The sequence below is a fragment of the Muntiacus reevesi genome, chromosome 11 (assembly GCF_963930625.1).
Source record: "Muntiacus reevesi chromosome 11, mMunRee1.1, whole genome shotgun sequence".
NCBI classification, from domain to species: Eukaryota; Metazoa; Chordata; class Mammalia; order Artiodactyla; family Cervidae; genus Muntiacus; species Muntiacus reevesi.
Window position 1 is genome coordinate 49,582,634 of NC_089259.1, and position 144,179 is coordinate 49,726,812.

Genomic DNA, 144,179 nt, shown 5'->3' on the forward strand with positions numbered 1-144,179 from the left:
GGAGTTGGTGATGGACAGGGAGGCCTGGCGTGCTGCAGTCCATGGGGTTGCAAAGAGTCGGACATGACTGAGCAACTGAACTGAACTGAGCAAAAAATAATAAGAAAGTTTAGATATATATTTAAACTAAAACTATATTTTTAAATTACAAATGAACTCAAGATATAATCACAATGAATTTCTAGCCAGATAACCATAAAAGCAGGAAATTCCAAAATTCAAGGGAGTCAGCCAAAATATTTAAGATAAATCTCAGCCTTCAATTTATTTAGTAGCAGGAAACATTTACTTAAAATTGCATTGTAGCAGGCAGTGCTGTGGGCACCCCTGGTGGCTCAGATGGTAAAGAATCTGCCTGCAATGCAGGAGACCTGGGTTGGATCCCTGGATCAGGAAGATCCCCTGCAGAAGGAAATGGAAACCTATTCCAGTATTCTTGCCTGAAGAATTCCATGGACAGAGAAGCATGGTGGGCTACAGTCCATGGGGTTGCAAAGAGTCGGCTGAGGGGCAGATTTAACACTTTTCACTTCAGGCAGTGCTGCACACTCAATAGTTCCAGTTCTTCAGGTCACAGGATACTGTTGCCAAAACTCAGCCTCTGGTCACTGGTGCCGATTAGAAACATGGGGACAGAGTTTTGGGTAAAGGAGGAAAGAGGAGCTTTTATTGCTTTGCCAGGCAAAGGGGGCCACAGTGGCCTAATGCCCTCAAGATTGTGCCCTCCAACGCTGGAGAGGGTAGTGAGGAGTTTTATAGTGTTTAAAGAGTGGGGCGTGATCAGCTTGTGGACAATTATTGGATTGGCTGGCATCAAGGTGAAGTGTCATCAACCTTCTGGTTTCAACTAGTCTAGGGTCCATGTTCTTGTGGTCAGCAGCTTTCATCTGGGTGGGGGGTCTGTTTCCTGTAAAAACAACTCAGGCTTGTGTGTCAGGCCTTTATCTGTATCTTTCAGGGAACTGCAAGTTCAGTGATTCTGCTCTGTGGCAGAATTATAATCTAAATTGTTACCAGTCTCCCCTTCCAAGAGCTATTCTTTGTTTCTACACCTCCACATTTCCCAATCATTAACTACTGAGTCAGCATTTTACTTCAAAAGAGAAAGACCATAGGGGTTTGTCCACAGTTTCAGTTCCATGACATACTCCTGTTGCTTTAAAAGTATACGTAACCCTGTGACTTGCTTTGGTCAGTGAAATGTGGGTAGAAGGAACTTTTGCCACTTTCAGGCAGTAGCTTTCTGAGCTAGCATGCGGTTGTCCAGGTATTTTATTCTTACCTTGGCAATGATGCATGCTAAGTCGCTTCAGCCTTGTCTGACTGCAGTCCTCTGGGTTTCAGCCCACCAGGCTCCTCTGTCCATGAAATTCTCCAGGCAGGAATGCTGGAGTGGATTGTCATGGCCTTCTCCAGGGGATCTTCCCAGCCCGGAGATTGAACCCGCATCTCTTACATCTCCTGCATTGGCAGGCAAGTTCTTTACCACTGGCGCCACCTGGGAAGCCCTTGGCAATAACAGGCACCTGAGCAAAGATGACAGTCTTTTGAGTCCTGCCCTGGCTCTCTTCCTGTGTGTCCACATGTGCAATGCCAGCTCATCCTAGAGACAGATTGCTGCCATCTCATTTTCAAGTTAGGTTCCCACATTAGACTCTGTGGAAGATGTCTGTTTTCAATGAACTAAATTAATTTAGACCTCTCTTCTTTGAAGCTGTATTTGCAATCTGTTGGTCCCATCACCTACTGAGCCTGACCTTTTAAAATTTTATTGTCTGTTGTTCTCTCTGTTTCCAGGTTTTCAGTAGCACATGGGAACTTTCAGACACTGTTTTCATGGACTAATAGAAAGTGCTTACAATTATCATTAAATGAAGCCTACAGTCTGAAAACAGAGGCTTTAAACTGGCTACAAAGTGGGAAAACTGTCTAGTGTATAACCCCTGCCACCCACCCCCCATCCTATTTGCTGTTCTTTAGTTCTCAGAGTAAATATACCTCTGAGATATTTTGCATTCTGTTTTGAAGAAAGGGATCATATCTTTTAATAAAGTATTTTCTGGGGCCTTCCTGCTGGTCCAGTGGTTAAGAATCCACCCTTCTAATGCAGGGGGCGCAGGTTCAATCACTGGTTGAGGAACTAAGATAACACATGCCACGTGCTATGCCCCCCCCATATTAGTTCATAATAAAGTATTTTCTGTTAATTGACACTTCCTTTCTGAAACTAAACAAACAAAAATTATTCCTGAAGCTGAGAAGTAAGAACATGTTTGTAATCACGATGACACAGTCCTTCAGTGACATGATTATAACTGTTGCCTCCATGAAGGATTTAGGATGAGTGAAATAGTGAAACACAGATAACCTGGTTATGGGTATCAATTATTGCATTTTCTGAAAATACATTGTGTGCACTGACCATTGTTAGGCACTCACTGGAGGTTTATTTTGAGTAAACTTGCAGTGACTTCTTTGAGACTGGCTTATACTGATAATTTCTAGAATGTGATGATGTGCCAAGAGAGCACTGCACTGTATTCTGTATTGCCTTTTGCTTAGATTCCCATAATGTCCTTGCAGCTATGCCAGTAACTTGAAAGAGAACTAAAGGATCCACTATCATAGGAGGACTTCTTGCTCTGCTGTGTCAGACTTTCAAATGATTTCTGACTTTGATTTGTAACACTCCACTGCGATCACAAATTTTTGCAAAAAAGTTTTTTTTTTGTTTTTTTTTTTTTAAATAAAAGCTCTGGAAATTATCAAAGAAAAAAAGAGCTCTTTTGAATTAAAGAAAGGAAACTACCACACTGACTTTTATGATAAGAGAAACATTTGAGGAAAACAAGAAATTAGATTGTTCAAAATTCAAACACTTTCAGAAATTTTAGACATCCAGTGCAATGGTAGTACAGAGTACCAATTTTTGCCACCAAGACTCAAGTTATACCAGATTCATTTTTCTCTTATAAAGTTATAAAAATGAAGGAAAAATGAAAAGATGCCTATTTTTCAAGGTTTGAGTAACCTTATATGTTTTCTTTCAAAAAGAACAACTTGTTCAAAAGTGTCTGTTTTAGTTTTGAAAGTTTCAGATTTTGAAATGTTTATGAACTTCATAAAATTATTTTTACAGCTTTGAATTTTTAAATACAACCAAAATCATGATGGGATCTGTTCAAACCCAACATAGGCTGTGACTTGGTTTCTTCTGAGTATTCATTCTTAAGAGCGGTATTGACATGTGAAGAATCCAAATGGCTAGAAATACAATACAAAGCAGGGATAGTTCATGCTGTTTTGTCATCTGTGCAGAAATAAGCATTGAATGAATAGCCTTTGTACTGTCAGAAGTGTTGTACCAGCACTGGCAACTTTGTTGATTTTGGAAACCTACTGTTTTCTCATCTGTGCTTGGTGACTTTTTAAGTTCCAGTAATATTTGCTTGTTAACGAATCAGACTTTGTTCAAGGCATTCCTGGCTATTGATTTTTGCATAAGTCAATAGTTTTTATTGATAAACCATTAAGAACAGAGTATGGTATTCTGCTGGATTCAGCTTAAGACCAGAAAAGACATACTGCAATTAACAAGCTGGGACTGCCTAGCTTTCAATTCCTGGCTCTGCCGCCTTGTGGCTGGGTAACTTTGGGAAGGGGCTTCCCAGATACCTTAGTGGTAAACAATCTGCCTACTGATGCAGGAGACACAGGAGACAAGAGTTCGATCCCTGGATCAGGAAGATGCCCTGGAGGAGGAAATGGCAACCCACTCCTATATTTTTGCCTGAAAAATCCCATGGACAGAGAAGCCTGGTGGGCTACAGTCCATGGGGTTGACTGAGCGACTGAGTACACGACTTTGGGTAACTTGTTTGACTTCCTGTGCCTCAGTTTCCTCATTTATAAAACAAGACTAATTATAGAAAGTACTTCAAAGGGTGTTTGATGATTAAAAGAATTAGTACAAGTAAAGGGCTTAGAACATGTGGCATTTAGTAAGACCATTAGCTACTGTTAAGGTAAATATTTAAAGTTTCCTTTCAGTGGGCATGGTAGATGTGTGAGTGGTTCATAAAAACAAAACAAAGTGACCACAGAGGAAATGATATTGACCAGGAGTTAGAGAGCTCTGTGTTGTATCCTACTTCTGTTGTTGCTTTGATATGTCCTAGATTCTGTCTGATAAATGACTATCAGAATACTTGCCCAATGCCTCCCAGCTTGATAAGGAGAATCAAATGAAATAACATATACTTTCTACATGAAGTCTTCCCAAAACTTTAGCCCAAATTAATTGTTCCTTCTTGGGCACTCCCTAAGCTTTTGACTTGTATTTTTATCATGACATATAACACACTTAAGTCTTAATCAATTGTTTATATGCTTCTTTCACCAACTCGATAAGGTCTTGGTGGTGGAGACACTGTCTTACTTTTAAAGGTTATCTAGCATCGTGACTGGAACATAGTAGATACGTGATAAGTGTTTATTAAAAAGGAGTCTGACAAGGATACCTTGCCAAGTCAACAGAATTATTATCATTACTATTATTGTTATAGTAACTACTACTATATGGGACTTTACAGGGTATAATTACCGGGGTTGTTGGCGTGAATTCTAGTGGTAGAGTTGGGTGGGGTCAACCCACACAGAGAATCATTTACATAAATTCTGGCTTCATATATTTTTGTTTTCTCTCTGTGTTATTCCCTTACTCTAAAATCCACACATTAACGCAGCAAGCATATTTCTAGCTTTTAATTGGGTCAGATGTGAAATAATTATCATGGAGTCTGCAAAAAGCCTTCTAATCCTCCCTTGCTGTTACCATATGACAAATGAGGCTTATAGAAGTAACCGATTAGGGTCTTGTCTAAATTTCAGCTAGAACTGGAGATTTATTTATTTATTCATCTAGTCTTTAAAAAGACACTTCAATGTGTTTTTGCTAAGTGCTAGACTTGCTAGGCACTGGACAAGGGTAATGGGGACCCACATTATTCAACATTATTTTGCATGGATAAACAGGAATCTCAATTAAGAGGGAAAAAAAAAATCAAAGACTGTGGTCCCTCTAAATGAACTTGAAAATGGAGCTGGGGATCTTTAACCTTCAGCTGATTTTCTCAGGTGGCACAGTAGTAAAAGAATTCACTTGTTAACGCAGGAGATGCAAGAGACACAGGTTCAATTCCTGGGTTGGGAAGATCTCCTGGATGAGGTCATGGGAACCCACTAGAGTATTCTTACCTGGAAAATTCCATGGACAGAGAAACCTGGCAGGCTACAGTCTACGAGGTCACAAAGAATTGGACATGATTGAGCACACAACCTTTGGTAATGTATCAGGTGATTTTCTCACCTTGTGCTATTCGGATTTATCAAGTTGAATGAATGTAGTGGTCATGTTAGGGTATATCCATTGTACTGATGGAAAATCTGCATTTAAAACATAAAGGGCTTACTCTTAGTGGAATTTCACTCTAAGACAAAGGCATAAAGAGAATAGAGGCTGGGCCACTAGAAACTGCCAAGAATTGTCGTTTTCAAGACTGAATTGGGCAAGTAATCTAACTTTGTTAGCCTATCTGTGAAACTAGGATAATGGACTGTTTCTACATTTACTTGGAGAATCAGATTTACGGACTCAGGAAGAAACTACACTGTCTTTGCAACTTTGTGGCTGAATCTATTTGATGTCCATGGATACTATTACAGGTATATGTGAAAAATACAAATAAAAATAAGTTATTTTCTCTTTTGAATCTCACGAGAGTGACCCAGTGACCACAGTTCTGGAGTGTAAGGAATGGGGAGCACTGGTGAAATATCTGCTTCTTTACCTGATTTTGAATGTGCGATAGATGGATAATTCTCATCAATTTATGGTGTTTCAAACGTTTCCTTAAAGTATAAAGTTTTAAATGAGATATGCATCTTTATTTTCCATATCTTGTTTGTGAATCTCTGCAATCACCCCATGTATTTCATTTAAAACAAAAATATTTTAAAAGTGAGAAGCTAGGCGTGCAATTTCTTTCAACACACAGAGCTTACAAATTTGCATCAAAATAAAAAAATCAAGACTGCTTAATTGAAACCTTGACACCATCAACCTCTTTAATTATGTGTTAAAGAGACAGGCATCCTGGAGATAAGCAACTTAAAATCAGGGTGCATTTTGAGTTTTTCTGGTGTGTGTACATATGTAATCCCAAAAGGGAAAAAAAAAAGGTGCTTTCATAGAAAAGAAAGAGATGATTTAAAATTTCTCTAGACCTGAATTTCTTCACACATTAAAAACAGTTAGGAAGAGGGCAAATTTTCCTTTTTGGAAGAAGAATACAGAATAGAAATTTAGGATGGGAACATTTCATCTCTTTGCGATGTCTGAATTTCAAGGAATGCTCTCTTTGGAAACAACAAAGATTTTTAAAAATACTAATTGCTACTTAGAAAACAGTTCTCGGGCTTGACTGCTGATGGCCTGGATGTATTCTATACACCTTACTGAGTACATGGGGGAGGAGCGGGATTTTTTTTCTCTCCTTCTCCAGAGTATATAAATTTTGCAGAAAAATGACTCCTTTTCTTTATGTCTTAATTCTCGCTGTCTTCGCTCTTTTGCGCCTATTCCCAATTTCTTTTGCTAACGTGGAACCCAGCAGCTCTTTGTTCTCATTGTATCTGTTGTCTTCCTTTCTTTGTGTTGCAAGGATACTGCTCTCTGCATCTGCCACTGAGCATGCGGAAAATCCTTCCATAGATTCTTTACTTTAGGACTTTCAGTAGAATCACTCCACTTCTCCAGGTTTTAGTAATAACCAAAATATCTCAAAGCTAGACTGAAACTTGGAAAGGTGATGGGTGATACAGGTGGTTCCGGTGGTCTAGCAAGCTGGGACGCTTGGTAGGAAGACTCAGGGAACCTATTACACATATTTACGAAAGATCTCACCAAGCAAGTGAAACGGAGACCACCCTCCCTACACACAGAAGTTGGAGATATAAATGGGCAACGGACAAGACACAAGTGTTTCTGAGCAGGAAGGCACAGAGCTGTATCTGTCACAAAACCAACAGATACAATATGGGAGCAGTTCCAGAGGGATGTGGTACATGGACACACAGACTGGTATGGAAGAGTCCCAGAGCTTCACTAGATAGTGTATCATCTGAGGATGAGAGCCAGTTGTACGGAAGTGTCTTATAATAAAGCCCTCAGACTTTTCTCCGTGTTAAACACCCGCAAATGCTACGTCAGTATTAATGGAATGAAAGTTGACTCAATTCTTCTGCTTAAGAACCCTCCCCCAACCCCGTTTAAAAGCAGATCTATCAATAATTTCCGGAAGATAGAAGAAAAGGCAGTTCGCAGGAGAGACAGGGGTACCGGGGTCAGAGTTCCTAGGTTTTCTGCTTTCCTTCCCCACCCCCACCCCAGCAAGTCTGACCTAAGAGCTTGTAAATTATTTAACAGATGGAACATCATTCAATTTTACTCATGTTTCTCCCACAATGATTTTTTGTCTGTTTTGTTCACTTGAATGCTTGGCCAACTCTTAGAACGGTATCTGGTGTAGAGTTAGGAGCTCAAAGATCTTTTGTTTAATGAATGTATGAATATATACATGGTATAAAAATACTCTTTTTCGTGTTAAACATTGGTGGTAGTAGAACAGTTCAAATCGGCGACTTTAGAATAAGCTGAACACTTGGCTCTTTACCATCTGGTCACTCTCCCCCTCTTAGTGAGAGGGCGATTTTCTTCTGTACTCTTCGCTCTCTCACCATTCTGTTTTTGCATGACCAGTTAGGGGTTAACAGCATCATCTCAAAGCCTTTCCGCTCCACGTTTTTACTTTTTGGTACTCAACGTTCCCTGGCCTTTTGGATTTCTATTGGTTTAACCATCTAGTGGCTAGTAGATGCTGTCGTTCAGCACAAGCGCTCTTGCAAAAGAACAAACCTGCCGGCATTCGCAGGACCCCGCCAAGGCAGGCACCTGCAGTGCCTGCTTTTTTGGAACCCCGCCCCTGGCTCCCAAGTCCGCGCAGTTAGCTCCCCGGCCGAGGCTGGAGGAAGTGCCGGTGGCGGGAAAGTGCAGGCCGGGTCCAATCAGGCACCTGGGATTGGGTAGCGTGGGCGGGGGCGGGGGCCCAAGGACCCCGGCCCGCGCCCCGCCCCTCGCGAGCGCCTCGGGCCCCCACCTCTGAGGCTGGAGCTACACCCCGGCCCCGCCCACCCGCAGCCCGCGCCCCGCCCCGCCCGGGGGCCGCGGCTAAAACCCGGAGCCTCCACAGCGCCCAGGGGACTGGAGGGACGCTCTGAGCATGTGCAGAGCGGCTCGGCGGCGGCTGCCTCGGCCGGAGGCTGGGCCCGGGTGCTGATGCTAGTCGCCCGCTCGGCCTCCGCCTAGCGTGGTCTGCCGTCCGGGCCGGGGCGGTAGGGAAGGGGCCGTAGCAGCTCCCTGTGGCGCCAGGAGCCGGCGCTTCGGCACGCCCCCTCCCCCTCGCCGGGCGGCCGAGGCGCCCTCTGGGCCCACGATGATGGCGGAGCAGGTGAAATGCGCTTCGGCGGGGGGCGGCTCCGGAGCGGGCTCGGGGCAGGTGGTGAACACCGAGCTGGAGGTGAAGAAGCTGAAGGAGCTGGTGCGAATGTTGGAGAAGCAGAACGAGCAGCTGCGGAGCCAGACGGCCACCGCGTCCGCCGCCCCGCACCTGCTGCTCCTGTCGCCGCCGCCGCCGCCCGCCGCGCCGCCGCCGGCCGGGGCCTGTAGCCCCTTGGCCCCGCGGAGCCCTCCGGCCGCCGCCGCCGCCTCGGGGGGCCTGGGGCTGGGGCTGGCCTTGGCCGCGGGGGGCGGCGGCGGCAGCGGCGGCTCCAGCCCCGCTTTCCCGGGGACCTACTGCCTGCCCAGCCCGGCGCCCTCCCTGCTCTGCAGCCTGGCGCAGCCCCCCGAGGCGCCCTTCGTCTACTTCAAGCCTGCGGCGGGCTTCTTCGGCGCGGGCGGCGGCGGCGGCGGCCAGGAGCCCGGGGGCGCGGGGACACCGCCGGGGGCCGCCACCGCGCCCCCCTCGCCGCCCCCCACGCTGCTGGACGAGGTGGAGCCGCTGGACCTGGAGAGCTTGGCCGCCTGGCGGGACGAGGACGACTACACCTGGTATTGCCGAGCTCCGCTTCGACCCCCGGGGAGGGCGAGGGCTGGGCGGGAGACGAGGCGGTGGGGCGGACCATAGCCATCGGCCTTAGACGGGGTGACCTGGCTGGTGCTGAGCTGGGCGATGAGCAGAGGCTGTTGACCAGGGTGGAAACCTATTTTCTCATATATCAGGCTGATCCATCAACAGGCTGACCCGTTGTCTGGGGATGAGCTGGTCCTTTTCATCTCCTTGTTTTGTCTTTGCTGATGATTGGGTACCAAGCTCCTCGTTAGCGTTAACTGCAAAATCCACGCTGTCTTTTTGTCACTCAGTTCTGCTTTTTTTTTTTCTTTTCAGTCTTTTGGGGGATGGGTAGGGGTTGGCCTCTATCTGCGCTGTTAAGTGTTCTGCCCTTCCTAACCAAGACTGGGCAGCATTGGCGTGCTGTGCACACCTCCTTGGTACTCTAAGCCACCTAGTGATGGCTCTGTCTTCATTCGCAGCATCTTTGATAGCTTCTCACTTCAGAGACTGACTTGCTTTTCGCAGTGTGCGGAACTCACTGGCTTTCCTATCAGTAATGGTGTCTTTTTTTTTTTTTTTTTTTAAAGCTTTTCAGGGAGTGATGTGAGCAGCTTGAAGGACTTACCTAGGATCCGAGGAATTTGCTTAAAAAAATAAATTGATGATTGAAGAAAAGTGAGATTAGAGAAGCTGCTTTTATTTTATTTATTTTTTAAGGAACTTCAAGTTATCGGAAAACTTGAGGCTGGCAGCCCTTATTCGGTTGAAATCTGTCGGCTCTATTTTCACAGATCAGTGAGTACCCGGGGGCGGTAGTGGTTGTAGTTCTGATTTCCTTATTTTTAATGGTGCTTGCCCATGGAGTAGTCACTTCATGTGTTTTGGTTGGTTCTTGTCCTCGGTCACTAGAGGCGGAGTGATGCGGTTAGATGAGTAGACCCTTCAGATCAGGTGGGAGTTAGGTTCGGGCGTGCTGAATGAACACCATTCTCCTCTACTTAGCAGTGGCATGAAAATTGCTGTAGCCCTTTTCTCTTTAATCTCAGGTCCTCTTCCTGTCTTCAAGCTGGGTTTTCCTCACTATTCCGTGATTGCTATTCCATGATTGCGCAGGAGGGAATGAGAGATGGAGAACCTTTTTGGTTCCTTTTTTTTCGCACTCTTATGGTGAGAACTGGGACTGTTAAGTTCACTAATTGATTCTGAGAGTCAAAATACTTGGAGCTCTTTTTATAAATAGGCATAGTCATCCTCCTTTCGAGTACTTTCAGGCAGCTGGGCAGGAGGCGCAGGTTGTAAATGTTGAAGCCACTCACTGCTTTCTGAAACTTTAAGCTGTTCTTTAGAAGATACACTTTCATTTTTGTAAAGTCCAGGCTGTATTGTAACCTCAAATTCAGCCTGAATATGCCCTCATGGTGGTTCTTAAGGTAGTTCCTAGTAGCTGTAAGCGCTTTCGGGACTTTCAGATTATTTTAGATTGATTTAGTCCCCACTTGACCTTTTCTGGAGATGTGTACTTAAATAATAGAAGGAAACTTACTATATTTTGGATGGGGATCGATCCTGTGCTTTAAAACTATTAGCATTTTAAAACTTATTATGATACACTTACTATTTTATAAGTGTATTAGATTTACTAGCACATACATTGTGAATATAATTGTAATATTTTCTTTCATTAAATGGATTTCAACTATATTTGGTTATCCTCCAACTGTTGTTAGTATTTTGATACCTAGGCTTTCCATTTGTAGTTACATTTTGGTCAAAACAGCATTAAAGTGACTTAAAAAATCACCTACTTAGTGAGATTAGCCAGTTAGCACTTCAGATGATTTGAAGCAAATCTAACCAGGTTTGAGTTGTAGCAGGATTTACTAATTTCACTCATCAAGTAGATAGGTGAATGAATAAATCAGTGCCTTGACACTTTACAGGTGTTTCTACAGACAAATGGCGCACTGTTTAGAGTAATCTACCTCAGAACAAACCAGAGTTAGAATCCCAAGTGGAAAAACAGGGAGGGGTTGTCAATCTTAGTGGGATGGACTTACATTTTTTTTTAAAGTCACCTGATTTATAGAAAACTTCCTATCGTAGCACTTTTATACATTGAGATGTTTGTATTGCAGTACTTGCTTTATTGCTGAACAAGCAGTCAATGGGACTTACTGTTCAAAACTAAGCCCACTTGTTGATGCTTGAAGAGTTCTCTGATGTTCCTTCATCCCTGTAAACCTCCTGTCCCACCTTGGTGGTGTCATTTGGCTTCCCTGATATGTTTGTAGGAGAGCAGCTTCACTTCCCACCCCTATTTATAAGAAGCAATTGAAGTTGACAAAATATGTACTTGATTATTTTAAAAAATATTTAAAAATTTTACATTTTCATGGTAAAAGACAAAACACAGAAGTGAATATAAAGTCACAAAGGTCTTCCCTTTTGTCCTTCATTTACTACTGTGACTGAGTTAGCCCTGTAACCTTCAAGATAATGATACAAATTAACATGCAGATGTACACATCAGTACTTTTTTTTTTTTAATTTTATTAGTTGGAGGCTAATTACTTCACAACATTTCAGTGGGTTTTGTCATACATTGACATGAATCAGTCATAGAGTTACACGTAAGTACTTTTACACTTAGCTTTCATTGGATGTATCTTGCCAATTTGTCCCCCTGTGCAACCAGTTGGATCATTTTTTTCCCCAAACTTTAAACTTTTTATTTTGTTTTGAATTATACACTTTTATTTTGTATTGTATTTTGTATTGTATTTTTTTATTTTGTATTGGATTAACACTATGTGGTAGTTTTAGGTATACAGTGAAGGGGTTCAGCCATACATATACATGGATCCTTTCTCCCCCAAACCCACTTCCTATCCAGGCTGACACATAACATTGAGTAGAGTTCTATGTCTTATACAACAGGTCCTTGTTGGTTATCCATTTTGAATATAGCAGTGTGCACATGACCTTCCCAAACTCCCTAACTACCTTGCCCCGGCTATCATAAGTTGGTTTTCTAAGTCTGTAATCTCTTCCTATTTTGTAGGTAAGTTCATTTGTATCTTTTCTTTTTAGATTCGTTATTAAAGTAACACTGTTAAGGAATAAGTTACTGTTAACTTTTATTACCTACAATTTTTCACGCATATTTATCATGACTTAATCCTAATGGGTTAAACTAATTGATTATTTAGAATAGTACTTCCTGCTTAAATGTCATAGAGAAGAAAGTTCAGGAAAGAAGATTCACAAATGTAGGTTAATCATTGAACATTTTAGAAGCTCTTTTATGTAAGTCTACTTCTTCAAATAAAAAACTGTTCATCTTTTATTACAACCTAGGCAACATTTGGCTCAAGAGTTATGAGTAGAAAACAGTGAATAACGGAATAATATTTGCTTGGTGATAGTTTATTAATCAGTCAGATCTCATAGGCCTTTTTTTCCAAACAAGTTATTTAACCTAAAAGCATCTTCTGATTAAAAAAAAAACTGAATGTAAGAATGATGTGTTCTGCTTTCTGTTTTGAAGAAAAGCTTTGAAACAAAACAATTGTCTTATTTCTTCAAATTCTTATCTTAGATGAATTTTAAAGTGTTTAACTTTGCCTCAGAATAGTCTGGTTATTTTAGCACAGTTCTGCTAGAGTTAAATGTGTGAAAATTAACTTGATGCTGGTTTCAGAATCTTAATTCTTAAGTCCAGTTATTATAATCCTATAGTAAACTTTACATCCTGCACTACTGTTGATTGCATCATATTACGAACTTGGTAGCCTTAGCTCTCCAGGAGACCACAGACTAGAAAGTACAGTGGAGAAACTGATCATCAGTAGCAAATTAAAAGCTCAAAAGGACTAAAGTCCCAGTTGACGCATGGATGATTTGCTGGTCTGTACAGAAGAATGTTTTAAAGGGCTCTGTCCCAGTGTTACCAGGCTAAAAAGAACCAGGGTCCTCCTTAGGACCAGGAGAGGGAATCAGATGGGTATGAAGTGGCGATGGGCAGAGTAAGTCATTAAGTGCATGCTAGACCTTTCTCTGACCTATTTCAGTGTTAAGGGACTGAAGCTCCAAGGAGAAATAACTTACGTGAACTTCTTCAGTTATTTACTGAAAGAATTGACTAAAAATCAGATTATTTATGTGGATTCAAAAGTGTTTACACCATTGATTATTTTTTTCCTCCAGGCATGGTTGTGACCCACTAGTATGCTGTGAAGTCCATTTCATGGACTGACCTGTTATTTTTTAATGAAATGCAATAGACTATAAAATCAGGATCAGAGTGCCTTGTATCTTATAATGCAAACATGGCTTGATTAAACTTATTTCAGTTTTTTGTGTATATGTCCTGCGTTGAAATAGTAAGTGCACTTGTGCATTATGGCTAAAGTTAGAATTTTCTAACTCCGATTTGTTCTGTTTTAAAGCAGAATGGATTTGGAAAAACAAGTAGAAGAGCACAGTTGCCTGAGGATAGTGCAGGGCTGGGGCAACTCAGGACCTGCACACCTCAACGAGAAGACGAGTATATTCAGACAAAACCAAGATTAAAACGTGCCAGCTGATATAAATTATAACCATATAAGGAAGCATTTATTTTAGTGGAGTGGCAGTTAGCAGAGTATTGGGGTTTCTGTAAAAGGGATGTGGCAGGGATTTTAACTTGCTCAGTTGGGAAGGACAGGAGAAAAATCCTTAATGATACAAGGGTAAAATGGTGTTATGTACAAATTACGGAAAACTTAGTGAATGAGATGTTCATCCTCCTTGTGTAACCTCAAGACCCTGGACAGCTGGCTAAAATCATTGCCAGTTTTGCATCAAAGCTGTTGAACACCTTGTGCTATGCATATGGCACAGCTAAATTAGACCGCCTAAACTGTTTTTTTTTTTTTTCCCCATAATTGATTTTCAGTGAAAAGACCAGAGGGTACTTCACTTTCTGACAATGCTAATTGAAAATATGCAGTGTTTTCTCAGTGCAAGGGGAGTTGACTGAAGTCTGTGCTGACGTGTCTTTTTAAATGAATAACTTTGAATCCTGCAGGGAGACGCTGAAATAGAGTTTAGATCTAAATGTGGAGGGAGAGGGAGTGTCTGCTTTAGCACCCTTCACTAACTAAAATTTAGACTTGATGTATCCTTTTAAATAGTTTAGTGGGGGTAGGTCTCTGACCAGCTTAACCCCAGCAGGTGCTAGTGAATCTAAGCTGACTAAAGATTGATTGATTGTGCTAATCAGCTACCGTGTTTTACCTTTCCTTAATATAAAACTTCTAGTGATTGAAGCCTCTTAAAATGGCTTGTCTGAAAATTGATACATTTTCCTTTTCTGTGGTTGGTCTGTGATATGCCTGTAATTGTTTAGCTGTAACATTTATTTTTGATTATCTGTAAGAAGGTTGTTTTTAGAACCAAACATTGAGATTAGCCAAGACAATTTTTCTAGACATTTTGAAATACTTCATTTGAAGCATGGAGGGTTATTATTGTGGACTTTGAATTATTACTTTTGGAAGGTTTGAAAAGAGGGGAAGGAAAATTAAAGTGTGACATTTTAAATGATAGCTTTTCTATATTTGTAGGATCCTCAAGGTTTAGACTAAGGCTTTTTAGAGATTACTGCCAGATTCTAGCATACCATCAATGAAACAGTAGAAGGTGAAAGAGCAGTTGGTAGGAGATATGTTATATTAACAGTGGCAAATTAGGATATTGTAAATATTGCTGGCATTATAATGATGAGATGAACTTTATGACTTTTTAGAAGATAAGAGCCATTTACGAGAAATACAGGTTTTACCTTGCTTATGTAATTTTGAAGACATACTCAAGGAGTTTGTAACTACATGGTCTTCATAACTATTTGCCCTTCACCTCCTTTTAAATCCAGTTCTAGGCCTAGCCAGAGAAATAGGCTCAAAACTATCCTAGGAACATTATTCAGAGGCTGACTTAAAAATGATCCTTTGTCTTCATGCCATATATTTTCATAGTGCTTCTAAATTTCTTTCAAAGTAATACAATAAATATGATGTAAACAATACAAAAAACTCATCTACAGAAAGCAACAGTCCTCAGCTGTCTCCTACCCCTGAGTCTTCAATATAGATACTGCTGTATGCTCCTTTAGCAGTTTCTTTGTTTTTTATTTCTATAAGTCTTTATACTACATGATCTTAAAAAGCTATAGACTTGTAGAAAATAAAGACTAAGTTTTCTTCTCTTCATTCACCATATATTCTTTCCTTTCTCATAATGGTTTTCATAGCTTTTTCCCTTAAATCATTAGTTATTACTGTTATTAGCTGAGCCCTGTTAATTGTATGTTACATTCATTTTCTCTAATCTCTTTGTTCTTCCCAAGAGTTAGTAACAGCCTTTCTTTTCTTTTCACTTTCTTTAATCCCTTATTACTAATTGTTTCTCTAAACATGCTCCTGGAGTCATAAAGTTTCTCAAGAAGGTGAAAAATATTTGATAATACCTTATATCTGTTTTAAAAAATTTCCTTTGTGGTGCCATCCATTCTAGAACCCTTAATGCCATTGCTCCATCCTTTACTGTTGGCTCCTTAGACTAGAAGCACAATGCTGTTGTCATTGGTAATTCCCTGTTTCTACCTAGTATTGATCTCCTCTTTCATAAACCTTTGTCTCAGAATTTCATTTATTCTTGTGGGTGGGGTGCAGCCTCAGTAGCTTTCTGGGAAATAGGGCATGCATGAGAAGGACTTGGAAACCCTGTGTATTTGAAAATGTCCGTATTCTATTCTCATACAAGAGTCATAGTTGGGCTGGCTGTAAAAGTCTAAGTCAGTTATTTTCCCTCGTGTTTAAGGGCCCTGTTCCATGGCTTCAGTTTTTATTGTTTTACAGCTGTTGAAGTGTGCTGCGATTTTGGATGGTAAATTCTTTGTGACTTCTTTAGTTTTTTCTTTATCCCTGGGGCTCTTAGGTGTCATTGTGTACCTTGGATGGGTCTGTCTGTCCATTTGTTGCACTCGGCATTTGTGGGTGCCTTCAGTCTAGAACTTGATGGCCTGCCTTCAACTTTGGAAAATTTTCGGCCTTTAAAAAAACTTTCTTCACTTTCATGTTGTTTAGAACTTAAAATAGTCAGATGGGCCCTGCCTGGTACAATCATTTAATTTTCTTATCCCTCTCCTCCTGTTGTTAATCTTTGTGTTTTGCTCCTGGAAGACTTCCTCAACTTGATCTTTCAAGCTCACTTATTGAATATTTTGTTTCTTCTATTAACAGTTTAATAGTTTCATTTGCCAAGAAAGAAGGAACTACTACTTTGTAAATATCCTGGTTTTATCTTGTGAATACAACATTTTTTCCTCAGATGATGTCAGTTACAATTGTCTTGGGCTTTTCATGTTACCCGCATTGTTTTTCTCTTCAGTTCTTTTTTCCCCTTCTACTTTTAGTCTCATGATTTTACTTAAGAGGAATATTCCCTGTATCTGATGTCTCTTGTTGTCTGTTCATACCCAAAGGTGGTATTGAAATGATCTGTCAGGGCTCTGTGTGGGTGGATCTCTTTGGCTGACTCTACTTGAGATGGGGTAGGTGTGGTCAGTTTAGGTTCCATTGCCTCTGGGTCTTCTCTTGGGTTCACCTGTGCCTCCACACATACACTTTCTGTACTCCTGGGAGATGGAAGGCAGGCAGTTTTCGGAATGTAAAGGGGAAAAGAGGGCAAGTTAGCAAGAAGATTTTCAGTTAGTCCCTCTGGTTCAGTGAGGTGCTTCCTCTCTTTCAGCTAAGTTTGGTGTGCCTGAGGTCAGGGTTTCTCTGGGTCAGCCTTATCCACACAGTAAGCCTCTGGTCTGAGGTTGTGGAGGAGTGGTGGGACTGTTGAGTATGGAGTCAAGGAGGTGATCGGCGGTCCCAGTTATTCCTTATGCAGACTTTCAGGTGAATTCTTTGCTTTCAGTTACAGGCTCACCTCCATATTCTGTGAACTGCAGGATAGGGGTGAGACATAGTGGCAGAAAGCACGCATGGGCAACGGAAGATGGAAGAGAGAACTCCCTGTATGTGGCCATGGCAGAGTGGGTCCCAGGGCAGTCCCGGATGCCTCTGGGGCGTGAGTGCTGCTTTTCACCCTGCTGGAAGGCCATGTGGTCAAGTGAGAGAACCAGATTACGTAGGCCTGAAGAGATTAAGGACGACTTTCTAAGGGAATCCCCTGCAAGCGAGAAGCAAAATGCGCTACCAAAAAAAACCCCCCAGACTGGTGGGAGTGTGTGAAATCCCGAGGCAGGCTGGTTGGTGGAGGTCTCTAGCGGCAGGAGGAAGGAGCAGTTGTCCCGGGAGATGCTGGAGGTGATGTGCAGAGCAGCACCTCATGTGGGCGCTGAGAGGTTTGTCAGCAAGCCAAGGCTCAGACAGTGCATGAACTTGTGTGCGTATTAAGCAGTGAGGAGACTTTATTGAAAGAAACTGAAATACAAGGAAGTTGCGCAGTGACTGGTGTTGTGGCTCCTGTCTGGGGGGCTGTGGCGCCTGCCTGATAGACGGCAGCTCCGGGCTCACCCAAGGACAGGAGGCCGTCGGCTGCTTATTGTCTTGTGACCTTTTTAATAAAGATTCATTACTGGGTAAGTGAACTGTAAGGTGCATATATTTAAAATGTACTATTTTGTATATATGGACATATGTATAATCCATAAAACTATCACCACAGTCAAGATACTGAATATATTCCAACCCTCCAGACTTCCTTGTGGCCCCTTGTATTTCCTTCTCTCCTGATCCTGACCACCTCCAACTCAGCCGCTGGTCTGTTTTCTGTCAGTCTAGGTTAGTCTGCATTTTCTGCACTTTTGTTGCAGTGAAATCACAGAGCATGTCCTTTTTTTTTGTTTGGTCTGGATTCTTTAAATCAAGGTATGATAAGTCCCCTACGTACAAATGAGTTCTGAGAGTGCATTTGTAAGTCCAGCAGCTAGCCTGGGTGCTCCACCAACACAATCAGTGATATACTACTGTGCTGTAATGGGTGTATACCACTTTTAACACAAATAAAGTTAATACCTAAAAAAGAAAACACTTTTAAACTTTCAGTATAGTACCTTAGAGAGTACAGTAGTCCAGTACAACAGCTCCACCGTTGTTTTGCCTTGCTTCACTCTGTTATTGTCACTTTTGTTTCCATTGTTATTGCTTGTCACTTCTTAGCAGTACACACTACATCACTGCGGCTTTTACACTTGCTTCCATATATCCTGGGTTTAAAGATACTGTCCTCTATACAGTCCTACACAGTATAGTACACAAAAGAACAGCCAATCATAGAGGATGCATGCACGTTCACTGACAATATATGCCAGTCACGTGAACTATTATAACTTAACGTGATTAGTTAGATATGAACGCATCTTTGCATCTTTGAAAGTTTGTGAATTGAAGGTTCCAATGTAGGAGACTTTAATCATTTTGAAATTCATGTGTTGCGTGAATCACTAGTTCATTTCTTTTTATTGTGAGGGTTTTAGATAATAGGGACACAATAATGGTTTGTCTTGTCCGTTCATCTTTTCATGAACGTTAAGGTTTTCAGTTTGGGACTATTAAGAAGTCTTTGTGTGGACACCCAGCATTTGTGTCTTTCTGGTAAATACTTTATGACTTTGGAGTGGCTGAATCAGAGAGTAGGTGCATGTTAATTTTTAAAGAAGCTGCCAGAGTCTTTTCCAAAGTGGCTGTGCCATTTTATAGTTCCACCGGCAGTGTAGCAGAGTTCTGTTTGCACCAGATTGTCACCAGGCCTTGCCATGGCTGGTCTTCTCCTTAGGCATTCTAATAGCTGTGTCTCACTGGGGCTCTCGTTTTTCCCTAATGAGTAATGGTGAGCATCTTTTCAACATCTGTTTGCCATCCATAGATCTTTGGTGAAATGTCTTTAAATCTTTTGTCAATTTTTTTTAGCTGGGTTGCTTCTTGAGTTTGCAGAATTTCGTATATATTCCCCTTACAAGTTGCTTTTTATCAGATAAGTGATTTGTAAGTATTTTTTCCCAATCCATGGTTTGTGATTCATTCTCATCAGTCTCTTGCAAAGAGACTTGTTAGTTTTGGTGAAGTCCAGTTTGTTTGTTTGTTTGTTTTTCTAGATCATGCTTTCAGCCTAAAAAATGTATCTAAGTAATACTTGACCACCCAAAGACAGCAGGACTTGCGTGTATGGCTTCTTCTAAAAGTTTTGCAGTTTAGGTTTCACATTTTTGTGATCTGTTTTGAGTTAACTTTGGATATTGTGTCAAGTATGGATCAAGGCTCACTTTTTGCATATATTTGTTCCAGCACAGTTTGTTCAAAACACTGCCTCTTGTTCATTGACTTGTCTTTGTAGTTTGTAAAAAATCAGTTTTCCATGTATTTGTATTTCTGTTTGTGGACCATCTATTTTTTCCATTGATCTATTTATCTTCATGCCATCCTATTGATAAATTGTCTTCATTACTGTACTCTTGTAATAAGTCTTAGTTAGCAGCAGCTCTCCAAATTCATTGTTTTGGTTATTCTAGGATCTTTGCTCTTCTATATGAATTTTAGAATCAGCTTTTGCAAAAACCCTGCTGAGATTTTGATTGGATTTTTGTTAAATGGATCACTTTAGGGATAAGTGACATCTTCACAATATTTAGTTTTCTGACCCATGGACATGGCCTGTCTATATATATCTTTTAAAAAATTTCTCTCAGGATGATTGTAGTTTTCAAGGAAAAGGTCTTGGCATCTTTCGTCAGATTTATCCTTAGGCATCTTATGGTTTTTCCTATGCTATTGTGAATGGGAAGTGAAATCTCAAAAATACTGTTACTAATTTTTTTTTAAGTTGCTCTTTTCTTTTGTACTTTGATCTGGTATCCTACAATTTTGCTGCTAAACTCACTTATTCTAGTATTTTTTTTGGTATATTCCGGGTTTCCCTGATAGCTCAGTTGGTAAAGAATCCACTTGCAATGCAGGAGACCCCGGTTCAACTCCTGGGGCAGGAGGATCCCTTGGAGAAGGGATAGGCTACTGTCTCCAGTATTCTTGGGCTTCCCTGGTGGCTCAGCTGGTAAAGAATCTGCCTGCAATGCAGGAGACCTGGGTTCAATCTCTGGGTTGGTAAGATCCCCTGGAGAATGGAAAGGCTACCCACTTCAGTAGTCTGGCATAGATAATTCCATGCACTGTATGGTCCATGGAGTTGCAAAGAGTTGGACATGACTAAGCACCTTTCACTTCACTTTGTATATTCCTCAGTGTTTTACATAGATGATCATGTCATAAAACAGATAAACTTGTTTCTATCCAAGCCAAATTGTTGCCTGATTGCAGTGGCCAGAACCTGCAGACCTTGTATTGTTCTTGATATTAAGGGGAAAGTGTTTAGTCTTTCACCGTTAAGGAGCCTTCTTTTGTGGTGGTAGTGTCCGTCTCTTGCGACCCAATGGACTGTAGCCTGCCAGGCTCCTTTGTCCATGGGATTTTCCAGGCAAGAATACTGGAGTGGGTTGCCATTTCCTTCTCCAAGCTTTTTTTGTAGATGTCTTTAATAAGACTGATGATGTTTCCTCCTGTTTCCAATTTGCTGAGTTTTTATCAGGAATGGATGTCATATGTTTTTCTTTGTATTTTGAGATTATCATATGGTTTTTCTATTTTAGTATATGTGGTAAGTTACACTGATATTTGAATGTTAAGCCAACCTTTCATTCCTGGGATAAATCTCACTTGGTAATGATGTATTCCTTTTACATATGGTTGTACTGAATTCGCTAAAACATTTAGACCTATTGCTTCTGTGTTCATAAGGGGTGCTGGTCTTTAGTTTCTTACCTTGTAATGTCTGTATCTGGTCTGGGTATCAGGTTTCATAGCTATGCTGGTTTCATAGACTGTTAGGATGTGACTCTCTCTTCTATTATTTGGAAAGAATTTGTGAAGTGGTGTTCTTCAAATACTGGTAGAATTAGATAATGGAACTTTCTGGGCCTTGGCTTTTCTTTGTGAGTAGGTTTTGTTTCTCTTTATGTTATTTTTTTTAACATGTGTGTTTATTTTTAAAGTGCACATGTAGGCAACATAACTGGGTCTTTTGTGACCCATTTAAACATGAGGAGAAACTTGCTCACATGCCCATCAAAGTATTTCCCCTTAGTTTTTATTGCACAGTATGTCCAGGGTGTGTACCTACGCCGATGGGATTAATGGAATTGGCACAGTTGGCTCAGCCCAGCACATCCCTCTCAAGGTAGAGTCCAGACGGCAGTATCAGCATTACTTGGGAACTTGTTAGACGTTGAGATTCTTTGATCTCACTCCAGGCCTACTGAATATGGTAGGTTGGAGCTGCCTGCAATAATCAGGTGTTAGCAGTTTGTGTTTTAACGAATCCTCAGATTTTGATACGTCAAAGATTGAAAACAACTGGCCTAGACTAACATTTACCTAGGGGCTTAGAGAGAGCCTTGCGGTAATAGTTCAGGGGTCTGACAGCAAGGAGGGGTGAAAGGCAAGGATCCACATAGCTTGGGTAATCATCTTGCCATAGCAGGCCAAGGTGTGACTCGGGAATAAGAATTTTGAACTAACCAATAGACTGTCAATGAAGGCAGGACTGTGGGCCACATTCTAAGGGAATAATGATATATTAGGAGTACTATTAAATTGATTGAAAGAGATATTTTAGAACCTTCCTCTCTAACAGGAGTCAGCAAACCATGGGCATATTTGACCTACTGCCTGGTTTAAAATCTAGCTGAACAGCTTAGATTTTTACATTTTTAAATGATTGGAAAAAATCACAAGAATACTATTTTGTGACATGTGAAAATTATGGGGAATTCAGCATTCTGTATCTATAAATAAAGTTTATAGGAACATAGCCATACTTACTATTTGTCATCTGATAATTTTGGGGTGCAGAGACAGAATTAGATAGTTATGACAGAGACTGTGGCCCCAAAGTCTATATATTTACTAGCTGGTCCTTTATAGAAAAAAGCTTGCCAACCATGAACTGTAAGGGTAATTTGCTATATTAAAATTATAATAATAAATTTAGTTATTATTATTAATAATTTATTATTATTAACTTATAATAATTATTACAATAAAATAGTACATTCCCCAACCATCTGGGATAAATTACTCTAATAGGTGGTGGACCAGACTGTAAGGTAAAAGAATGAATAACGAAGTATGTTATTTCAGGAATACCTCCACATTAGAATTACGGTAACTTTGCTTGAAGGAGTTTTACTTTAATGAGATTTGTAATTAGAATACAGCTTTATATAGCAAGGTCAATTACTGGAGCCTGTGATTGTAATTTTCTTTCTTCCTTTTTTTAGTCACCTGCTGGTTAAACCTGGAGATAAAGCTTTTTGTATTGCCCTTATCACTGGAAAATATTCTAAAATGTACGTTTGAACAGTACATCCAGGAGAGAAAAATCCATGTTACGATATGCAGTGCCTCTGGGTGGTTATCCTGCCCACTTCTGTATAGTAGTGTGGGTGCTGGAGTGAGCTCTTCACAAAACAGATTTTTGAAAGTGGTCAAGTTTTAATTGGGAAGTAAGGATCTACCAAATTTAGTATAGATCTGAGATAGGGGACATACCTGATATATTTAAGGGTTGAGAGAATCAACACATAGCTGACTTTCATTTGTTTTTAGACTTATTTTTTAAAATGCAAATCAGATTTGCCTTGTTTGCCACATCATGTTTATATGCATTAGCCCAGGGTCACAGAAAATGCTGTCATCAAAGAGATGAGATGAAAATGTTCATTTCCAGAAATACAAGTGAGCTGGTCAAATCATCATGGTGGCCCCTTCGCGGTCAGTTCAGTAACAAAAGCCTCAGATCTCTGACCTGCTGAGACAATGTTCCGTAGGTTTTTGAAGTCCTCCTTGCCACCAAGCTACAGAAGGTGTCATCTTCTACTCAGGGATGCTTGTCGGTTAAAAATAACTTTGGTATTTTGCAGTAATTAAATGTTAAGTTATAGAAGCTGTTAAATACATGTTGTTTTCTCAAGTAGAAGAGAGGTAATCTCCATATAGCTATATAATCCCTATAATGTAGATTTCTCTTTTTAAGGTTGTACGTTGGCTCTTCAAAGACATTCCTGTCATCAGAGAAATCCCTGAGCCCTTTGCAGTGGTGTAGACATGTCCTAGATAACCCGACTCCGGAGATGGAAGCGGCAAGGCGTTCCCTGTGCTTTAGGCTGGAGCAAGGTAACCGCGACCGTCTACCCACCTCCTCAAACCCCTGCCTGTCCACTGGGTCTTGTTGCCGGTTTTGGAGCAGACACTTAACTGAAATGCCTTACCCTGAGCGGCGGGCGTTGCATGCAATTCACCTCACATGTTTACGCAAGAGTAACTCAGTGTAGAATGTATTTAGTTTTGTGCTTGTTTTCAGCTCCTTTTAGTTAGTGTTGTGGGAATACATACGATTTTTCTATTTTTTTCTTTGTTTACAAACATGCCACTAAATAAAATGGGTCACTCTTACATTCTCTTCAGTTGGTTATAAGATTGTGTGGCTGAATTCCAAGATAGCAAACTGGGGTTCCACTTGGATCTGGGTACAGACCTTTTGAGTTCCCTAAATGTTTACTTGGATGTGTAACTGGTCCTAACCTTTATAAACTATGAGATAGTCTTCATATTCTATGTAACATTAATTATAGAGCCCAACATATATTTAAAAAAAAAAAAAAATCAGGGAAAGAAAAAGCAAAAGGACCGAGCTGTACTCAGCTCTTGGCTATTTTGATAAAGGAGGCTAGTACTTAAGGCTGTGATTACTGAGACTTTGCTTGTTTCCTGTGCTCTTGGTATCAGTTTCATTATCAAGGAACACTTTATTCCATGGATCACTCATGTCCAGATCACACTGGAGCTTAAAAACAGGGTGAAGCATTAATCTTAACCCTCCAGATGAAAGAGTCAGAGTTGTTGGGAGTAGGGCCAAGAGAATCTACATTGACATGGTCACGAGTGCAATTCTTAAGCACGTTGAGGTTTGAGAACATGGCCTATGAAACTCTTGAAGGGTAACGAATGCTTATAAAATGTGGACATGATAAGACAGCATTTCTCGAGCTTTTAATTCGGACACTCAGAACATTAAGTTCTTGACGTCTTTCATTGTGTTCTAACTGTGCTTATCTGAGGCAGTGACTCCACTCACTTTTAGGGGTGAGAAAAGGGATGGTTAGAGAAGTTTACAGTATTAATGAGGACACAGTGGTCCTTGGAAGCAGAGCCAGGGCCTGGGTCTCCCTGACACTGAAGACTGGTCTTAAGTAGTAGTCCATACTGCTTTACTGGCATAGTTAACAGAAAATGGGGACAGACATCTGTTTTAAATATATTATGCTCAGTCATGTCCAACTCTTTGTGACCCCATGAAATGGAGCCCACTAGGGCTCCCCTGTCCTTGGGGTTCTCCAGGCAAGAATACTGGAGTAGGTTGCCATTTCCTCCTCCAGGGGATCTTTTCAAACAGGGGATTGAACCCGAGTCTCCTGCATTGGCAGGTGGATTCTTTACCACTGAGTCACCTATGGGGAAGGGCAAATTAGAAATCAGCAAGTTTACTAGCATTTTAACTAAAACGAAAATAAGTGATGTAGTAATAGAAAGTTTGAAGAGTGGAGTAGGAACAAAGGATTTCAGTTCAGTTGCTCATTCGTGTCGAACTCTTTGTGACCCCATGGACTGCAGCATGCCAGGCTTCTCTGTCCATCACCAACTCTTGGAGCTTACTCAAACGCATGCCCATCAGGTCAGTGAAGCCATTCAACCATCTCATCCTCTGTCGTCCCCTCTCCTCCCACCTTCAATGTTTCCCAGCATCACGGTCTTCTCAAATGAGTCAGTTCTTTGCATCAGGTGGCCAAAGTATTGGAGTTTCAGCTTCAGCATCAGTCCTTCCAATGAACACCCAGGAATGATCTCCTTTAGGGTGGACTGGTTGGGTCTCCTTGCAGTCCAAGGGACTCCCAAGAGTCTTCTCCAGTACGACAGTTCAAAAGTACCCATTCTTTGGCACTCAGCTTTCTTTATGGTCCAACTGTCACATCCATACATGACTACTGGAAAAACCATAGCTTGACTAGATGAACCTTTGTTGGCAAAGTAATGTCTCTGCTTTTTATTTTTATTTTTTCCATTCTTTTTCAGATTTTTAAAAAATTTTTTTATTTTTTCCATTTATTTTTATTAGTTGGAGGCTAATTACTTTACAGTATTGTAGTGGTTTTTGTCATACATTGAATGTCTCTGCTTTTTAATATGCTGTTCTAGGTTGGTCATAGCTTTTCTTCCAAGGAGCAAGTGTCTTAATTTCATGGCTTCAGTCACCATCTGCAGTGATTTTGGAGCCCAAGAAAATAAAGTATGTCACTGTTTCCATTGTTTCCCCATCTGTTTGCCATGAAGTGATGAGACCGGATGCCATGATCTTAGTTTTCTGAATGTTGAGCTTTAAGCCGACTTTTTTACTCTTCTGTTTCACTTTCATCAAGAGACTCTTTAGTTCTTTTTCACTTTCTGCCATAAGGGTGGTGTCATCTGCATATCTGAGGTTACTGATATTTCTCCCAGAAATCTTGATTCCAGCTTGTGCTTCATCCAGCCTGGCATTTGGCATGATGTACTTTGCATATAAGTTAAATAAGCAGAGTGACAATATATAGCCTTGACGTACTCCTTTCCTGATTTGGAACCAGTCTGTTGTTCCATGTCCAGTTCTAACTGTTACTTCTTGATCTGCATACAGATTTCTCAGGAGGCAGTTCAGGTGGTCTGGTATTCCCATTTCTTTAAGAATTTTCCACAGTTTGTTGTGATTCACACAGTCAAAAGCTTTGTCATAATCAATAAAGCAGAAATAGATATTTTTCTGGAACTCTCTTTTTCGATGATCCAAGAGATGTTGGCAATTTGATCTCTGGTTCCTCTGCCTTTTCTAAAACCAGGTTGAACATCTGGAAGTTCATGGTTCACGTACTGTTGAAGCCTGGCGTGGAGAATTTTGAGCATTACTTTGCTACCGTATGAGATGAGTGCAATTGTGTGGTAGTTTGAACTTTCTTTGGCATTGCCTTTCTTTGGGATTGAAATGAAAACTGACCTTTTCCAATCCTGTGGCCACTGCTGAGTTTTCCAAATTTGCTGGCATGTTGAGTGCAGCACCTTCACAGCATCTTCTTTTAGGATTTGAAATAGCTCAACTGGCATTCCATCACCTCCACTAGTTTTGTTTGTAGTGACGCTTCCTAAGGCCCTCTTGGCTTTGCATTCCAGGATGTCTGGTTCTAGGTGAGTGATCATACCTTCATGATTATTTGGGTCATGAAGACCTTTTTTGTATAGTTCTTCTGTATATTCTTGCCACCTTTTCTTAATATCTTCTGCTTCTGTTAGGTCCATACCATTTCTGTCCTTTATTGTGCCCATCTTTGCATGGAATGTTCCCTTGGTATCTCTAATTTTCTTGAAGAGATCTCTAGTCTTTCCCATTCTGTTGTTTTCCTTTCTTTCTTTGTACTGATTACTGAGGAAGACTTTCTTATCTTTCCTTGCTCTTCTTTGGAACTCTGCGTTCAAATGGATATATCTTTCCTTTTCCCCTTTCTTTTGCTTCTTTTCTTTTTTCAGCTGTTTGTAAGGCCTCTTTAGACAAGCCATTTGGCTTTATGCATTTCTTTTTCTTAGGGTTAAAACTTTGGGGACAGATGCATGTATAAGAGGATGGCCAAGACTCTGCTCTTAATTCTAATCCCATTTCCTGATTGGCCCTAAGCAAACTCCCTGGGCTTTTCTCTTTCAAGGGTTGTATCCCTAAGTTTCCTTATTCAGACACCTCTGATTCCAGGACTTGTGTGTATGGTTTCATCTATGCATTTGGCTCAGTTTCATTTGAAATAAAATAAAAATAAAATTCAGAATTAGAATCCTTTTAAGTTCACGGGTCAACGATATGAAAGGGATCAGACAGGAAATATTTTAGGCTTTGTGGGCCATCCAATTCTGCCATCCTAGAAAACAGCTGTGTATACAGACATTAGCGGACAAGGCTGTGGACAGAGAATTGAGTTTCCGTGGTATTTTTTTTTCATGTGTCGAGAAATATACTGTTTTTAAAATTTTGCTTTTTACCTTTTTTAATGGTTAAAAATACTCATAGTTGGTGGCATTATTAAAAAAAAAAAAAGGCAGGATGGATTTGGGCCACCCAGGTTATAGGTTTGCCAACCCTGCTTTAATTCACTTGCACACAACGTGATTTAACACAGTGTAACACTGCAGCTGAAAAATAATCCTAATCGGTGGTTTTTGAGATTTTAGAATTTATTATCTAGTTTTTCATCTAGTTTTTCACTCTAGATATTTTATCTAGATATTATCTAGATTTTATCTAGTGCCTTATTATCTAGTTTTCGTTTCATTGGCAAGGGGCTCAAGCAGAATCGTGAGGTCAGGAGGACATGAATTACAGTTTTATTCATAGTGTAATTTAACTTTCACATGAAAGTATTTGAGCAGAGAACTAGCTTTTCAAATCCAAAATTAGTCTTTTACTAAATTTGTACATAAATCTAAATCCTCTTTTGCTGTGACATTAAATGCTGTTGTTCCAAAGATCCATGATCCATAATCCCATTGTGAGATAAGAAATGGATTAGAATAGGTGGTCCAATGGATGAAAAACAATTTTTGAAGCTTAATATGTTATATTGCACAATAGGTCTGTAGTTTAGTAAGTATTAGTCCTCTAGATGTAATAAGGGAAATAGCAAGTTCCCACCCCATTGTCCTATGCCCATTTTATTACCCAGATGCAGTTTCTTAAAAGCTCTTGTGGTTTTGTTGTCTACCCTCTTTTTAAATTCGGTGCTTTTATGGCTGTTGCCTCAGTCTAGTCGTTATTGGTTGGCTTTCTACTTTGAGTGGTGACGGTTTCATTTTTAACTCCCACCTCTCACCCTCCCCAGCCATTCTTTTTCTCGGCATAGTCTCCCATGTAGCTTTTACCAGTCTTAGGATACATCAGTACTGATGATGATAGCAAGAGTCATATCTAAGCCATGCAATATTTTATCATTGTTTCTTTTTTGTTGCATTTAACTTTGTTTTTCCTAGAGTGAGTGACCTTTGTAATTAATTTATCCTCGGACTCTCCAAAGGAAACCTTCGCAGTACGGTTAGATATGGACACCCACCAAGGGTTTTCACTTGGTTCAACTCTTCCTCCTGGTAGAGCCCTCCGTTCTCCCCACAGCCGTACCTGTTCTCTGTAGGCCTGTGCGCATCTGTCTTGGTGGGACTTCTTTTGCCCTCATCCTGGGAATTCCGCCTCGTGTCTTCTGCATCATATTGCTAATAGCGGAGGCTTCCTTTTCCTTAACTTCCCTAGTTTAGTGAAGTGTATTCGCTGTTGCTTTTGTGGGGACCAGGAGAGGAAAGCGGCTATGTGGGAGGTAAACGCTGAGAATGTCATATGTCTGAAAGCGACTCTGTGGCACCTGTCTCTCACACTTGATTGTTCTTTGGGCTGCATTTAGATTTTTTGGTTAGAAACCTTTCCCAGCAGTTGAGAAGGTAGTGTCACATTATGTTTTAGCTTGAGGATTGCTGTCGAAGTCCTATACTGTTCTCATTTTTTATCTCTCTGCTTAAAATACACTGGATATTTTAGAATGTCTTCTTCCTGGGATTTTGAAATTGCCTTTTTTTTTTTTTTTTTTTTGGTGCTAGACAGTGGGCACTTCTAATCTGGAAACTTTAGCTCTGTAAAATTTCATGCATTGCTTCTTTGCAATCACCCCGCCCCTCCAGTTTTCTCTATTCTTTCTTTCTAGCTACTCCTTCAGTTAGATGCTGAATTTCCTAGACTGGTGTTCAGACTTTATCTTTTTCTCTCCTTTTTTTTTAATTCTTGATTTTTTGGGGGGAGTATTCTACTTTCTTGAAGATTTAAAAAGCTCATCTGCTAAACTCTTGCCACGTATTTATTATGGACCTGCTATGTGTTGGGCACCATTGTAAGTGATGGGGATCCAAAAGTGCCCATAACATATTTGAAGTCTGTCCTCATGAAGTTTACAAGCTAGTTTGCAGGTAGTCTCTTGATCCTCCTGTCTTTCCGTAAGGCACCCTTATTTGTGTGAAGTATCGTAAATCTAGCAGCTTTGGGTTTCAGTTTAAGTGATGAAACCTGTCTTTGATAAAGCAGGAGAGGAGCAGCTGCATGAGCCAGAAAGAGATCCCAAGGTTTTGGTGCTTTTCCCATACACTTTGCATCAGTCATCTTGTGTCTGCTCCCATAGAATCCCTGTGGGTAGGGTGGGGTAGAACACCTACCCTCTGTGGTACCTGTACCTTCAGTTTCAGAGCTTTTCCAGGTCCTTGTTCGCTTATCCTCCGCTGTGGACCGTCAGAATGTTGAAACCCAACTGGGTCCATCACCTAATGTTTATCTGGTTTTTTAAATTCTAAATAAAATGATTCTTCTTACTCTGATAATATTTCCTCTCCTATTCGATGTTCCATGTGGATTTAGACTTGGGTTAGCTGCAGTTCTAGAGTGGTTTTGTAAGAGAATAGAGAAGAAACCACAATTAATCCTCCATACTGAAGAATTTTTATTAGAGTAATTATAGCTAATTGTTACAACTAATTAACTGGCATCAGAAATTACTGTTTTAACTTAAACTTTATTTATAAAATAGCATGCATGGTCAAGTGGAGTAATGTGTGCCATGTATTTTAGAAGTTTCAAGTAATTCAGTCATAAAGTGTTTGCTTTTTGTTTAGACTTCATTTCTCTCTTGAATCATCAGGATATTCACCTAACAAACATCACTGACCATCTTCTTTGAGACCAGGGTTGTATCTAAATTGCCCAAGGACAGACTCTGTTCTGTGGGTCTTACCAGCTGTAGAAAGGAACCTGACATGTAGTAGACACTGTTAACGGTGGGATGAAGGAATGTGGTGGGGAGGTTTTGATCTAGTAGATGCAGCGCTTCCTAGTGCCTCAGCCCTACAGAGCTCTGTAGTCAGGCACGTCACGTGTTTCTAGTGTCTTGCTAGTGAGCGGGGCCATCTAACAGATTTCACAGGGCTATTAGAAAGATTTCAGGACATGTTGAATGTGAACTTAGTTTGAAAAATGGGAAGTGCTATGTAATTATATGGACACATTCCTAATAAGTAGTTCTTTCTTTAGAGACTGAACCAAAAATACAGGGAATCCTCTTAGTTTGGTTATTTATAGACAATGAATAGTGTTTTTTTTTTTTTCCTCCGCTGGGGGGTGAGTCTGTTTTCTCTACCTATAAATAAAGATGTTTGGTACAGCTAGGGGTCTCAAATGGAAGTTTTACGAGTATAGTTTATTCAGTAATAGTAGAAAATTCAAGAGGACCTCTTTAGTATATCCTTTCCTTTTATTTCTTGTTAGATCTGTATTCCATTTCTGACATACTTGTCTTCATTCTTGTCAACTTCCCCCACCCCTTAGAATATAAATACCAAATACCCATAGAACTTTCACGGGTAGCTTTAACTCACATGATATCCTAAATTGGAATAAGGCTAATCTAGAATCTTTTGTTAAGTCCATGTCATGAGACTGGGATGTTAAATAACCAAATAACGATCAAGAAGTTTATCTAAGTAATACGAATAAGCCACCCAATAATGTGGCTCAGTTAATATGGGGCCAGTTAATAAAAGCTTATCTTGCCTTAAGATTCTTGGATGTCCATAGCTATTGAATCAGGACAGGTCTCACTTGAGGAGCACGGGTATAGTTTTCACCAACAGTGTCACCCTGCACACCTAGCCATCTTGGGTCATGTTTCCCTGTGACTGTCTCTATTTCCCCTGGGATGATGTCCTAAGCAAATGTGAAGAGTGAAGAGATATTGCTTCTTTATGGAGTTTTTCCTCTTATCTTCATATGACATCAGTTCCCATTCTTGTCTCATTGTTATGATGGAGCGTGTCTCTCTACATTTAGCCAGTGAAGAAGGAAGTTGTCAGCTAACCCAGTGCTCTGAAGGTGGCCTTTTTCGTTAGCAAAAGCCACACAGATTGAACTGAGACGTTAAGAAACTTATCAAGTGTCTGCCTCCCGGAGCCTGTCCAGTTTCTCCTTGCGTGGCCGGAGATGCTATCTCCATCAGCTCGTGTTTCCAGTCTTGAGGTGCTCTTGTCAAATTCAGAACACAAAATTAAAACTGAGTCCATGCGGTTCATTTTAGGTAAGCTTCGTACAGGGTTCCCTTTCTTGTTGGAGAAGTAATCTGGAATCGCACTGAAATGTTTGTATGGAGACAGGGTCTCTTGACATTTGCTGTTATCACTCCATGCTGGAAATCAAAGCCGCATCATCATGGCCGTGTGCTTCCATCACAGCCTCGCTCTGCTTCGGGACTCAGGAGAGCTCCAGCGTGTGTGCCTCATTATTGGGGAGGATGTTGAGTACAGGAAGTGACTCACTAATAGAGACTGTGTTCCCCTGAAATTCAGTTTCCATCCGTTTATATCCAGCAACATGGATATGTTATTTGCCAGATATTCCTAAACAATCGCCCTTGCTTTTATTTTGCCAATTATGCATGTGTTTCTGTTTGGTTTAGTGTTGTTTTGCATTTCTACCATGATTAGAAATAAGCTTATTTATTAAAATAAGCAATAACTTACATGACAGTACATAACATTTGTTATAATGAAGACATAATTGATATGCTATTTTGTTATCTACCCTAATGAGAAAAAACAAAACAGATCCTCCCAAAGCAGTTGTTGACTGCTTTGCTCGCAGCTCTGCTGACTGACTGCACTTGTCTCTATGGCAGTAGAATTTCCTTTTGGTAGGTGCTCATACCTGTTTCTTGGGGCCTCTCTGTGTTAGTCACTCCTTTGTGTCTAACTCTTTGTGACCCCATGGACTGTAGCCTGCTAGGCTCTTCCGTCCATGGGGTCTCCCAGGCAAGAATACTGGAGTGGGTTGCCATTTCCTCCTCCCGGGGATCTTCCCCGCCTTGGATCGAACCTGCATCTCTTGCATCGCAGATAGATTCTTTACCCACTGAGCCATCAGGGAAGCCCTGGGACTGCTCCGAGACAGTCAGTTTCTGCAAGAATTTGTAGACACCTTTCCTGAGACACTAGGCCTTGATCAGAGATGATAGATGCTAAATCATGAACTAAATGTATGGAACATTTGCTCAGTGCAGGCGCAGTGCTGAGGGCCAAGGGTGCAGTAGTGGGGTGAGCTTTCCACCCGGCCTTTGGAGATGTGATCCTGTACAAGGAACGGGTGACGGCGATAGCAGCTCTCGTTCTCTTTTTTCCTTTTCCCTTGACCACTGTTCCCCAACCCTTTTGGCCCCAGGGACTGGTTTTATGGAAGAGAGTTTTTCCACAGACCGGGGTGGGGGGTTTTGGGGTGATGCAAGCACATGGCATGTATTGTGCACTTTATTTCTGTTACCAGCCCCACCTCAGATCATCAGGCGTTAGATCCCAGAGGTAGGGGGCCCCTGCCTTAAAACAAGCCCCGTGATGTTCAGGGGCCTGAGGGGGTGTGGCCGGGGGATGTGACATGTCAAAGCCTCAGCAAAAGTTCGGCTGGTGACAGTAGGGGAGGAGGGCAGGGAGCAGCCCAGACCCAGAGCTGCTGTAGGAAGGCCCTGAGACGGGACGAGGCTCGAGACATAAGAGGTGCCGGCTGACCATCGTGGTGGGAGTGGAGCGCAGGGAAGTGAAGAGAGAAAATGGAAGCCGAGTGACTCAGGAAACTAGGGTTGAGGACTCTGGACTCTCTTGAGATGGTCGGGAAGCCTTTGAATAGTTTAGGCAAAGGAGTGGCGTGACTTTGGAAAGCTTCAAGGTATTGTCTGAATTGGCTTACATGACTGAGCGTTTTATGAAATCTGGCGAGATTTGGAAAGTTGAAATAGCGATTTTAGAAATTCTTTGACATGTTAAAGTTAGGCTTTAGCATTTTTTCAGATAATTCTTTAACTTGTTCAGTTGCTGAGTTGTGTCTGATTCTTTGTGACCCCATGGACTATAGCATACCAGGCCTCCCTGTCCCTTTAGCTTAAATTTAAAAATGTTTCCTCCTGCTTCTCTTATTAACATCCTGAATTTCTTGTGTGACCTCCTGTGAGAAGCAGGAGTTTAAAATGTGGCCAAACACTTCATTGTGCTTAATTTACTTTGAAAATATAAGGCTTTGATAGTCTCATGTATTTATAATACATGGCGCTTTAAACTAGTATATAATGGCAAGTGTCATGTGTTTGATTTTTGGAGCTCCTGTCATCGTGTGTTGAATACTTGTGAGCTTAGTATTTTTCCACTTGTTTCAGCTGTAAGATTGTAGTTCAGTGAACTGGGGTGAGTGTTAAAAGAGTAAATCGTTTGACATTCAGGTTTTAGTAGTCTTGGGTGTGCCTGTGTATTCATATGCATGTGTAAGTATGCACATGGAGTGTGACCATGTGTGGCCTTCCATTTGCATTGCATTTTTTGGATGCTGAAAGTGGAATCAGGAAAAGGATGCTCTCGTAGTAGGAGCTGCTAGTGTGTGCTGAAGCTGATGACCACAAGTGGTGGGGGCATCTCATCTTTAGAGTAAAACCAGATATGTATTCTTACAGGAAGCAGAGAGATCTGACCGAGAAACAGAGCTCGAGGTGACATCAGGTGTCCATGTTAGACGGAGGAAGCGGGTAGGAGGAGTATTAGAGGAACTCTGAAAGCCTTCCACCTTCCTCCCCTCAGAGAGAGACCTCCTTCGGCTGTGTGGCTGGGAATCTCAGCCACTCCGCGGCTCCGTGTCCAGGCACCTGTGGGGAACTCGCTTATGGAACAGTCCACCTGTTTACATAGTGGCCGTTGTCCGTTTTCTTAGAGGTGGGTTGGGGTAATACCTATACTAGTGCAGAAGAAACTCATGCTAGCTACCTATTCAGATTAACTTAGTCTTTATTCATAAATAATGAACCAGCAACCAGGTCTCACTTGTGTTTTGAGAAACTTAAGAGCATGAACAAAATAGATCAACGACTTTGTAGGAGGAAGTAACTGTGGGAATAGAGGGCTCAGTGTGTTCCAGTTCAAGAGGGTGATACAGTTTTCAAACAAGAACAGATTGCTCAGAAGAGCGGTGGTCAACGTATTACTATTTTTAGCCATTTTGAACTTCTCGAAAGTACTGAAGTAAAAATGGAGAGGGCTAAGAACCACGCCACTTAACCTGAATTAGGCAAAGGAATCTCCCCAAAAGAGAAATTGATGGAAGTTAGGGCACTTGGAGGACAGACCCAGAATCTCTCATCTTTAACAGTTTTAGAAACTGTTCAGTAAATAATGGCAGAAATTCTCTTTGAGCTGAAAAAAGACAAGCCCTCAGTATACACTAGGATAGATGAAAAAAGACCTTGACATCCTGGTTTAATTCAGATTTTCCAGGGTTAAAGAGCAAAATCCTAAAAATATGCTAAGGAAGAAATAAGTTGTCTTCAACATTAGTAGACCTTAGACATTGCTTAAGTATTTAATACTATCTTAAAAGTTTTGAGGGAAAGTTCATTTCAAACTGTAATTTTGTACCCAGGCAAATAATAAGTTATGGAGACAAGTGGAGGAAGTTTTTGGATCTGTGAAGACTTAGAAAATTTTACCTTATGCTCCTAATTTTCATGATTGAAAAAGTACCAGGAAAAAGATGCCTCAGCTCTCAAAAACATTGACCACTGAGATGACCTAGGAGAAGGCAAGAAATATAAGAAAATGAGTTGACTCTGCAAGCTGGCGATGTTTGGGTCTAGTGCCAAACAATTATTTCTCTTTTTGCTTTTTTTTTTTTTTTTGGTCCTTTCACAATGCTCAGTTCTCCAGTTAATGGTACTTACTAAACCAAAACACTGAAATGTCACATTTATGTGGCTTAACCGTCAGTGGTCACATTAAAGCCCAGCTTTAGCACAGAAGGAATTCGCAGGAAGCCTTGAGAAAAGTTAGATAGAACCATCAAATCTGCAGATAGAAGGTTGGAGAGGGTGAGCATGCCCTAAATTTCAAAACTTGTCACTGCAGGGAGTCAGGTACAAGCAAGCTGATGGTTTGTCTACTTAAAGTTGCACTTATGTGTAAATTACATAGTTGTTGCGAATTCCAAAACAACACTCCTGAAAAAGGGATCTGGCTGTTTTTGACCTTTATGTATATTTTAATGTTCTTCTCCATGCAGACATTTTAATAAAATCATGGAGGTGCTTAGTTTTAGGGCCAAAAAATGTTTCTGCTTTGTCAAAACTTGGCTGTTTAGGTTTACTTTCCACCACCACTCAAGATTAGTAGGTCAGAGGCCTTTTCTGCCACTGGAATGTTGGCCACATAGATTATGTCCCTTCCTGACAGAAGAGTACCCCAGCTCAGAGATACTAGACAGGCAGGATGATCCAGAATCCATCTCTAGCGCTCTTCTCTTTAGGGACTTCTACGTGCTGTCTGTTGGGCTCCTGGGCTTGGATTCTTAGCACACTGGATGTTTTCATGGGCAAAAAGACTCTTACTTGTTATCTGGGCTTCCCAGGTGGCTCAGTGGTAAAGAATCCACCTGCAGTTCAGGAAAACTGGGTTTGATCCCTGGGTGGGGAAGATCCTATGGAGAGGGAAAGGCCACCCACTCCAGTATTCTTAGCTGGAGAATTCTGTGGAAAGAGGAGCCTGGTGGGCCGACAGTCCAGAGGATTGCAAAGAGTCGGAGACGACTGAGCGACTGACACTTTCTTTTCAGTCTGTCCTTAGTGCTGGCTGGGGGGAACCCACTATATTCTGATGTGAGGTCATCTAGCCTGTTTCTTCATAGCCTCAGAATCTGTAACATCTTCCCTGTCTCGTTACTGCCGTATAGAACTTGCGAGTTGTTCTGACCAGCTGTCATGACTTGGCTCCAGTCTAAATTGAGAACAGCTGTCTGCAGTCCACATGACAAGATCGCATCACGGACAGAGCCTTAGGTCACTCTCTTCCCTTGTTCTTTGTGGGTTCCATTATCACTTTCATGTAGGCGCTATTCTCACGTTCTGTGGCCATCTTCACTGCCCTTAAATTTGATGTAAGCCATAGCAATCAGACCTGGGGAAAAATGACTTCTCCGCAAGGGAATTTTTAAACATGCCTTTGAAGTCTAGTTACTACTAAGTTTCGATTTATTTTTAACCTCCCCTGTTAATTGCAGATGGAAAGTCTGATGATGATGATGATGACTTGTGAAACTGTAGAGGTCACTCCAGCCCTGGATGACACTGGATTTGGTCCCTGTGCACTTAAAGCTGGCAGCTTGTCTTCAGTTCTGCCCAGTGATTAAGTGGGAACAAGTTGACAATCCACAGAATTTCTCTTGCCATCCCTCATTTCCCAGCTTGACTTGTAGACCATTGTCCTGGTTAGAGAAGACCTGAGAAGGACCCAGGAGCAGCAGCGAGAGAGGAGTGTTCAGCATGTGGTCTTGGGACGGGTGAGGGTCTGAGCAGCAGCAAAGGCCTAATGCCTGAATCATGATGATGAATCCTTTAACCAGCACCGTTAGTTTATATGTGAAGTTCAGATTAAGAGTGGTTATGAAACTGATCCTTATGGAATAAATGTTAAGTAATGCTCCTTCGTGGTGAAATTCTGTAACTCGTATTCAACAAGTATTAAATGTTTATCTGCTAATCTTTGGGGGTATACATCATCTTTTAGTTCCTTTCAAATCTAATATATTTTAAATCTTAATCCTAATGTTGAAATTACTTTCTTGACTATCTCTAGGTATTATTTATATGCTTAAATGAACTCTTTCATTAGATGTGTCTTAATGGTGGTAGTCATGTTTCTATAAATTATTTGTAAACTATTACACTTGAATATAATTAGAAGTTTAAATTAGAAGTTTAGAGTATTAGCATGCTCTGGGATCATAGGTTTATATATTTATGTGTAAAACATATATGATAATTTTAAATCATTACATTTGTCATCATAGGTTGAATGAACTGAACTCGGAAGAGATTCAAGTTAACTTAGTACGTTTTTCTGGCTGTAACTGGAAGATGGAGAGACTTGGGTTTGAGAAGTAACTTACTTTGATTAGGTAGTCTGTAAGAGTACACGAATTAAGGACCTCATCATCTAGTTCTTTAATCTTTCTGTGAATCCACTGGCACATGCATATGAGCTGAATCCTCTTTACTTTGTATTTGGGAAAGAGCACTAATGATCGCCTATTTCATAGTAGCAATAGGACCTCCTAGATCCCATATGCTTGTTTATCAGGCCATGGAGAAATTAATGCTACTGAAGTCCACCAAGTAATAACAGTGGATCAGATAAACCACAAGCCATATGTTACTACTCTGGGGGCCTGGCACAGGTGGGAGCCAGGTCGGCAATGCTTGTGTCCTGTTAACTTAAGTCCAGAAAGTCTTTACCTCTGTGCAGTCAGTTTATAATAGTGAACCTGTAAGATGCTGCCTTTGCCCAGGGTTTTTAATTCCCATGTTTAAGCTTAGTCCAAACATTTGAGTGCATCTGTATGCCAAGCATTTCTACAGACTGTGTAGAAAAGAAAGCTGTAATATGATCACCTAGGAAGTTTATTCTGGAGAGGATGGTTTGTGAAAACAGAGCTCTTCCTGCCCCAGTGACTTGTGGGCTTGGATCAAAATGCTGTGGTCTGGATACAGCTTCTTGCCAATATGAGAAGAGTTGATGTCGCCCGTCCTTCAGTGATCCTGGAGCCCCCTGTAACTGGTGTTGGTAAAGGGCTGTGCAGTTGAATTCCTCTGATTGGCTTAAAACTGAGCGCTGCCTGTGTGCTAAGTCGTTTCAGTCGTCCCTGACTCTTTGCAGCCCTGTGGACTGAAGCCCACTAGGCTCCTCTGACTGGGAATTCTCAAGGCAAGAATACTGGAGTGGGTTGCCATTCCCTCCTCCAGGGGATCATCCCAAACCAGGGATCGAACCCGCGACTGTTGCATCTCCTGCGCTGGCAGAGGGTTTCTTTACCACTATCTCCATCTGGGAAGCCCTGAGGGCTGTCTGCCTGTTGTATAAAAGAAAGAATAAAATTAGAAGGATTGAGTGTTTGTTAATCTGTCCTTGCTTCCTTTTCCTCTGCCTATATATACCTATGATCCCAGAGCATGCTAATACTCTGTGGGACTCTGTGGGAAAGAACATCATTATTTAAGAGTCAGAGATATGACTTAGGAGCCTGTGGTTTTGAAGAAACAGTATTTCTTAGAAAATGTGTCATTTGGGACATTTGTTTCCTCTGAGATAGTCTTTGGGTAAATAAGTGAGAACTGTTGACCTATTCTGGTCAAACTGTTGAAGGTTCAAGATTCAGTACTTTGTTTGAGTTGGTAACAGCTGAGGAAAGATTAAGCCCGTGGACTCATTTAAATGAGCTATAATGTAAAAAGCATACGCGTCATTTTGAGAAGAGAGGCTAAACTGCCCAAGTGTTAGGAAAAGTGGATCATCTCTGCATTTTTCCTTTCTCCCACCTAGCCTCCAGACATTTTCCCTTAGAATTTATAAAATATCTTTGCCCCAACTTGCTGTCAATTTTCTGTAGTTTTCCTTAAAAAATGTAATGTGGTTTGTGAATACAGGCTGCAAACTTCTGCCTCACACTCGCCACAGCCCTGCCTGTTAGGAAGAGCACACCTTCTCTTCCACCGAGAACGCAGGAACACAAGGATGCTATATAGATTTGCTCCAGATCTGAGAACTAGCATCTGGCAAAATGGAGACTAGAACTCTGGCGTCCAGTGTCTTTCAGTCTTTCGTTGGTCTTTACTACAACATGTTAGAAAAAAATGACAGTGAAGAGGCATGCTGTCGGCCATCATTGTTATATCTCAACCTGTGACATACCCTTGCAATAGAATATTAATCCTGTGTATCAGAGGGAATATTAAAAAACTGGTATGTGTATTATTAGTCCAAGGGTTGGCAAATGATGGCCATATCTGGCCTCCTACCTGTTTTTGTATGGCCTCTTTCACATTTTTAAATGGTTGAAAAAAATTAAAAGAATAGTATTTCTTGACCCATATTTTCTATTAAATTCAGCTCTTGGTATATATAAAGTTTTGTTGGTGCATAGCCATAGTCACTCATATGTGCTTTGTCTATGCTTAACTTAATGCCATGATGGTAGCGTGGGCAGAGTTGAGTGGTTGCAGCACAGACCTAATGGTGGCAAAGCCTGAAATGTTTACTGCCCTTTACAGAAAATGTTTGCCAGTTCTTGTGTTGGCCTGTTGCTGTGATCTCTGACTTATTGTTGGCATTGAACACAGCCATCTAGCCCTTCCAGACCCGTATCTGACTCCTCTTACTAAGATCTTACCCTGGATCTCTCAAATTCCCTAGTGGCAAATAACCTTCAGTAATTAGAGTTTTTATTTTTTTCCCTTACTATGTATAACAAGTGGTCACTTTGACATTTCTATGAATAATACAACCACCACAGTTCAACTGTGTTAACCCAATAGGACATAAATGCCCTGTAGAGAATCACGAAGAGGACACTTGCTAATGTCCCGTGTTCTGTTTAGGAGTGCCTGTTGAGATTTGTTTCCTTCCAGAGAGATGCTGTCCAGACTCAGCTACATGATAGCTTATACTTGTCCCAGGCCATTACTACTACACAGATTCTTTATGCCAGCCTCTGCCTTCTCAGCATGTTTGTTGCCTTCTAATTTACAGATAAGAGGCCACAAAACCCACCTTCACCTCCTGCCTTCTCTGCTGCTGCTCCCTTTCAGCACTTCACGCGCCTTCCTTCGGCCTCTCCTCTTTCCCTTCCTCACTGTCTCCTCGGGTGCTCTCACGTGCCTGTGGCTCCACCTGACAGGTACTTGTTGATGTCCTGTGGCCTCTTTGGCTCCAGCCCTCTCTCCTAAATTCTGACCCTGCTGGACACCAGCATGTAGGCATGTCCTTGAATTCAGTTCATTTTTTCTTAAGCGTGCTCATCTCGTATCTCCCGTTTTGGTGGATGACATGTGTCTTAGAATCCATGGTGTTTGACTTTGCCTTCCTTCTTCCCTCTGCTCCCTGTATTCACTGAGTCTCCAGGTATCTCCACTTTAGCTTAGATGTCACTTAACACGTTCTCCCCCTGTGTTCTGCTGATACTTAATTTGGTGCCTTGTGAGGTCTCACCAGCTCCGCCATGAAGCCTCCTGACCAGTCCCCCAGTCATCAGTCTCTACCCAATTGATGCATCATCTGTATGGCTGTTTATGCCATCATCAAATAGCATAGCTGGTCATGACTCTCTCCTTTATAAAGTCAAAACACCAATTGAACATTAAAGCCAATACTGTATACTAGCAGTCCCCAGCCTTTTTGGGACCAGGGACCAGTTTCCTGGGAGACAGTTTTTCCACAGACTGGAAGTGGGGGGATGGTTTCGGTTTGATTCAAGTGCTTTACCTTTATTGTGCACTTTATTTCTGTTATCATTACATCAGTTCTGCCTCAGATCACCAGGCGTTAGATCCTGGAGGTTGGGGACCCCTGCTGCATGTGACAGGACATACCTCCCAACCTCTCTAGCCCTGATTCTTCTCCACATTCCCTTTGCTTCTGTCCTAACATTGGCCATTCCCTGAATATGCATGTCTTGTTCATGTCTCCGTGGCTTTGCATGTGTGATACAGTCGAGCGGTTAGTGGGAAGTGCTCTTATAGGTACAGTTCTTCAGCTGGTCTCAAGCTGGACTGACATGTCTAGACTCCCCTTTGTCTTCAAAGATACACTAAGTTGTAGTTATAATAGGTATAAGAAAGTTGGCAAAATCATTTAGATGTGAAAGTAGGAATGGTAGAATGGTTTGAAATAGGGGAATATTAGTGAAGCTGCCAAGATTTTAACCACATTCAACCTTAATGTGTTGAACATTGTATTTGGTACTCGACTGGCTCTGTCTGTAATGAGGGAAAGTGTGAAAATGATGCTTTCAACAGTAGAGCGTTGTTTTATTTTGAACTTTTTTAGGTTGATGCATACTGTCCTTTTGAGGAGTATCACTAGGATTTTCACATTAGATCACTTATTCTTTTTATGTGAATTAAGCCATGCTGAATTATTAGATTTTGATTATATGCATGTGTGTGTGTGTGTATATATATATTCAACAAAAACTCAAATATTTACTATGAGTCTAATTAAAGATCAGGATATGGAGTGTCTTTGTTTCTGGAAAAATTTTTGATAGGAATATTTAGTGTGGAAAATTTAAAATATTTACATTCTTTTTTTAAATCTCTCCCATTACCTATCTTTTATGGTTTTTCTTGACATTATCACCACTGGAGCATTTATCAAATTGATTTTTGCAGAGGGAGTCATATTTTGCTTAATGATGTATAAAAAATAGCTTCACAGATACAGTGTAATTTTTTTTTTTAAGTTAGACAACTTTGACGATATACATAAAATAACTTGATAGGCCATTATACACTCAAACTAGCTTCTCTCTAGGAAGATGAGGGATCCACCACAATTTAGTATTGATACTTTGTCACGTTTATTTCAATAGAAAATGCTTATTAGAAGGTGGCAAAGTTGAAAAGCTTCAGTTCAGTGGCTCAGTCCTGTCCAACTCTTTGCGATCCCATGAATTGCAGCACGCCATGCCTCCCTGTCCCACACCAACTCCAGAAGTTTACACAAACTCATGTCCATTGAATTGGTGATGCCATCCAGCCATCCCATCTTCTGTCGTCCCCTTCTCCTCCTGCACCCAATCCCTCCCAGCATCAGGGTCTTTTCCAATGAGTCAACTCTTCGCATGAGGTGGCCAAAGTATTGGAGTTTCAGCTTCAGCATCAGTCCTTCCAGTGAACACCCAGAACTGATCTCCTTTAGGTTGGACTGGTTGGATCTCCTTGCCGTCCGAGGGACTCTCAAGAGTCTTCTCCAACACCACAGTTCAAAAACATCAATTTTTCAGCACTCAGCTTTCTTCACAGTCCAACTCTCTCATCCATACATGGCCACTGGAAAAACCATAGCCTTGACTAGATGGACCTTTGTTGGCAGAGTAATGTCTCTGCTTTTTAATATGCTATCTAGGTTGGTCATAACTTTCCTTCCAAGTAGTAAGCATCTTTTAATTTCATGGCTGCAATCACCATCTGCAATGATTTTGGAGCCCCCCAAAATAAAGTGTGACACTGTTTTCACTGTTTTCCCATCTATTTGCCATGAAGTGATGGGACCAGATCTTAGTTTTCTTTCTTTCTTTTTTTTTTTTTTATCGTAGTTTTCTGAATGTTAAGCGTTAAGCCAACTTTTTCACTCTCCTCTTTCACTTCATCAAGAGGCTTTTTAGTTCCTCTTCACCGTCTGCCATAAGGATGGTGTCATCTGCATATCTGAGGTTATTGATACTTCTCCCAGCAATCTTGATTCCAGCTTGTGCTTCTTCCAGCCCAGCGTTTCTCATGATGTACTCTACATATAAGTTAAACAAGCAGGGTGACAATATACAGCCGTGACATACTCCTTTTCCTATTTGGAACCAGTCTGTTGTTCCATGTCCAGTTCTAACTGTTGCTTCCTGACCTGCATACAGATTTCTCAAGAGGCACGTCAGGTGGTCTGGTATGCGCATCTCTTTCAGAATTTTCCAGTTTATTGTGATCCACACAGTCAAAGGCTTTGGCATAGTCAGTAAAGCAGAAATAGATGTTTTTGCTGGAACTCTCTTGCTTTTTCAATGATCCAGCGGATGTTGGCAATTTGATCTCTCGTTCCTCTGCCTTTTCTAAAACCAGCTTGAACATCTGGAAGTTCACCGTTCACTATTGCTGAAGCCTAGCTTGGAGAGTTTTGAGCATTACTTTACTAGCGTGTGAGATGAGTGAAATTGTGTGGTAGTTTGAGCATTCTTTGGGATTGCCTTTCTTTGGGATTGGAATGAAAACTGACCTTTTCCAGTCCTGTGACCACTGCTGAGTTTTCCAAATTTGCTGGCATATTGAGTGCAGCACCTTCACAGCATCATCTTTCAGGATTTGAAATAGCTCAACTGGAATTCCATCACCTCCACTAGTTTTGTTCATAGTGATGCTTTCTAAGGCCCACTTGACTTCACATTCCAGGATGTCTGGCTCTAGGTGAGTGATCACACCATTGTGATTATTTGGGTCGTGAAGATCTTTTTTGTGCAGTTCTTCTGTGTATTCTTGCCACCTCTTCTTAATATCTTCTGCTTCTGTTAGGTCCATACCATTTCTGTCCTTTATCGAACCCATCTTTGCATGGAATGTTCCCTTGGTATCTTTAATTTTCTTGAAGAGATATCTAGTCTTTCCCATTCTGTTGTCTTCCTCTATTTCTTTGCATTGATTGTTGAGGAAGGCTTTCTTATCTCTCCTTGCTATTCTTTGGAACTGCATTCAAATGGGAATATCTTTCCTTTTCTCCTTTGCTTTTTGCTTTTCTTCTTTTCACAGCTATTTTTAAGGCCTCTTCGGACAATCATTTTGCCTTTTTGCATTTCTTTTCCATGGGGATGGTCTTGATCCCTGTCTGCTGTACAGTGTCACAAACCTCCGTCCATAGTTCATCAGGCACTCTATCAGATTTAGTCCCTTAAATCTATTTCTCACTTCCATTGTATAGTCATAAGGGATTTGATTTAGGTCATACCTGAATGGTCTAGTGATTTTCCCTACTTTCTTCAATTTAAGTCTGAATTTGGCAATGAGGAGTTCATGATCTGAGCCACAGTCAGCTCCCGGTCTTGTTTTTGCTGACTGTATAGAGCTTCTCCATCTTTGGCTGCAAAGAATATAATCAGTCTGATTTCGGTGTTGACCATCTGGTGATGTCCATGTGTAGAGTCTTCTCTTGTGTTGCTGGAAGAGGGTGTTTGTTATGACCAGTGTGTTCTCTTGGTCAAACTCTATTAGCTTTTGCTCTGCTTCTTTCCGTACTCCAAGGCCAAATTTGCCGGTTACTCCAGGTGTTTCTTGAGTTCCTACTTTTGCATTCCAGTCCCCCATAATGAAAAGATGAACTATTGGTTGAAAGCTTAACCAATCCCAATTGTATTCTTAACAAGAAAACTTTAGAAACTCTTTAGATGTGGGGAGTGGAGTACAGGACGGTGGATAAGGGTTTGAGTGAGATCATCTGTAGTACCTTCCAGATGTTGTATTTGGTGAAAAGCCACTGAGCTACTTGAGAAAGGAAGAGAGCAACACGGTTAAAGTGGTCAGTGACCAACACAAGCCTGCTAGTGATGCTCAGAGCACGCTGGCTGAGGGTGGCGTGAGTGGCCAGAAGTGGGTTAAGGAATAGATGTGATGGTTTAGCAAGAAATGGCCAAGGTATTGGTCAAGGAAGTGACCGTAGGACCACACGGGTGCAGACAGAAGTGTTCTGGCAGAACGGTGAACTTAGGTATTTAGGGATGAATGACTTGCCAAGTCAAGACTTGCCAAACAAGTTTGTTTAACCCAAGTTGAAGAAGCCCTTTACTTAAAACTCTGGAGTAGGAAGATAGGAAAATTAGCTGTTGAGAAGTTTATCACCCATTTTGGCCCTCATCAAAAAAATTGTCTTGCTGCTTTCTTCAGTTCAGTCACTCAGTCATGTCTGACTCTTTGCGACCCCATAAACTGCAGCACACCAGGCTTCCCTGTCCTTCACCAACTCCCAGAGCTTGCTCAAACTCATGTCCATTGAGTTGGTGATGCCATTCAATCATCTCATCGTCTGTCTTCCCCTTCTCCTCCTGCCCCCAATCTTTCCCAGCATCAGGGTCTTTTCCAATGAGTCAGTTCTTCGCATCAGGTGGCCAAAGTGTTGGAGCTTTTAGGACTGATTTCCTTTAGGACTGACTGGTTTGATCTCCTTGTGGTTCAAGGGACCCTCAAGAGTCTTCTCCAGCATCACAGTTCAAAGGCATCAATTCTTGGACACTCAGGTTTCTTTACTGTCCATCTCTCATATCCATACATAGATTCTTAGAGTCATTCTGATCATCATATCAAGCCTCTCAAATAATTTGACATCCTTATATGCAGAAAATCCATTAATTGGGAAAGGCAAAACTGCCTTATGAAAAGTTCTTTTGTTTGTTTCTAATCTCTGTGAAAATGCTTCCCATTAAAGTTGTTCTAGTTCTTCAGCTACAGAGTGAAGAATAACTAGGATGCAGTGGCTTCCACTCTACTCCCCTGTCCTCCTCCACCACAACCTTGGGCACTAATACAACATCATTGTTTTGTTTGCTTGCCTCCGCAACAATACTCCTCCCTTTTCTTAAAATCCTCCATGCCAAGAGGACAATGCAGAGCTTTCTTTCTCGCAATAGATGCTAATTGTGTTCTTAGCTGGGATCTTGCTTCATAGCCACGATCACTGTGCCATTATGCTGGGTGGCTGGGTCACAGAAGTCATTGTGCAGAGTAATGAATGCTATTTAGTTGTGATGTGTTGTCGCCTGCATCTGTGGGTGAGAACACGCAGTCACTGTAATCTGGTGAGTGATCAGACTGGTGTGACATAACATCATCTGTTAAGCAAGTGAGCAGTCACAAAGAGCAGTTGGGTGTTTCTTTTTTCTTTAATATAGAATTGTTAATGAGAAACTTTGAAGGTATGAGACAAACTACATAGTGGGTGTTGCATCTTAACTGCTATTTCTCAGTGTATCTGGGCCTCAGTTTACATATCTGGTGGTTTAGGGCAGGGAATACCAGCTCTGTGCATCTCTGCTCTGGGCAGGTTGGGAAGGACTCCTTAACCCCCAGAGAACTGCATGTCAGATAAGGGTCATGACTGGTGTCAACCAGGAACGTGGCTTCCTGGTAGAGTCTAGTTCTTGAAAAGTGTGGATTCTGAAAATGGAATCGCTGAATGCAAATTCCTCAGCTAGTTCTTTCTTCTACATAGGGAACAGGTTCTTCTGTAATTGTTCATATGGGATGTACTGTTTCTCAAGAATTCTTGCTGAAGTAACAGGAAGCATTTTGCTCTTGTAAATAACCTTGGTGATATTTTGCAAGGACCTCACCAGCCCCGGGATTGAAGCTCATTAATTTTCTTGCCTGCCCACAGCTTCTTCCTTTCCACCCTGCTGCCCCCCATTTTTGAACACTTTTCAGCTATTTGCTCATTAGCATCGCTCATTAATAGTGTCCTGGGGAGTGCATTTCAGAGCAGTCCTTTTTATACATGTTTCTTCAAGTTTTATCAGATTTCCAGCAAATATAACCAAGTTACTGCTCAAAGTGAAATCTAATTTGTATTTTTAATCTAATTTATATTTTTTGTTTCTTCCCTCCTATCCTGCTTTTATATATACTAAATATCCACTTAGTATACATCTAAGGGATTGCTTTTTAGAAGAGTGTTTTTTGACTAGCACAGTACTCCATGAAGAGAGAGGGAGTGATTTTAGATGTGATTTAAGTTTTTGTTTTTGTTTTTTTTCTTTTTTTACAATTTAGAGTGTTTTTATGATCCTGAGGTCCTGGGAATTTTGGAGGAGGGAAATACGTTAATTAGGACATGTGGGATAATGTACAGTTAGATCACCTACCCGTGTAGGTGCATTCCTTTTTGTTCCTTGTTGGTTTCTTCAGTCGCTAAGTTGTGTCCGACTCTTCACGACCCCGTGGACTGTAGCCCGCCCGGCTTCTTTGTCCATGAGGTTTCCCAGGCAAGAATACTGGAGTGGGTTGACATTTCCTTTCTTCCTTATTTTATAGTATTAAATTAATAATATGTGTAATCCTACCTTTAAAAGTTACATAAACACATTCAGTGCAGAAAATTTGGAAAATATTTTTTTATGAAGAAAAAAATCCAACAGATTATCAATTATCTCTATGCCTGCTATCTAAAATAACTATCAGTAAGTTTTGGTGTATATATACCTTTGTGTTATTTTTATAGATAATTTTTCCATAAAATTTGTTTTGGCCCCAAGCCCATTCAGAAATGTGGTAGTCATTTTAAGTTTCTTCCATAATCCATGAACAAGTTTTCATAAAAATATTTTGATCAACATTTGTTAATATTAAATGGATTGAAAATAAACCTTCGGAAAATAATAGGACTATTAATAGTTAATATTAAAAGAACTTTCGGGGTAATTATAAAGATAAATTGCTTTGAGTTTTTCTTTTGACCTTAACATTTTATATTATTAAAACATTTAAGTTTTTGTGCAGAAATAGAAAAACAGAAAACATTCATAATGAGGAAATTAAAGACAAATTTTCATTGTTGTAGACATACTGACTGTAATCACGGTGCTACTGATTGATTTGTTCTTAATGGTGGTAGACATAGGACCCTTCTTCACGAATAGCCCATTTTTACGTGTTTTTCCCGAAAATGGATGAGAGGCGGTTAGAGTGGAAAGTTGCTTTGTCTCTTCCTTTTTTAACCCTCCCCTCCCTCCCTCTGACCAGCCCGCGTTTGCCTCTGCACAGCTAACTGCCGCTGTTTCTCTTCTGCTTCCGTGACAGCCAGCCGATGGCGAAGCCTCTTCCCTTCAAATGTCTCACTGGCTTTTCCTTATAGTCCTGTGGCGAGACTCAGCCCTTATAGCAATGGCATTAATACTCCCAGCTTCTCTAAAACCTCAAATAAAGCAATACTAACACCTGAAAGAACAGGTAATATTTCAACTTCTTGATTAGCTGCTTACTTTGTGAATCGGTCACCAAACACAGCTTAAAAAATATCCACCTTTCATTGAAAAGCTTGAGGGTAATCTTATCACGATGGGGAGTTTGCTGCACACCTACTTTGGGTACGAAAAAGGCTAGCATTAATTTATACTTAAAGATCATTTATCTGCTCTTTGTTGTGTATAGCAGGCAGCTTTCCCTCCTTATCAAATGTATATATTACATATATGTATTTCCAAATGTGCTTTTAAAATTAAATGTCAAACAAAATAGAGGTATTTTCATTGTGGTTGAAGATTATAAGACTTTTACATCTTGTTTAAAAACTTTTTGATAGCTTTTTAAGTCAGGGCTATATAGAAAGAATAGTCATAGTAGCTTTTTATGTGATGGCTGTCTCAACATTTCCTTCATTGTTTGAGCACTGGTGTTATTCCATTCTTATAATTTTCTCTCTTGGGTCCTTTCTTCCTTGGTTGTTGTATCTCAAGTCACTACTTACTTTCATGAGTGACTCCTGGTCTATGATGACTCTGTCATCATAGATGGAGTGATAAAGATTTATGAAGGTTTTGTATGTGCTTTTGTGTGGACGTGTGCCTTTTATGTACTATATTCTTATCCATGTATGGCACTGCTGTTTGTACCTGTTTAAAAAAATGTACCAGATTAAAATTTATTGTAAACTATATAATCCATTATTACCAGTGAGAAGCATGTCTGATTATTAACTGGAAGTGTACAGCATGTGTGCATCTTAATGCCTATAGGTATATACTTAAGCTAATGGGATGCAGGTTTAGCATTATTGATTTTTCTTATCTTATGGTGGTAAAAAAAAAACACATAACATGAAATCCACTGAAATCTACCTTCTTGACAGTTTTTTTGTGGTGTACAGCAGAGAGTGGTTTTTTGAACTATGAAAACTCAATTTGAAAAAAAGAAAAACAGAAAATGAGTGGTTTTGTGTATATGAATCACAAACATGTGAAAACATGCGTATTGTCTGGCCATTGTCTTGTCTTAGTGGTGTGCGGGTCATTTTTTGGTGACTTACGAAAACAGGAAAAGTACAGAGGAGTCTTTTTTTTTTTTTGTCCGTCAGCCACTCCATGTCCTTTGAGTGGAGAATGCCTTGACTTGCGGAGTGCTGACGTGTGACTGTGAAGCACATTCAGACATCAGTTCTCCAGAGTTAATAACGAACACGTTCCCTGTTTTCAGGTCACACACCCAGGGGCTCTCCGCTCAGTCCCCAGTCATCCATAGACAGCGAGCTGAGTACTTCCGAGCTGGAAGACGATTCTATCTCCATGGGATACAAGTTACAGGACCTCACAGATGTTCAGATCATGGCTCGTCTGCAAGAAGAAAGTATGTTCTTCTTTTTAAACTAGAAAATGTGTTAAACTAGAGGCTGCTACTTGAAATCTGTGGTTTCGGGCATTTCTCCCCCAGGTAATGGGCAAGCAGTTCTATTCTTTCTCTTATACCATCCTACTCTGGAGGTGGAGCAATTAATTAAGTGCTTCTCAGTCTCATGACCATTGTAAAGTACTAAGATATACTCCAGCCAAAATACGTGGATGTAAAATCGTTGCCGGTATAGCCACTGTGGAAACAGTTTGCCAGTTTCTTAGAGAAACTTCCATTTCTATAAGGCCCAGCACATCGTATTCTTGGGCATTTATCCTAGAGTGATGGAAACTTGTGTTCAAAAACACAAAAGCATGTACATGAATGTTCATAGCAGCTTCATTTATAATAATGGCTAAAAACCTGAATGATCTCTGATGTCCTTCAGTAATAAATTGTCAGTCAAGCTGCGGTACCTCCATAATGTGGAATACTACTCAGCAAGAAAAAAGAAGAAATTTTGATAGACATGCCATCTTGGGCGGATCTCCAGGGAATTATGCTGAGTGAAAAAGATGCCCCAGGTTGCATACTGTATAATTCCCTTCAGATAACATTTTAGAAATGGATGGCATAGTAGTGGCTGTTGGGCTCAGGGACTTGGTGTGGGCTCTCAGGTGGGAGGTGGGAGTGGTTATAAGAGGGCAGCATGAGGTGTTTGGGGAGCTGCAGCATTTTTGATTGTGGTGGTAGGTATACCAGTCTACAGGTGATCAAATTGTTTAGAATATAATACTAACACTTGTACATATATATATATATATATAAAAATACTGGGAAAATCTAAATCAGATGGTTTGTATAACTGCCAGTATTTTAGTTGTCCTTTTATTCTATGATTTTGCACAATGATAACCATCAAGGGAAAGTGGGCAAAGTGCACAAAAAAACCTCTGTTATTCCCAAGAACAACATGTGAGTGTGCAGTTATCTTAATAAAAATTCAACTAAAAATGCCTTCTCAGATGCAAACTTTTATATATAGAGAGTGGATAAACAACAAGGCCCTGCTGTAGAGCAGAGGGAACTCTCTCAGTATCCTGAGACGAATCATAATTGAAAAGAATGTGGAAAAGAGTGTATATATGCATGTGTAACTGAATCACTTTGCCATGCAGCAGTAATTAACAAAACATTGAAAATTAACTATATTTTAATAAAAAACATACACTTCTCAAAATAGATAATTATGGAAGAAGAGATAATAGAAATGGGACAGTTTAGGGGATAATTGGAAATGGTTGTACAATAAAGTTACAACAAATAATCTGAGAGTGAACGACTTCCATGGTACTAATGGTATCAAAAAGCGAAAGAAGACGTAGATCACAGAACTGGGCTAAGCTTATTTTGGAGTTAGCTTCTCTGGCCAACATAAATAGAAATAGCCAAGTTATCATTTGAGCGAAACAGTTTCCTGCTTTTAGAATTGGGCGAGGCTACTATGAGAAACACCGTATTGCTTGTGCAGGATTAAATAAGATAACATTTTGAGAGGAGAAGTGATTTTTATATTTTGTAACAGTAAACTGACAGTAACTCTTTCTACAAAACAGGTAGCTGAGAGATGCGATGTCAGACTCAGAAATTAAGTAGTCAGGCACAGACCACTTTAAAAAAAGTTGTGAGTTGGCAATGAGATAAATAAGTAGAGACTTGCAGGTTGACTGTTTTTAGATGACTGTCATTGAAGATGACCCCAAACTACTGAAATTTTGAAGTGTCAGCATGCTTTGAAAAAGGTAATATTAGTAACATAAAGAACAAGAGAAGTGACCTTGTTAAGAAAATATTGTGCCTTAGGTTTTGAACTTTTCTTTGACTTTGAAAGCTGGGGTGGGGAGCAGGAGGACCTCCTACCTGGGCAGAGAGTTGATGCTTTGAATTGTCTAACTCACAGTTAATACTCCTAATGATGATGAATAGGTTTTCCTAAGCAGCCTTCCTAAGCATCTCTCCAGATTTCATCAGGAATTGCTTCGGGATATTGACAGACCCTGATTGATGACCTGGAGCCATGTATTTAATCACCCCTGGAATTAGGGCAGTTTTTTTTCCCCCCTAAAACAGGATAGTCTAGTATTAGCTGTCTATTTGGTAAGTAAATGTGTCTGTCTTCTTGGGATTTAATAAACTAGGAACAAGACAGTGGGTCTCCATTTGAATCGTGCTTGGTATGAATTTTCCTGCAATATTTGATGAACTAGAACTCAATAATTAAGCCAAACTGAAATGCCTCCTAAGGCAATAGTATTTCCTGTTGTTCTTACAGGTCTCAGGCAAGATTATGCTTCTACTTCGGCATCCGTATCGAGACACAGTTCCACTGTGTCACTGAGTTCAGGAAAAAAAGGGACATGTAGTGATCAAGAATATGATCGATTCAGCCTGGAGGACGAGGAGGAATTTGATCATCTGCCGCCACCTCAGCCCCGTCTTCCAAGATGTTCCCCCTTCCAAAGAGGAATACCCCATTCACAGACTTTCTCCAGCATTCGGGAGTGTAGGAGGAGCCCCAGTTCCCAGTATTTTCCTTCGAATAATTACCAGCAGCAACAGTATTACTCACCTCAAGTCCAGACTCCAGATCAGCAGCCAAATAGGACCAATGGAGGAGGTAGGCTGTATGCCGCTTTGGTATCTGGTATGCTTAGATCTTTCGTGTGTGGCGAAGAAATGGGTTTTAAGGTCAGTATAAATAATGGGTAAATGTTTCCGAGCCGAACTTAAGTACGGCCTCAAGACCTTACCCGTTCAGTTGGTGTACACTTAAGTCTCTAATTGATCAACTTCTGATTACGTGTCCGAGACTTAGAGATTTACAGCTTCAAGAAAACCTGTGTGATGTAACAGATGGAGTCAGAAATGGGAAGCACCTTTATGCTGCACCTGGTAAAAGTGTAGTGCGGCAGGGTTGCGGGAGTTGAGGGGCTCGGAAAGAGCTTCATAGAGCTGGAGGCACGGGGCTGCACCCCCCTTGTCTTTCTCAAAACCCCGCATCTCTCCCCGCCTGCCTCTGGCTCAGAGCGGTGGATGGTGAGCCTGCACGATGGGGCTTGTCCAGGATGCTGCTCGTGCATGTGGAGACCTAGGGAGTGTTGGGGTGTGTCTTTCCCCTGACTTCTCGACGTCTCGAGTTAAGGTCTGCACAGCAGTGTGGATGTGGAGGCTGAGGTTGTGTGTGGTACCAGCAAGGCGATGTGTCCTGATGTCAACACAGAGGGTGGGAATATACGTTATCCTCTTTTGTATTTTTTTTCCTACCTCCCTCTTCATCATTTATCTTCCTTCCCCACTCCCAGGAGTTATAGATCATGACTTCCAAGAACTATATGGGGAATAATCATGTGGTATTTTAGCCTGGTATGTTTTTACGATAATGATCAGTCTGACCCTCACACACAAATCCTGTAGCGTATGGAGAGACAAACCATATTTATAAACTAATATTTTTGAGTTATTATGTAGCACCATTTCTCACACTTGGGCCCAAAAATGATCATTTAAGGAAGTTATTTAAAAATATTGCAAGGGCAGATACAAATTGTGCTAGTCATCACCTGCTAGCATGTACTAAGTTTTTACTTTCTCTTCCTCTGTACTTATAATTATTCATGCTAATTGAGAGACCATTTGAACATATTTAAGGTTTAATAGTTAGCACTTATCTCTGCCTAATACTTGCAGATTTCAAATCTAAAAGAAAACAGTGGCAGGTGAAGTGACTGCCACTGATGACCAATTTATTAAAGCTCATAATGTCAAAGACAATAACTACCGAATCATTAAAACTGCGGGAGCGAGCACCCAGAGTTGTTCCCATGAAGGGTTTTTTTTTTTTTTTTGGTCACATCCTGCCTGTCCAGCAGATGCGCCCTCTGCATCTTGATTAGTGTTGCCAGTGGGATCATTGTTCCCCCTTAGAAAAGTGGTGTTAACTTATATTCAACACCATTATGAAAAGGATTAGGTTTACCTAAACCTGTGTTACGATGGTTCCTATTAGGAAAATGGAAACATATCTCAGCCTCGTGCCTGACTGTGGTAGTTTTGTTTCTCTCAAAGGGCTGGTCTCCACATGCAAAGGAAATGGAAGATAACAGCAGTTTTCTGGATTGGACTTCTGGCTAATCACCTTGATGGCTGAGCACACAGCTTTGAAGGCTGGTAGATGCTGAATTGCCAGCCTGGCTTACCACTTACACCTTTCCGCGTCTTCCCATGTCTCTGAGTTTTCATTCAAAATGCAGACAAGTAACATCCCTTTCTTAGAAAACTCAGATATAATTGGACATCAAGTCTTCTGTTATACATTCTCCTTCATTTAACATGTAATCCTTTAATCTAAGTTTGTTATAAGGAATCAATGAAATGATGACTGTTTCGTCTGAAACAAAAATTGCTGAAAAAGTTTAAAGTGCCAAAAAGTAAAGGTTGTATCCTCATCTCCACTTTGTTTTTTTAAACTTTTACTAATATGGCTCAGATATCTGAACCTTCATTTGTTACCACAATATTATTTAAACAAAATTGTAGAATGAGAGTTGTAACTTGAAAATGAATCTATCAATTATTTCTCTAAATTATTAAAATAATATAGATGGAAGAAAATAATTATCATATTAATGATCTAATTTAATTAAAAATAAAACAGAAATGTGTGTTAATACTTAACTATTTCCATAGCTCCTACACTGCCTGGGTTCAAAAGGGAGGGTTCTTCAAAGTCCTCGGAATATTTCTGGGGCTCCTGGGATTAAAAGGAGCGCACAGTAATCCCTCCTTACCTGTGACTTCGGCTGCCCATGGTCATCTGCAGTCTGAAAATGTTAAGTGGAAAATTCCAGAAATACACAGTTGTAAGTTTTAAAGTGGGCGTTGTCCTGAGTACTGTGAGGCAGTCTTGTGCCTTGCTGCTGTGTCCCAGCTGGGACACGAGTCAGCCCTCTGTCAGGCGTATCCAGGCTCTGCATACTGCCTGCCTGTCATCCCTGTGTGAGAAGAACGTCCTATATACAAGGCTCACTGTATGTGTTAGTCCTCAGTCCTGTCTGACCCTCTGCGACTCCATGACTGTAGCCCGCCAGACTCCTCCGTCCATGGGCTCCTCCAGGCAAGAATACTGGAGTGGGTTGCATTCCCTTCTCCAGGGGATCTTCCCAACCCAGGGATCGAATCTGGGTCTCCTGCACTGCAGGCGTATACTTTACCATCTGAGCCAGCAGGGAAGCGTTATAAAGTTCAGTACTATGTATTAATACTGTTGATGGATTCGGGCATTCCCGAGGGACTTGAAACGTATCACCTGCTGATAAGGAAGGGAGACACTGCTGTATTTGGAGTAGTTTGCTAGGTGCGATAAATGATGAAATCTTACAGGACATTTGCTGACTGTAATTTTTAGGATTTGGCGGGGGAGGAGGTGTTGTTAGCCTGAGGACCTGTATTGACAGGAAGGCTAGATTTAGATGTTTGGTGGGTAACTGGCTGCTGCCTTTATTCCTTAATGGATCCCTAAAGATGGATAATAGAAGAAAAGATTGAGAAACAATGGTCTAGACTATAATCCCACTGAGAGTTGGAAACTCGCCTGCCTATGGTACACACTGTGTACCGTGAGTGAGTGAAAGTTGCTCAGTCGTGTCTGACTCTTTGTTACCCCACGCACTATACAGTCCATGGAATTTTCCAGGTCGGAATGGGGAGTGGGTAGCCGTTCCCCTCTCCAGGAGATCTTCACAACCCAGGAATCGAACCCAGGTCTCCCACATTGCAGGCACATTCTTTACCAACTGAACCATAAGGGAGGCCCACTGTATAGCATTCATATGCGTTCATTCATTCATTCCACAAAGTGAGGAATGGTGTCCAGGAGGAAGGACCAGCATGCTCACGGATGCAGGAATGTGTGAAGTATTTGGAAACTCCGTGGTTCACTCTGGTTGGCGAGCAGGCTGTGAGGCAGGGGCAGCAGGAGGTCAGGGTTGGAGAGGTCTGCAGGGACCACACCTTGGAAGGGCCTTTGCTCAGCCCAGGAACTTGGGCTTTCAGAGTAAGGGGAGTGATTGGAGGGTTTTAGGAAGTGGCTGGAAGTCACCAGCTGTATGGAAGGTGGGGAGGAACAGACAGGGTGCACAGAAACCCATTAAGAGGATTTTGTGAAAATGTGGATGACAGGTACTGAGGTCTGTGCTCGGGTGGTAGAGGGAGATGTGTTAACTATTTACGAGGCAGAATTGACAGGACTTGGAGTTGAGGAGGAGGAAGGGAGGGGAAACTTGGAAGATTACACCCCTTTTTAGATTAGGTGACTTCAGGGATCTAAGTGATGTGGATGAAGCTGTGTGTGTGTGAAGGGGAGAAATAGGAATCAGGTTTGTCCTTGAATGGGTTTTTGCTTAGTATTCAAATATATCTGTTTTCTGAGCTTGAATGACCCAATACATATGCGTTAGTTTGGCGGGCATGGTATTAATAAAGAGAAAACTGTCCACTTTGTAGAGCTACAGTCTTGTGTGTGCATCGATGCCAAGTTGCTTCGTGGCTGAATCAAAATTCACCAAGGTCTGTGCGTGGCTTACTCTCTGCTGCCTCTTAGCGGTAGAAGGTGTATTCAGCAAGAAAAAGAAGGGGCAGTGTTTGAAGTCTCTAAAGGTTTGGTGGCATACTCATGACCCTTAAAACTCCAAAAGTTAATGTGATCATGTTGATGTGATGAGTGGCTATCTCAAAACATCTCAAGTTAGAATTTTAAGAATTTCTTCCTTTTTGATGCTCTAGCAAAAGTTTCAGTAATCGTTGGTTTGACACCTCTAGGTTTTTTTTTTTTTTAACTAACGTGTAACAATTTTAGGTTTTTTTATGTTAATGGCTGTAAGATTATTGTCTAACCTCATTTCAATATAATTTTATCTAAGAACAGACAGCTAATTGACTAGCTAATCCCTCCCTCTTTTATAGAACAGATGCTTTCCATTAACTGTTTGGTGGAGCCTTTTTGAAGATATTAAGTGTCTCCCTATACGAGGGGTAATCAGTTAGCTTCTTAAAGTTCATAACACATGATAATTTGTTTGTTATTGAACAAAATATGATTTCTCTTTGTATTTACTTTTAAAATCTAGTGTCTTAATTAGCATAAAAGTAGCGATTCTTTTTTTAACACAGTAAAATACTTTTCTAGACAAGCTCCGAAGAAGTATGCCTAACCTAGCTCGGATGCCAAGTACAACCACTGTTAGTAGCAACGGGAGTTCTCCAGTCACCGTGCGGAATAGTCAGAGTTTTGACTCAAGCTTGCATGGAGCTGCAAATGGAATTTCAAGAATACAGTCTTGTAGTAAGTATGACAGTTTTTTTGGTATTTCTTAATTAGTTGTAACACCATTAGGAAAATATCTTACTATTTCATTTTTCTTTCTCTGAACACTACAGAAAACTTTTCTCCTTGTGACTTTTATTTGTATTTCACCATTAAGTAGTATTTTCACCAGTGCCTATGTTACCAATTAATTAGGAAATTATATGTTAGCCTTTATACCTAAGGATAGAAGTAAAAGCCCTGAATGGTGATTGATCTCTCTGCTCATCATACAAAAATGTTTCCTGTGTAGTCCTGCCTCTTTCTAGCCGTGCGCTTGATATATTTACTCAGAGGAGAGCACAGCTGTTCTGTCCAGCTCCTGCTGTGGTCTTGTTTTGCGTCAGTCCGTAGCTTTCCTGGGGCAAATGAAGTTCTGCTTCAGTGTGGCTGAAGAGTAGGGTTCACCTGCTTCATTGCAGTTTGCCCGCAGTCTTTCATTGTCTGTACATTTTACCCAGTGATGAGCAGCGTGCTGAGAGTGTAATCTAGCGTTTTTGTGTTCTCACTTTGTGTGGGGATGTCTTGGCTCCAGGTTCCCCGCCCCCGACTCATGCTGCCTGTGTGGGTAGTTGGGGCTAAGTCCAAGACTGACCGCTGGGAGGCAGGTTCAAGGCCACAGGCCCAGTATTGATACACCCAGACCTGGAAGGCCAAGTGTGTGGCCAAGTGCCATCAGCCAGAGGTCTTCAGTTTGCACCCAGCAGACCCCGTGGGGCCCCGAGAGACCCCGGGTGCCTCCAGCACGTGCTGAGGGTGGGTCAGGATTGTGGTTGCCGCCTGTGCTGTTCACTGGCACACTTACTGCCGCGTTTATCTTCCATCCTAGCTTACTGGCTCGCCCTGGGTGTGGACCACGGTTCCTCTGACTTTCTGCCCCCAGCACCTGACTTGCTGCTGGGCACATTGAGCTCTCAGGAGCTGTTTGAGCGAATGTATAAATGAATGCTGTAGGGCTGGATCTGAGGGCCTCATCTGTTAACATTTGAATTAAAGGCTTGTGTAAAGACACAGAAGATAGCCTAGGAGCTAATGGTGGGAAACGGAGGACTGATTTCTAGTTTTCTGTCAGGAGGTTAGGACAGATGGCCAAACACATCATGATGAAATTTAACTGAGAGAAGAGTTCTGTGCTTGAGTATAAAAGTCAACATTATCAACAGAGAAGGGGAAAATACAGTAGTGACAGTAGCAAATAGGGGAACAATTAAGAGTTTTTGTGAACTCTTCATTCATTGTGGATCAGTAGCACAGTTTGAGTGCCAGAAAAATGTACGTAATCCAAAATAGAACATACCCTACAAACAATGGAAAGTCTTGATGGAAGTCCTGAAAAAATGATGAGAGCATGTCAAAAGGATATAGGAAACAACTAGATGAAACTACCAGAGACCAAACTTGCGACAGATTGAGCCACAGAATAAATGATTATATTAAAAGATTATAACCCATAGATTAAAATAAATAATCATAGGTTCATACTTAATTGAATAAATGGAGTAGAGGAGAAATTCTTCTTTATAGAAGAATTGCAATTAATAAACATAAAGAAATGAAGAAAGTAGAAAAATCATTGTGTGTAACTCAAGCATAATAATGAGAGAAAAACAAAAGAACTTGAGTGTTACTGTGTAAAAGGAGGTCAGTCATGAACTTGTTTCAGATCTCAGGACTCTGTTCTCATTGACTTTCATCCCTAAGCGAATATCCTTTATACATCATGAGTGTATATAAACATCTTGTGTGTGTGTCATGAAGAGCTAGTTCTGGACTGGTGTGCCTTTTGGAGTGAACTAAGTGAACAGAGAAAGTGGAGAGACAGCATGATATAGAGGGAAGACACTAGGTTTGCAGTCAACAGCTTGAGTCTGGGTCTTTTCTTAGTCATAAGTTCATGGGAAACTATCCTTTCTGATCCTTGTTTTCTCACTTGTAAAATTAGGATTGTGTCTATTAATCTTGACTAGTTTCTATTGCTTTTTAAACTCAATGTAGTTATCTATCTTGTCTATAGGAGAGTTAATGGGACTAGTAGGACTGCCCTTCTGAAATAACACTTCTGGAGTTTCATTTTAAATGATACACTTTTTGAACTTTCATTTAATCTGTAGATAAATTTTAGAATTGGTATCTTAACAATATTAGTTTTCTAATTCATTAACATGGAATATTCCCTCATTTACTTAGATCTTCTTATCTGTCAAAGTTTTGTAGCTTCCTGTGTAGAGGTTTAATACAGCTATAGTTCAGTTTATTCCTAACTATTTTATCTTAAAAATGCTTTTATAAGTAGTATTTTTTTCAAATTTTAGTTCACTGATAATTTAGAAATGCAACTGATTTTTTTCTATTTTGATGTTCTGTTCATCAGCTTTGCTAACTTCATTTATCCTAATAGTTATAAATTTGGAATGTACTTGTAATATAATACATCTGAACGCCAACGCATAGTCAAGAATGTTCATAAAACCCCAGACTTAGAAGTAACCAAGCTTTGCATCATCAGGAGAGTGGATTTTAACATACATTCTGTGGAATACCACACAGCAATGCAAATATATGGATAAATCTCAAAAACATAATGTTGAGTCAAAGAAGCCAGTCAAGGAAGAGAACATACTCTGTAATTCCACTTACATGAAGTTCAAAATAGGAATAACAAATCTGTGCTGATAAAAGTGAAAGTAACAGTCACTTGGGGGGCGTGTTGACTGGGGAGGATATGTGAGAAGCTGCTGAAGCGCCAGCAGTGTTTGCTGTCTTGATGTGAATATGGTTACAGGAATGTGTTCGTGTCACAATTTCATTTCACTCTAGGCTTAATGTTTAGGTGCCTTTAGGCCTGGCGTGCTACAGTCCATGGGGTTGCAGAGTTGGATTAGCACAACTTAGCTGCTAAACGATAACACTTTATGTATATTGTGTTTCAGAAGAAGCTGGGCCAGTACGTAGATAGCTTTATATGGACATTTAAAACCCTTTCAGACAGCATCAGCGTCTTTGAACACGACACGTGCAGACAGAGGTAAACGTGCACGTGTTCTTTGTCCTCCTAGTTCCGTCCCCAGGACAGCTCCAGCACAGGGTCCACAGCGTGGGACATTTCCCAGCGGCAGCGCGGCAGCCTCTTAAAGCCACGGCCTACGTGAGCCCAACCGTCCAGGGCAGCAGCACTGCGCCCTTAGCCAGCAGCTTGCAGCTATACTCCAGCACGGGGATCCCCGCCCCCACCAAAGCTGCGGCTTCCGGCACCATGGGCCGCAGCGCTCTTCCGAGACCTTCACTGGCAATAAATGGGAGTAACCTGCCTCGAAGCAAAATTGCACAGCCTGTCAGAAGGTGAGAGCCTTGGTCCGTTCTTCCTTGTAGCCCTGTTCGTGGTCTGCAGTTAGAAACTGCTCCAGGTACCACCCTGACGTTCCCTCTGTCTAACCCTGGTTGGGTCCTCTGCCCCTTCTGGCCTGACTTGTGACCTTCTGCCTCTGGATTCAATATTTTTCAATCTTTTTTTTTTTTTTAATCAGAATGGGCACAAATGATGTTAGGCATGTACACAACACACCCTGCTCCTACAGTCATGATTTAAAAAGCATCTTAGTGATATTTAGTTGGGGTTTTATTAGCTTATGTTGGGAACTTTGGTATGTTCCAGGTAGAAATTTTTGAATTCCACATTGCTTGCCGGGCACATGTTCAGTGAGCTCACGGTCATGTTATGCCCTTTCTGAAGTGGGTCTGCTGGAGTGTTTTATGGTTAAAAACAATTCCATAAAAGTGAGTTGACAAATTAGATGATGCGGCAATGGAGGCAGTAAATATATACAACTCTTACAAGAAATTAGTATTTGAAGGAGGAGAGGGAGGGGGAACCATGATGACAGTTTGCAAAGGATGTGGGAACAAGAAATTTTTCTTTATTTATGCATTAGGTATGTATAGTTTGTATTTTCTGATGCATAATAGGTGCTCAGATCAAAAGCAGATTCAGAAACTTTTGCAAAACAAAAGTAAATAATCTTACTATCCAGATAGACGTCACTTTTGTGTGTGGTTAGTTCAGTGCAGGGCTGTGTTTCATTCATGACTGAATAGAATCACATTGTTTGATGCATATATGTTAACTGTGGACAGTACATTTGTCCTTGGATGTCTGTCTGCAAACTAATCTGGAAAGGCTGTCATTGCCAGATAGAGGGTCTGGTTCCCCAAACTTAGACAAACATTGGTTTTAATGCTTTTTAAAAATTCGCTGCCAACATATTAGGCAAATCTCTTGATTATTTGTAAGACTGAATACAAATAGAATTACATGAAGACATTTTCAGTGAAGCAACCACTGATATTTTCAGGCCATTTTTCTATCATGTTTATCTTTCTCTGATTTTAAAATACTCTTACTACTCTTTAGGATATTGGTAATTTTCCACTTATGTTGCACTTCTGCCTGTGCACACACAACACTCGTGGCAACGTGCTGAGAACTGGGTTTTCCTGCAGATGGGCATATTGACGGCCGGAACCACAGGGCACATGTGGGAAAGTGCCAGCACGCTGTCACTGCTGGGGCGAGGGCGGGGAGATCAGAGAGAGTGATGGGACTTGTGGGGTTACTTTCAAGCCATTTCCTTTTTTAATCCCTTCACAGTTTCCTTCAGCCTCCAAAACCTCTGTCTTCACTCAGCACGCTGAGGGATGGAAACTGGAGAGACGGTTGCTACTGATGCAGTTTTCTGTACCCTTGAGGAGTGGGAAAGAGCTGGAAATGAGGGTCAGGTTACCCAGCTGGCTGGGTAACAGTGGGTGTCAGGATATTCTTTCCCTTCTGCATTTTAACACATCTACTGCATTGTTTTTCAATGGACCAATCACCAGAGACTAATTATTGCACTTAAATATTTGCCTGAGATACTGCAACGTTCACAGATCCACGGTTGCAGTATTGTGAGACTTAGAGCTAGGAAGTTTTTGTAGAACTGATAATGTACCTGAATCCTTTTTGAGAGAATTGAGATGTATCCATAATGCTTTCTTTGCCATCTGAGGTTCTTGTTGTTTTTTTTTTTTAACCTGTTCAATTTACTTACATGTTCTAAACATCTTCCCATTACATATTCAGTATTTTAATACATTGCATAATTACAACTAGGTTATATAACATATGCTTTGAAATTTACTTTTTTATAGTTTACAGGAATTTTATTTTTTGTGCCTATTTCTTTTTACACCTATGTGAACCACTATGGAACAACTTAAATTTTGTGCCATAAAAATATTTTTGTGGTAAGGTACTATTTTTTTAGCTCTAGGGATATATCAGCAAAAATCCATCACACAATTGAGACATAATTTTCTGTTGAATGAGCACAATGTAAGCTGAAGCATTGCAAGGAGACAGCCAGACAGCAGCGTGAAATGGGTCTTGTTGTTTTCATTGTTAATTTATTGTCATTCCTGGCTTTCATATTTATAATGGCATCACGAGCTCATTGCACTTAATACCTGCAATGTTTGCTACTGTACCACAATTGATTTTCAATACTTTTACAGAGGATGAAACTGTAACATTTTATTAACAATGCTTCTGGAAATGAATGCATTTTAAAGCAAATAAATCTTTTTGATAGACCTTTTACAAAATCCATTTGCACTAATGTATGCTTTCTTATGGGATATGACTTAATATTTGTTACTGTGTACACCGCTGTTTTGGAATGTTCAGAAATAAAGACTATTTCGGCAATATCAGGTCATGCATGAATGTGCAGCATAAATGATACCAACCCCACACCTACGTTTCACCGCAATTGTGAAAATGTTGCGATGCTCTTGTACAGGTCGGTCAGACCTAAAGTGGGTAGGCAGAGTATTCACATTTGTAAACAACTCTTTCTCTCAAATTGGGATAAGAGATGTGAGATTTTAGTTTTTAGTGGGGTTTGGGTCCCACGTAAGAAGTTCACTAGAACCCAAAGAACCAGAAACCCATTCCTGGATGAATACTGTCAGTGGAGGTTGCCAGTGTTTTATGGGGGTTGAACTTGAAGTACTTTCTCAGTGTCAGTAAAACAGCAAGGTGTTATTAGTCTACACTTGATTCGCTATATATTGGAAAACTTTTTGCCAGAAGGTGCAATGGAAAGGTTAGGTAAAGGTTTTAATGCGAAGTTTTAAAATAGAGTTTTTCTGAAGTTATTTGAGATTTTCATTTTTAAAAAGTGTGCCTTCCTACATAGTTCCATGGAGAAAAACATTGAAGCTGACTTTTGAATCCAGGTGTATCTGATCTCAGAAGTCTGTTTTTACCACTACTGTGCTCTTCCTATGAACATACATAGTCAAGTCAGTACATTTAATAAAAAATGAGTTTATATTCTACTGAGAAGATGAAAGAATTCAACTCATTTGCAAATCAAATATTTCATTTATATTCAAAAAAGTCTGTTCAGCCCTTGCAGTAAAAACCAAAGATCCCTGCACCTTGGAATTTACATTCCAGTTAGGAGAGAGATACTAAACCACGGACAAGTCAGTAAATTGCAATACCTTAGGTCTTCAGTGCTATGGCAAGAAAGGAAAAAGGAGCTGAACTTAAGGGGAGTTGAGAGAACGGAGATGGGGAGAGATCACACTATTAAGTGGGGTCCTCTGGGTGGATCTCACTAAGAAGTTGACACCTGAACAAAGACTTAGAGATGGAGGGTCAGCCCTAAAGCTATTTCACAGCCTCTTTCACCTGGAATTCTACTGAACACAAAATGATGTTGGTGGTCATTTTCACAATTCTCCCTAGGGTGGTATAGAACATTTATTCTAGATGCATAGAGGAGAATTTAATGTATTACATCAATAGAGGTCCTAGGGTACAGCTTCTCGAAACGTGGTCCTCACACTAGCAGCATTAGAATCAGCATTTCTTTGAAACTTACTAGAAATGCAGATCTTTAAGCTCATCCCAGACCTATTGACTCGGCCCTCTAGGTGGTTTGAAGAGCCACCTTTGGGAAGAGCTGCTGGAAAGGAGGAAGCCGCCTAGGCCGAAGGCTTGGGACAGCGTACATCTCTCTGGGATGTCTGAGGAAGAGCAGAGGCCAGTGTGGCTGCAGGCAGAAGGAACACGAGGGAGACATGAGGTCAGAAAGGAGACAGGGAAAGGCCTGTGGAGGGCATGTGGGCCACAGCGAGGCTTTGACTCTGCTCTGGCATGGGAGCTGTTCCTGGTTTTGAGCGGCAGCGTTCATGATTTGACTTTTTTAAAGTATCACTCATATTTGGTGGGAGCAGACTAAGAAATGGAGATGCATAGGGATGATCTGTTCAGTCTAGGTAAGAGAGATGTTGAGGAGCTAGGCCAGCAGGATAGCAGTGGAGGAGATAAAATGATCAGATTCAGGCTACCTTTTAAAACTGTAGCTATCAGGATTTTTTTTGTGGTTTGGATGTACTGTTAGAAACCAAAAGGAAAACTCCAGGTGTTTGGGCTGGCTACTAGAAGGATGGAGTTCCTCCAACAGAGATGAGGAAGCTGTGGGTGGGGAAGGTTTGAAAACCATGGTTCTCTGGCTGAGCTCATGGACACCCTGTATCTCACGTGCAGTCCTCACACTGGGTAATAAACCAGAACTCACACAGGAAAAGGGGTCCCGAGAAGCTCAGTTCTCCAACACAGAAGGGAACTGTGGTGCTGAGTGGAACTCAGCCAATCTAGCCCAGCTGACATCTGTACTAGTTAGCTATTGCTACATAACAGGCTTCCGTCATGGCTCTGTGGTAAAGAATCTGCCTGCCAGTGCAAGAGACACAGGTTCCATTGCTGGGTTGGGAAGATCCCCTGGAGAAGGAAATGGAACACCCTCCAGTGTTCTTGCCTGGAGAATCCCATGGACAGAGGAGCCTGCTGGGCTACAGTCAGTGGGGCCGCAAAGAGTCGGACACGACTGAGCGACTAAGCCCAAAACAGCCTTATACTTTTATGTTTTGCTAACTAGAGTAGTTTTGCTATCTTTTCCTTCAAGAGTGTCATGAAAAAAAAAAAAAAAAAGAGTGTCATGGATATTCTTGTTCCTTTGCATTTCTATATGTATTTTTAAATAAACTAGCCAGAAAAACACGCTGTTGGAATTTTGATGGGATTGCACTGAAATTATAATTCAATATGTTGGAAATTGACTGTTTACATATTGAATTTTAAAATCCTCAATATGGTCTACCTCTTCTTTTATGGACTGAGGTATTCTTTAATCTCTCAATAAAAATCTGCAGCTTCTCCCCAGAGGACTGAAATGCCTTTTGCGAGATTAATTTCTAGGTATGTGATGTTATACTTAACGATATCTTAAAAACTTCATTCCTAATTGGTGGTTTCAAATGTTTTATTCAACCACCTTAAATGTATGTAAGTTATGTTAATTTATATTTAGACTCTTCATATACACAGTCAAATGTATGAATATTAGATTTCTTTCTTTCCTATATCTTGCCTATGATCTTCAATGAAGTATTACATACAAATGATAACAGATATCAATCTTTCTGCTAATTGAAAAGCTTTGTGGTTTTATCACTAGGTTTCAAATTTGCTAAGAGCCGTTTACCATAAAAGAATGTGAATTTTAACAAACTTCCTGCATCTATTAAAATGTGATTCTCATTTTTAAAAAATTTATTTTTAATTGGAGGATAATTAGTTTACAATATTGTAATGATTTTTGCTATATAACACCATGAATCTGCCACAGGGCTACACACATCCTCTTCCTTTTAAGCCTCCCTCCCACCCCTCCAGGTTGTCACAAAGCATTGGCTTTTTGATTATCTCATTTAATCTATTAATATGATGACATTATGATGGATTTTTCTAATGTTGAATCAACCTTGAATTATTGAGATAAAGCCAACTTGGTCATAAATGCATTATTCTTTTTTTAAATAGATTAATTTGATTTACTAATATTTAGAAATGTTTTGTCCAATTTTTGGAATAAAATTGTTCTATACTTTTTCTTTCTCAAACTGTCCCTATTAGGTTTTGGAATGAAGATGGTATTAGTCTCATAAAATGAATTGGGGAGTACTTTGTGTTTTTGTAGCTGGGAGGATTTATTTAATATTGGAGTTATTTCTCCCTTACGTATGTGATAAATCTTAGTGGTAAAGTCACTGGGGCCTGGAGTCCAGTCAAGTCATGTTTTTAAAATCTGATGTTGTGTTTTTTCTACTTTCAAAAGCATGATTAAACCTCTTACTTTATCGGTGGATTATCTATATACTCTTTATAGTTCTGTCAGATTTTGCTGTATGTCTTCTTATGCCACATGATTTGGTGAGTACATATTTAGTATCTTTCATCTTCCTGGCAAAGTGAACCTGTTATCTTTGAACTAGTCTTCTTTATCTTTTTTTTTAATGTCTTAAAAATCTGTTTTTCAGATCTTAAATAGCTACATATTTCTTTTAGTGTTTGTATGATATATATTTTAAAACCTTTGCTTTCAAACTTTTATTATTAGGTTAAACAGCATGCAGTTCAGTATTTTTTAAAACCTATAATGAAAGTCTTTGTGCTTGAACTTGATCGTTTAAGCCATTGTATATAAAATATTACTGACATATTTAGATAGAAATCTATCACCTTATGAGTTTCGTTTGTTACATCTATTCCTTCTTCCCCATTTTTGTCTTCCTTTAGATCGTTTTTTCATTCTGCCTTTGTCTCTTATTCGTTTGTAAATTATACCCTTATCTTCCTTTGCTCTTGTTTTAGTGGTTAACCACCAAAATGACAATTTGCACTCTAAACCTATCAAATAATAATTTACCTTTATCATCCTCCTAGGTAACAAAAGGACCCCCCAAATCACCTTACATCTAATCCTGAAATTGTATGTGAAATTCATGATTCGGCCAGAGACTAGGGAGAAGAGACAATATTTAGATTCTGGGGACTCCCTAAAATCCAGAGAAATCAGACTTAGCCATGTAAGCAATGCAACACTGTATGATAAAATATATTTAGAGAAAGAGTAGTGACCAGACCAAGGGAATGATCAACTTCTATAAGGTCAGCAATTTGATCTTAAAGCAGGTTCTGTGTTCACTCAGCCAACAAATCCCTGAGGCTGTTAGGTTTTGTTCTAAGAGGCTCCCAGGGTATCCCCCCCAACAAGTCAGTTGTGGTCTCTACCTTCATGGAAGTGACACTCTTGATTCTAGTAAGAGACAAATTCAAATCTAACAAACACCACGTCTTTCCTACAAAGGAACAAGCAAGGAGCTCAGATACAGAATAACAGGGGATGGGAGGAGTGGGGAGGATGCTCCAGAAAGGCCTTTCTGAGAAGAGATTTAAGCCGGGGATGCATAGGAATTCATCAAATGAAGGCAAATGGGAAGGTTATTTCTGGTAAAGATGAAAAATTTGGAGTGTATACAGGGCCAAAAAAACGTTGGTGGGGCTGGACCTTAGTGGCCCAACTGGCTCTGTGCTTTGCGGCCCCAGTTCACAATGAACAGTGTGAAAACAATTACAGGATGGCTGCAGTCCAGCATTAAACCAGCCACGGGGCCCTTCTGAGCACCAGGCTACGTGCCACTGCACAGATCCCAGGCCCGCAAAGCCAGCCCTGGCTGGAGAGAGCATGAGCTGGAGCATGAGCTGGTGGAACCTCAAGTAAGGAAGGGCTTTGAATTTTACTCCAAGTTCAATGGGAAGCTATTTATTAATAGTAACACTAACACTCATACTTCTCTTCATATTTGCCAGGCACTCCATGAAGCCCTTTAGAAGTTTTCTCCTAATTTAATCTTCACACAGTTTGATTGTTCTAAAATTATACCTGTGCGATTTTAATCTGTGGAAGTGACTGAGTGATGACATCAGGAGGTTGATCCACTGAAAGAAGCCTTTTATGACTCACATTTCCAGAGAGGAAGGGGCAGGTCACAGCACGCAGAGCCAGGCTGTGGTCAGGAGGCAGAAGTCTAGGCTGGAGTCTCTAGCTGGGGTCTCTGCAAGAAAGAACAGCAAGGCAGAGTAAACAGTCTAGAGCTGGCTGATCTGAATAGTTCCAGGGGTGGGGGAGCGCGGTGAGGGGAGGTTGCTATAGGGTGTTTCTAGTTGTCTGGTACTTGGCCCTGGTTTGATGAGGACAGGGGAATAATGGTTTGGTGTGTGAGAACTGGATAAGAAGGGGTTGGGGACCCAGCCTTGGAGCAGCCAGTCTGCCCACGCAGGAGAGAGGTCAACACTTGGTTGATAGTTTGACCCTGTGATGAACGGATGCCAAATAGACATAACAAATCTAAGAAAGCACAGTTAAAACACCCACTGATGTAAATACCATTGAGTGTGTGTGCATGTTCAGTCATATACTCAGTTGTATATAACTCTTTCAACCTCATGGACAGTAGCCCTCCAGGCTTTCTGTCCATGGGATTTCCCAGGCAAGAAGACTGAAGTGGATTGCCGTTTCCTCTTCCAGGGGATCTTCCCGACCCAGGGATTGAACCATAGTCTCTCACATCTCCTGCATTGCAGGTGGATTCTCTACTGCTGAGCCACCTGGGAAGCCTCTGAATACTATTAGCATCCCCACTTTATTTTGTTTTTCTACATCCCTAGGATTTATTTTATACCTGGAAATGGATACCTTGTGGCCCTCTTCACCCATTTCTACCTACTCACCACCCCCTGCCTCTGGGAACCAGCAGTTTGTTCTCTGTATTTAGGAGCTCGTTTTTGTTGTTCCTGTTGAGTCCCCATATACATGAGCTCATATGCTCTGTGTCTTTCTATTACCTATTAGAGAAGTTAAACAATTGTCACAGGGCTATTGGGTGTCAGAGCTCAGATGTGAATCCTGGCTTTTAACCAAAAAGTAACTTGCACCAATATGAAGTTAAAATTCATTTTACATGGAGAAAGGACTACAGAGAGCCAAGTGTGGAAGTGGGCACAAAGTGGGGTGGTCATTCCTGGTGGAGGGGGCAGTACATGGGCAGGGAAATGGCATGTGCCAAGAACAGAAGCTAAAATGCTTGGTGAATCTGGTGAGCTATTCCATTTAGCAGCCTGCTGTGTGCAGCGGAGCGCTGGAAGAGACTCAGCTGAAGGCATGGGCAGGGGCTAATTTAGGGGGACTTGGAACCCATGCAGAGTACAAAAGGGAGCCAACCCTTGCCAAGAGAAGCCAGGAAGGCGAGAGTGCCGTCTAAGACGGCGTCAGGCTGGGCTCAGTGCAGGGGCCACAGACTAGCTGTTTTGAAGCAGAAGGAATTTGATGGAGGAAATGAATGCTTATAAGATCACTGGAAAGACAGGTGGGTCACTGAGAACTGCTCCTCACCCCCCATCGCAGACCAGGAGACGGGCTAATGGTACCAGAGATGGGGCAGATGGAATCGGAAGCTGCCCCGGAATCCTTGGCTCCACTAAGGTACCACCCATGCTCTGGTCCAGGGGCCAGGCCATTCTGCATCCAGGCTTCATCACCGTGCCCTCCAGATCTATAGCAACAAACAGCTGATGGACCACGCGCCCGTGTATCCCACCCATGAAAGTGCTGATCAGATAAGGGACTCCTGCTGATGCTGCCACAGAATAAAGCCAGTGCCTCCATGTTTGCCCACAGAACGTCAGATGTTTGGTAAAGAGTCCATCTGCCAACCCAGGAGACACAAGAGACGTGTGTTAGATCCCTGGGTTGGGAAGATCCCTCCTAGAGTAGGAAATGGCAACCCACTTCGGTATTTCTTGCTTGGAAAATTCCATGGACAGAGGAGCCTGGAGGTATATAGTCCATGGGGTCGAAAAGAGTCAGACACGACTTAGTGACTGAACAACAATAAAGAGCCAGACACGACAGAGCATGCACACGCCCAGGGTAATTACACGCTTGCAAGAGCATCTGACCAGTGGACCCTCAGCTGCATCTGGAATCCTCGCAGCAAGAAAATCTGAGGGATGAGGGTTTCAGCTGTCCTCTGCAGTGGAGGAAGCCATCCCCATCAGACCACCGCATCCACGTCCGCCACAGAGATGACTGTACTTGCCCGGTGGACAGTGGATAGGGAAGAGAAAGACACGGGAGACATGGAGAAGGTAATACAGGCAGGGCTTGGTCCCTTACCAGAAAAGACTTTAACCAGAGCTAAGCCAATTTAATACATGGGCTTGGCAGAGCCATTTCGGTGAGTGTCGTGTCCAATGATGAGAGGTGAGTAGGGGCTGTGGTCCGTTCTCTGCAGCCTCCCAGGTGAGAAGCTAGCACAGGTGTGTTGCTGTGACATGGGCATGACCCAGGTGACCACTGGTCTCACTCTGATGTCATTTTCCTCATCTCTCACTGCTTGGCACTTAAGTCAGTGGCACAGAAGGGCTGCATCCCTGCACTAGTAGCTGGGCTACTAAGATCTATTAGATCTGGGCTACAGATCTATTCATCTGACTTTCTCCAGAGGCAATCAACTCTGAATATTCAACTGGAAGGACGGATGCTGAAACTGAAGCTCCAATACGTTGGCCACCTTATGCAAAGAGCCGATTCATTGGAAAAGCCCCTGATGCTGGGAAAGTTGGAAGGAAGGAGGAGAAGGGAATGACAGAGGATGCCATGGTTAGATGGCATCACCAACTTGGCAGACATTAGTTTGAACAAATTCCGGGAAAGGGGGAAGGACAGGGAAGCCTGGTGTGCCCCAGTTCATGGGGTCGCAAAGAGTCAGACATGACTGAGTGAATGAAAAATAACAACAGAGTCAGATTCTGAGACAATGGTCAGCAGTTTAACTGGGAGGTGTGGGGCGTGTCGCAGGTGAGTGGGAATCAGGGGAGAGCCAGGAAAGGGGGCACTCGAGGGGGTTTATTTGGCCACCTGCCAAAACTGAAGCCCATAACTATACTCCGGGAAAGAGTGAACACGCCCCAGACGGTCTCCCGCTCAGAACTGAGATGTTTGTTCAGCAGCTCCCGGTAGTCAAAAGGTGTTAAGTCCCCAGATCTATCCATCTGTTATATTGGGTGACAAAGCTTTGCCTTCCCCAGCTTCAGAGAAACCGGAGCCTATTATACAGAGTGAAGTAAGTCAGAAAGAAAAACACCAATACAGTCATTAACACATATATATGGAATTTAGAAAGATGGTAAAGATGACCCTATATGCGAGACAGCAAAAGAGACACAGATGTAAAGAACAGCCTTTTGGACTCTGTGGGAGAAGGCGAGGGTGGGATGATTTGAGAAAATAGCATTGAAACATGTATATTACCATATGTGAACTAGATCGCCAGTCCAGGTTCGATGCATGAGGCAGAGACAAGTGCTCAGGGCTGGTGCACTGGGATGACCCTGAGGGAAGGGATGGGGAGGAAAGTGGGAGGGGGCTTCAGGATGGGGAACACATGTACACCCATGGCTGGTTCATATCAGTGTATGGCAAAAACCACCACAATATTGTAAAGTAATTAGCTTCTAATTAAAATAAATTAATTTACAAAAAGAAAAAAAGACACAAGTGGCTGGCGGTCAGTGCACACTGCTGGATCAGGGTCTGAAAACTACTGATCCCGGCCCACAGCCCATCTTCCCGCAATCTTCATACAAGCTAATAGTGATTTTTACATTTTTATAGAATTGTGTAGAGCGTATGCATGGCCTGCAACGCCTAAAATGTTCCCTTTGTGACCCTTTACAGAAAAGTTTTCGTAACCCCTGATGTGGATCATCTTGCAGTAACAAAGAATCTCCACATCTCAGGCTAAAAACCACCATTTCTCTTGTGTGCTCTAGGGCAGGTGTCCCCAACCTCCAGGATCTAATGCCTGATGATCTGAAATGGAGCTGATATAATAATAATAATAATGAGAGAAATAAAGTGCACAATAAAGATGATGTGCTTGAATCATCCCCAGACCATCCCCTTTGCCCAGTTCTGTGGAGAAATTGTCTTTCACGAAACTGGTCCCCGGTGCCAGAAAGGTTGGGGACCAATGGAATCAGAGGAGGCTTCGCTATATGGTGGTCATGCTGCCCCTTCCTATAACAGGACTTTCTCAACAGGGAGCGGCAGGGCTCATCAGAGCAGGGAGAGAGGATTCAGAGTCAGAGGCCAAGCCCCGAGTGCTCCAGACCGAGAGGGACGTGGGCCGTCTCCGCTGCATGTAACCGGAGCTGCCCACGCGGCCTCTCTGGCTGCACAGGCAGTAGGAAAGTGATCTTCTGTGTCCAGGAAGCAGAAGAGATTTGGGAATATTGGTGAGCTCTGCTCAAGGCTGCCCGCGTCCTTTCACATCTTCCCTCCACTTCCCCAATATAATTAAACAAGCTTTTACTCTCAGCAATATTGACTTCATATGCTATATTTTCCAGGAGATAATGACTATTTCATGTCTTTATTTCAAACTTTTTATTTTGTATTAGAGTATAGCTGAACTGTGGTGTTGGAGAAGACTCTTGAGAGTCCCTTGGACTGCAAGGAGATCCAACCAGTCCATCCTAAAGGAGATCAGTCCTGGGTGTTCATTGGAAGGACTGATGCTGAAGCTGAAACTCCATTACTTTGGCCACCTCATGCGAAGAGTTGACTCATTGGAAAAGACCCTGATGCTGGGAGGGATTAGGGGCAGGAGGAGAAGGGGATGACAGAGGATGAGAGGGCTGGATGGCATCACCGACTCGATGGGCATGAGTTTGAGTAAACTCTGGGAGTTGGTGATGGACACGGAGGCCTGGCATGCTGTGATTCATGGGGTCGCAAAGAGTCAGACACGACTGAGTGACTGAACTGAACTGAACTGAACTGAATGGCTGATTAACAATGTTGTGATACTAGTAGGCTCAAGTGGACAGCAAAGGGTCTCAGCCAGGCGTATTCCTGTATCCATTCTCCCCCAAACTCCCCTCCCAGCCAGGGTGTCACATTAACATAGAGCAGAGTTCCCTGTGTTATGCAATAACCATTTCATTTTAAAAACTACTCTATATTCCACACAGCTCTGATAGTCAAAAATATCAGTGATCCATCAATGCCAATTTTTCTTTACTTTCCTTGAGGACATTCCTCTGGAGCCTCCTCAGTTCTGTTGTCACCCGAGCCTGTTGTTACACAGCTGAGTTTGCTTGGCTTCTCTCCTGGACTGGATCTCGTGTTTCCTAACACCAGATCACTCTCAGTTTATTCCTGCGTTTTCATGGAGCACACTTATTAGTATTTGGTTGGCCCAAAAGTTTGTTCAGATTTTTCAGAGATGTTACAGAAAGACCTGAATGAACTTTTGGGTCAACCCAAGATTGAGGGCAGGAGAACGGGGCGACAGAGAATGAGATGGTTTGATGATATCACTGACTCAATAGACATGAGTTTGAGCAAACTTCAGGGGATAGTGAAGGATAGGAAAGCCTGCCGTGCTGCAGTCCATGGGGTTGCAGAGTCGGACAGGACTTAGCAACTGAAAAACAATAGCGTCCTTGAAAAAGGGCATACAGAAGATATATTGCTTTGAAGACATATCAGGTTTAAGAATGCTTTTGTTAAGGTGCTACTACTTGGCTGGTCACATAGAATTCCAACTTGAAAATCATTTAGAAGTTTGATGTCATCATTTTATTGTCTTCTAGAGCCCAGTGTCATTACTCAGAAATCCTATGCTGTTCTTCTTCTCATCCTTTATATTTCCCCTTTTATTTTCTAACCCTTTGGTGTTCCAGTTTCATTGTATTTGGTGCCCAAAGGAGCCTGGAAATCTGAAAACTGTCAACGAAATATTACTCAGTTGATTTAAGAAAGAAATGGAAAATTTTACTGGAGCCAAATTGAGGATTATGACACAAGAACACCATCTTGGAAAGTTCCAAGAACTGGAGCTTCTTTATATATGTGTGTGTGTGTGTGTGTGTGTGTGTGTGTGTGTGTGTGTGTGTGTGTGTGGCAAGACTGTACTTTAAATGAAGTATTACTGACAGTTACAAAATCCAGATTTGCAAGTACAAAGCGGTGGGCCATGGTGACTCTTCGAAGGATCAAGAAGGAATGCTCTCCTTTAAGGAGCTGTCTTGTGGGTGCTAGGAGAATGCTGTGCTTTATGGCGGAGCAGGTATTTCTGCCCATGGCTGACGCATAACTGTAAGATACACAGTGTGCGGCAGAGAGGAGAGAAGAAGCCAAAGGACAGAGAAAACTTTTTATGCTTATATTTTTTTGGCTTTGCCATAAAATGTGAATTTTATTTTACAGAACTCACTTCTCCGTACCTTTTCTGTCCTTTCTGAGAACTGTTGTTAATACTACTACTTTTCCTGTCTTTCTTCTTCCATTATCCATCCTTTTGCTTTTCTCTCCTGAGATCTGCTCTAACATGTTTCAAACAGTTTTGATTTTTTTATTTAGGCTATTTTGAATTCCTATGACCTCATTTTAGTGTTCTGTTATTCCTTTTTCATAGTATTCTGTTTTATTTTTTCATGGAAGCAGTATGTTCTTTTCCCTTTCTGAGAAAGTTAATAGAGTTGTTTGAAATTTTCTTCCATTTCTTTTGTTTTCTTAGTTCCTTCAAAGCTTCTTTTTGTTTCTTTCGGTCTTTCTCTGGCATGTGGAGACTGACAATATTTAGCAGTGAGGCACTTAAGCTGATGGAAAGACAGGCATGTGTCTATGGGGCTTGTTGATCGATGGATTCTTTGAAAGCTGAATGTTTCATCAGTGGCTTTTTGTGATCTTGGGACAACTCCCAAGTGTCAGAGCTCTAGGGTGGTTTAGTGTCTCCAAAGAGGGACCCTCTGACCTCTTGCTTTGGGGAAATAAGCTTGACGGTAGGGCCTCCATTGTGTGAGGAGGATGCTGAATCTTCTTGAGTCCCCTGACCTCAGGAGAGCTTCTCAGCATCCCTTTCCTCTGTGTCTCGTGGCCCTGGAGGTGAATCATTATTCATTTTATCCAAAAGGAAACACCCTATCTCTTAAAGGTGTAGGCTGTGGTTAGTCCCTTGATTTCATATAGTGAAGGTAAGGACCTAAGGAATTAACTGCTTGTCTGTCATCTTTTAAATAATCTTCCTGTTTTCAGATTCTATTTCCTCCCCACCCTCCCCTCTATGGTCTGGGGTTCTGCAAACTCAGTCTTCTTGATTCTTGCTGGTGTCTGCAATGCAGACACGCTCTAAATATTTTTGTCAGCGACATTCTACAGAATGAGAAGATGTATTTGCAAACCACATATCTGACAGGGAGTTATTATCAAAAATATATAAAGAACTCACACAACTCAATAAAAACAAGAAAAATCAAATAAACCAATTAAAAAATGAGTAGAGAGTCAAACAGACATTTCTCCAAATATGATAGATGAAAGGCAAACAGGTATATGAAGAGAATCTCAACATCTTTAGTCATTAGGGAAATGCAAATTAAACCATAATGAAATATCACCTCATACTTGTTAGAATGACCATCATAAGACAAAAGACAACAAATGCTAGGGTGAATATGGGGGAAAGTAACGCTTGTGCACTGTTGGGATTGTAAATTGGTACAACTACTATGGAATCACTATGGAACAGCCTTAAAAAATTATAAATAGAACTCCCATATGATCCAGCAATTCCACTTCTGGGAATATATCCAAAGAAACAAAAACAGTAATCTGAGAAGATATTTGTATCCCCATGTTCATAGCAACATTATTTATAGTAGCCAATACATGTAAATGACCTGAGTGTCCATAGATGGATGAATGGAAAAAGAAGTTGTGATATATATATGTGTGTGTGTGCATATATATGTAATTCAACCATAAAATTGAGAAAATATCACCACTTGTGACAACATTGATTGCATCTCATCGAAGGCGTTATGCAAATTGAACAAGTCAGTTAGAGAAAGGTAAATACTGTATGATTTTACTGTGTGGAATTAAAAAAAAAAAGATCTCAAAACACCAAACTCATAGGAAAATAGGTCAGGCTTGCAGTTACCAGAGGTGAAGGGTGTGGGTGGGGGAGGGGAAATTGGAGGAGGCTGGTCCAAAGTTACAAAAGTAAGTTTTAAAGTAAATAAATACTAGGGATGTAATGTATAACACGATGACTACAACTGACACTGACACAGATACATGCATTAAGAGAGTAAATCTTAAGAGTTCTGATCACAGGAAAAGTTTTTCCCCCCCTTTTTTTCATTATATCTATACGAGAAGATGGATGTTAACTGAATCTATTGCGGTAATCATTCACAATACATGTAAATCAAACCATCATGCTCTGTGCCTTAAACTTATTCAGTGATATATGTCAATTATTTCTCATAAGGTTGGGAAAAAATTAGCAAGTTGAATTCAACAATGCATTAAAAGCATCATATATCCAGGTCAAGTAGGATTTATTCCAGTGATGCAGGGCTGGTTCAACATCTGAAAATCAATGTGAAACATTACACTAACAGAATGAAGGGTAAAAATCATATAATCACTTGAACAGATGCAGAGAAAATATTTGAGAAAATTCAACATCCATTTATGACAAAAACTTTTCAACAAAGCAGGTATGAAGGAAACATACTCAACATAATAACAGCCATATATGACAAGACCACAGCTAACATCATACTCAATGATGAAAAGCTGAAAGCTTTTCCTCTAAGATCAAGAACAAGACAAAGATGCCCACTTTCAACACTTTTATTCAACAAAGTATTGGAAGCCCTAGCCATGGCAGTTAGGTAAGGAAAAGAAAATGCATTCAAATTGGAGAGGAAGAAATAAAACTGTCATTATTTGCAGATGACATGATATTACACATAGAAAACTCTTAAGTTGCCATCCAAAATTGGAGTAAGTAAATTTGTGGTAGGATGCAAAATCAATATTTAATAATCTGCTGCATTTCTATACATTAATAATGAACTGTCAGAGAAATGTTTTTAAATTCCATTTACAATTGCATCAGAAAGAATAAAATACCCAGGAATAAAATTAACCAAGGAGGTAAAATATCTGTACACTGAAACTATAAGACATTAAAGAACAAAAACGGAAAAGGACACAAATGAATGGAAATATATTCTGTGCTCATGGGTTAGAAGAATTAATATTGTTAAAATGTCCATAGTATCCAAAACAATCTATAGATTCAATGCAATCTCTATCAAAATTCCAGTGGCATTTGTTATAGAAATGGCACAAACAATCCCAAAATCTGTATTGTTGTTGTTCAGTCGCTCAGTCATGTCCAACTCTTTGCAACCCCATGGACTGCAGCACTCCAGGCTTCCCTGTCCTTCACCATCTCCAGGAGTTTGCTCATGTCCATTGAGTCAGTGATGACATCCAACCATCTCACCCTCTGTCATCCCCTTCTCCTCCTGCCTTCAATCTTTCCCAGCATCAGGGTCTTTTCCAATGAGTAGACTCTTCACATCAGGTGGCCAGAGTATTGGAGCTTCAATTTCAACATCACTCCTTCTAATGAATATTCAGGATTGATTTCCTTTAGGATTGACTGGTTTGATCTCCTTGCAGTCCAAGGAACTCTCAAGTGTCTTCTTCAGTACCACAGTTCAAAAGCATCAGCTCTTTGGTACTCAGCTTTCTTTATGGTCCAACTCACATCCATACATCACTACTCGAAAAATCATAGCTTTGACTATACAGATCTTTGTTGGCAAGTAATGTCTTTGCTTTCTTATATGCTGTCTAGGTTGGTCATAGTTTTTCTTCTAAGGAGCAAGCATCTTTAATTTCATGGCTGCAGTCACCATCCACAGTGATTTTGGAGCCCAAGAAAATAAAGTCTGTCACAGCTTCTATTGTTTCCCCATCTATTTGCCATGAAGTGATGAGACTGGATGCCATGATCTAAGTATTTTGAATGTTGAGTTTTAAGGCAGCTTTTTCACTCTCCTCTTTCACCTTCATCAAGAGGCTCTTAAGTTCCTCTTCCAAAATTTGTATGGAACCATGAAAAACCCTGAAGAGCCAAAGCAATCTTGAGCAAGAAGAGCAAAGCTGGAAATAGCACACTCCTTGATTTTAAACTCTATTACAAAACTACAGCAATTAAAACAGTGTGACAATGACATAAAGACAATACATAGATCAATAGTACAGAATAGAGAGCCCAGAAATAAACCCACATACATTACCACAGAGAAGCGAAGAACATACAAGGGGGAAAGGATAGTTTCTTCAATAAGTGGTTTTGGGAAAATTGGAGAGCTACATGCAAAACAATGAGAGGATCACTATCTTACCCAAGCGCAAAAATTAACCTTAACTCAAGATGGATTAAAGACTTGAACATAACATCTGAAATCATAAAACTCATAGAGGAAGCAAGCTCCTTGGCATCAATCTTGGCAAAGAATTTTTAAAATCCAACAAGAAAAGTAACAAAAACAAAAATAAATCGGTGGGACTAGATCAAACTAAAAGACTTCTGCACATCAAAGGAAACCATCAATAAAAGGCAACCTACTGGCTGGGACAAAATGTTTTCAAATTGTCTGATAAACAGGCTTCCCTGGTGGCTCAGATAGTAAAGAATCTGTCTGCAATGCAGGAGACCAGGTTCATTCCCTGGGTTGGGAAGATCCCCTGGAGAAGGAAATGGCAACCTGCTCCCAGTATTCTTGCCTGGAAAATTCTACAGAGAACCCTGGCAGGCTACAGTCCATAGGGTCGGAAAGAGTCAGAGATGACTGATCGACTAACACTTTCACTTTCATCTGATAAATGGGTTAATATTCAAAATATATAGAGCGCATACAACTCAATAGCAAAGCCCCAAACAGTCTGATTTAATAATGGGTAGAATATCTGAATAGATATTTTTCCATAGAAGACATACAGATGGCCAACAGGTACATGACAGCTGGCTCAACATCACTAACCATCAGGGAAATGCAAATCACAGCCACAGTGAGGTATCTCACACCTGCTGGAATGGCTACTAGCAACAAGACAAGAAATAAGCGTTGGTGAGGATGTGTTGAAAAGGGAACCCTTGTGCACTATTGCTGGGAATATCAGCCAATACAGGAAACAGTGTGGTGGTTCCTCTGGTGGCTCAGACTGTAAAGAACTTGCCTGCAATGCTGGATACCCAGGTCCAATCCCTGGGTAGGGAATATCCCCTGGAGGAGGGGATGGTTACCCATTCCAGTATCCTTGCCTGGAGAATTCCATGGACAGAGGAGCCTGGTGGGCTATAGTCCATGGAATCTCAAAGAATTGGACATGACTGAGTGACTAACACATTTCACTTTCATGGCAGTTCCTCAAAATATTACAAATAGAACTACCATACGATCCAGCAATTCAATGTCTGGATATTTATCCTAAGAAAATGAAAACACTAATCAAAAAGTTATATGCCCTCCCATGTTCATTGCAGCATTACTTACAATAGCCAAGATATGGAAAAAATCTAAGTGTCCGTGGAAGTATGAATGGATAAAAAAATGTGACGTGCATATCATGAATGAAATACCCACACACAGTAGAATATTATATATTATGGGTAGACCTGGAAGCTATTGTGTAAAGTGAAATAAGTCAGAGAAAGAGAGAAATAATGTATGTTCTTTTATACATGGAATAAAAAAATAATAACCAAGCTCTTAAGAGATTGGTGGTTATCAGAAATGGGAATGGGGGGATGTGGGGTGAGAGAAATGAGTGAAGAAGTTCAAAAGGTTTAAAAATCAAGCAAAAAAGAGATACAGCTTTTCACACATTAACTTATTTAGCATGAAAGTCACATGTCTATACATGTAGGAAGAATTTCATTTGCTAGCTTCTATCTCTTCCTTTGCTACATGATAAACTTCTAAATACAGCAAATGTGAGGCTAATTAATAGTCATAGAATGGCTAAGAAACTACCAATTCCTTCACTACTTTAAAAAAATAATATTCAAGGGACATTAATAAATTCACATTTTGTGTTTCTGGGTTTCTCATTAATTTTGAAGTATGTAAACTTTTGTTTTTAAGACTATTTGAAAGAGTATACTGTCTGGTTTATTATTTTCATTGCACAATTAATCAAACAAACATGAGATGATATTATAAAATCCTGCACTTTTTTCTTTTTAGAATGAGATGCAAATAAAATCAAAGTTTGATGATTAGAGGAATATTTTTCTTATACAATTCATATTTTTAGATCCAGTAGTTAAACCTAAAATTGATCATATCTCCATATTTTGCATGCGATTCTCTTTACCTTCTAATAACTTATCAATTTGAAGGACAACTGGACTACTGAAATGACAAAGTTATGATTAAGAATTCAGAGCATGTGACAAGCACCCTGAAAGTTCATAACTCAAACTCAGTGAAAAGGCCCGACATCTTTGCAAAGGATAAAACTAGCTGTATTTTGCTTCACGATGAATTGTCAAGTATAACATTAAATTGTGGAACATGAACTCTATTATTTTTCTATTGCTGCACTTGACAAACTGTCATAAACTCAGTGGCTTAGAACAACACAAGATCATTACCTAATGGTTCGCAGAGGTCAGAAGTCCAGGTGCAGCTGAACTGGGCTGTCCGCTCAGGGCTTCTCAGGGCTGAAACGGAGGCGTCTCACCGGATGCCTCGCTTTTTGAAGCTCGGGCTCTTCCTGAGTTCACGTCCTTAACAGTGGAGGTTCTGGTGGCCGTCAGCCTGTCTTAGGCTCAGCTCCTAAAGGTCCTACCTGGCTACATGGCTCCCGCCCTCGCCAACGTCCTTTTAATGGGAGGCTCAGTCCTGTTAGGGCTTTCCTTGCGGCTCAGCTGGTACAGAATCCATCTGCTAAGAGGGAGACCTGGGTTCCATCCCTGGGTTGAGAAGATCCCTTGGAGAAGGGAAAAGCTACCCACTTCAGTATTCTGGCCTGGAGAATTCCGTGGGTCTCGAAACAGTCGGACATGAGTGAGCGACTTTCACTTTCCAGGCCTGTTAAAGGCTGACTTAATTAGATTTGGCCCACCTGAATAATCTCTTTTGATTAGCTCTAAAGTCAACAGGTTAGTAATCTAATCAGAAGAGGGATTCTCTCTTTTAGTTTCCTGCTGGGAATGCACGCAAGTGGAATTATACCGAACTTGTCCACCAGGGGGCAGTAATCGTAGGGCCGCCTTAGAATTCTATCTTCCACATATATTGGTGCACTACGTTTTTTAAAAATTATTTATTTAGTGCGCTGGGTTTTAGTTGCAGCAGGAGGAATCGTCATATGGGATCTTTAGTTGTGACTTGCGGGATCTAGTTCCTTGACCAGGGATTGAATCCAGGCCTCCTGAATTGGGAGCTTGGAGTCTTAACCTCTGGACCACCAGGGAAGTCCCTTGCTGTTAGGTTATGGCCAAATTAACCATCCTGTGTCAGAAAATCGAGTGAGATGCTAGTGAAGAAAAGAGCAGAAGACCTCCTCTAGCTAAGATATGGGCTTCCTGGTGGCTCAGTGGTTAAGAATCCGCCTGCTATGCAGGAGAGGTGGGTTCATCGCTGGGTGGGGAAGATCCCATGGAGGAGGAAATGGCAACCTACTCCAGAATTCTTGCCTGGACAGAGGGAGCCTGGTGGTCTGTAGTCCATAAAGCGGCAAAGAATGGGACATGACTTAGAGACTAAACAACAGCAGCTAAGATATGCATGTGTTACATTGTTCCATCACTTGAGTCTTACACCACTTACACTTCACAAAGCCCATTTCTGAATGTGCATTGGTCTTGCTGAGGATCTTTTTAATCATTTCTAATATTTTCTACTTATTCTTTTCTGTTCTATTTTGTAGCTCTTGAAAAAAGTTTATCATGACTCACAAAATGAATTTCAAAAATTGATTTCATGATCCAAGGTTTGAAAAACATTGTGAAGGGACACATTTTATTTAAATGGGTCATCTGAAAACATTTTAACAAATATATTTATGAAAAAAATAATTATTTCTGAGGAATTAATACAGACTAAATTATAGGTACAGATGGGTCAACAAAAGTGTAACCCTCAGGAGTTCACTTAAAATTCTTAGAAGATAATTAGCAATACCACTTCAGTCCACAGGAGGGCAGCATCTGTTTTAGTTATATTTTAGGATTCGCTGTAAACGTGCTCCCTTTTGCAGAGGATAGGAATTCTGTCAAGTGAATTATTTATAGTGTACTGGTGTAAGCAAAAAGTGATTTATACTTGGTTGTTGAGAATCAGTCCTGTCGATACCAAAAGAACTGCCATTTATTTTGGGGTCGGATCCTAAAGAATCAGTTGAATTTTCTTTCCTCTTGGCATTTCTCTTATTTCCTTTTCCTTTTCTTTTTTGTCCTTTCTGTCCATCTCTGGCCTATGTTCTTGCTCAGGTGATCCATGGGAAGCCAAATTGCCATGCACCCTGAGGAATGGAGTCATCAAGCCCAGATGCCGACTCAGATTCTTTGTGGTGACTTTCTGAGTTTCCACGCTGAACTTGGACCTCTACCACCTGGCTTGCTACATGTGCTAATAATCAGAGGCTCTTGTGGTACCACTTGGGTGGACCGATGTCACTCTCTTAATTAGTGTGAAGCAGAGTCCAGCCTGGAGTGAGTCAGCACACGTAAAAAACATTCTTAGACTGCTAGGCCTTGCAAGTCTTAAAGGTAATAATGAATAGGGAAAGGACCGTAGTATTTTGAACCCCTTCTTGCCTTTACTCTGGACGCACTATGATCTTGTGGGGACCCACTAGACCATTTAACATTGTGGTTGGATTTGACCTCACCCTGTGGCTCAGTCACTAGGAAGGAAGCAGGAGGGCCTGAACATTCTAGTTGGGTGTGGAATGAACTCCCTGCCTTTTGTTTCACTTAGGCCTGTATTGTCACAGGTGCTAACCGTGACCCTTAGTGAGTATTTGTTTCAGATGATTCTGTCTGGGGAGGGGCTGGGTGAACTGGATCCTGCTTCCACATTTCCAAAGGGCCTGAAGGGCATCAAGGGCAGCTACCCCCGTGGAGTTCATCTCTCTTCTTACCAGGGCGTCACGTGCGAAGTTTTTGCACTTGCTCTGCTTCCTCTTGCCTTTGAGCCTCTGCCGCTATTGCTGCTCTGCTCAAACTCACATTCCTCAACCCTGTCCTTGTCTCCTCGTCCTGCTTCAGGAGTTACCTGAAACCACCTTTGAGAGGGCCGGCCTGTGGCTGGTGGGTCTCATAGCCTCTCATCAGCTGGCATCATAGGTGCCTGTTGACTTCTTGGTCTCTCACAATAGACAGTAGCCCCCCGCCCCCCAAGACGAAGGCCATGCCCTCTTACTAGACCTGTTGCGGTGCCAGGCACCTAGCAGGTGCACAAACCCTGTTGTGTGAATGAAGCAAAAAATAACTGCTGACGCTCTGGTTGACCTTGAGTTGATAGACAAGGTGCTTGACAGACAGGTTGGTGCACAGTCAAACTTGTAGGTAGACAGGTAGGAGTCCAGGGGCTTAGAGGTATTTGGATGGAAGAAGGGTCCAGCGTGGGGTGGGATGAGATCAAGAAACCGCGGGGATGGGAAAGCTAAGCTGATGAGGCTGGACGCATGAAGAGTCTGATGAGGGCTGCGGGTGGGGGTCACACATGCAGCTGAATGCTTCGGTTCTGGGAGGGACAGGTGACAGGCCTTCAGCTTGGTGGCCTTTTTCTTTGGTTGCTGGGACCAGTAGGCAACGCAGGAGGCCTACCGGCTGCCTGGGGTTGGGAGGAGGCGCCTCTCAAAAGGGCAGCCCTGGAACAGGGTCGCCCTCTGTACTCTGGGCACTTGACCTGGACCCTGAGTGGCATTTGGACAGTAGGAACCTGCGGTTCTGGAGCAGAGGGGGAGTAACACACTGCCTGGTGAAAGATCCTCCAAACTACAAAACTGCCGGAGCTAGGCATTCCCGGTTTTGGTTTTACTCCAAAATGCAGACTCCTTTTTTATTCCTCTAAATATCTCATTATAAAACTCCAAGTTCCCCCTCCCCAAAATAAAAGGGGGCTTCCCTGGTGGCTCAGTGGTAAAGAATGCGCCTGCCCATGCAGGAGACACGGGTTCGATCCCCGATCTGGGATGATCCCACGTACTCCCGGGCAGCTGGGCCCGTGAACCACAACTATTGAGCCTGTGCTCTAGAGCCCGGGAGCGGCAGCTACTGAAACTCTCATGCCGTAGCGGCCATGCTCCGCAACAAGGGAAGCCACCACGGAGGAGCCCGTGCGCTGCAACCAGTGAGGGGCCCCACTCGCCACAGCTAGAAGCAGCCTGCAGGCAGCAACACAGTGAATAAATAAATTAAATACCGAAGGAAAAAAAGGGGGAAAAAGTCTTTAAAAAAAAAAGAAAAAGCAAACACCTCTTACTGTAATTCTTTAGCATCATACACCTCTCTTCCCCATCTCCCAAGTCCTAGAACCTAAAAAGGCATCACCAACCCTCATGTCCTCAGAGGCTCAGACATCAGTTTCCAGGAACAGCCCAGCTACGCTGAGTTCGTTTTCTCCTCTTTCCTGGAAGGGAACTCAGATCCTAGGGTTGATGTGGCCCAGGGTGTCTGAGTCAACCCCCTGCTAAGACTGAAATAGGCAATTGTTTGAAGGAGAGCAGTTCAGGACGTGTGTGTGAGGAACAGAGAATGATGTATGTTTCCATAGTTAGTGAATTCCAGAATCAACCATTTAAACCACAGTTTGAAGATACCTTGGAAAAAACTCTCTTTTTAAGGCCCAGAAAGAGCCATATTCTAGAAATTGAAGAGCTTCTCTGAATGAAAATCTTCTCCCTTTGGTCATGGAAGGGCAAACCCTTAGGAAAAAACAACCCTCAGAAAGTTAATAAATGAATGCTTGATTGCTTTGCTGCTATTAGAGATATTTTTAGTTGCTGTCAACAAACTTAGTTTTTCTTAATTCAGAATAAATGTCTGGGAAGGCACATAAGGTTGTTACAGATGAACAAGTAAACTTTAGGCGAGGGGGTGAGTTGAACATTTGTCCTTTAAGTTTCTTTTTTTTTTTTTTCCCCATAACTATAGCCAAAAGGAGGAGATGGTTAAAATAGCTAAAAAGCAAGACAGATGTATGATATGGGGCTTCCCAGGTTATTGCAGTGGTAAAGAACCTGCCTGCCAATACAAGGGACATGAGAGACGTGGGTTTGACCCCTGAGTCGGAAGATTCCCTGGAGGAGGGCATGGCATCGACTCCAGTCTCCTTGCCTGAAGAATCCCACGGACAGAGGAGTCTGGCAATCCACAGGGTCGCAAAGAGTCGGATGTGACTAAAGCAACTTAGCCACACACATGCATGATGCAGTAAAAAGATTCAAGGATAAAAGCACTCATTGAGGTAATTTTTATAATAATAATAAAAAAAGGAATAATCTAGATGGGGATCAGTAGGAATGTGGATTAAAAAAAACCCTGGGATACAGTGGAGAACTATGGTAGCTAAAGTGAATGGACTGCAGTCTATGAAATAACATGGAAAAATCTTGGAAATGTATCTTTCAAGCTATACTGAAATCCAATCAGCATAGAATGGAAACATAGTTTTGAATGAAGGAAGTAAGTGGCAAAGGATTTATGGAAAATGATAAAATTTTAATTTGAAACAAAGTGATACATTGTATCATGTTTATAACAAAAACTTGCAAATACTTACAAGGAAGGATAAATCCCACATTCAGGATATTGATTGTCCTGGGACTAGGAGAGGAAGGAGCTGGGGGATTGTGATTGTAGTTAAAACTGTACATGTCATACTTTTAAAAATAAATTTCTGAAGCCCAAATGGCAAAATGTTAAAGTGTATCAAATTGGGGGGATAGATACACAGATGTCTATTGTATTATGTTTTGTTCTTTTTGGTGGTTTGGAACTACAAAAAATTGAGATGCATCTACAAAGTAAGCCTCAGTTAAGGATTATTGTTTTTTATTTCTTTATTTTGGTTGTGCTGGGTCTTGATTGGTGAGCACGGGCTCTCTCTAGTTGCGGCGAGCAAGGACCACTCTCCAGTTACGGTGTATGGGCTTCTCATCGCGGTGGCTCCTCTTGCTGTTACTCCCAGGCTCTAGAGCACAAGCTCAGTAGTTGCAGGGCACGACTTTAGCGGCTCCTCGGCATGTGGGATCTTTCCCAGCCAGGGATCAAACTAGTGTACCCTGCATTGGCAGGTAGATTCTTAGCCACTGGATCACCAGGGAAGTCTCAGAATTATTGTTAAAAGACTCGGTTTATCTGTCCTCAGCCTCTTCAGATAGAAACCCCATTTCATTCAATTGTGCCTAGCTGATTCTGTGCCTCTGTGAAACCAATTGGGGAAAGGAGAGGCTTCCAGAGGTTGTGGAAATGCAAACCGAAGCAAGTCTTCAGCAGCCAGGAGGTTTTTATTTTCTCCCAAATGGGGACTCTGAATGGAAGGACAGTCTTTGATCTTCCTATATTCATCCAGCATATCCAGCCAAGTGCTAGGAACACAAAGGCAGCTAAAAATATCAATAACAAAGCTTCTGGTTGTCCTTCTGAGCAGCTCAGGGCAGGTTCACAAGGATTCCCTCCTGTCGCCTCACTGGGGTCCTGGGAACCTGATTCAGATCACATTACCAGCGCCTCTCTGTCTAATCACAACGGGCTTGTGCTGTTCAATATGGAATCAGGAGAGCTTTGTTCTAAGAGAGATGACCTGGGACATCCTGCTGAGATAGGTTGGTCTGGATTGCATTTGGCTCATCTCGTTACAGGACTGATAAACATCCAGAATAATGACCGTGTGTTTCTCTGTTGGATTTTATTGAAAGGATCTTGCATCCAATTCTTCTGACTGTGACGCCTTTTCTCAGTACCTGCCTTACAATTTCTGAGGGTTTTCATGGTTTCTGTCTATAAACTAGCATTTTGAAAATTCTCTGCACGAAAAATGTAGTAAGAGTTGTTGTTCAGTTGTTCAGTCGTGTTTGACTGAGACCCCCATGGACTGCAGCACGCCAGGCTTCCCTGTCTTTAACTATCTCCCTGAGTCTGCTCAAACTCATGTCCATTTAGTCAGTGATGCCATCCAACCATCTCATCCTCTGTCATCCGCTTGTCCTTCGAGTAAGAATTACATCAAGGTGATTCAGGAAAATGACATATCTGTGCTTATTGGGCCCAAGTTCGTTACTCTCTAGGCAAGAGAAGACAAGGTGACTTGCTTAGCACAGTCCATTGGATCTGATTTTTATGTCACAGGTTAGCTATGAAAGCAGATGGCCAGAGAGGACCAGAACACTGAGTGTGTGTTACTCTGAAGATATCTTTCTGCCATTAACATCCTAATTTCTGACAATGTTCTTTTGATTCACAGCAGATGGCTTGATTGTTTCCAAAGGATTAAGAAAAAACCCTGGACATTAGAATGAAAGTCTGATAGCTCCTTTAGGCTGGTGAGTGGCAGTCAAGTGGATGTGGGTTCCACTCTAGGCCCAGCTGCCTCACCAGGAAAAATGATTTTAAAGAATGCAGAGAAAGTAAAGACATCAGCCAATCTCTTGGGGATGGTAGGTAGCAAATTATGACGTGGGGAATGATCTCTGTGGGGGCTAAGGAGGCAGAAGGGAAGTGTGGAATCCCAGAACCCTTTTTAAAAAATGTATTTTTATATCTTTATTCACAAGGACATTTGGTCAGTAATTTCTTTATTTAATAATTTTATTTTTTAATTCATTTTTAAATTTTTGACTGTGCTGTGTCTTTGTTGCTGAGGAGGCTTTTCTCTAGTTGCAGCAAGCGGCGGGGGGGCTTCTCCTTTTGCAGAGCACAGTCTTTGGAGCACAGACTCAGTAGTTGTGATGTGAGGACTTAGTTACTCTGAGACATGTGGGATCTTCCTGGACCAGGGATCGAACCCATGTCTCCCGTATTGGTAGGTAGATTCTTTACCTCTAGACCACCAGGGAAACCCTCAAAGTTCTTCCAGTGGGAGCCCCACGGCATGGTGTCCACTCGAAGGGGTGGAGTCAAGTAGCAGGTGGGGTCATGATGGGAAGGAAGAAGAGATGTGATTTGGAGGAGGAAGACGGGAAAACTCTAGTATTGCTCCTGGCTTCTGACGTGACATGTCAGCTAGACTCGACATCTGATTTTGGTGGAAAAGGAAGAGAAAGACACAGATTTGAGTTCTTACTGTGTTCTGGGCACTTCACTGAACACCTGAAAATAAATTTTAATCCACTTGTCAAACATGTAATCATATATTTTTAGGTTAATCTTTTCAGAAGAGAAAGCTAAGCTTAGAGAAATTTACTTCTCCAAGGTCATGTAGTAACTGGGAGAGGTGGAATTCAAGTCTAGGTTTGCACTTGACTTCAAAGCCATGTTTATTCTATTTGCTACTCACTATCTGGACCATGGAGAGGATCGTAATGCAAAAGAAGGCATCTGTGTGCACAAACACAACACACACATTCCCTCACTCATATGCTTTACACAAACACAACACACACGTCCACTCACTCATATGCTTACATTGTGTTTACAGAGGTGACAGCTTGGTGTGTGTCCCCGAGTAACACAGGCTGATCAGCTTGAAAGGATGGGAAGAAAATATTAGACCTTTCATTTACACTTTCATCTCGGGTTTTTAAAGTGACTACTTTCTGGGCTTGTTATAATCTAAATACTATATTATGTAGGTTATTTTTACATATATATGTATGGTATGTATGTATGCCTGTGTCTGTTTATATAAATGCATATGATGTGTGATCAGAAATGTTTGACGAGTGATGATATAGACCAGGGGTTGGAAATTACCGCTCGTGGACCAAATCCAACCCACTACCTGATTTTGTAAATAAAGTTTTAATGGATCACAGTCATGTTCATTTGTTTACATATTGTCTGTAGCTGCGTCAAATAGTTGCGAAACAAACCACACGGCCCGCAAAGCCTAAAATGTCTCCCAGGTGGCCTTTTACAGAAAACGTTTGCCACCCCCAGATTTGTGCAGTAGAAGTAGACAGTATAAGGTTTGAAGCAAAAGCTTTGCCCAAAAACATAAACTGATTTTCCATCACTCTTCTTCCCAGAAGTTTAGCGGAGCCTAATGGGTGTGTGTGTGTGTACTCAGTCCTGACTCAGTCTGACTCTTTGTGACCCCATGTACTGTAGCCCACCAGGGTCTTCTGTCCTTGGAATTCTCCCAGCAAGGATACTGGAGTGGGTTGTCATGCCCTTCTCCAGGGAATTTTCCCAATCCAGGGATCCAACCCATGTCTCTTACATCTCCTGCATTGGCAGGCGGGTTCTTTACCACTAATGCCAACTGGAAGCACAGTAGAGCCTAACAGAAGTGGCTAAAAGCTAATGTCTCATCTCAACAATCAGAAGTCAATGTTTTAATTAGTACTTGATATCTCATTACCTAAAATCCTAGGATCTTATAAACCTATTCTGTGCAAAGCAACTTATGGTGAGCAGGCAAAAGTGTTAGCACAGAAAAAGTAAAGGGAGATGTACAATAAGGAACAAAAAGGGATACTTTCTATGAAAGCCAGGATTAATCTACCTGCCTGCAACGCAGCTCCCCAGCACACCTCTGCTTATCTTCCTCGGCTGCAGGAGCTACAGAATTAGGGCTGGAAGCTCAGTCTTGCTTGGTGCTTGGTCAGCGTACAGACCAGCTTGGCCTCAGCTCCATGAGCAATTTCTGGAGTAATTCTAGGATTTGTTCTGCCTGGGGATCAGTTCTCCTGTTTATGGTCTCATTGGGATGAGCTACTGAGTTAGGGTTGCAACCCAGCCACAAGCTGCTGAGTTAAGGTTGCAACTATGTTTTAACCCCTACCTGCCCTGATACCTACAAAAATGGTTTTCTTCCTTCCTTACTCAAAATTTTCCAGGATCCTGATGTCTCCACAAGGGGATCTGAATCAATGCCTTGTGCGTGCACATGCTAAGTTGCTTCAGTCATGTCCAGCTCTTTGTGATCCCATGGACTGAAGCCTGCCAGGCTCCTCTGTCCATGGGATTTTCCAGGCAAGAATACTGGAGTGAGTTGCCATGCCCTCCTCCAGGGGATCTTCCCGATCCAGGGATTGAACTGGTATCTCTTACATCTCCTGCATTGGCAGGAGGGTTCGTTACTACTAGTACCACCTGGGAAGCCCCGAACCTATGCCTTATTTATTAATAATTCACAGACTCAGACCTCTTCTCAGTTAAAGAGCTTGGATCACAACTACATCTCTGCTTGAACTCAGACACCATGCTTTGGGCTGCTGGCTGTTCTTTGCCTCAGAACTAGATTAGCCTCTCTGGCACATTCCATGCAGATCCACGCTTGTTGCCTTCCTCTGACAGCCCATTTGGAGGCCCGAGCATGCTTTGCAAGTAAGAACATGAGGATTTTGTCTGCAGTCTTCCTGAGCAGTAAAATTCGAGCTTCAAATATTTGAAATAAACAGGGCAACAGAACAAAGTCACTTAGGAGATAAATAAGTCACAACTGAGATGCTTCTCAAGTGATTAAGCATCTTGCCTATAAGCCTAGTTCTTCATGTTGATTTCCTAACAGTCTTTTCAACCCCTTTCAGGTCAAAAGAGTTGGCGTGAGGTCTGAACCCTCTAACTCAACAGTGATCAGAAATGAATAATTCCCTCTAGCCATGACTCCTATGCTCAGTGGAGATTGTGGTTGCAATACCACTCCAGGCTTCAGAGGCTCTCATCAGGGTCCTCAGTCTCTGAATTGGAGGAATGTCCACTTAACCCTGCTGAGTCAGTTAAACAAAACTTAGTATTGATACCGAATTGCTACATGATATTATGTGGCGGTGGGTTGACCCAGTTGCCACTCACTGTTGTTGTTCCATCACCAAGTCGTGTTTGACTCTTAGCGACTCCATGGACTGCAGCACACCAGCCATTCACTACCTCGTTGGTACGGATGCTCACAGATTGTTACCTTGCTTTTCTTTGGGTAACCTTAAGATAAAACTAATGATCCTTTGGGATCTGGTCCTTTATAATTCCTTTCTAAAGAGTCACCACATCATAGAGAGTATGTTCAAGAAGATGGCTGGTTTTGTTCCTGGTCTTCCTCTTCTTACTATCATCCCTCTAGTCAGACAGATTCTTTAGCATATAAATCAGATGAGATTTCTCCCCTGATTCAAATTTCTCATGGTTTCCCAGAGAAATAAGTAAGACTCACAAGTCCCTGCAAATCTTCACCCCCCTCATGCTTTAGCCACGTCCAACTTCTCTGCTCATTTCAACCTTAGAGCCTTTGTGGTTGCTGGTTTCCCTGCCGGGAATGCTCTTCCCCAAGATCTTTGTGTGATCGCCTCAATATTATCACCTTGTCTTAGCACGAATGTCAGCTCCTCAGAGAAGTCTTCCTTGACCACCCTAACAAGATAGATACTCTTCCTCCCTCTTACTTTCTTCCCCAGTTACCCTATTTTACTGTCTTCATAGCACTTATCACTGTATGGATTTATGTTATATTGTTTATGTCATTTTCCTTGCTTGCTTTTTTCTTTTTTTATCATTCATCTATTTATTCATTTATGTCCACATTCATCAAGAATAAATTCCATGTAGGCAGAATGTCATTTGTCCAGTTGCCTACCTTATATTCAGAGAACAGTAGTCTGTTCTTAGTAAATATTTTTGGACAAAGGATTAAAGCGACAAATGAAGCAATGGGGTAGTTTTCTCTGCTTCTTGCATCGCTTATCTTCTTCCAGTGTTTCATTTTCATGAAATTCTCATGTGCATCCTCTCAGCCAGGCCCCATAATTCACAAATACCTTCTAGAAACCTCTAAACTGACTTTGAAGTCAAGATTGACCTCATCCCTGTAGACAAATAGGAAGCTCAGCTGAACATCTCTATTTCTAAAGTGCTAACAGTAGCTCCTTTGACTTTCACCCCATTAAAGCCTGCCCACAATTCTTAACAAGAAGGCCCCCAAACCCCCTCTGCTAAATGCTCACATATTCTCATAAATTTATCAAATTAAAGAATGGAAGTTGAGCAGCCTGTGGAAAGTTTAACATATTGTGCCAATTAAGATTACATGTGCATTTCAGAGATATCATGTCTTATTGATTTTGAGAAATGCGCTATCTTAAAGGAGTCTAGATACAAAATGGAAGCCAATAGCAATTCCTCAAATGTGTTTAAACCATGCATTTTAAATCGATCTCATGCAGGTGTATCAGCAAGAATTTGATCAGAGAAGCAGAACCATACTGAGTGATAAAAAAAGATGTATTATAGGGATTTGACTTTGTGTGATTGTGGGAGCTTGTTAAGTCATTACGTAAATACGCTGCCTTCGTGGTTGGTACTGGGCCTGGGTCAGCTGGGAGAAGACGGAGGGAAGAAGAGCATGAAGTGTGGAAGGTGAAGGACAAAGTGAAACCTAGTGAAGGTTGGTGGGGACTTGTGTCGATCTGTCGCTGGAACTCAGGGTGGTCTTCTTCGACTGCTTCCATGCTTTCTACTTTGATGGCGTGGATGACTGCAAAAGAACTGATGCTCTTTGCCGTGTGGGAGCTGAAGGATAAGATCTGAGAGGAGCTGAAAGAACTGAGGCCGGATGTGGCCCCACACCGCCAAGGGGAGCCAGCGCATCTGTGACAATGTGCATGATGTCAGCCACAATAGCGCTTGACTCGCAACCAGTCTTCCCAGCGTAAACATGGCAGCCGCTCCCCTTTCACCTTCTAAGTCTTGAATGCATTTCTCTTTCAGCCAATTCCAGCTCAACTCATTCAAGAAAAAATGTCCCTGGCTTAGCTGCTCTCACACAACCCCAAGTCACTGTAGTAAGTAGCAGATTTTATAAAACCCTACCATCCACACAGTCATAAATGTCTATTTCTTTGAAGCTGATTGATTCCAAATCATTCTGGGTAACTCATTTACACTTTACCTCCAAGCAGTGCCTCACTTTTCAGAAGTCACTTAAATATTGCACTGTCTAACTAAGGGCATTTTGATAATATCTCTAACTGGCTTTTATGCCATTATGTCCTGGCATAATCTACCTTCTTCTTCTTTTTTTTTTTTTTTTTTGAAGATTGATTTATTTTTGGCTGCACTGGGTCTTCTTTGCTGCCTGCGGGCCTTCTCTAGTTGCAGTGAGCAGAGGCTACTCTTCCCTGAGATGTGTGGGCTTCTCATTGCTATAGTTTCTCTTGTTGCAGCTCCCAGACTCCAGAGCACAGACTCAGCCATTGTGGTGCAGCGGCTTAGTTACCCTGGGCTCCTCCCAGACTAGGGATTGAACCCATGTCCCTTACACCGGCAGGCGGATTCTTAACCAATAGACTAGCAGGGAAGTCTAGTCTTCTTATTTTTTAATTTAAAAGAACTGAATATAGAAAACTCAACCAATCAAAATGACCTTTGATCAATGTGCATACCTATATTCTAGTTCTAAATCTATGAAGTTTTATGATATTTATATTTTCAGATATAAATACTGAACTCTTTGTGGATGAAATGACATGATGTGTGTGATTTACTTCAAAAGGGAAAGAAGGAAGTGCCAGGGAAGGAAGGGAGTAAATAAGAAATACAATAGAAAATAAATTAATAATTGCTGAGGTTCATAGATGTTGAATGTGGGTAGTGGGTTCATTACACCATTTCCTCTCCTTATGTATATGTTTGAAATTTTCCATACTAAAGTGTTTATAAAAACAGTTGCTTGCCAAAAAGTTTTGGCTATTGCATTTTGTTTTTTCTCATTTTATTATTGACTGAGAAAAATGAGGTGCCTTCATTATAAGATCCCCAGGGAGACAGAGCCCTCTGCCCATACGATAATTTATACCTACTGGTCCTCATAAATTATTCTCCCCAGCCCCAGCCTTCTGGTTGCAGTTCCAGACCTGGGAATGTTTGTTCACTCACACAGCAAGACATTATCCAATATGCAAAATGTAATACAATCCAATGTTTTAAGTGAGGTGCTTCACTCTTGACCTCCCTCAGCCCCTCTTCTGGCAGATCCTTTCTGGTCCAGTTTCAGAGAGAATAAATCTCCTGCCTCATGTCTGTGTTGGTCACCCAGCTGTGAAAGCCAGGGACTGGACTTGGAAGTCTGTTTCTTACAAAGATCTGAATGAATTCTGTTGAATCATCCCCCTTTCACATTCTTTTGAGAACTGACTTCAGTTTTTGGTCCCGTTAAATCAATTATAATTAGTCCTTGGAATTTCCATCTTCCAAAATGATATTGATATATATTGTTTCCTATTATCCCATCTATAATGCTTTTTGTTTTTATTAATTGGTATCATTTTTACCCTTCATTCCAGATTTTAGGGCTGAGAGGGAGCTAGAGATAAGCTCATTTGCTTAATCCAATTCCTTTAGCTGAAAATCCCTGCTTGAGCCTGTCAGCCCAGATCATTGCCTTCCTTTATTTTCATAGGACTCATTTCTGGTGTCTTGTGTGGATCTACCCTTCTTCCTTATATATTAACTTGTTGTATATTTTGAACCATGCCCGCCTGGACTTGCAGAATCTGCTAGGCTCACCTGCTGAACCAGATACCTACTTTTAGAATCTTTTGATCAGTATGGTCTCTCCAGACACGAGTAATGCTTCCTTGGATAGAATTATTATCTAGCTTAACCAAAGCACTCAGAGTGATCATTACCATCAGAAGTATCAAGACATACTGTGGAAGAGACACTGATGTGTACTTTAAAAGCAGAAACCAGGAGAATGCTACCTTCTGGAAGCTTACGGTGTCAAATCCTGCTTGCAAACAGCAGCTCTGAGAGTCAGCTGTGTACATTAATAGGTTCAGTAAAAGGGGTTGGCTTTTTCTTGTAGGGATCAAAGGTTCCTTCTGGTCATTTTATTTTTAGTATGTGAAGCATCTTTGGAGTGAGTGACAAGCTTCCAGAGGTGATGATGGTAGCTCCCCTCTGTCCACCTTGTAGAACTGGTGGAGAGGGAAGCCAGCAAAGGGAGAAGCCAGGGCATTGGAAGAGATCCTGGGAAGTTTTGCCTGTGGAATGAGAGGTGGGGGGAGGTCCTTTTCCCACCCCCCACCACAATGTCAGTTTTGTTGAGATCCAGAAGGAATTGTGATCCTGAGCCAATTTGTAAAGCTGCACTTAGAATGTGTACTTGGATTTAGACAGCGCTCTCTACTAACACTAAAAGAGTGGTTTTGACACAGCGTGCATGCGTGTGTGCTAAGTCCCTTCAGGGGTATATGACCTTTTGTGACCCTATGGACTATAGCACTCCACGCTCCCCTGTCCATGGGATTCTCCAGGCAAGAATATGGGAGTGGATTGCCATTTCCTTTTCTGGGGGTGGGGGGGCTTTCCCGATCCAGGAATCGAACCTGTATCTCTTATGTCTCCTGCCTTACCAGGAGCATTCTTTACCTCTAGCATCACCTTTGACACAGCAATTAAAGTTAAATACTTAAAGGAACATAGTCCCCTATTCTGCAAGCCCTGGTTTTTGCTTCTTTATTAATACTTCTTGTTGCAAGCTCAGAGCCTTCTGAAAATAACACATTATTTTTCTCCACTTTCTTTTGCTTCTGTCTCCTCTGCTTCTCTCCAATATTATTATTTTACATTCCCTGGTAGCTCAACTGGTAAAGAATCTGGCTGTCATGCAAGAGACCCCAGTTCTATCCCTGGTGGGGAGGATCCCCTGAAAAAGGGATAAGCTATCCACTCTAGTATTCTTGCCTGGGAAATCCTGTGGACAGAGGAGCCTGGTGGGCTACAGTCCCTGGGGTTGCAAAGAGTTGAACCCAGCTGAGCAGCTAAGCGCAAGCACATCACAACATTCACTGAGTTGTCGATATTAGAGATTAAGAAGAGTAGGAAGACATATCTCTTGTCTTCAAGGAGCTTACCATCAATACAAGAACATTGAACTTTGGGGACTGGTATTCAGTTAAGAAGACCATGTGCATGATGAATCGCTCAGTCGTGTCTGACACTTTTGTGACTCCATGGACTGTACCTGGCCAGGTTCTTCTGTCCATGGGTTTTTCCAGGCAAGAAGAATGGAATGGTCTGCCGTTTCCTCCTCCAGGGGATCTTCCCGACCCAGGGATCAAACCGATGTCTCCTGCATTGCCAGGTGGATTCCTTACCATTGAGTCACCTGGAAAGCCCTCAGTTAAGAAGAGGAGCTAAAATTCCAAAAAGAACCGGATTTTCATTTTCCATTTTCTTTTTTCTTTAATCTGGTGCTCTGTGACAATCTAGAGGGGTTGGATGGGGTAGAAGCGGGAGGGAGATTCAGGAGGGAGGGGACATACCTATGCCTATGGACGATTCATGTTAATGTATGGCTGAAGCAACACAATATTGTGAAGCAATTATCCTCCAATTAAAAATAAATAAATTAAAAAAAAATTTCATTCTCATTGTTTGCCTCACTTTGTGTCTGTGCAGATGTATTGTCACCATCATGTGCCAGCCTTCCAATGTCCTATGGATAACTCACATGTGACCCACATTTGACCAACTGCCTTGCTTTTTCACAGAACGATGTGTCGTCTTTGGTTAGGGTTTGCTAGTTCTTACTGAGGAAGTCTGCCTCAAACTCAGCCACCCTTCTTGTGGGAGGGGTGTCACCCTTCGCTTCTGAAATAAAATCTATTGCAAATGAACTTCTCATATGTTTCACATTTCTGTGTGCACGACTCATGAGCTTAGAATTGCTTTCTTCCATTATCTTAATTGAATCCATCTTCTACATGTAAACATTTTAAAAGGAAATGTGAATTGTGCAAGGTTAGACTCGGACCCTCAGTTTGAGGACTCTTTCTACTATGAATTGGCTGCATTTCCCATGCTGTTCAGGCACGTTCTTGCCTCAGTTTCCATCCTGGGAATTCCCTTTAGAGTAATGGCTGTTTATTTCATGAATGTTGCAGGTAAGAAAAAGTTTGCATGAACAGACATGAAACATACTTTCTGTTTAAACCACTTTTGAGACTGGAATATCACAAAATATGGCATCCCGTTGCCCCAGCATAAAACAAAGGTGTATAATGTTTTATATTTCCTCTGTGTAGTTCAAAGCTTGTTTTGAATTTATTAATCAGTTGTAAGCCTCCTTTCTTATTTCGGGGGAAGCTATATTGCTCTGATGAGATAAAATAAGCTTAAAAGTGTCCAACTTGTGAAGATAAATTTTTCAATGCTTTATAATTCCCTGTCTTCATTTTCTTCACATTATGCCTTTTCTTCTATATCCATATGTTATTTTTGCCTGATTAAAGTGAAAGTAACTTTTAAAAGTCTAACAGTGAGATTAAATTTTCTCCTTGTTCAGACTATAAAAAAAGATCTAGGTAGGTCCATAAGGTTGTAGGGGATAAAAAGTAAGATATCTTGAAATATCTTGATTATTTTTCTTTTAAATTAAGATATTTTGCATCTATGTACTACATATCCATAGTTGTTTCTGCTCTTATTCCACCTTAATAGGAAAATCTGTTTCCATAAAATAAACAGTAGTTCCACGGCCATGGATTCTTTATCTTATGAGACTAAGGATTACTATGATGCCTTGAGAATATTATTCAGCTTACCAAAATCTAGTTGTTTGTATATAAATTTTCAAAAATTGCATGAAATCATGCATGTCATTCTCCATAAAGCAGACAGTCATCTTTTAAAACATTATTTAAATAATGTCTCATCTCTCCTTAAGGTCCAATGTAGCTTTTCTATTGTATTTAGAACAGAACCCAAACTCCTTCCCGTGGCCTTTGATACCCAATGTCACTTGACCCATGCCTCTTCTGCACATTTTTTTCCCTCCATTTCCTTCCACTTACTATATTGCCCAATACTAACTCATTGATTCATTTATTCACTTGACAAGTGTTTTTTGAGGACCTAATATGTATTAGGTACTGTTATATATGGGACTTCCTGGTGGTTCAGGGGTATAGAATCTGCCTGCAGTGCAGGAGATGCAGGAGACATGGGTCTGATCCTTAGGTCAGAAAGATCCCCTGGAGGAGGAAATGGCAACCCGCTCAAGTATTCTTGCCAGAACAATCCCATGGGCTTGGTGGGCTATATAACCCATGGTGTTGCAAAGAGTCAGTCATGACTGAACATGCATGGTCACTGTTCTATACACTATAATTACCACTTAGAACAAATGCAGCAAGTCTTTCCTCATATGGAATTAGTAACTTGGGTGACAAATAATAAATACAATAATATGTTATGTGTTAAGACATCCTGTGGAACCAAATACAGTGTACACTTCAGAGCAAAGATGGAAGAAGAGCTCTGATTGGGTAGTAAGGGAGGCCTCTTTAACATGATAGCATTTTAAAAGAAGTGAATGGAATGAGAGGATGGATGAATGAGGAGGTTTGGAGAAAGAGCATTCTAGGCAGAGGAAACAGTGAATGCAAAGGCTTGAGGTAGAAATAAGTTTGTGTGTTTGATGGACCAAGAGAAGGGGGTGGAAAAGAATGAGTGAGGGAAGAATGGACTATGAGATGATAGAGACTGGCAGGACCAGGTCATGTAAAACTTGTAGATGAAAAGCTGGATTTTATTCTGAGTGTGTTGGGAAAGTATTTTTAAAGTGTAAGAGAAGCAGCCAGGCTTGGGGGCTGGGGGGGGGGGTGGTTACTGCAATTGTAAGGGTGAGTGTGCATGTATGCTAAGTCACTCCAGTTGTGTCTGACTCTTTGTGACTCTACGGAGTGTAGCCTGCCAGGCTCCTCTGTCCATGGGATTCTCCCGGCAAGAATACTGGAGTGGGTTGTCATGCCCTTCTCCAGGGGGTCTTTCTGATCCAGGGATCAAACCTGCATCTCTTATGTCTCCTCTGTGGGCAGGTGGGTTCATTACCGCTAGTGCCACCTGGGAAATGTATAGGTGAGAAATGATGGAATCTGGGATTAGGAAAATAGCAGTAGATTGTGAAGAAGTGTCTGGATTCTAGAATTTTTACCCTGAAATTTATTATTTTATTTTATAATTTTTTTCACTGAGATATGATTAATGAAATTGCAAGATTTAAAAATGTGCAATGTGCTGACTTTATATTTGTATACACTGTGAAAATATTCCCCTCAAAGAGTTAATTGGTACTGATGCATTCATCAATTCACGTATTTACTGGATTTTGTCTTGTTTCAGGTGAGAACATTTAAATTCTCCTCTTAGCTGTTTCAGAGTTTTTTTTTTTTTTAAGATTACATCAAAAGTATTACTATTGGATTTGATATACTGTGTAAGAGGTTAATGAATTTAAGGATGACTCCTGCAGTTTTAGCTGAAGCAAATGGTTTAGTGAAGGCTCCATTTACTAAAAGTGGAAAGATTGGGAGAGGATCATGATTGGGGGGAAAGTAAGGGTTTTGTTTTTTGTTTCTTTTTTGGATACATGGAATCTGAGCTGCCTGTTAGACATTTATTGGAAGATGTCTAGGCAATTCAAAATGTAAATCTGAAGCTTATGATGGAGCTTGTGTCTGGGATATCCAGATGGTATTTGCAACTGAGACAGCAGATAAAATAAATTAGAGAGCTGATGTGGCTAAAAAAGGGGGAAGAAGAGGAGAAACTGCCTGCACAAGAGGTTGTGGAGGGCCATTAGTTGAGGCAGAAGGAAAACCAGACTGTGCAATTTTCTGGAAACAAAGTTACTAAAGACTTTCAAATGGAGAAAATAACAGTGTCAAATCCTATCAATCAGGTCATGTGAGGTGAGGACTGTCTGGACAACTGGATTTGGCAGGAGAGAACCACTGGTCACCTTGACAAGAGTCACTAATGTGCAGCAGGGGGTGGAATTTAGCAAATTGATATTATTTAGCAATTTAGCAGCTGGCTTGGGCTTCCCTGATAACTCAGTTGGTAAAGAATCCATCTGCAATGCAGGAGACCGCGGTTCAATTCCTGGGTCATGAAGGTCTGCTGGAGAAGGGATAGGCTACACACTCTAATGTTCTTGGCCTTCCGTTGTGGCTCAGCTGGTTAAGAATCTGCCTGCAATGCAGAAGACCTGGGTTCGATCCCTAGGTTGGGAAGATACCGTGGAGAAGGAAAAGGCCACCCATTCCAGTATTCTGGCGGGGAGAATTCCATGGACTGTATCAAAGAGTTGGACACGACAGAGTGACTTTAAGAAGTATATTGAATTAAAAAATAAAGCAATATTATTTTTGTTTAGTACTGCATTAATGTTAGATTAAAATAACAGGTTGCCAGAGTTCAAGGTCTTTGTGAAGTTGCATGAAACTTCAAGTTCATAAAATAAATGAGTATAGGAGGAGGGTTCTTCAGTTATAGGTGCTCAGGCTCACAGGCAGTGTGGGATAAAGTAATTGCACATAATTTCCAGGGTCAAATAGTCTGAGTTCAAATCCTTGATTTCCTTCTGTCCAAACTTCGCTCAGTCAACCTCTTGAGTTTTTACTTCTTTGCACATAGTAGGAATAATATTGGCAATGTCAAGAAATTGCTACTAGAATTTACTGGAATAACATATGGAAAGGGACCAGGAGCACAGTCCCTTATTCCCTCTCTAAGAGGTTTTAGAAAAGTCACACAAACACCACCTGTGTCACTGTGTGCTGAAGCTTGTGCCAAAAGAGGGGCTTCTATCTCCTTGGATTTCTCTTATTCTGGAGAAATAAAAATAGTTTAATTAAAAATGTCAGCTTCATCCAAGTGTGGGTAAAGTTAATAGTCCCCTTGCTTAGAACATTTTCCCTGGAAGAAGCTATCCTGTTGTTTTCTTTTTAAAGAGAAGCGACGTCTGGATAAACAACAAGATCCTATTGTGTAGAACAGAGAAATAGATTCCATATCCTGTGATAAACCATAATGGAAAGGAACATATATGTATAACTGAACCACTTTGTTGTGCAGCAGAAACACAACATCGTAAATCAACTAGACTCCAATAAAAAAGAGAAGCCGTCTCTGTGCCCTGCCCCCAACTTCAATGCTTCTCCCTCTCCCTCTCCCTCTCACCTTGCTCCATCTCTCATCTCTCTCAACATTCTCTTAAGTTTTCTGTACATTTCTACTTTCTTCAGTCTACTTTGTTTGGTTTTCTGATTTTACAGATGATGTGAAGATGCTAGGAAAGACCGAAGGCAGGAGGAGAATGGGGAGACAAAGGATGAAATGGTTAGATGGCATCATCGACTCAGTGGACATGAGTTTGAGCAAACGCCAGGAGCTAGTGAAGGACAGGGGAGCCTGGTGTGCTGCAGTTCATGGGGTCACGAAGAGTCAGACAGGACTTAGTGACTGAACAACAAATGCGTGTGGGGGGGAAGAGGGCATCTTAAGTTGTAAAGACGTGGTTGACACCAGTGATGGGTGCATCAGGTGTTTTCTCTAGGAATTCCCACCAGGTGATTCCCTCACTCTCCTCTGGCTCTTCTGCGGCTGAGGACAGAGCGGACTCATTCCTGTTTTTATGTTTCACATAACATGACAGAAGACCTCCGTGGAAACTTCTATGAATCTTACCTGTGATCTCTTTCAGACTTCTCCCTTTTCCCCAGACTTTTCCTCTTTCCGTGAAATATCTTCTTAGTTGGGGAATCTGAGTCCTCAACAGCTCATGGAGCTGCAGAATTCCTGCCCTCTTTGCATGATTCACCAGGCTGTCCCTTAACTCCGATAGTCCTCCCTCCCTGGCCCTGAGATGCTTTCTGGCAGCCAGTCCTGGTCCTCCTGTGTAGGACTGTTCCTGCATAGTCATTGCTCAGGATGTAGAAGACTTTCGTGCCGAGTGACAAATGATGACATTTCAGAAAGCTGAGTCCTGGAAGGGATTACTCTCCCAAGAGTTGTGAGTTCCGCTGCTTCTTTTGTTTTTTTCGTGGAGGTGAATGAGCCTACAGAGACAAGATGTGCTCCAAGACGTCCCTGCAACAAGGTTACAGCCCTGGTTTTTGCCTAAGTTGTGTCTGTCACACTCCATTGCTGCTCACAAAGAGGAAGGTGAGGCAGGCTTTGCTCTGGACTCATTGAGAGGTGCAGGAGGAAAGGGGGACCCCTACACTGATCCAAGCTGGGCTTTCTCTGTCTCTTGTAGGTAGTCAGATTTTCCGTGCATATGTCCTTGGGGAGCCTTCAAGTGCTTACATGAACTTGACAAGCACCTGTGATTTATATTAGGAATCTTGCCCAAGTTTGTACAGTGAACTTTTGGTTTAGACTGTGGGGGACATTTTGAGCTGACACTGAGAAGGCTGCTTGAAAACCAGATGATGTAAGTTGAGGTGTAACTGCTCTGAGTTGTTTTTAAATGGAGTAAATATGAACTTCTAGAAACATGTACTCAGAGCCAGTGTGGAGGTTCTTGGCTAAGAACAGATGGGGATGGGAGATCCGTGTGAACTCTGGAAAGCCTTGCTACCCACATTTCAGTTTTCACTTATGCTTCACAAAGAAGTATCTGTTACATAAACCACAGAAGCCCATCAACAGTACTGAATCTTGAAGCTCAAGGTGGGTTGAGAAGCAGAGTATCAAATGTGGGTCTCATGATTTCAATCAAGTCCTGTTAGAAAGATTCATCTTTACAAAATGAATTGTGTGTTTGGAAAAAATAACCTTGAGAAAATTCCCACAACCAATAACTGAAAGAAATATTTTGCATTTTAGAAAAGTTGCAGCCTTTTATGAACTTGAACTTGCAGTGTTAGCATCCCAACATCTTATAAAAAAGTCAGATGAGTGTATTTGCTGTTCTAGGTGAATCACTAAGTTACAGGAAATGTTTTAAGGCTAGTTTTGGTTTTCTTTTTAAGGAAGTATCAATAGTTTTAAGTAACAAAAGCAAATTCACCCAACTTGCTACAGAATTCTAATCTACAAAGACTTGACTGTTTTCATAGAATGAAAGTCACTCAGTTGTGTCTGACTCTTTTGCAAGTCCATGAACTGTAACCCTCCAGATGCCTCTGTCCATGGGATTCTCCAGGCAAGAATACTGGAGTGGGTTGCTGTGCCCTTCTCCAGGGGATCTTCCCAACTTGGGGATTGAACCTGGGTCTCCTGCAGTGCAGGCAGATTCTTTACTGTCTGGGAAAGACTTGAAAGCCCCAAGCCTATGATGGTTTTCAGAACCCCATAAATCAGCTTTATGTCCACCATGTGAAAGTTCTAAAATCTTAGAAGAGAAGGTTAAAAGTAAAATCTCAAAGGCCACTCTTGCTGCTGTTTTTCTACATAAAATGAACTACAATAACAGCAACAGAGGAACAAGACCAAATTCCAACCCCAAGTGCAGACAACTGCCAGATGGTTCTTATCTCATAAAAACTCACATAGATATCAGGAAGTCACATCAGACCTTCTGGTTTTTTGTTTTTTGTCATGTTTCTACCACTTGTTATCTTATCTATAAATTTTCCCCAGAGTGGGAATTACATAAGATCCTTCCTTCTACATTTGTTATCTACTTTAGGAATTAAGGGGGATCCTACCATCTTTTCTCATGAGATTGTGAAGTGTGATGGTTGATGAAAAGTGCTCAGTTGCAGCGCATCAGATTCAACTAAACACCAGCTTCTTTGGTCCCCAAGACACCATGGAGGGCACAGAGTTTGGAATGTTCTCTACTGTGAAGCTCCTGGGGCCCTTGGGGAGATACAAGCTCCTGCAGAACTGCATTTGAGCAGTGACACTTCAGTAGTTGCTTTCTCTGGGTTGAGATCAGAAGTTTTCTTACACGGAGCATGTTCACCATTGTGAAAGCCCATCCTGTCAATGGTGGGACTTCCCTGGTGGCTCAGTGGTAAAGAATCTGCCTGCCAAGCATGAGACACAGGTTTGATCCCTGGTCTGGGAAGTTCTCCTGGAGAAAGAAATGGCAATCCACTCCAGTATTGCTGCCTGGGAAATCCTATGAATGGAGGAGCCTGGGGGGCTACAGTCCGTTGGGTTGCAAAGAGTTGGACACAATTTAGTGACTGGGTGAGCAAAAAAAAAAGAAAAGAAAAAATGGTAGAAAGAAAGAATTCTACCTGATTCTAGATGCTGAAGATAATTCAGCTCTATGAGTTTGGCTACTGGACTTATCTCTTTAGCAATACAAACTGTATGAGAGTTTAAGGCTGTTCAGGATGCTGGCTATAGTGTCACACATTTAAAATGATCAAAAGGCTTCATGTTTTCCCCAAATTCCTATACAATTGTGTTAACTCATGTAATAAAGAGCTATTGTTTCTCTAAAGGATGATTTTATATGAAAATTTCCAGGGTATTTCTCATAAACCCTCCAAGATGCAGTGTTGGTAAAACACGGCATATGCTGCATATTATCAGTCAGTTTTGCAGAGAGTAACAATTGTTCCTATTGCACCATAGTCATTTCTCTTTTTGTGTGTGTGCACGGTCTTGTGTGCAGAGTGTGTGCGTAGTACCTTGGCCACCTGATAAGAAGAGCTAACTCATTGGAAAGGACCCTAGTGCTGGGAAAGATTGAAGGCAGGAGGAGAAGGGGGTGACAGAGAATGGGATGGTTAGATAGCATCACCGACTCAATGGACATGAATCTCAGCAAACTCCGGGAGATAGTGAAGGACAGGGAAGCCTGGCATGCTGCAATCCATGGGGTCGCCAAGAGTTAGACATGACTTAACAACTGAACAACAACAAAATAATCTTGTCTTAGTAGTTACCAAGCACCTGAAAAGCAGAGGCTCTATTATGGGTTTTCTATTTACCTTTTCTAGAGGGGAAATGGAGGCTCCATTCTGGGATATCTGCTACTGGAGGAGAGGGGCTGAGAACAAACCCACCTCAGCTCTGAGTCCTTGTTTTGTACCCTCATCAAGAGCCAGGACTTTGTGAGGACCCTGGAGGTGTGATGATGACGTATTAGACACTTTTACACAGCTCTTGCTTTATGCCCATGCTCAGAGGACAAATCCTGGTTGCCTCTTCAGAGAACTAACATTGTCGCACTCTACCCATCATCTTTCTTACTTTCTGCTTTATGTCTTGGCTCATGGCAGAACTAGATGAAGTATTTTTTGTTGTTTGTTTTAATCCTGAGAGTGGCAAAAATAACTTCAAGCAATCTTTGCTTTCCAATTTATGTTTAAAGTACTGGAACACAGTAACTGACATCTAGCACACAAGAAGACTGACTGTATGCCAAGTACAGAGAATATGTTGTATGTGTTTTCTGTTCTTCTCAATCCTTCTGTTCTCGCCCACCATAATCAGCATGGTGACTGTCTTCCTTTTCTTTGATGTAAACAAGTGAGTTTCTATCTCGTGGCCTTTAAATCTGCTGATGCTTTCGCCTGAACTGCTTTGAAATGCTCCTCCCTCTGCCTTGTATAACTGATGCTGCTCATCACTTGGGTCTCAGCTCAGTGTCACTTTCTTAAGGAGACTCCTATGACCAACTTCTCTGTCACAGCATTCACCGCAGTTACTCTATTGGAATGATCTTGTTTATTGGCTTCTATTCTTATATTCCATCTCTCCTCATAAGAATATACACTGCCGAAGAGAAGGAGCGTTGCATGTCTGGTTTTCTGCTCTGTCCCTAGTATGCAGAACACTTTGTAGGAGGTACACAACTACTCTACTGGTTGAATAAATGATCTCATGATTCGATAATGAATAATAGTTTGTAACAACTGTATGAAATATTACCTTTCTCATTATGAAAAATTGAGAGTTGGGGAAATTAAGTAATTAGCTTGGTATTGCAGAGCCAGCAAATAGAATGTTTTGTTACTGAATTTGTCAGATTTTCATGATTATCAATAGCTGTATCTTTGTTCCCATTTTCAGCCTTGTCACACAATCATAAGAATCACCTGGAAATGTGAGTAATTAATGTGCTTGAACCTGGGACATTGATTCATTTATTTATACCTTGATAAACTAGTGAAATTTCAAGTGACTAGAATACACACTCTGAATCTAGATGATGTTTGTGATCAAATCAGTGGAAGAAGATAAATATCCCAAGAGTAGATGAGATTTAAAATGTAGGATGTACATTGGGGCGCATGTTATCTTTTGAAATAGTGTTTTAATTTTTTTTTGGCTTTATACCCAGGAGTGGAATTCCTAGATCATCTATTTTATTTTTAGTTTTTTGAGGAACTTCTGTTTTGTTTCTCACAGTGGCTGCACCAATTTACATTCCCATCAGCAGTGTACAAGGGCTCCCTATTATCCTCATTCTCACCACATTTGTTATCTGCAAGCTTTTTCATGCTAGTCATTCTGACAGGCATGAAGTAATATCTCATTGTTGCTTTGATTTGCATTTTTCTAATAATTAGCAATATTAAACATCTCTGTAAGTGCCTGTTAACCATCTGTATGTCCTTGAAAAAATGCCTGTTCAAGTCTTTTGCCCATTTTTTTTTTGAACTGTAAATTATGATTTAATTCTGACGTTTCAATGTTTTAGTAAATGATAGTGTTTTTTTTCTTCTTTTCTTTTTTTTCATTTATTTTTATTAGTTGGAGGCTAATTACTTTATGATTGGGTTGTTTTCATGATATTGAGTTGTATAAGCTGTTTATATATTTTAGAATACTAGCCCCTTGCTGCTCATATCATTTGTGAATATTTTCCCATTCAGTAGGTTGTATTTTTGTTTTGTTAATGGTTTCCTTTGCTGTGCAAAAACTTTTAATTTGAATGAGTCTTATTTGCTTATTTTTGGTCTTGCCTTAAGAGACAAATCCATAAAAATACTGCTATGATTTATGTCAAAGAGTGTTCTGCCTGTGTTTTCCTCCAGGAGTTCTATAGCTTCAGCTCTTATATTTAAGTACTCAATCCTCTTTATTTTTGTATATGGTGTGAGGGAATGTTATAATCTCATTCTTCATGTATTTGTCCAGTTTTCCCAATACCTTGTGGCAGCACTATTTACAATAGCGAAGATATAGAAGCAACCCAGATGTCTGTCATCAGATGAACAGCTAAAGAATGTGTCTTATGTACATGTACAATGGAATATTACTCAGCCATAAAATGAATGCAATTTTTCCATTTGTGCCAACATCGTTAGACCTAGAGAATATTATGCTTGGTGAAATAAGCCAGACAATGACAAATACTATATGATATCATTTATTCATGGGATCTAAAAATTACAACAAATAAATTAATATAGCAAAGAAGAAACAGATTGACCTATGTAGAAAACAAACTAGAGGTTACTAGTGGGGAGACAGAAGGGGGAGTTGCAACATAGGGGTATGAGATTAAGAAATGTGAATTATTATGTATAAAATAAATAAGCAATAAGGATATATTGTACAGCACAGGGAAATATAGCGATTATCCTTTAATAACTTTTAATGGACTGAATGATCCATAAAAACGTTATGCTGCACACCAGAAACTAGCATAACACTGTAAATCCACCGTCAGTTCAGATCAGTTCAGTCGTTTAGTCATGTCCGGCTCTTTGTGACCACATGGGCTGCAGCACTCCAGGCTTCCCTGTCCATCACCAACTTCCGGAGTTTACTCAAATTCATGTCCATCGCGTTGGTGATGCCATCCTACCATCTCATCCTCTGTCATCCCCTTCTCCTCCCACCCTCAGTCTTTCCCAGCTTCAGGGTCTTTTCCAGTGAGTCAGTGCTTCACGTCAGGTGGCCAAAGAATTGGAGTTTCAGCTTCAACATCAGTCCTTCCAATGGATATTCAGGACTGATTTCTTTTAGGATGGATTGGTTGGATCTCCTTGTAGCCCAAGAGACTCTCAAGAGTCTTCTCCAACACCACAGTTCAAAAGCATTGATTCTTCAGTGCTCAGCTTTCTTTATAGTCCTACTCTCATATCCATACATGACTACTGGAAAAACCATAGCTTTGACTAGATGGACCTTTGTTGGCAAAGTAATGTCTCTGCTTTTTAATATGCTGTCTAGGTTGGTCATAGCTTTCCTTCCAAGGAGCAAGCATCTTTTAATTTCATGGCTGCAGTCACCATCTGCAGTGATTTTGGAACCCAAGAAAATAAAGTGTTTCACTGTTTCCACTATTTCTCCATCTACTTGCCATGAAGTGATGGGACTAGACGCCATGATCTTAGTTTTCTGAATGTTGAGCTTTAAGCCAACTTTTTCACTCTCATCTTTCACTTTCATCAAGAGGCTCTTTAGTTCTTCTTCACTTCCTACCATAAGGGTGGTATCATCTGCATATCTGAGGTTATTGATATTTCTCCTGGCAGTCTTGATTCCAGCTTGTGCTTCATCCAGCTGGCATTTTGCATGATGTACTCTGCATACAAATTAAATAAGCAGGGTAACAATATACAGCCTTGATGTACTCCTTTCCTGATTTGGAACCAGTCTGTTGTTCCATGTCCAGTTCTAACTGTTGCTTCCTGACCTGCATACCTATTTCTCAGGAGGCAGGTCAGGTGGTATGGTATTCCCATCTCTTTAGGAAATTTTCACAGTTTGTTGTGATCCACACAGTCAAAGGCTTTGGCGTAGTCAATAAAGCAGAAATAGATGTGTTTCTGGAATTCTCTTGCTTTTTTGATGATCCAGGGGATGTTGGCAATTTGATCTCTGGTTCCTCTGTCTTCTCTAAACCCAGCTTGAACATCTGGAAGTTCACAGCTCATGTACTGTTGAAGCCTGACTTGAAGAATTTTGAACATCACTTTGCTAGCTTGTGAGATGAGTGCAATTGTGTGGTAGTTTGAACATTCTTTGGCATTGTCTTTCTCTGGGATTGGAATGGAAAGTTACCTTTTCCAGTCCTGTGGCCCCTGCTGAGTTTTCCAGATTTGCTAGCATATTGAGTGCAGCACTATCACAGCATCATGTTTTAGGATTTGAAATAGCTCAACTGGAATTCCATCACCTCCACTAGCTTTGTTCAAAGTGTTGTTTCCTAAGGCCCACTTGAATTCACATTCCACGATGTCTGGCTCTGGTGAGTGATCACACCATCATGGTTATCTGGGTCATAAACATCTTTTTTGTCTAGTTCTTCTGTGTATTCTTGCCACCTCTTCTTAATATCTTCTGCTTCTGTTAGGTCCATATTGTGCCCATCTTTGCATGAAATGTTCTCTCGGTAGCTCTAATTTTCTTGAAAAGATCTCTAGTCTTTTCCATTCTATTTTTTTCCTCTATTTCTTTGCATTGATCATGAGGAACGCTTTCTTATCTTTCCGTGCCGTTCTTTGGAACTCTGCATTCAGATGGGTATATCTTTCCTTTCATCTTTTGCCTTTAGCTTCTCTTCTTTTCTCAGCTATTTGTTAGGCCTCGTCAGACAGCCATTTTGGCTTTTTGCATTTCTTTTTCTTGGGGATGTCTTGATCCCTGTCTTCTATACAATGTCATGAACCTCTGTCCATCGTTCTTCAGGCACTCTGTCTATCAGATCTAATCCTTGAATCTATTTGTCACTTCCACTGTGTAATTGTAAGGGATTTGATTTAGGTCATATCTGAATGGTCTAGTGGTTTTCCCTACTTTCTTCAATTTAAGTCTGAATTTGGCAGTAAGGAATTCATGATCTGAGCCACAGTCAGCTCTTGGTCTTGTTTTTGCTGACTGTATAGAGCTTCTCCATCTTTGGCTGCAAAGAATATAATCAATCTGATTTTGGTGTTGACCATATGATGATGTCCATGTGTAGAATCTTCTCTTGTGTTGTTGGAAGAGGGTGTTTGCTTGAATCAAAGAAAATCAGAAGTGGTCCAACAGGAGACGGCAAGAGTGAACATTGACATTTTAGTAAGTGAACTAAAATGGACTGGAATGGGTGGATTTAACTCAGATGACCATTATATCTACTACTGTGGGCAAGAATCCCTTAGAAGAAATGGAGTAGTATAATAGCCAACAAAAGAGTCCAAAATGCAGTACTTTGATGCAATCTCAAAAACAATAGTATGATCTCTATTCACTTCCAAGGCAGATCATTCAATATCATAGTAATCCAAGTCTATGCCCTGACCAGTAATGCTGAAGAAGCTGAAGTTGAACAGTTCTATGAAGACCTACAAGACCTTCTAGAAATAACAACCAAGAAAGGTATCCCTTTCATTAAAGGGGACTGGAATGCGAAAGTAGGAAGTCAAGAGATACCTGGAGTAACAGGCAAATTTGGCCTTGAAGTACAAAATGCAGGTCAAATACAGTGTAGGTCAATAAAAAAATGTAGGATGAATCTCAGATAAATACGTGCAATGCTTATCAGAAACTGGTGCATATTCTTGAATGAGCTGCAACTTTGGTTTTACATTGTCCATAAGAGAAAAAAAAACCATCACATTCTTTACAGTGTTCATAAGGCAAAAATTAACCAATTATTCTAAAGTAGAGCAATTTTGAAACCCCAGAAAAGTATCCTTGGCTTTTCTCTTAAAAGGTGCTATCCAGCACGAGAAATAACTTTCTCTGTTGCATCTATATGGTGTGCTTGCATTAGTCTCTCAGTCTTGTCTGACTCTGTGACTCAGTGGACTGTAGCCTGCCAGGCTCCTCTGTGCATGTAATTCTCCAGGCAGGAACACTGGAGAGGATTGCCATTCCCTTCTCCAGCATCTATATGGGAAATAAACCCCAAATTCTCATGTTTGTCTCCCTGGTGGCTCAGTAGGTAAAGATTCTGCCTGCAATATAGGAGACTTGGATTTGATCCCTGGTTGGGAGTTCCCTTGGAGGAGGGTGTGGTGATCAACTCCAGTATTCTTGCCTGGAGAATCCCCATGGACAGAGTTGCCTGGCAGGCTTCAGTCCATGAGATCGCAACACGACTGAGTGATTAAACACAGCCCAGTCCTGTGACAGCACACCAAAGTGAAAAACAGTTCCATGAGGACCCCGAAAATAATTCTATGGAGATCCCAAAATGATGCTATTGGTTGGCCAGCTTGTTGCTGGGATGGCTTCCTGAAAGATACATTAGATCGCTTTGGTTTACATCAGGTCATAAATACTCTTCTCTATCCAGGCTGATCAGTATTAATTAGCACTTGATCCAGGGAGGGTGGGAGACGCACGCCCACACACACATACATGAATTTTGGCAACTACTTAGAGTACAAAGACTCTGATACTGGTTAGGTGTATAATCATAAGCTCAGAATTACTGAAGATCAGAATAGGCTAGTCAGCTTGGTATAGATCATTGGATCTGTGGTTGAAAATTTTAAGGAAGTGTACTTGAATTTTAAGAGTTGTTGATGTATTTTTGACTTGTGCAATGGGGAGTATTTTATCAATAGGGCAAATTTTTGTGTCATACTCTTTTCTACCACCTAGTGTCAGATCTGAGGCACTGGGGCATCCACTTGACACTCTGAATGCTTGTTCTTACTTATTCTTGCCAGAGTTTAAGGAAGTGGAACATTTAATTGTGGGTCTGGACTGACACCTCATCCAATCTCTTGTAAGTTGTTATTTAATTTTGTCTAAATTTATTGAATCACCTGGATGGCTCAAAATATTAAATAGATGTAGTAAGATTTCCATACACAAGCAAGTAATTTCCAACAGTGGTTTGATTATACAAGATGGGAAATCTTTGGCATGTCAGGCATATGAGATGCTGGGAACTAAGTCAACGAAACACTAATCAGTTCATTTAGGAACTAATAACATCAGCCCCGAGGCTACAAGAGCCATTCATACTGGGCTTCCTCCATGAGGGGCTCATGGTCTCTGAACTGGTAGGAGAGTGGATTTCATCAGATAAGCTGTCAAATGCTTCATAGAACATGCCTTGGAGAATTAAGCTTCCACTGTTCATACAATTTTATCAGACACTAGCAAAGTAGATTTTCCAGTAAAACAGGAAATTGCCCTAAGGGCAAGCTTTTGAACATTTATTCAAGATGTACTTTAAATGCTGTTTCAGCTGTCATTTTTTGCTATCGGCAGAAATGTCTTTGCTTTTGTTTCAGATGAACAGTTCTCTTTAATCACCAAAATCAACTAAAATGCAGAGAAAACAAGAGCTGTAAAATCAAAGTGTGTGCAAGAAGGGGTAAAAATAGGTGAGTTTGGATGCAAAAGCAAGTTGATTCGGAGCTATGGTTGAGATCCTGAATTGGCAACAAAAAGATTTGTTAGTAAGATGTTATAAAAGAATGAATATGAGGGCGTTATAGCATAGGAGTTAAAGGCATAAACTCGGGAGGCAGACTGCCTAGTTTCAGATATCAGTTCCAACAATTCTCACTTTTGGACTTTGAGCACATTACTTAACTGCTTTGTGCCTCAGTTTCCTTATCTGTGAAATGAGAATAATTACCTAATGCATGTGGCTATTGTGCAGATAAAGTAGAACACTTTATAAGCACAAGACTGATTTGTTATTACACTGTAGTTCTCTATGAAATCAGTAAGGACTTCCATAAAAGTTATAATACATATTGACTCTATACAGCCATTTAAAGCATCAGAGTTAATAACTTCTGGAAGGTGCATCAGTATAAGATTTTAGGAGCCAATATAAAATTTCCAAGTTTGTTTGGGAAAACAGAATGTGTGTCTCAGAAATATGGAATGAATATATAGCAATATCTAGTTGTTGAAACACTCAGTTTTCAACAAGTAGAAAGCAGGACAATTAGAACCTTCACACCTTTCGATAGGAAATAAGCTCCTGGTGGATGGTAAATACCTACCATAAAATAAAACATTGTTTTATACAAATAAGCTTATTATAGCCCTTAAGTGAAAACATAGTTACTTCTCATTTTATTATTTATTAATCTAAGCCAGTGTGTCGGGAAATGACTGATCTCATGTGGTATTCATGCGGTCCTTTACTTTCTTCTGATAAAATGGACTGGAAGAGCCATTAATGTCTTTTGCCGCAAGTCATTTTGTTGGAGCATTAGTTCATTTCCTATGTAAAGGAAAATGAAGTTGCCTCCTTGACACATGTTCTAAAAGGCAAATATGGCATTATTCAACTATAGTCCAAGTCAGTAAGAAGCAAATTGCTTCAGGTTGCTTCAGTGGTCTGTATGGATAACACAGCCATACTGCCCCCTGGATGACCTGCTATTTATCTTTAAAAAATGCCAGATATACCTTATAATAGATGTTGACTTTTACTCAACTTTTAAACTTATCCCAAAGAGGACAAACATATCTGTTGACCAAGCTCACTCTTTGATTTGCAAAGAATATAACTTTGTTCTGAAGTTTATAAAAGTTCATTCCTCAGTTTGTCAGAAAGACTTTCATCTTGAGTGGTCTAGTCTTCCCACTGCACCTGTCTGGTAAGGAGACATCATAGTATCCCCACTGGAGAGAATGCCAAAGGACGGTGGAACAAGCCAAAGTGATTTGTCTAAATTATATTTAAAAAAGAGATCATAACTTCACACCATCATTTTACTTTACTTTTACTTTCTTTTCTAGAATCTTTGAGAAACAAATTGACTACCAAGGAAAGATCTCTGTTTATCACAGTTTTGGCTTTCTTAAAGGGACAGACAGTAAGAGTCTTAATTAGGTAATACCACATTTGGGTATCTATCCATCATGCCTATGAACAGCCCTCTTCTCATTCCTACTGTTGCTTTTTTTCTAACTCCTAAAGGATTTATGATTCTAGTGGTTGATTCTTGTTGTTGTTGTTTAGTTGCTAAGTCATGTCTGACTCTCTCGTGATCCCCTGGATGATAGCCTGCAAGGCTCCTCTGTCCATGGGATTTCCCAGGCAAGAATACTGGAGTGGGTTGCCATTTCCTACTCCAGGGAACCTTCCCAACTCAGGGATCAAACTCCTGTTTCCTGTATTGATTGGCAAGAAGATTCTTTACTGCTGAGCCAGCAGGGAAGCCCATTTTGATAGTGAAGCTGTCACCTAAAAGGAATATGGCCTCCCTGGGAAGTACAGTTTCAGAGGGGAAACTGGAATGGAAGTAGAAATGTGGGAAAAAAAATTTTGAACATCTCCCATGTACCAGGCACTGTGCAAGTCCATTTTATGTGTGATCATAGTTGGTTGTCACAATAATTCCATGCATTCTTCTAATTCATCAAACTCACTGCAGAAGAGCTAGAGATGAGGGTGGGATGTTTCAAAAGAACAGCATGTATATTATCTATGGTGAATCAGATCATTAGCCCAGGTGGGATGCATAAGACGAGTGCTCGGGCCTGGTGCACTGGGAGGACCCAGAGGAATCGGGTGGAGAGGGAGGTGGGAGGGGAGATCGGGATGGGGAATACGTGTAACTCAATGGCTGATTCGTGTCAATGTATGACAAAACCCACTGAAATGTTGTGAAGTAATTGGCCTCCAACTAATAAAATAAAATTTAAAAAAAAAAAAAAAAACATGAATTATGGTTGACTTACAGTATTCCAAAGAAAACATGCAAGGGCCAACAGGCACATGAAAAGATGCTGAACATCATTAATCATCAGGGTGATGAAAATCAAAACCACAATGAGATATCACCTCATGCCTATCATAATGACTAGCTTCAAAAACATAGCAATAGTATTTAACCTTGGCTACATATTAGAATCGCCTGCGTTTGAGAGGAACTTTAAAAAAATCCTTTTGCCTAGACAATATTTAGCACAATGGAATCAGAATCTGTAGGGGTAGAACCCAACCCAGATACTGGTATTTTTTTAAAATATTCTTCTGATGGAGCCAATGTGCAGGCCACATTGAGAACCGCTGACACAAATGGTCTCCTTTCCCTGCTGAGCCTGCCTCACAGAGGGAAATGTTAGAGCAAATCCAGGTGCAAACTCATTCATTTAAGTGTTTACTTTCTATGGACTCTCCTCTTCATATTCTATTAGGATAGAAAAGGTACTCTTAAAATTAATACTTTAATTCAGAAGTTTTAGAAGGGTTGTTTCCAGGTTAGGTTTTGGGTTGGTTGTGTCCAGGATTATGTGTTCCTGTCAACATGTATTTGGATTTGGCTTGTTTCTGGTGTTTTGGCTGTTTATGAATCAAGCTGTTGGGAACATTTGTGTACAAATCTTTATGTAGATGTATGTTTTCATTTCTATTAGGTAAACACCTAGGAATAGAATGCTTGGTAATGTGGTAGGAGTATGTTTAACTTGAAAAACATGGTAATATGGTAGGAGTATGTTTAACTTGAAAAGAAACTGCTTTCCAAACTGATGCATATTCCCATCAACAATGTGTAAGAGGGATTTCCGTGGTGGTCCAGTGGCTAAGACTCTGTGCTCCCAATGCAAGGGGCCCAGGTTTGATTTCTGGGCAGGAAACTAGATCCCACATGCTAAAACTAAGAATTTGCATGCCTCAACTAAAGATCCTGCATGCTGCAACTGAAGATCCTGTAAGCTGCAGTGAAGATCAAAGATCCTGTGGGCCATAACCAAGACCTGGCATAGCCAAATAAATAAATAAAAGAAAAACAATATATGAGAATTTGAATCACTCAGCCTCCTTGCAAATACTTGGTATGGTCAGGGTCTTCGATTTTACCTACCTACTTAATGGCTGTGCAGTGATATCTCACTGCATGTACTTTTCTCTAATAGTTAATGATGTTGAAAATTATCTCATAGTAATATTGATGATTTACATACATTCTTTCGTGAAGTGTGTTTGATTCATTAACTATTTTACAGTTAGGTTAATTGTCTTATTATTGAGTTGACATTCTTTCTCAGTGGAATTTCTATGAAAGAATTAGCCATTTATGCCCAAAGGCATCTGCTATATGTATTATCTGCTGTCCATTGCTTTATTATGGCGTAAATTATGTGTGATTCTTGGGAGAATACCTTGGAAGAATAAGAAAATAGTCATATCAATTTCTGATTTCAGGTGCAGAACCTTGTTAAAATTCATTTACACATATAACGCATAATATTTCCCCCCTGTTGGTGGTTCATCTTATTGTTTGCTCTTGATCTCAAAGAGAAGTTGTTTATTTTGATGGCGTCTAATTATCATTTTTAATGGTTCATTTTTGGGTCATTTCTTACAAATCTTTCCCCATCCCAAAGTTAACAATGTTTCTACCATGTTTTCTTCTAGAAGTTTCATAATTTTTGCTTTTACATAGAGGTACATATTCTGTTTGAGTTTAATTTTGCATATGTTGTGAGCTAAGAGTCAAGTTTAATTGTTTTTCATGAGTATCCAATCATTCCAAAATCATTTGTCAGAAAATTCTGTCCTTCTCCATTGAGTTACTTTGCTATCTCTTTAAAAAATTATTGACCTTATATAAATATATATATGGGTTTGTGAACTTTCTTTGTGTCCCGTGGATCTACATTTCTTTCCTTCTGCTGATCCTACACTGTCTTGTCTGATAACTTTATAGCACATCTTGAAGTCAGAACAGTAGCTCTTCCAAGTTGGCTGTCCTTTTTATTACAGTTGTTTTGGCTATTTGTATTTCTATATACATTTTAGAATCATGTTGTCAATTCTTAGAAAAGAATCCACTGGGATTTTGATTGTGATTCCATCAAATCTATAGCTAATTTTCAGAAGGATTGACATTAATCGAATGTTCATAATATCGATTGACATAATAGTGAATGTTCTAATTCAGATATATGGTATACTATGCATTTATTTAGGTCCAACTCAGTTTCTCTCAGGGCTTCCCTCATAGCTCAGTTGGTAAAGAATCCGCCTGTAATACAGGAGACCTGGATTCGATCCCTGCGTTGGGAAGATCCCCTGGAGGAGGGCATGGCAGCCCATCCCAGTATTCTTGCCTGGAGCATCCCCATGGACAGAGGAACCCGGTGGGCTTCTGTCCGTGGCATTGCAGAGTCGGACACCACCGAGTGACTAAGCACACAGTTCCTCTCAATAATACTTTTCATTGAAAAGACTTTACACATATTTTAAAAACTTGTCCCTAAGCAGTTTATGTTTCAGAAAGATTTTAAAAGTGGTATTTCGATTTTTAAAAATTTCTAAGTGTTTATTATTTTCTGAAGTGATTATACAGTATCATATTCTACATATATAGAAATACAATGGGTTTTTGTATGTTGATCTTTATCCTGCAGCTTTCCTAACTTCATTTATTAGTTCTTGTATATTTTTTATTATAGATTATGATTGTAGTTTTTTCTACATACCTATAGCAGTGTTCTTTGTGGAAAAATGCAGTTTTATTTTTTCCTTTTCTTTTGTTTTCTTTTGTATCATTTCTCTGGCTAGAACACTGTTGAATAGAAGTAAAGAGAGCAGAATCCTTGCCTTGCTCCTGATCCTAGAGGGAAAACATTGTCTTTTTAAAGTATAACATTAGCTGTAGGGTTTTCACAAGTGACCTTTATCAGGTTGAAGAATTTTCCTTTTATTTTTAGTTTGTTGAAAATTTTTTATCACTAATGAGTATTGAACTTTACCAAATTAATTTTTCTGAAACTTTTAAAATGTCATTTCCCCCATCTTTGTTCCATAAAAAATCCTTGTGGAAAAGCAAAAAATAAGAATGTGTTATCTAGTGTTAGTAGGGGTCATCTTCATGTAGAAAGTTCTTATACTCTTTACATTCTGTGTAAGAAACAGGCCAATGAAATTTCTCAACTTTTCTCAAACTTTGAAATATGCTAAAATTTATCTTTTGAAATAAAAAAATAGAATATCTACCTGATAATTCAACAAATAGTTTTAGGGCACCAGTAGTAGGTTGAGTGGTCCCCACTCCAGATTAAAATATTCAGGCTTTCCAAAAGTAATTAACAGAATTAATAATTAATAACTACAGCATTAATTAAAGGGAATGGCACTAGTGGTAAAGAACCTACCTGCCAATGCAAGGGACATAAGACACTTGGGTTTGATCCCTGGGTCTGGAAGAGCCCCTGGAGGAGGGCATGGCAACCCACTATAGTATTCTTGCCTGGAGAATCCCATGGACTGAGGACCCTGGTGGGCTGCAGTTCACGGGGTTGCAAAGAGCAGGACATGACTTTTCTGTCATGTCACATGCTGAGGGGACTTAGCATGCATGCATGCAATACTGGCTTAAGTATGGCTTAAGTATGAAAAGAAAAGGGCCAACGAAACAAGATAGAGTTTACAAACAGATCTACCTGTAAATGGTTATCTGATATGACAAAGTTGACACTGCCATATAATAGATAAAGAATGTTCTTTTGAATAAATATTTCAGGGTCAATGTGATATTGGTATGAAAAATAAGTTAACTTGACTCTACCTCACGAAAACCAACATCCATATCAAGGTGTAAATATAAAAGAAATAATAACAAAATTTTTAGAAGAGCTACATCTTCATGATTGCAGAGCAGGTGAAAATGTCTTAGACAGGGGGGACAAAAAACCCTTTAAAACATGAATGAGAAAATGGTAAATTGGATATTAAAATTGAGAACTTCTGTTCATCAGAAGATATCACCAAGGTAGTAAAAAATACAACTCACAGAGTGGGTGAAAATATTTGCAATCACATACTAAGAACTTCTATCAGTCAAAAAGAAACAAATATAAAAATCATTATAAAAATGGACAAAATACTGGAATAGACACTTCACTGGTAATTATGCCAGTATCAGTTATCTTTAATTCATTCTGTAATAATTGATTCTGTTAATTACTTTTGGAATGCCTAAGAAGAGAATATCCAAATGATCAATATGTATATGCAACATGGTTTACTTTTATTAGTCATCAGAAACATGCAAATTAAATCCACAATGTGACTGAATATATACCTACTAGAATGGCTAAAATGAAAAAAGAAAAAGAAAAAAAAGCAAAATAATGGTAAGGAAGTAAAGTAACCAGAATGCTTGTGCACTGTTAGTTGGACTATAAATAGGAACGATCACTGGACTATCTGGGGAAAATGTTTGACATATTAATATGTATATCCATGTCCCTGTCATTCTACTCCTGCTTACATTCCCCAAAGAAATGCAAATACATATTCAAAATTCATATGTACAAAATTGTTCATGAAAAGAAAGTAAGTAAAGGGAAAAAGTCGCTCAGTTGTGTTTGACTCTTTGTCACCCCGTGGACTGTAGCCCACCAGGCTCTTCTGACCATGGGATTCTCCAGGTAAGAATACTGGAGTGAGTAGCCATTCCCTTCTCCAGGGGATCTTCCTGACCCAGGGGTTAGACCCAGGTCTCCTGCATTGCAGGCAGATTCTTAACCATCTGAACCACCAGGGAAGCCTGCTCCTCAGTAGTAGAATCAATAATATGTTGAAGTATATTCATATACTTCATATACTTCTTTCTTTAAAGAAATATTTATCTTGTTTATTTGGCTGCATCAGGTCTTAGTTGTGGGCATTCAGAACCTTCATTGCTGCAGGTCGGCTCGGTAGTTGTGGCGCATGGGCTTAGTTTCCCTGTGGGCGTGTTTCCCTGCATTGGAAGGTGGGTTCTTAGGCGGATTCTTAACCACTGGACCACCAGGGAAGTCCCTACTTCTTTCAGTGAGGATGAATATGCTACTTCTATATGCAACAACATACAAGAATTTTAGAAACAGTATTGAATGAAAGAAAGCAGACACACAAAATGTCTCTTTCCACTTGTGCACAGTTTGAATCAGTTAAATCTAGTGTTTGTTTACAGAATTCATGAGAGTGGCTGTCCTTGAGGAGGCTGGTAGTGACTGGGAGAGGACTCAGGGGTGGATTCTGAGCCACCAGACGCATTGACTTTTTCTGTTTCTCTGGGTTCTGGACAACATCCTCAAGTGCTCTGCCCCCAGCTGTGGCTGTTTTCTCCCAGCATGTATAAACCAGAGCCATTTGGCACAGGCACATGAATTTTCCGGTAAAAACTGTAGGTGTTAATAGTTTTTTAGGAACTTACTCAGAAGATTCTAGGAATTCGAGGAGATGATTAGAAGACTCTATACAGTTTTATGGGTTTTTTTTTCCCTTCTCTTGTGTTTTCCTGAGTGTTAGAGGTTATGGTTCTCCTGTTGCCCTCTCTGCAATCTATTATCCTCTCTGCTCTGTGCTCCTGAAGATTGCTCCCTTTCTGAATTCTGATTGGTCTCAGCCAAAGGGAAACTCTGACAGGAGATGAAAGGACTGGAAGAAAGATAATCAGTGTATTTCATGTCCTCTCTCTTTCTTCTTTGATTGTCTTTGGGAGTAGCTGAATACTACAACTCTTCCCTGGCAGATCCTCCTCTGTGGCTCCAGACTTCATTGTGCTCTGATGACACTATTTCCTCTCCTTGCTTCTTTCACCAAAGTGATAGCCTTGACTTCCTTTTGTTGTTAATATCTCTGTGCCTTGATATCTCTTGTTGGTTCCTTTAACCCAGCACTCACCCCTGTAGTCATTACCTTTATTAAAATCCTTTTATTCGAATAGGCTTCCCTGATAGCTCAGTTGGTAAAGAATCCGCTTGCAATGCAGGAGACCGTAATGTGATTCCTGGGCTGGGAAGATCCACTGGAGAAGGGAAAGGCTACCCACTCCAAGTATTCTTGGACTTCGTTCGTGGCTCAGTTCTAAAGCAATACGGGAGACCTAGGTTCGATCCTTGGGTTGAGAAGATCCCTCGGAGAAGGGAACAGCTATCTACTCCAGTATTCTGGCTTGGAGAATTCCATGGACTGTATAGTCCATGGGGTTGCAAAGAGTTGGACACAACGGAGAGACTTTCACTTTATTAGAATAATTGTTCTGAGTCCAAGCTTTTACTGTTCACTGCATGACGAGCAACAAGCCAGTAAGTCAAGAGATGAGTTATTGGGACAAGGAATAGCGATTTTATTTGGAAAGCCAGCAGACTGAGAAGATTTTGAACTCAAAGAACCATCTTGCCTGAGTTAGAATTCAGGCTTCTTTTGTATTAAAAAGGCAAGTCAAACATTTCCTAGTTCTGGCCAGCCCAGAGGGGATGTGTTCACTTATTCCTCCCTGTAGTCATTCACAGATGTCATATTTCAGTAAAGCCCAAATAAGTGCCAATGTGGAAATTCATTCAGTTAGTCTCCTGTCTGTAATTCTATGGAGGAAACATTTTATTAGATCAAGTAAGATGATTAAATTTTTTTATAATAACCATTGTGGAATAATGTTCTGAATTCTGTACATTAATATAATGAAGCACTCAAGAGCATCTGGGCTTCCCTAGTGGCTCAGATGGTAAAGAATCCCCCTGCAATGTGGGAGACCTGGGTTCAATCCCTGGGTCAGGAAGATCCCCTGGAGGAGGGAATGGCAACCCACTCCAGGATTCTTGCCTGGAGGATCCCATAGACAGAAGAGCCTCTTGGGCTACAGTCCATGGGGTTGCAAAGAGTTAGACATGACTGAGCAACTAAGAATTTCACTTTCACAATAAAGCCCCAAAATTCTGATTTCCTAAAAGAAGCAATGACTTTGATGTCAGGTGTGTATTATTGCATAGACTGGATGTTGGATACTTAATCCAGGTCCACCCAGGTGTTCTTTGCCTAGAAGTCTCTTGAGTAGTTTGCATGTGTTGTGTTGGGTGAGACTGAACTTTCAAATGGACACTAGAGGCAGAGAGTAAAGTCTTCCTCCCACTATTCATGTAATTGTATGAATCTTCAGGGCCCGCAGCAATAAGCTTGATGAGAGGGCTGGTTGAAAAGCCCCATTAGAGGTGAACAGGGTCCTCTCTCTCTTATTCATCTGCACTGCTGGTAGAGTTAATGTTTTGAGTCTGAAGGACACTATGACTGTTATCAGTTTTATTGGACAAGTGAATATAAAGGTAATTAAAGAGACCATGCCTAATAACCCAACTCTTACAATTTAAAAGTAAGAAAGAGGCCTGATAGGGTACCAGGGATACACCTATCATCCTAATTAAGTGCTAACAAGACAGTTGTCCTCACTTTGGTAACTTCAGTGTATTCCCCCTGTTAATGGTCTCCATCCAGTGGACTCATCTACAATTCTTAATTCTTGCCCACAGTTACCCTTCATTCTCCACATGAGCAATGTTTCTAAAGGTTTCAGTGTTTAGCAGGTGGTGTCCCCAAAGCACTCACCCCAAATTGCCCGTCCACTTTATTCATTCATCCACCATTTTACACCTTCCCCCTGCAGTTCAGGTTTGGCCAAATTGCCATCCAGTTTGAACTTGTCATCTCTCCTAGCATTTCTACTTTATTAAGCAAGCACATCTTGTAAATGAAAACAAGAGAAGATGTGTGGCTAGCTCATTCTGTTTTTTATTTAAATTAAAAGAATCCCCTAGCCACCTGCATTGCTGTAGGGAAGCCGGTGGGGATAGATCAAGTAAATAAATGAATCAGGTGAGGATGGACAAGTGAATATTCAAATACGAGCAGCAGTTTTCTAAATCAGAAAAGCCTTTTACTCTAGCTATAGTCAAACCACTCAGTACTGTGATCTAAATGGTCTGAAAGACAAGAAATGCTGTTTTTAGAAATACAGAATAATAGTTACTGATGTTTGTCCTATACAGGTCAAAGAAAAACTCTGTACAATTATCTGAAAACTTCCTATTTTTGTTTGACACTTTGTTTAGTATCTTTTTAATTATAAGTAATTTGAATTCTGGGAAGGGATCTGCATCGATCTTTTCTGTAAGGGAGGTTAGGAAAGTTAAACTCAAATAGCCTGGTCAATGGGCTTTCCTCACGGCTCAGCAGTAAAGAATCCATCTGCCAATGCAGGATTCATTGGTTCAGTCGCTGGGTTGGAACCATCCCCTGGAGAAGGGAGTGGCAACCCACTCCAGTATTCTTGCCTGGGAAATCCCTCGGACAGAGGAGCCTGGCGGGCCACAGTCCATGTGGGTCACAAAAGAGTCTGGCAGGACTGAGCAACTAAACATCAGTGGCAACAGCTGCTATCAATATTTGCTGAATGTTGACTCGAAGAAGAAATGGATAAGCTATTTCTGTATAACCACAGGCCTGGGTATAGTTCCATGGACAAGATGATAGCTTTAGTGGAAGGGTCAGTGGTAAAATGATGACATCTTAGTCCTGTTCATAATTCGCAAAGAATAATTTCCTTTAGGGATAATGATCTACTACAGGGTGCGGCAAAGTATAGTCCACTCCCAAAACATCTTTTCCAAAATCCTAGAAACTTTTCTGTAGGTTCCTGAGAAATTTATACATCCTTACAGTTTTCACTGGAAAATTCATGAGGGCATTCTAAATGGCTCTGGCTTGTACATGCTGGGAGAAAACAGCCACAGGCTGTGGACAAGGTCCGTGAGGATGTCAACCAGAATCCATAGAAACAGAGAAAGTTAAGTCTAGGCTACTGATGGCTCAGGATCTGGGAACACTGACCAACCAAGGATCTGGATGAAGATACCTGTCGATCTATTTCAGGGACCTATAGAGAGTCAGAACAACAAATCCACATCTTTTCCCACCTCTAAACACTTCCATTGGATAAACCATCAACATTTCAAACTCAGCACACTCCATTTGTCCATCGTGAAAAATGATGAAGACAGAAAGAGTGACAGGTTGTTGCCTGCTGACGTGTGTAAGTTTGGTGACAGGCTTAGGTGGGGGATGATACGAGAATGTTGACGTAGAGGCATTTGTAGACAAATACTAGTTTAACATTTGTTTTCACTATTAAAATATTGGATTCATGATTAAAAAAACTATTTTCTTTTGGAATTAAGCTTTCTTTTGTGTAATAATTTTGATTCCTATTAATTACTGTTTCCTTTAAAAAAAAGTGTATCTTCTTTAGGGATTATCTGGGGCCCAGTAATTCCATCTTCCTAATAATTTATGACTGTCCTGCTTCACCTCCTGGTTGACAGCTGTTTGCAGGTTCAGTCTTAATGAAAACTTGTCCCTCATTTTCTTCCCGGTGATGGGCAGTCTGTACCCACCTTCTGCCAGCTAGATTGCAAACAAAATATGTTCTTTGCAGCTTTCATCAAAATGTATGTTGTTTTAATCTGGAAATGATGGTTGGTAAAGTTCTTTAGCTTAAGGAAAAATATTCTGTATTCTGTCACACAAAATACTAACTCCCATATGCTTGAGTCCTCGTTGATCACATTTAGCGATTTTCAGGAGAGTTGATTTTTCTGTGCCTAAAGTCAGTAATGAGATGCAGGAAGACAACTAGACTTTTAATCTGCATTCTGCCACTGGAAGACAAAATAAAATTCCAGTGGGGGAGGAAGAATATTCTGTTTGAATTGATATCATATTATAGCCACTAGCATCTTGGTGTTGTCTCCATGCCTCAGTCTGGGTATATCTGTGTTGACTATTCAGAGGATAACTGCTAGAAGGCGGGGACCTGGTTGGTGTCTTTCTTTGTACAGAATCAGGAACAAGTCTAGACATTACATCCAATAGAAAGCTATTGGGTATGATATCCACAATGTTCAGTCTGAAGCTATCATTTGAGATGACTATGCCTGCTTGAGCAAGGAATCTTGGAGTAATTTACTGATTGGAGTTCCAGAGCTGAAAACTAGGCTTTAGATCCCAAACAAAAATTTTCTTGATTTCAGGGGTTACTTTTGACTGACTTATTCTAACTAATCTGATATGGCACTTATATATAAGTCAGGACATCAACTAAATAAGGGAAAAATAACCTCCTTCCTTCCTTCTTCCCTTTTTGTCTCTTTCTGAACTTCCTTCCTTTTTTCCTTCTTCCTGAAACCAATCAGTACATTTCTTCTATTTGTTTGAACTTTTACATAGTCCCTCTTATTTATGGAGGCTCCTATTTTATGGATGAAGAAATTGAAGTTCAAAAATATTGAATAAACCATCCATGTTCACACAACTCATCTATGGCTGAGTCCAGATATGAATTGAAGTTCATACAGTTTCAAAGTTTCTGCCATTTATTCATTTATTTTAACCACATTGGGACATAGTCTTCTGAACCACTAATGGTCTTCTTCCCCTACAGGAAAATCTTCATGGAAAGCTTTATTATAACAGAAGTATTTATAATCAGAGTAAAAGGTAAGCAGAATGATTCAATACTAGGCTACTGTAATTGAGCGACTTAGCTGGATTATTTTATTTCCTCTGAAAGAAATGAAATTTCCTACCAAAGGAATCCAATATGTAATTTCATAAGCCAGAGAACCCTTTTACCTGTACAATATTTTGAAACACTCTAAAAAATGTTTTTTCTTTGTGCTTCCCCTTTTTGTTAAGCCAGTTGTCCTTCAAATGAAACACAACATTACTAATAAGTCAGAAAGAGACAAATGCTGAGAACCTGAAAAGAGCAAAGGGACCTGAGTCCTTAATAACACTGTTGAACCACTGTGTCTATCTTAGTACTGCTTATCTCCAAATCACTTAACAAGAAAATGAAAAATGATGTTTATGGTTTATGCCACTGTTTGTCAAATTTTCTGTGATTTGCTGCTCAGAGTTTTCCTTACTGATACATTGAACTTTATGAGAGTGCAGAAGAAATACATTCTGCCTAAATGTGTTAAATACAGACACTAAAATTCACATTTGCAATGATTTTGAATTGCTTATCCCTTTGCTTGGCTCATAAATTAGGTATAAGTCCAAAGTTCCAAGTAGTAGAGTTTTTTCCCAGCTCCTGAAAACACTTTTAGTTTAGAGGTGCCCCCACTCTAGAATGTACTGTCACATGAAATAGTGATCTCCCTGGAGATCTCTCTGGAGATACCCACACAGGGGCTGAATAATCATCTGTCATAGGTACTGTGGAAAGGATGTCTGTGCTGGCTGGGAGATTGGGTAGGATGGCTTCTCCTAAATCTATTGACTGATTTTTCTAAGTCTTAAAGATGTTAAATAGAAGTGGCCTCTTTATTACATAACTTACTCACTAGGTGAGCATGGACAAAGGAAACACATCCAAACTTTGGTTATGTCTCTACCTAGTTTTGTGAACTTAAGAAAGTATGTCCTCTAAGTTTCTGTTCCAGTCTCTATAAAATGAGGAAAGGTTTTATTTAAAAAAATTAGAACACTCCTCTTTTTTTGTTAATGTCTTATTACATGTGTGTTATTTGCTCAATTGTGTCCAACTATTTTCTACCCCATGGACTGTAGCCTGCCAGGCTCCTCTGTTGATGGGATTCTCCAGATAAGAATACTTCTCCAGGGAATCTTCCTAACCCAGGGATCGAACATGGGTGTCCTGCATTGCAGGCAGATTCTTTATCGTCTGAGCCACCGGTGAAGCCCAGTAAAATCGTTTTAAATAGAAAAGCAGAGCATCTCTGGTCCTCCTGCCCCCCTATCACTTCATTCCTCTCCTGTTGGCCCCCATGGGACTGAGGAGTCTGTACAGCATGGTTTGAGCAACTCTTTGAAATGTTTCCAAGATCTTTCTAATCAGAACCTTTTATGATTTGACTACAGGGTACGGAGCACTTCCCAGGGGGCACTCGTGGTAAAGAACTTCCCTGCAAATGGAAGAGACATAAGAGACATGGGTTTGATCGCTGGGTTGGGGAGATCTCCTGGAGGAGGGCATGGCAACCACTCCAGTATTCTTGCGGGGAGAATCCAAAGGGCAGAGGGGCTTGGTGGACTACAGTCCATGGAGTCACACAGAGTTGGACACAACTGAAGCGACTTACACACACACACACACACACACACACGTGAATACAGAATCTTAGCAGGAAGAAGAGCACAGAATTCTCACATCCTCATAAATGCAATCTGACCTGTTGCTTTTTTCTCTATTGTTGAGTTAGTACTGACTGAAAGTATTTTACCTATTGACTCATGGAAGTAAAGAAGTTTTGAATCAAAGAGCCATTAAAATTTTTGGAGTCGTTTTGCTTACTTCTCAGGCTTAATCCGAATTTGAATATGTGGCTGCTTTGAATGTAAGTCTTCAGACTGTTCTGCTAAACTGGTGATTTCTCTTTACAAATATTCCAAGACAAAAGTGTGCCCACTTTTCACATAATGAGACTTTTGAGGCCGAATACAAATGATGCCATTCTTACATCAGGGTGAAATAACTTGCTCACATCTCTGCTTTTTGTCTGCCCAGCACTTGCCCTGTTCTTGAATGTATGCCTTGAAGTAAATATGTTAAAAAATAAGAATTCCATTCCTAAAGATATTTTTTTAATGTTTGCTTTATATTAGTTTCTTACTTCACTTGCAAGTTCAAGTCATAAAATGAATAGATGTGGCTTTTATTAAGCTTTGAAGATCTGGTGTGCTTCTATGTGAATATCATTTCATCTATAGCTTTTGAATTGGAAAAAAAAAATCCTTTGTGTGTCTTCAACAACCTTTTGTCCACATAGTTAAATGCACTGACAGAGCCTTTTGACAGAACCACAAAAAATTCTCTGCTGAATACTTAATCAGTTCCTAGGTTGGCTTGCTTCCACTTTTCCTTTCTTCAAAACTATGTTGCTAGACTACTAGAGTCTTTTTTTATTTGTGAGTCTGAGAGCTTAAGACTAAATAACTTTAAGTATAGTCTATATCATATTTTCATCACATATGTTTTCTCTTTTACATACACACATACATTGGGGTGTGTTAAAAGGTATGTTTATAATTTTGAAAAGCATGTTTATATCTTTACTAATACATTCTTTTACATTTGATAATTCTTAATTCTTCACATTATATTATTATGATATCTTTGATTATTAACACAAGAATCTAAATCAGATTGAATCCTATTTCCAGGAATCAGAATAATTTTGGACAATGAAGAATTTATTGAAAATTGCTGGCAGACATACTGAATCAAGAATTATGGAGGAAAGCCAATGACATTCAAAATTCTGTCTCTTCCTAGTGCTTCAGAGCAGAAACTGTTTCTGGCAGATTCTGTGGCCAAAAAAGGCAATAATCTTTTGCTTCGAGTCCTCATCCATTAGATGTCTGAGTGAGGGGAGTAAAAGTCAGCTGGATGACTGATTCCTACTTTTTCATCTACTAAGGTAATCAAGCCAACCACATGTTTTATCATTGTGATCTCTACATAAATAGATTTCTCTTGAGGATTGTGGTTCTTTTGAAGATGGATCATATCTTCCTAAAGCTCCTTTCTTATAGACTTAGAAAATGCTAGGGCCATTGAAGCTATTTTTTTAATTTTAATTTTAATATGGAAAGAGAAAGTTACTTTTGTTTAAACAGGAGTTGAATTTTGGAGAAATGTTGCTTTGAGAGATGCAACAGGCATTACAGCATCATGACATACTCAGCCAGATGTCTGCAAGACAGAAAAATCACATGACTAAGCAAGCCACGTAAATGTTCTTTAAGAAGGAAAAAAAAAAAAAAATAGAAAAAACAAATGTGCGTCAGACATTTCCTTTCTGTGGAGCACATTATGCCAAATCATGTGGCTGCCTTATGCGTGTAATTTGTCAATTACAACGTATCCCCTCATGTACATTAAACTCAGGGATCATTCTAATTTTGGTCTTGTATCGCAATCTGTTCTATATATTTGCTTATATATATTTAATTATATGTTTACATGTGAGGGCAGCACACAGCCCTCTCCAGGTACCTGTTAGGGCAGTTGTTAGGATGTAGTGAGAGATTATTCTTTGCCACTCATGGCAAATGTGTATGGATTCCATTTATTCTCTTGGATCGCTGGACCTATAATTGAAAAGTATATGCACTTCACAACCCTGAGCAATATTGGAATTATTGAATTATCTTTTTATATTCTGTGTTGGCAATCCCATGGTATGTCAATAAATATTCACTAAGTGACCACAGTGTAAATCATAGTTTCTCAGTCATACACTAATGGTGGTTCCTCTAGGGAGGTCCTTACCTGGAGAGAAGGGATCAGAGCCCTTTTTAGAAGAGGGAAGGACAATTCCAGTTGGGAAAATGGTCATGGATTTACTGTCACTTCACTCTATTTTTAACAACACAATCATTCCTCTGGTGACTGTTGCCACACACAGCCTCTGGCATACATAGATACCCCATACATAATTGCTGAATGAAAGAATGAATTCAATCTCAAGGGCATCCATTTCATTTTCTACCACTGGCATGGCAACAGCCCAGTCAGCACATTATTTTAATAATTTTTTATGCTAGTTTCTGTAAGGTAGTGATCTATGAATGTTTACTCCTAATCACTATTAATGAAAAAGTTTTGTGTATGTATTCCAAATAGGTATTTTATAAATAAAATATTATGTTATATTTTAAACATTTATAAAGTAGAATAAGATTAAGTTAATAAGAGTTCTAACATTTTAATTTCTGCATTCCAGTAGTTTGTCTTCCTTGTTTCCATTCTGGGTGAAAGTGAAAGTCTAAGTTCCTCTGTTGTGTCCAACTCTTTGCAACGCCATGGACTGAAGTCCATGAAATTCTCTTGGATAAAAAGACAAAAGAAGGAAAAAAATTCAGTTCTTGCTTGTGAAGCATACATCCTCTCTGGTATACCAGACTAACACAATGAAGGGCATTGATAGAAAAGGTGTTTTATGGCAGGGTTTACTAGAAGAGAGTCCTTGTACAAAATTTTCCTGAAAACACAGATTTTAAAGCACATTTCACAGTCTATGACCTTTGATTTGTAATAGGATATTTCTGATGTTGTAGTGGGCTCAAGCACATTTAGAACTCCTCAATAGATATGCTCTATTCTGTTGGCATGATCCACATTAAATATTAAAAATTTTTTTTTTCATATTAAGATTTCTCTTTTTCTTATCCTGCAAAATATGACCTCTTACATTTGGCCTTCTAATCACCTGACTCAGTAAGTGTTACTATTTGATGGGGAATTTTTGGTTTGAATTTTGACTCAGGAAGGAAGAACATATGCACCAGGTGATCTTTGAATACATTGACCAGTTTCATTTACTTCAGGCATGTGGGATGATGTAGTAATGTATTTACAGAGTATGAACATAAGCACGATTCTATAAATAATCCAATCACTTTGGTTTTCTTTGGGCCACCAGTCTGGGTACTGATGTCATAGGAAACATCTTTTCACTTTGATGTCTACATCTCTCTTCAAGGCTCTTTGGGTTTCTCATTATCTAATTGTTCAATCCTCTTTTTTCACTCCTACTTCTTGTCTTTTATGATCTTAGGACCCATATTATGTTTTTTCAGCATAATATGGTCCGTCATATGAAGGAAATTTCAATCATTTAGAGTAAAACTAATAAATACCCACATAAAGCAGATTTCTATAGTCATTTGTAGAGCATGTCTGCATGCTCTGTTGTGTTTGACTCTGACCACATCGAGCCTGCCAGGAGCCTGCCAGGTTGCTCGGTCCATGGAATTTTCCAGGCAAGGATACTTGAGTGGGTTGCCATTTCCTCCTTTCCAGGGGATCTTCTGACCCAAGGATCGAACCCAAGTCTTCTTCATCTCCTGCATTGGCAGGTGGATTTTTTACCTCATCTGGAAGAGCAATTTTCCAGATTAAAAAGGACTTCCTGGGTGGTGCTAGTGGCACAGAATCTGCCAGTCAATGCAGGAGAAGTAAGAGATGCAGGTTTCATCCCTGGGTCGAGAAGATCCCCTGGAGAAGGGCATGAAAACCCATTCCAGTATTCTTGCCTGGAGAATTCCCATGGACAGAGGAGCCTGGAGGGCTACAAAGGGTTGCAAAGAGCTGGACATGACTGAGGTGACTTAACACCACCTTAAAAATGGTTTTGAAATAAATCCCTTCCAGTCTCTATCTACTAAGTGAGTCAGATATATTTGCAGGGAGATTATGATGTAACATTGATCTACTCATTTGTACTGTAGGTTGGCTGTTTAAAATAATTATGTTAACAGGATTGTCGTCTTCATAGAATCTAGGGCAAAAAAAATAACTCAAAATGTTGGTAAATATATTTCTCAGAATTACCCTGGGTACTCAGACCAGTACAGGTATTATAATAAATGAATGTATTGGCATCAGGCTTCATAAATTTGTTTCTTATCAACTTGGCTAATGTTAGGTCAGTTGAGCAAATTTAACTCTAAACCCACTATATAGTGGGCTGCAATCTGTATCATGATGGACCTATGAAGACATAAAACAAAATGAAGCTCTATCCAGATGGCCTCTTTGACATTGTTCTCTAACTTTGGTAGTAATCCAAATTCCCCATCTGCATTGATTTCTATAGTAGGCATATTGTGTAACAAATTTGTTTCATAGATATTTTGAATAATTATTAACATATCTACCATGTATTCATTATGGCGATGCTAACCACTTTAAGCCAAAACCCCCCAGTTGCTAGTCACATAATAGGACAACTACATTTTTCTTTGTTTATACAACACTCCAGTACAGATGTTCCCGGTGGGGAGTTGAAGTGTTTTCCCCCATTCACTTAAACACAGTCCAAGTGGATGGGGGCTCTGCCATCTTCAACCTATGACTTCCCATCACAGCAGGGAGGTGACATCATCACAGCTGCTCCCATTCCACAGGGCAAGTCAGTCACATGTCTATATGTAGGTGAAATCAGGAGAGGATTAGGGACTATAGTCACTTGCCAGCAACAACTCTTCAGTAAGGAAGGAAAGTATGAAACCTAGAAAAATAGCTAGCCCTCAGCCGCCATTCATAGCAAGACGGAATGCTACCAAGGACAAAAGAAATGTTAATGTAATCATTAGAAATCCTTTGCTTTGCCAAGAAACACTATTTTACGCTAAGAACAAGTCATGTATCTTACACTAACAGTGAAAGTTTAAATTATGGAGCACAATGTTTAGATTGCTTTCAATATACAAAGAGATGGCCAGATATGACAATTAACGACCTGATTGCATTGGTGTAGACAGGCTGACTCTTATAGCCCTAAAACATGGATTTTTAATCTGAATTATCTAACTTGCTATACTACAATCTAAAATGGATAAACTCTTCCCTTGTTTATATTACGTAAATATTTATAATATAAATATAATATGAATATGTTTTTTCTCCTTCCCCAAATTATTTCTAATTGATTGAAATAAAGTTTTAATTTTTTGGATATATAATAGAGCAGGAAAAAACCTCAAACACTTATTTTGCAGTTTTAAGATCTGTTTATAGAAATACTCAGTGATGTAGGAAGAAATTCCATGAGATGTATCAGGTTACAGAAAATATCACCCAAAGATAAATATATATTCTTTAGCACATGGTATGTTAGAAACATGGAAATGTTTCATGAGCAAAAGATAGACTGAAGTAAATATTGAAGCTACTTTTCCATAAAAGGAACTGAATTCTGTTTTAGTGTATACTCCAAAGTGTGCCCAGGCTTCTTGTTAATGCACTTTTTCCTTGAAGGTGCTTTGACTCATAATTCTGTATTCAATGAAACAAAAAAGCAAACAAAGAACCAAACAAAATATTTAAAGATCAACTTTTGAGGGCAATTGCCTCTATTTTGTTTAATTTTCATTATTATTTTAGATTTTTTTCTCCCAATAAACTGAATTTCTGTCAGCCCTGTAAGTAGGTATCATGGCTAAAGCTTTGAGTAGTAACATGATCCATTTGACCAGGCCAGAAGAGTTTTTCCCAAAAAGAGAATGTCACATCTAATCAAACAAATGAGGTAAATGTTCTTAGTATCAGCATTTAAGGGCAGAGGATGGATTATGCATGAATATGACTGAATATTCTATAAGATCTAGCTGGGTGTTTTATTAATTTATAGTTAGCAAAGGGACATAGGTCTGGCCTAGGACAGTGAATCTGAGTATGCTCAGGGAAGTTTCAGGGGAGTGCTCCAGGAAGGTTCTGGGGCTGTAACCTTCCTCTTTAAAGCTACTGTACTGAACAGCTAGAGTTGGAATGGTGATACAGTGATGACAACGTGTGTGCATGAGAAGTCACTTCAGTCGTGTCAGACTCTTAGCAATCCTATGGACTGTAGCCCGCTAGGCTCCTCTTTCCATGGGATTCTCCAGGCAAGAATACTGGAGTGGGTTGCCATTTACTTCTCCAGAGGCTCTTCCCAACCCAGGGGATGAACCAGGATCTCCTGCAATGCAGGCATCTGCGCCATCAGGGAAGCTTGAGCATATTACTGACCTTGGATTTAGATATGAATTCATTGCTTGAGCATACTATTAAGCAATGTGCTGGTTCTTCAGTTGTGTCTGGCTCTTTGTGACCCCAAGGACTGTAACCCACCAGGTTCCTCTGTCCATAGGACTTTTTCAGGTGCAAATAAATGCTGGAGTGGGTTGCCATGCCCTCCCCCAGGGGATCTTCCTGACCCAGGGATCAAACCTGTGTCTCCTCTATCTCCTGCATTGCAGGCAGATTCTCTACTGCTGAATTGCCAGGGAAGCCCACAGTGATGAGAACAGTTACCAATTAAATACCATCTCTGTGTTGGAGGATTAAATATACTTTCATTAAATTTCAGAACAACCTTTCAAAGAAGGTTTTCTTATTCCCTTTTTGTAGATATGGACTGGAAGTTGAAGGCGGTGGGGTGATCAAGGCCACATGATTATTTGCAGAAGAGGCAGGGTTCAATCCACTTGTGTCTGACCTAAAGCCCTTGCCCTTTTTCCTAGGCTAATCCTCTTCTCTCAGTGAGGTACCCACAACAAACTTTCTGGAGCCTTAGTCAAGTTTATCATAACACTTTTGCAGAAGCTGGTCTCCCTCTTGTTCTGACATTAGTGACAGCCCCAGGAAATAGCATTTCATTGCACACTGCAGCAATTATTTACGACTTGGAGGTTTGCAGCCTGGGGCTGGTTTACCTGAACTGTTTTGAACAAAAAACAAAAGAATGTCTTTTTCTCGGTTGCTCCAGGATTCTGTGATCCAAAGAAAACCTGTCTTCTATAGGTGATGTGGAGGAAGAGTTCACATAGAAGAAAGGCCCCTTCCAGGCCAGTGGCCTTGCTTGCTTTGTGTGAGTTTAATTTTCATGCTAAATCTCATCAACTTCAGCAGTTTCTTTACTGTTACTTACAACTTGCAGTGACTGTCGTGGTGGGGTAGGAGTGGGTGGGAGATCGGAGGGGTGAACGGGATGGGCGCCAGCCACTAGCAGGTGAAATGGGCACCATCTCCCTAAGTGAATATATATGAAATCTTTGTCCTTGGAATGTTGAAAAAAATTAATCCCTGTTGTGGACATACTCTGTGTGGCTGCCTGTGTGTCCCTTGTCGCTTTTCTAAATCTGACCATTTCTTTAAGACTCAGCTAATGCTTCAACTACTCCAGGAGTCTTTTCTGATCTTTTTATATCCAGGCCCATAGGGCCAAACTATGCTTCCAAGACACTATGTTCCTGCTTCTATCAGGTAAGCATTACAATCAGTATTTGTGCCTGGTAGTAATTTAAAACAATGCATGGTACTATGGTTTTATTTCATCTTTACACTGCCCCAGTACAGGATTTACTTGTATAATAAATGTTTAGTGAATACATCCTATGTGAAGATACAAGAAAGAGGAAAATCAGACACTGTCTGCCTTGCTTTTCTGCTCCTAAGGCCTATCAGTTAGTTGGAGGGATGTTGGCTTAAGAAGAGCAAAAGTCTCAAAGCTGATTCTTAGTCAAGGAAAAACCAAATCATGACAATAGTAGGAAGACCCTGTAGGCACCATCCTAGGAAGTTACTCTTCCATTTCAGTTTGTACATACTAGATTAACAGTTTGCATTGAGATTTGATACCTGAAGCCATTCAGATTTGTCTGTAGAATTGGTTTCTTTCTTTCCATTAAGTACAAACTTGTATAACCATCCCAGTTGAGGGCAGCTAAGAAAGAGGATGGGTTTCCCTGGTGGCTCAGTGGTAAGGAATCTGCCTGCAATGCAGGAGATGTGGGTTTGATCCCAAGTGGGGAAGATCCCCTGGAGGAGGGCATGGCAGCCCACTTTAGTATGGTTGCCTAGAGAATCCCATGGACAGAGGAGCCTGGCAGGCCGAAGTCCATAGGGTCTCACGGAGTTGGAAATGACGGAAGCGACTCAGCAGCAGCAGCAAGAAAGAGGATATCCAATAAAATATCATTTAAAAAGATAGTCAAAGGACAAAAGCGAACCAATCAGTTGTACTGGCATCTGGACACTAGTTTACATCTAGAAGAACTATAGTATGCAAATAAGCTTAGCTGCCAAGATAGAATTCTTGGCAAGCTCTCTCTTACGAAGTTCAGTTATTTTCAATTTCTTCCCCTTCATCCTTCAATTTTTGTTGTATTTTTATTAAAGTGTTTGAACTACAGGCTCTGGAATTAAACTTCCTGACTACTCATCTCCTTCAGAATGCCCACTAGTTTAATAAACTGAAACTCAATTTGCTCACCAACACAATAAACTAGAAACAATAATACTATCACCCGTTTTTTTGTGATGACTGAATGAAATAGTGTCTGCTTTAAGGATTTGTCATTTTTCACTCCTGGACTTGAATTTTAATACAGAGCTTAAGAAAGCATATTGGTATGTTTCATTTTTTTGCATATGTTGCTGTTTTTATTTTATTGAAGACTGTCAAAAATGCTGATTTCTAAAATTTTCCTGTTTAAAGAGGTTTCCACTTGCAAAAAACACATTTTATTAGACCAGAGCCCAATCTTAATTTTTTTGTGGACCCTGCTTTGTCGATTATGTTTTTCAAGCTGTGTTTGCTAATCACCAGTCTGTGGCCACAGGGATTATTAGTCCAGGGGGTGAAACAGAATCTTTAACTGAGCCAGTGCTTCCCTGCAGGCAAAGCTGTGAGACCTGCAACCCCAAGAACACTGCATTCCCTGCTGTGTAGAAGCAGTCAGTCTGAGTAGATGAAGGTGACCTCCAAACCATAGAGACAGTGGGGCAGAGTATTCTGACATGTTGGTCTCTGGTTTCAGCCACTGTGTTGACCCAGCTGTGCCATGAAATTCTCCTGGTAGCATGTTTGATTTCAACCTGGGCTTCTATCATTTGTAACTAGAGTCCACTAATGCAGAAACATGTTGGTATGAGTGTGTGTGTGTGTGCGCGCACACACACGGGTTCAGTCGTGTCCAATTCTTTGCAATCCTGTGGACTGTAGCCTACCAGACTCCTCTGTCCGTGGGATTCTCCAGACAAGGATACTGGAGTGGGCTGCCATTCTGACTCCAGGAGATCTTCTTGACCCAGGGATTGAACCTACATTTCTTGCATCTTTTGCATTGACAGGAGGATTCTTTACCACTGAGCCACCTGGGAAGTCTCATTGTTATGAATGCTGATTGTTATTCAAGGCTAGGTAGAATCTGCTCTCCTATTCTTGATATTATTATGACATTATAAACATGGCTACACTTTAAAACACTCTTCATATGTTAATTTAATGGCTGTGTAATATTCTATCAACAGCTATATCAAATTTTAATTTTAACCATATGAGGGAAGTTTAGATAATTTCCTTATATAATAAACCTAAAATTAAAGGATAGAAAGTTCTTATACATGTTGCTAAATTGTTTTCAAAAAGAGTCTCATTGGCACTGTACAAAAATGCTATTTCATTGCACTATTGCTAACACTGAATATTAACACTAAAATATTTTGATACTTTGAGTTGGCAGTCTCAAAATTTTCCCTCATGTTTATCCTTTTCCACTTTTCTATTTAGTTCTCAACTCATCTCCTATAGATGCATATTGATTCCTTCTTCAAAGTAAACTCATTTACCTTCTGTAACATTCACACTGATTTTTTTCCCTACAGTTTATTGTTTGCTTTAGTATTTGGTCACTTTTCTATATACAAAGTTTTACATTCTGATGTTATCAAATGCACTTCTCTTTTTCTTTACCTTTTGTTCATCACTGTTAACCTTAAAAGATTTTCCTATGCTAGAGATCAGGTAACTATTCACCTATAATTTTTTCTCTCTTAAAATAAATAGTTAAACATTTTCCACTAAGTCATCAGTCTGGAATTCACTTTCTCCAAAACAACTAGTTAGTGGTCAGAGGACAATTTATTGAATAATTCATTTTTTCACTCAGTTATCTATAATAAGATATAATCACACAGTATATTTTCAATAAATATTCTATGTATGATAAAGTTACTGTTGACTGTTCCACAGGACACAAAGGGGGTGAACTTAGATTTCACAAAGAAGGGAAACCTAAACATAGAATCTTTTAAGAAAGATTCTACATCTCGAGCTGGGAGTCAGTAGTGGTGCCTGTAGGGTGCTCATTCTGATTGGACAGCGATATTGCATCTTCTTTTCTGTTGTGTACTTCTGGTGTGAACAAATGATAGATAATATGCAAATAGAGAAAATGTTGACATATTCTTAAAGTGGGTTTTTTGCTTTGCATATACCTAGGTATTTTTGGAAGTGTCATGGGAATGAGAAACAAGAAGTCTGAAAAGCTTGTCCTGAAAATATGAGGGTTCTTGAGAGAAAAACTTACCTTCTTTTCATTTGTTTTGGAAGAGATTGTAAATAGCTGATCAATAATAGGATCCTGGCAACTATTTCTCTGTGTGTCTGTGGAGGAGCAAAACAACAGAAGTTTGCTTACTTATTGTACATCTAGAATTTCACAATAAAATGTCCAGATCTAAGGGAATAAATGTTTAACTTCATCCTTATAAAGTCAAGTCCAGTGTTTTCAAGAAACAATGATCATAGTATGTCACTGAAAATGAAGGTTGTTAATGTTATAGGCTTTATTGCCTCTGGCTAGCAATCTCCCATCTGCTTCTATAGAAAAGGATGAAAAGGGGCAAAGCAGATGTCCTCAGAAATATTAATGAAGAAATCTGAAAAGAGAAAATAGCCAAGACATGAAAAATAGCAGGCTATATCAGCAGCAATAGTGGGGGTAATAGATTTGAATAGATTGAAGCATTTGCAGTCATTGTATGAAAAGCTAGTTAAATCTAATATAACTTATGTTTTTTTTTAAGTTTCTGAAGATCCCATAAAAATAACATAAATACTTTTTTGGGGACAAATTTATTTATTTATTGGTTTATTGATTTATTCATTTATTTTATCTCCAGACTGAATCTTATGAAACTGCCATTTTTGAGGTCATGAATAGTCCACCATCAGCAATTTATTACAGTTAAATATATAAGGTGTTGGTAACCTTGTGTTATTAAGAATATAGGAAAATTCAGAGAATTCTCTGAATTCATTAATCTAAACAATGCAAACAAGGTCACCAGGCTGGCTGTTTAATTGGGACACAGTACATATGCAATGTTCTAGAAATGGGACTTTGAAGTTAGTCTGCCTGGGCCCGGCTCCACTGGTTACCTGCCATATGCTACTGGGCAAATATTTAACTCCAGTCTTACTCTGTTTCTTTATCCATAAAATGGGGCTATTATGACATTTTGATTTCACTTGTTTGACTTACTATGAATGGAATGCTAGATTTCTAATTTAAAAAAATAGATAGGCAACAAGCAACAAAGGTTTACTATATATCACAGGGAACTATAGCAATATCTTGTAATAACCTATAATGGAAAATAATTTCAAAAATAATATATATGTATATGTAAAACTAATCACAAAAAATTCTACTTTTTAAAATTTAGTAATGTTTACCTTTTTGCCTGTTTTTCTAAATGTCCTATGGACAACTAATAACAATGTATGAGATATAAAATTTTAAATGTATTTGTGTAGGATATAAGATTAATATAAATAAAAATCTACTATATTTAAATTATTAATGACATCATTCAAGATGCTCCTATTCTTATTTTTTCTGAACTTGATAAAATATTCTCAGAGAATTGTTAATATGTTTCACTCTGATTATATATGTATTTTTCTTTTCCTTATATTTCTTCTGATTTTTTCTTTATGTATTTTTGTTTCTTTGTTGTTATGTATCTAATGGTTTATGTCTATCTTCTTTGTGAATTGTATCCTTTATCATTAAAAATATTCGCCTTTGTTTCACTTAAAAATAAATTAATTAAAAATTACCTTATTTAATCATCCTCTAAACATTATGAATGTATAATATTTGTGCATTTTAAATGTTTAATTTGCATGTCTTTTATAGTTTCTAAATTATATTTATAAATATATTAATTTCATAATTTATATTTGTATAATTTATAAATGTACATATTAGTTAACTGCACAAACATTATACATTCACAATGTTTGGGGGAAGATCAAATAAGAAAATCAAAGCAGTCAACAAAGTGCTTGGCACTTAGTAAGTGCTCTGTAAATGTCAGTTATTTTTAACCAGCTTCATTGAGGTATAATTTACACCATAAAATTAATCCATGGTAAGTGGATTCAGTAGTTTTTCATAAATTTAAAGGGTTGTGCAGCAACCACTATGATGTAGAAATAAGACATTTCTCTTTTGTCCATTTGTAGTTAATTTCTATTCACATTCCCAGTTTAGATAAATGTCACCCAGCTTTCCATCTCTCTAGATAAGTATTTTCCTAAACAAGCTACATAAATTGAATCATGCAATATGTAGTTGTTTGTGTTCAGCTTATTTTATCTAGCTTAATAGTTTTGAAGTTCTATTATATCATAGCATGTAGCAGTAGATGGTTTGTTTTTATTCCCTATATCATTCCCTGCCTTTTTTGTCTATTCATCACTTAATGGTTGTTTACAGTTTGGGAATATTGTGAATAAAATTTCTATGAACGTACAAGTTTTACAAGGACATACGTGTATATTTCTCTTGAGAACTTCTAGGTTGAATAGTAAATCTGTGTTTAATTTCTAAAGAAACTGTCAAATAAATTTCCCAGGTGCCTATACCATTTTATGTTCCCACCAGGAGTGTATGAGGGTTAAAATTTTTTCACATCTTCACTACCATTTTCTTTGTCTTTTTTATTATAGCCATTTTGTGTAAAATTGTGTCTAACTCTGGTTTTAACCTACAGTTCCCTAAAGGCAAATGAGGTTGAAAGTTTCTCTTAAATGTACCACTGGTGGTAAGGAACCCACCTGCCCAATGCATCCCTGGGTCAGGAAGATCCCCATGGCAACCCATTCCAGTATTCTTGCCTGGAGAATCCCAGGAAGAGAGGAGTCTGGTGGGCTACATTCCATAAGGTGGTTAAGAGTTGGACACAACTGAAGTCACTTAGTATGCACACTCATTAGCTTTCGATATATATATATACCTTTTGGTGAAATATGCATTCAAAAATTGTCCACACTTTTTAGTTGAGCTGCTTATCTTTTAATTGTTGAATCGTGTCTTCTTTTTGTATTCTGAACATAATTCCTTAATATAACATATGATTATTAACATTTCCTCCCAGTCTGTGGTTTCTCTTTTCATTTCTTAATAGTGTCTTTGGAAGAGCAAAAAATTTTCACTTACAGTTGAATTTATCAATTTTTAATGGATCTTGTTTTTTGTGTCACATCTAATACATTTTTGTCTAACCCAAAATCACAGAGGTTTTTATTTATTCTTTTAGGCAGATATAGTTTGCACATAACATATTAGTTTCATGGATAAAACATAATGATTCAATATTTGTGTATATTGCAAAATAGTCACCAAAATGAGATTTTTCTCATCTAGAAAGTTTCTATTTTTCTAGGAGTCATATAGTTTTAGTTCTTACATATGTGTTCTCCTTTGAGTTAATTTTTGTGTATGGTGTGTAGTAAGGATCTAAATGCTTTTTTCTCTTTCTTGTTTTTACATATGTGTGTCTTGTTGTCTCAGCAGGACTTGTTGAAGACCCTATCCTTTCCCTCATTGAACTGTGTTGGCATCTTTATTGAAAGCAAATTGACTGTAACTAGAAGGATTTATTTCTGAAGTTTCAATTCTGTTCCACTGATTGGCATGTCCATCCTTAGGTCGATAAACCTCAGCCTGTAAAACCTTACCTTTGCAGCAAGATTTGAAATTTTTTGTCGTTGTTCAGTAGTTAAGTCATGTCCAACTCTTTGTGACCCCATGAACTGTAACACGCCATGTTCCTCTGAAATTGGCAAATTCTAATTTTCTCCAACTATTTTTTTCAAAATTGTTTTGATGCCTCTGAGTTCTTTTAATTGCCATATATATTTTAGTATCAGCTTATCGATTTATAAAAAATTCCTGCTAAGATTTTGATCAAAATTACATTGATCTACAGATAAATTTGGCAAAGAATTATAAATTTTAACAATATTAAATCATTCAGTTTATGACCATAAAATATCTTTTTATTTAAACTTCTTAAAATTTTCTCTCAGTAATATTTTGTAATTTAGTGTACAATACTTAGTTTTAAATTAGATTTATTCCTAAATATTTTATTCTTTTTGATTCTCATGCAGATGAAGTTTTCTTCCTAGTTTTTCTTTTGATTATTTGTTGCTTGTGTATAAGATCAGTCCTGAATATTCATTGGAAGGACTGATGGTGAAGCTGAAGCTCTAACACTTTGGCCACCTGGTGCGAAGAACTGACTCATTGGAAAAGACCCTGATACTGGGAAAGATTGAAGGCAGGAGAAGAAGGGGACGACAGAGGATGAGATGGTTGGATGGCATCACCGACTGAATGGACATGAGTTTGCACAAGCTCTGGTAGGTGGCAATGGACAGGGAAGCCTGGTGTGCTGCAGTCCAGAGGGTCACAAAGAGTCAGATATGACTGAGTGGCTGAACTGACCTGAGTAAATAAAAATACATTTGATCTGTGTAAGTTGACCTTGTGACTTTCTTAAATTTGTAAGTTGTACCAATTTAGGATATATAGTTTTTGCATATATTGTGTATATTTATATATATACACACATATATATGTGTAATATATCACATACAGGATGGTGTCATCCTCAAATAAAGACAGTTTTAATTATTTCTTTTCAATCCATGTGCATGCTTAGTCACTCAGTCATGTCTGACTCTTTGTGACCCCATGGACTGTATCCTGCCAAACACCACTGTCCGTGGAATTTTCCAGGCAAGAATACTGGAATGGGTTGCCATTTCCTACTCCAGAGATATTCCCAACTCAGGGATCAAACTTACATCTTCAGCGTCTCCTGCATTGCAGGCAGATTATTTACTGCTGATACATACATATATATATATATATATATATATATATATATATATATACCTTTATTTTTTCTCATTTGTTTATAGTGATTTAAATACAGTACAGTATTGAATAGACCTGAGTTATATTACACATTTTTGTCTTGTTTCCAATATTAGACAAAGCATTTATCTTCTACAAGTAAGTTTGGTGGTAGCTCTAGGTTTTTTGCAGATGCTGTTTCTCAGGTTGAGGAACATTGTTTCTATTTTCATTTGTTAAGAGTTTTAAAAAAATTTTTTATTATGAATAGGAATTGGACTTTTTCAAATGCTACTGTTGTCTATTGAGAAGAGCATATGGTTTTGTCTTTTACTATATTAATATGATATATTACACAAAATGACTTTCAGATTTTAAGCCAACCTTGAATATCTGAGATAAATCCCACTGGGTCATGTCATACAACTCTTTTTATATATTGCTGCTTATTTCCTTTCTTTGGTATCACAGTTGTGCAAAACTCCCCTTAAAGTAGGTAGAAGTATTTGATAGTTGATTCTCATGAATGGTTGATTTCTTGTCTCCAATATATTCCTTTTAATTTTTTTAGTCTTTTTAATTAAAAAAATTTTAAAATCTTTTTTAAATTGGAGGATAATTGCTTTACCAGTGTTGTGTTGGTTTCTGCTGGACAACAATATGAAGAAGAATAGATATCTCCCTCGTGAGCTTCCATCCCCTGTCTCATCCCAACCCTCTGGGTCCTCACAGAGTGCCAGGCTGGGCTTCCTGCGTTACAGAGCAGCCTCTCCTAGTTACCTACTTTATATGTGGTAGTGTATATATATATCGGAGAAGGCAATGGCACCCCACTCCAGTACTCTTGCCTGGAGAACCCCATGGATGGAGGAGCCTGGTAGGCTGCAGTCCATGGGGTCGCTAAGAGTCGGACATGACTGAGTGACTTCCCTTTCACTTTTCACTTTCATGCATTGGAGAAGGAAATGGCAACCCACTCCAGTGTTCTTGCCTGGAGAATCCCGGGGACAGAGAAGCCTAGGTGCCTGAGGTTTATGGGGTCGCACAGAGTGGGACACGACTGAAGTGACTTAGCAGCAGCAGCATATGTGTGTGTGTGCGTGTGTGTGTGTATACGTGTATATATATATATACGCACACACACTCTGTTCTCAATTTGTGCTATCCTCTCCAATATATTCTAAATCAATCTTGTTGGAAGGTTTATCAGCACCAGGAATGACTACTGACTGCTGTGACTTCCTGTCTCCCATACAAACCTGCATACCTGAATGTCTGTCCTGTGCTTTGTCTTTTCTTACTCATTTCAGTGAAGATTCTTCTGCCTGCTATGGGAGCAGAAAGGTATTTTAAGTATTCTCAAAAAACAATGACTACATTAGCAGTCTTAACTAAAATAGTCACTTTTGGTTAGTGCCCTGATGTCCTGTATAATATATTCAAAATATCCTAATCACTTAGCTGACTTCCACTTACATGATTTTGTGGTTTAGCTGCCACTCTATTACCTCTGTAAACAGGCTGACCATTGCTCATGGCATGTTAAGCATTCAAGGGGAACAGGTTACTCTCTGGTATACCCAACACTTCTGTTCCCACCAGCTGAATTGTCGGCTAGCAAGAATCAGTTGTGCAAATTTCTTAAACTGTGGATTCCAGATGTTCTTGTTACAGTAGTTAGATAACTTATTAAATATTTGAATGAATGAAATGGGAAAAGAAAGAGATTTTCCCATGGAAAATAGCTTTAAAGTATTGAAAAGACACTGCAAAAAAGAGGAATTTAAAAAATTATACTGAATTAAAGTTTGGTGAGATAGTTGTAAAATATTGGGAACAAAATAAAACTTGTGATTCTGCACTGTTTGCTCTTTGCAAGTACTGGTAACTTCTAGTTTAACTTAGAAGAATTTCAAAAATAACCCTAAATACATAGATAAGTCTTTATGGGAATTGTGCAGAGAATGGGTCCAATTAGAACACCCAAATTTAAGAATTCCAAAGATGTTGGTTCTAGGCCTTCCCAGATGGCACAGTGGTAAAGAATCTGCCTGCCAATGCAGGAGACTCAGGTTAGATCCCTGGGTCGGGAAGATCCCCCAGAATAGGAAATGGCAACCCACTCCAGTATTTTTGCCTGGAAAAGTCCACAGACAGAGGAGCATGGTGGGTTGCAGTCCATGGCATCACAAAGAGTTGGACATGACTGACCACACACACACACACACACAGATCAGAAGACTAGAAAATACAACTAGAAAGTACAACAATAGTAAGCTATATACGATGTGTTTGTGTGTACACATACATTTCTTACGTTAAATGACTTTTTTCAATAAATGGTCTGTAGATCATAATTGTGTCACTGAGTCATATAAGAAGTCTTGTACTGAACTTTCCAATATTCCCATGGTTTGGATGTTGGGGCCACTACTTCATTGTTTTCTTGACTATGAAATATGCCTTCAGATTGGAATGAAGCACAATGATAGAGCATGTGATTTAGAGAAAGTAAAA

The 144,179-nt window shown here is 40.3% G+C and overlaps 1 protein-coding gene across 2 annotated transcripts; it reads left to right on the forward strand.

The window, feature by feature from the left end:
• The first annotated feature begins 8,424 nt into the window (after positions 1–8,424).
• On the forward strand, positions 8,425–63,310 carry SLAIN1 (SLAIN motif family member 1). Of its 2 annotated transcripts, XM_065901921.1 has the most exons (8): positions 8,425–9,166; positions 23,307–23,446; positions 47,809–47,958; positions 49,201–49,350; positions 51,665–52,009; positions 56,576–56,731; positions 59,809–60,091; positions 61,398–63,310. In XM_065901921.1, exons 1-8 carry the CDS (start codon positions 8,553–8,555, stop codon positions 61,471–61,473), a joined length of 1,914 nt encoding a protein of 637 aa, XP_065757993.1. In that variant the 5' UTR covers positions 8,425–8,552; the 3' UTR covers positions 61,474–63,310. The 2 variants fall into 2 exon arrangements, with proteins under 2 accessions (XP_065757993.1, XP_065757994.1); XM_065901922.1 differs by lacking the exon at positions 47,809–47,958 and having other exon boundaries at positions 61,398–63,308.
• The last annotated feature ends 80,869 nt before the right edge of the window (positions 63,311–144,179 follow it).

What these genes read in the sequence shown, in the direction of transcription:
- SLAIN1 (XM_065901921.1), top strand. Translation starts at nt 8,553, where the DNA reads ATGATGGCGGAGCAGGTGAAATGCGCTTCGGCGGGGGGCGGCTCCGGA. An exon ending in GACGAGGACGACTACACCTG is followed by an intron (nt 9,167 to 23,306) that starts GTATTGCCGAGC and finishes TCTCTTTTTAAG; the next exon opens with GTTGTACGTTGGCTCTTCAA. An exon ending in GGCTCGTCTGCAAGAAGAAA is followed by an intron (nt 49,351 to 51,664) that starts GTATGTTCTTCT and finishes TTGTTCTTACAG; the next exon opens with GTCTCAGGCAAGATTATGCT.